The sequence below is a fragment of the Trichomycterus rosablanca genome, chromosome 11 (assembly GCF_030014385.1).
Source record: "Trichomycterus rosablanca isolate fTriRos1 chromosome 11, fTriRos1.hap1, whole genome shotgun sequence".
NCBI lineage: Eukaryota > Metazoa > Chordata > Actinopteri > Siluriformes > Trichomycteridae > Trichomycterus > Trichomycterus rosablanca.
The window spans coordinates 29,611,934-29,756,112 of NC_085998.1; the positions used below are offsets into that span (position 1 = coordinate 29,611,934).

At 39.3% G+C, this 144,179-nt stretch overlaps 5 protein-coding genes, 1 long non-coding RNA gene and 20 other non-coding genes across 28 annotated transcripts; 23 read left to right on the plus strand and 3 right to left on the minus strand.

The window, feature by feature from the left end:
* The first annotated feature begins 3,700 nt into the window (after positions 1–3,700).
* On the plus strand, positions 3,701–9,348 carry snapc5 (small nuclear RNA activating complex, polypeptide 5). Its single transcript, XM_063004676.1, has 4 exons — positions 3,701–3,772; positions 6,464–6,576; positions 7,277–7,351; positions 7,471–9,348. Exons 2-4 carry the CDS (start codon positions 6,487–6,489, stop codon positions 7,633–7,635), a joined length of 330 nt encoding a protein of 109 aa, XP_062860746.1. The 5' UTR covers positions 3,701–3,772; positions 6,464–6,486; the 3' UTR covers positions 7,636–9,348.
* Positions 9,349–18,062: 8,714 nt separating this feature from the next.
* lctlb (lactase-like b) lies at positions 18,063–30,165 on the plus strand. 2 transcript variants are annotated; one of them, XM_063004143.1, is made up of 7 exons: positions 18,063–18,152; positions 18,236–18,331; positions 19,729–19,783; positions 21,527–21,688; positions 21,907–22,181; positions 24,722–24,848; positions 30,050–30,165. In XM_063004143.1, exons 1-7 carry the CDS (start codon positions 18,063–18,065, stop codon positions 30,163–30,165), a joined length of 921 nt encoding a protein of 306 aa, XP_062860213.1. The 2 variants fall into 2 exon arrangements, with proteins under 2 accessions (XP_062860213.1, XP_062860214.1); XM_063004144.1 differs by lacking the exon at positions 18,236–18,331.
* Positions 25,231–39,853, minus strand: zwilch (zwilch kinetochore protein). Its single transcript, XM_063004140.1, has 18 exons — positions 39,807–39,853; positions 38,200–38,239; positions 37,872–38,092; positions 37,591–37,778; positions 36,284–36,357; positions 35,682–35,837; positions 35,458–35,529; positions 34,905–34,998; positions 34,772–34,821; positions 34,598–34,700; positions 33,684–33,763; positions 32,174–32,330; positions 32,040–32,068; positions 31,824–31,960; positions 31,641–31,736; positions 31,448–31,563; positions 30,414–30,508; positions 25,231–25,372 (listed from the first exon to the last, which is right to left on the minus strand). The coding sequence occupies exons 3-17, from the start codon at positions 38,045–38,047 to the stop codon at positions 30,417–30,419; spliced, it is 1,620 nt and encodes a 539-aa protein (XP_062860210.1). The 5' UTR covers positions 38,048–38,092; positions 38,200–38,239; positions 39,807–39,853; the 3' UTR covers positions 25,231–25,372; positions 30,414–30,416.
* A 568-nt stretch (positions 39,854–40,421) lies between these two features.
* rpl4 (ribosomal protein L4) lies at positions 40,422–48,819 on the plus strand. Its single transcript, XM_063004145.1, has 10 exons — positions 40,422–40,494; positions 43,788–43,959; positions 44,239–44,345; positions 44,552–44,690; positions 44,968–45,092; positions 47,596–47,725; positions 47,930–48,086; positions 48,283–48,366; positions 48,466–48,586; positions 48,674–48,819. Exons 1-10 carry the CDS (start codon positions 40,492–40,494, stop codon positions 48,755–48,757), a joined length of 1,122 nt encoding a protein of 373 aa, XP_062860215.1. The 5' UTR covers positions 40,422–40,491; the 3' UTR covers positions 48,758–48,819.
* LOC134323722 (small nucleolar RNA SNORD16) lies at positions 43,621–43,718 on the plus strand. The gene has a single exon (XR_010014102.1). It is a non-coding gene; the product is annotated as a small nucleolar RNA SNORD16 (small nucleolar RNA).
* Positions 44,394–44,491, plus strand: LOC134323721 (small nucleolar RNA SNORD16). The gene has a single exon (XR_010014101.1). It is a non-coding gene; the product is annotated as a small nucleolar RNA SNORD16 (small nucleolar RNA).
* On the plus strand, positions 44,771–44,900 carry LOC134323724 (small nucleolar RNA SNORA35). Its single transcript, XR_010014104.1, has one exon. It is a non-coding gene; the product is annotated as a small nucleolar RNA SNORA35 (small nucleolar RNA).
* Positions 45,648–45,745, plus strand: LOC134323723 (small nucleolar RNA SNORD16). Its single transcript, XR_010014103.1, has one exon. It is a non-coding gene; the product is annotated as a small nucleolar RNA SNORD16 (small nucleolar RNA).
* Positions 47,776–47,844, plus strand: LOC134323710 (small nucleolar RNA SNORD18). The gene has a single exon (XR_010014091.1). It is a non-coding gene; the product is annotated as a small nucleolar RNA SNORD18 (small nucleolar RNA).
* LOC134323706 (small nucleolar RNA SNORD18) lies at positions 48,137–48,207 on the plus strand. The gene has a single exon (XR_010014087.1). It is a non-coding gene; the product is annotated as a small nucleolar RNA SNORD18 (small nucleolar RNA).
* Positions 48,820–56,328: 7,509 nt separating the features above from the next.
* On the plus strand, positions 56,329–56,400 carry LOC134323711 (small nucleolar RNA SNORD18). Its single transcript, XR_010014092.1, has one exon. It is a non-coding gene; the product is annotated as a small nucleolar RNA SNORD18 (small nucleolar RNA).
* A 195-nt stretch (positions 56,401–56,595) lies between these two features.
* Positions 56,596–56,667, plus strand: LOC134323717 (small nucleolar RNA SNORD18). The gene has a single exon (XR_010014098.1). It is a non-coding gene; the product is annotated as a small nucleolar RNA SNORD18 (small nucleolar RNA).
* Positions 56,668–56,903: 236 nt separating this feature from the next.
* On the plus strand, positions 56,904–56,975 carry LOC134323707 (small nucleolar RNA SNORD18). The gene has a single exon (XR_010014088.1). It is a non-coding gene; the product is annotated as a small nucleolar RNA SNORD18 (small nucleolar RNA).
* Positions 56,976–57,202: 227 nt separating this feature from the next.
* Positions 57,203–57,274, plus strand: LOC134323712 (small nucleolar RNA SNORD18). Its single transcript, XR_010014093.1, has one exon. It is a non-coding gene; the product is annotated as a small nucleolar RNA SNORD18 (small nucleolar RNA).
* A 1,878-nt stretch (positions 57,275–59,152) lies between these two features.
* On the plus strand, positions 59,153–59,224 carry LOC134323713 (small nucleolar RNA SNORD18). The gene has a single exon (XR_010014094.1). It is a non-coding gene; the product is annotated as a small nucleolar RNA SNORD18 (small nucleolar RNA).
* A 220-nt stretch (positions 59,225–59,444) lies between these two features.
* On the plus strand, positions 59,445–59,516 carry LOC134323715 (small nucleolar RNA SNORD18). Its single transcript, XR_010014096.1, has one exon. It is a non-coding gene; the product is annotated as a small nucleolar RNA SNORD18 (small nucleolar RNA).
* Positions 59,517–59,734: 218 nt separating this feature from the next.
* Positions 59,735–59,806, plus strand: LOC134323708 (small nucleolar RNA SNORD18). Its single transcript, XR_010014089.1, has one exon. It is a non-coding gene; the product is annotated as a small nucleolar RNA SNORD18 (small nucleolar RNA).
* Positions 59,807–60,033: 227 nt separating this feature from the next.
* On the plus strand, positions 60,034–60,105 carry LOC134323720 (small nucleolar RNA SNORD18). Its single transcript, XR_010014100.1, has one exon. It is a non-coding gene; the product is annotated as a small nucleolar RNA SNORD18 (small nucleolar RNA).
* A 206-nt stretch (positions 60,106–60,311) lies between these two features.
* On the plus strand, positions 60,312–60,383 carry LOC134323714 (small nucleolar RNA SNORD18). Its single transcript, XR_010014095.1, has one exon. It is a non-coding gene; the product is annotated as a small nucleolar RNA SNORD18 (small nucleolar RNA).
* Positions 60,384–60,586: 203 nt separating this feature from the next.
* Positions 60,587–60,658, plus strand: LOC134323716 (small nucleolar RNA SNORD18). The gene has a single exon (XR_010014097.1). It is a non-coding gene; the product is annotated as a small nucleolar RNA SNORD18 (small nucleolar RNA).
* Positions 60,659–60,882: 224 nt separating this feature from the next.
* LOC134323709 (small nucleolar RNA SNORD18) lies at positions 60,883–60,954 on the plus strand. The gene has a single exon (XR_010014090.1). It is a non-coding gene; the product is annotated as a small nucleolar RNA SNORD18 (small nucleolar RNA).
* A 227-nt stretch (positions 60,955–61,181) lies between these two features.
* Positions 61,182–61,253, plus strand: LOC134323718 (small nucleolar RNA SNORD18). Its single transcript, XR_010014099.1, has one exon. It is a non-coding gene; the product is annotated as a small nucleolar RNA SNORD18 (small nucleolar RNA).
* Positions 61,254–81,651: 20,398 nt separating this feature from the next.
* On the minus strand, positions 81,652–106,005 carry map2k1 (mitogen-activated protein kinase kinase 1). 2 transcript variants are annotated; one of them, XM_063004146.1, is made up of 11 exons: positions 105,668–106,005; positions 93,317–93,527; positions 92,958–93,104; positions 87,809–87,886; positions 86,833–86,884; positions 86,619–86,743; positions 86,253–86,460; positions 85,211–85,275; positions 85,063–85,121; positions 84,880–84,925; positions 81,652–82,403 (listed from the first exon to the last, which is right to left on the minus strand). In XM_063004146.1, the coding sequence occupies exons 1-11, from the start codon at positions 105,748–105,750 to the stop codon at positions 82,293–82,295; spliced, it is 1,185 nt and encodes a 394-aa protein (XP_062860216.1). In that variant the 5' UTR covers positions 105,751–106,005; the 3' UTR covers positions 81,652–82,292. The 2 variants fall into 2 exon arrangements, with proteins under 2 accessions (XP_062860216.1, XP_062860217.1); XM_063004147.1 differs by lacking the exon at positions 105,668–106,005 and adding an exon at positions 94,926–95,058.
* Positions 85,858–85,940, minus strand: trnal-uag (transfer RNA leucine (anticodon UAG)). The gene has a single exon. It is a non-coding gene; the product is annotated as a tRNA-Leu (tRNA).
* Positions 106,006–110,642: 4,637 nt separating the features above from the next.
* LOC134323725 (small Cajal body-specific RNA 14) lies at positions 110,643–110,773 on the plus strand. The gene has a single exon (XR_010014105.1). It is a non-coding gene; the product is annotated as a small Cajal body-specific RNA 14 (non-coding RNA).
* Positions 110,774–124,036: 13,263 nt separating this feature from the next.
* LOC134322801 (uncharacterized) lies at positions 124,037–138,712 on the plus strand. The gene is made up of 2 exons (XR_010013971.1): positions 124,037–124,300; positions 138,218–138,712. It is a non-coding gene; the product is annotated as an uncharacterized LOC134322801 (long non-coding RNA).
* Positions 138,713–144,179: the final 5,467 nt, after the last annotated feature.

Here is a 144,179-nt window from a genome sequence, read left to right on the forward strand (position 1 = left end):
CACCTGCCACTTCAAACGTCTCAATATGGTGGAGAAGAAAGCACAGACAGGTGGAGATGGGAGGGTGGGTATTAGAGGAGAGGCATGTTTATTCTCTATAGTGCACCTGCTCTATAATTTAACCACAAGGGGTCGACAAATCTTGTAATTTAAGAAGTAACTTGTGCTGGCTCCATAAACAGGGTCTGTGCACATGGAATTTCCAAATTTCCAGAACCATGCATTCTCTTTAGTAAATGATCTTCAGTATATTTATGCTACACAAGGTCACAATGGGTCTGTAGCCACCCACAAAAAATAGCTGCTAGGTGGGAATAAACCTGGACATGGTACAAGTCCCTCACAGGCCAACACATACATTATCATTCACTTGCTTATTTACATTTAAATGGCCATTTTGAGCAAATAAGCTGCATGCTTGCATGTTTATGGATGTGAAACGAAGGCCAAGTACCACAGGGGGAACATGCCAAATGTCTTACAGGCTGTAACTTTGGCTATGCTTAAACTAAGGTTTTCAGGATGCTGGTGCTGTGTGCCCCCGTCATTACCTGCTGTGCCAGTGTAATCCCCTTCTGTAGCAGCTAAACAGTCAAAAAAGCTTGTAAATTAAATACTTCATATTTTGATAATGACAAAATACTTTAATATATTAACATTTTTACTAGGGATGTCCCGATCCGATCTCAAAGGCATTTTTTAACTGATCGGTATCGGCTTTACTAAACCCGATCGTAATCCCGATCTTTTGTTTTACATCAGCATGTCCGCTGTGTGGAAATACTATAAATTGGAAAGTGAAACAAGTCCAACAGCGGTGTAATGTCTGCAGTGTGAGCGTTTCACGAGGCGGTGGGAGCAGAGCTGCGTTCATTACTGTACAATTTTACTGTTTATATGGTGTGTGAGTCAAGGATCACACCGGTTTACAAAACAACGTAGTGATGCACTCGTTTAATAAAGAAATAAATACACGGTATATTCACATATTGTCGGGAGCAGAACACTTTATTACCTTCTTCTGTTACGGTACCGAATAGCGGACAGCTAGAGTCAAGCACGCTAGTCCATACACTATGGAAGCCCCAAAGGGTCAAAACACACTCACTTTGCATAGAAACGTCCATCAAACCATTGTCACAATACAAGCACTTTAAAAACTGGCTTTCTTTCATAACAAAAGAGCCTTTCCATTTTATTTTGGTATTCAGGTTTTACTGTAATGCTTTTAAGTAACTTTTTTTCTTATATTCAAGTTAAGCTGCTACACAGATTTCTGTTCATTTTTAGTGTATCACTGCATTAAACAGATTTTTTTTTCTTCGAATGTAAAGTTTAAAGTAAAACTGTAATCATCTCACTCATTTTGATTGATTTTGTAAAAATACAAAACATTAAGCCAATAGCTTGGATGCAGCATTTTTCCCCACAGCACTGCAGAGCTATTTAGTTGTTAAACATATACATTGGATTAATTTGAATAACTGTAATGTACTTGAAGTGTGCACTGTGTGAACAGTATTATCTAGTTCTTATCTAGACAATATCTAGAAAATACAAGTATCGGTTTGAGACTCGGTATCGGATTGGGATCTAAATTAATAATCGGGATCGGTATCGGGAACAAAAAAACGTGATCGGGACATCCCTAATTTTTACCAATTCCAGCTTATTATATATGTATTACTTGCATTACTGTATTACTCATCTTTGCACAATATTGCAACATTTTTGCACCTTACTCTTTTTATATCTCTAAATCTCTCGCTGCTAAAAACCCTACACTGCTAACTGTATATCAGAATATGTTTTCTACCTCACGTACCATTTACTCAGTACCATGTACTGACCACACTTGTCTCTAGTCTTGTCCCCCTTAATTACTTTTTAGATTTTTCTGTATTTACTGTACTGTTGTTTATCCGCACTGTGTATTGTATTGTCTTGCACTTTCTGTTCTATGTTGCACCCTGGTCCTGGAGGAACGTTGTTTCGTTTCAATATGTACGTGTATAGAGCTGAAATGACAATAAAGCCTTTCTTGAACTCTTGAACTGTTGATAACCCCCTACAGACTCAGATCCCCACTTCACACTCCTGTGGGAACTATTAAAGCAAAAATATTGCAAATACAGTAAGTACATTTTAATTACTGCCTACTTTTAATAATCATAACTGTTTTTAAATTGAACACCCCCCAAACAAAAAAAGCCTAGCTCTCTTTTTCCTTATGTCTTCATTATTATTCTTTCTATTTTTCCACTCCCCCCCCCCCCCCCCCCCCATTTTTCTCCCCTAATCTAGTCGTGTCCAATTACCCTGATTGCGTCCTCTATACTGATTCGACCCTTCTCCGCTGACTGAGGACACCTCTCAACTGACATACGCCCCCTCCGGCACGTACAGACTGCATTTTTCACCTGCGAGTTCATACACTGACCAGCACTGTGTATGGATGGCCACACCCCCATCAGCATTATTCCTCAGCCCTGTGCAGGCGCTATCAGTCAGCCAGCAGGGGCCGCAGTCGCACCAGTTATGAGGACCTATGATCCGACTTCTTTTACCCTCTAACCCTGAACAACAGCCAATCGTTGTTCATGCTGCCGCCCAGCCCAGTTGGAAAGGCAGAGCTGAGATGTATTCGAAACCTCAACTGTGGTGCGCTAGCGTACTTTACCGCTGCGCCACCTGAGCGGCTTCATTATTATTGTTATTTATCAATTGTTTCACCAACACTCCATCCTAGTCATAGTTGCGGTGAATATGATTCACTGGGCAAAAGGTAGGAAACACCCTGGAAAGGACGATTTTCAATCTCCAATTAACCTGACTGCATGTCTATGGTCTGTGGGAGAAAACCTATGCAGAGAAGGGGAGAACATGCAAACAGAAAGGACCCAGTCTGTTCCACCTGGGAATCGAACCCAGGAACTTCTTGCTGTGAGGCAGAGCCACTGTACCACCTTATTATTATTATTATTATTATTATTATTATTATTATTATTATTATTATATTTAGCATTATTATTATTATTTTATTTATTATTATTATTATTATTATTATATTTATTATTATTATTATTATATTTATTATTGTTATTATTATTATTATTATTATTATTATATGGCCACGGTTCAATCTGAACTGAACTTTCCTCAGACCGCCCACGTGTAGTGAGGAAAAGTGTTCACTTTAAAGTGCACTTCGCAATGTTCTGAGATTCTTTGCTCTGATTTTGCAATTATAGTGGCAACCAGTCTGTTTAATTTAATGCAGTTCCAGTATAATAAACTCTTTTAACTTCATGGCTCTAAAAAGATATTCGCAAGTGCGTTTCTAATTCCCCCAGAGTCCTCACTACAAAGTGTATTCTTTTTCAAGCTGTTATTTAAGGAGTTCGGATTACTTCGGATTGGACAGCGACCACACTTGGGGGCGGTACTAGTTCAAAGTGCTGTCAGAAATACTCATTTCTGATTGGATACGCAAGGTGTCTTTTTCCAAAATAAAAGTCTGTTTTATTACATTTGTTATTGTATTACGTTTTAAACAGGAATAATATAAAATAGAATTTTTAACTCCAATAGTAGAATATTGTTGTTGAGTTCGGAGCAGTAACTCCAGTCACTGTGTTGGCAGACTCTTCTAAGATGTGACGCATGCGTGCTTCTCAGGGTGTATCACGTGACTGTTCCGGCTGCTGAGTACATGAAGAGTCGGTGAGGATCTGCTCATCATTATGCCAGTTGTGCACAAGGAGATCATAAAGTGAGTTACATTAGAAATGTCAGTTATAACATTACACATTAGACATCTGATATTAGATAACTTGTCAGTGTGTATTTGAGGCTGCATGCTTGTTAGTTTTGTCAAACGCAGCCTTTGGATCGTTTAATATCAGTGAGTACAAACTGTTCTCTTGGTGTATTGTCATTGTGATCATCACTACCACTGATCTCCAGCTTTCCAACTGATCATGTAAATGTTAGTAGTATTTTGTTAGTATGTGGCTGCAAGGCTCTTATTTAAATTTGCACTCAGTGTCTTAACTTTGTACAAAACAGAAAGCATATCCAACTGATACCTACACTATAAGTATGTTTACAGTAAGTGCAGATGTTTCAACTGCACCCATTATACAACAATTGTATAAAATCAATCATATAAATTACATTTTATACCTTCAGCTTTGTGCAAAGACCCTGTCCTGTTCACACATGATATTGGACCTAAGCACAAAGCCAGATGCAGCCGCAGTGCATCTTATTGGTTTCTTTTTTCTTCTTTCTATGATTCCTACCTTCTAGGAAACATGTGTCAGACTCAAGGCCCACGGGCCAAATCCGGCCCGCCTTGTCATTTTATGTGGCCTGCAAGAGCTTGTCTTAAAATACACTGTAAAATCCTACATAAACTGCATCTCCCACAATGCATGCCGATTTTGTGACCCGCAAAGTGACAGCATCTCACCATCAGATGGCAGTGTTTCCACATCAGCGTTTAACTGAGGCGGTTTTCCAACAAGTGATGTTGAGAAATATTTACAAATAATCCCAACATGTACAAGAAGAGAAAATTTAAGCAAAAGGAGGTAATTTAATGAAAGATGGGAAAGTGAATACAAGTTTGTGCTTCAAGAAGAAAAACCGGTACGTCTCTTGTGTTATGAGGCCGTGTCTGTTGTAAAGGAGTACAATATAAATGTAGATATACATTATAAATATACAGTGTACATTTGGCATTTTGACACCAAACACAGAATTTAGCCTCCAAGAAAAACAACAAATTGTCCAAGACTTAAAAGGCAGACTGCAATCACAGCGGGATACGTTACAGTCGGCCCTTTGAGGGCCACCATAATGCAGAATTAGAACTGAACATTTGTTTCAATACACCTTGATCGTGTGTTGAATGTCACTCGTCTTAATCAAAATTAACCCTTAATTATTGTACTGAAATAAATAGCCTGACTTCAGATGATTTCGAGGTCAGGGGCTGAAGGACGATGAAGCTTTTTGGGATACGCACATGTTTTGAAGAGTTAAGTGTGGAGAAGAGAGTCCTGACTTTAACACCGTTAGAATAATTTGAAACATCAGCTGCTAGCAAGGCATTCTCTTCCAGCAACAGGTGTTTATACGAGGGATAATTGGTCAGGTCTGAGAGACTGAGAGAAAGCTTATAGTCCAGATTTAGCGCCATCTGATTTCCCCCTTTTTGGACCACTCAAAGAAGCTTTAAGGGGAAGAAGATTTTCATGTGAAAAAAGCAGCGGTGCATCAGTGGCTACAAGCACAACCAAAAACATTTGATTATGTTGAAAAATGCTGTAATTTGTTTTTTAAATTCTTAATAAATAGAGTTTTAAAAGTGCAGAAACTTTTTGAAGAACCCTTGTAATAATACCCATGACTTTGGAATGGGCGGTCCACCTAGCTTATGGTCTAAGTTGACAAAAGTATCGACTTGGTCCACCATTCAAACAATACTTGGCTACTAATGCTCCAGGTACCACTTTCTATCAGTACTTTTTTGTTTATCATTTCAATAAATAGGCAGCGTCCAAGTTACAGCTTCAACATGCATCATACTCCAGAGGCCACTATGATAAAAAAAAAAAAAAAAAAAAAAAACTCAACCACCAAGGTGTATGATTATTAGTCTGTATTTACATCCTTCAGTATAGCAGTAAATATTGGGTCTCTCACCTTGATGAATTTCAGCGCAGCCTCCTTCCAGAGGGAAGGGGGGTGAAAAGTCCCCATCCAGCCTACGCTGCATCCAGGTAAAAACATCTAGACTGAAAAACAGCCTCTATCCGGATGCAGTCGGACTGCTGAATTGTTCCACCCCCCATATACTGTCTATGCGCCTTATATAAACATTATACATCCTAACAACCTTATATAAACATTGTACATCCTAACAACCTACATATATATTAAACACTTTAACAACCATATATAAACACTATACACACTGCCATATACTGGACACAGCTGTCACACTGTCACTTCAACCATCTTGTGATTTGTTGCTGCTTAGTCTTGCTGCTATACTTTTTGCAATTATGCACTTTAGATCAACATAAGCTGCTGCAGTTCTTTGTGCAATACTTTAAAATGTAAATACTTTTACTTGTACTTTTTTTAGTTTCTTAGTTTATTCTAATTTTATACTTAGTTTATTCTTATTTCATTCATGGCGCACACACCGAGGCCTGGGTAACTGTATTTCGTTCTATCATGTAGGTGGTTGAATGACAATAAAGCTGAGTCTGAGTCTTCAAGTTTCTAGATGTCGTCCATGTAGACAGTCTTCGCATTCTGGGCATCATATGTCATGACTGCCCAGATCTAGCTTCTGATTGGGGCATGTCATTAGAAATACATTCAACATCTTACCACCATAATTGTGCAGTGCAAAAACCCAAGGTATATTGTATTTTTGTGTGTGCAGGAATGCTATAAATCCACTCCACCATGCTGAGTCGCTTGCAGGAGCTCAAAAAAGAGGAGGAGACTCTCTTGAAAATCAAAGTCATGCTGCAAGATCAGCTAAACAGGTTAAAGGTAACCTCCATCCATTTTTCTTTTACATTGCTGCATTGCTGTAGTTTTTTACCAGACAAAAATTGAATTCATAATTTACATTTGGTCACAAAATAGCTGAAATATCACATCACATTTTAGTATTTTTGAGTGTGTCTGTGTTTGTGCCCATTCAGGTAAAAAAAAGGTAATGCACTAATATTTATATTAACATTTTCGGCATTTAGCAGACGCGTTTATCCAAAGCAACTTACAGCACTGTGACAGTATATTATCTAAGCGATTGGGTGGCACGGTGGCTAAGTGGGTAGCACTGTCACGTCACAGCAAGAAGGTCCTGGGTTCGATCCCCAGGTGGGGAGGTTCGGGTCCTTTCTGTGTGGAGTTTGCATGTTTTCCCTGTGCGGGTTTTCTCCGGGTGCTCCGGTTTTCTCCCACAGTCAGGTTAATTGGATATGCTAAAGTTCCCCTCGGTGTGTGTGCCCTGTGATGAACTGGCAACCTGTCCAGGATTTTTTCCTGCATTTTGCTTAGTAAACTGGACCAACTACAACCATGAATAGTATAAAGCTGTGGTCAAACAGACAGTAAATAAATAAATACATTATATATTTTATAGATAACTCGATAATAAGAACGGCCTGGTAGTGTAACATACTGTTTTTTTGGCTGTGTTGTGCAGTCTTACCTTGTACACTTTACATTTTCCTCTTTTCACTAGTTTGAAGAAGGTACACTAAAGTCCATGATCAATGCCCAGTCTGAGGAAAGTCCTGCTGAACCCACTCCACCTGAGGTAAACATGTTGCCTGTTTGTTTGATTTAGTATTTTGGATTCTGTATTAATGTCATTCTGATTATTGTTTGCTCACTACTATACAGTTTATTTCATATTTAACATTTCATTTTTGGCAGAATGAAGTCAACCCAGATAATGAGAGCGTGATCAACCAGACTAAGCTAGTACTGGGAGCTCCAGCTTACTGTGAAATGGAGGAAGAGGAGGAGGAGGACGATGATGATGGAGATAATGAAGAGGATGATCTTGAAATGGTGGAGGAGGAGGATGAAGACTATTAAGATTTCATTTCATATAGCACAATTAACTATGACTATCAGTTAGGTGTGTTCTGTCCAGTATGGCATGCAAAAGATATGTGGTGTTAGCAAGGCTGTAATCACAGTGTACATTGGAGGGGGCATGTCCTTCCAAAATATTCAGATATGATAGATAAACTGTTAGGATCCATCAGTGTTTCCGTTGTTGATATGGCAGGATGTTTTCAGGAATGCAGGAACACCCTCCCCTACCCCCAGTGTTCAACTACCAACAGTGGCAACCTGGCAGTGGTGGGGTTTGAACCAGCAACCTTCTGCTTACTAGTTCAATACCTTAACCACTACAACTGCAGGGCTACAAGTGCCCTGCTACAACCTGTTGACCAGTAGAAAGAATGTAAAGTAAATTAACACTTGAGTGTAGCAATTATAGAAGCGAAATCATCTTTTGGTACTGTACATGAGGTAAATTGTTACATTACCGTTGTAAATTTAAGACTGCTTCATTATTGCATTCCTTATACATCTGTGAGAATATATACTTTGATCAGCCATAACATTAAAACCACCTCCTTGCCGCTCAGGTGGCGCAGCGGTAAAAAACACACGCTGCAACCAGAGCTGGGATCTCGAATACATCGTATCGAATCTCAGCTCTGCCTTGCCGGCTGAGGATGAGCGGCCACATGAACAACGATTGGCCTGTTGTTCAGATGGATGGATGGGTGGGACTAAGCCGGATATGGGTCTCTCTCTGTCAGACTGGTGCAATTACGACCTCTGCTGGCTGATTAGAGGCGCCTACACAGAGATGAGAAAAGAGTGCTCTTAGGGTGTGTCTCTCCGTACACAACTCTAGGTGGCACAACACTCATCAATGTGTGGGTGATAAGATGCATACGGCTTGCTGCCCACGTGTCGGAGGGGGTGTGGGTTAGCTTCGATCTCCTCGGTCAGAGCAAGGATTGTCATAGGCGGAGAGGAAGCATGACGCAACTGGGCAATTGGACGAGTTTCTACACACACTGTTCATTTTATCAGCTCCACTCACCATATAGAAGCACTTTATACTAATACAATTACTGACTGTAGTCCATCTGTTTCTCTGCATGTTTTGTTAGCCCCCTTTTATGCTGTTCTTCAATGATCAGGACCCCCACAGGAGCACTACAGAGCAGGTATTATTTAGGTGGTGGATCATTCTCAGCACTGCAGTGACACTGACATGGTGGTGGTGTGTTAGTGTGTGTTGTGCTGGTATGAGTGGATCAACACCTCACTGTCCCTGCTGGACTGAGAATAGTCCACCAACCAAAAACATGGACAGTGAGTGTAGAAACAATGAGGTGGTTTTAATGTTATGGCTGATCAGTGTATGTAGCCTATATTTCTGATGGCAGTCCATTGAGGTTGATTGTACAGTAAGAAGGCTTCGTTCTGGTAATTGAAAGCGTTTTTATTTAAGATGTAAGGTGCTTTTTTATGTAATTAGAGAAACAGATTGTATAAATATGTATGCTGTGCATGTGTATGATGACTGCTTGTACACTGATGTCTTTTTGTATTTCATAAGAAATATTGTAAATGTTTAGTAAAGTAGTTTAATTACTTAAGAACAATAACTGCAGTTCTAATGCTTTTCTTGGTAGGGTGCAGTCATCCTTGTTAAATGAACCTAGATTTAATGGCAAATATTATATTTATTTATTTAATAGATGCTTTTATTCTAAGTGACTCACATTTCGTACTTACTTCAAACCAAGGAATTGAAGGTTAACAGTGACTTTCCAGTTACTAGTTTAATTTATTGCTAATTTAGTGCTAATTGATTATCACTGATTATCTCTTCATCACAGCACCTGTTAGTGGGTGGGATATATTCGGCAGCAAGTGAACATTTTGTCCTCAAAGTTGATGTGTTAGAAGCAGGAAAAATGCAAGCGTAAGGATTTGAGCAAGATTGACGAGGGCCAAATTGTGATGGCTAGACGACTGGGTCAGAGCATCTCCAAAACTGCAGCTCTTGTGGGGTGTTCCCGGTCTGCAGTGGTCAGTATCTATCAAAAGTGGTCCAAGGAAGGAACAGTGGTAAACCGGCGACAGGGTCATGGGCGGCCGAGGCTTGTTAATGCACGTTGCGAGTGAAGGCTGGCCAGTGGGGTCCGATTCAACAGACGAGCTCCTGTAGCTCAAATTGCTGAAGAAGTTAATGCTGGTTCTGATAGAAAGGTGTCAGAATACACAGTGCAACGCAGTTTGTTGCGCATGGGGCTACATAGTTGCAGACCAGTCAGGGTGCCCATGCTGACCCCTGTCCACCGCCGAAAGCGCCAACAATGGGCACGTGAGCATCAGAACTGGACCACGGAGCAATAGAAGAAGATGGCCTGGTCTGATGAATCACGTTTTCTTTTACATCACGTGGATGGCCCGGTGCGTGTGTGTCGCTTACCTGGGGTACCAGGATACACTATGGGAAAAAGGCAAGCCGGCGGAGGCAGTGTGATGCTTTGGACAGTGTTCTGCTGGGAAACCTTGGGTCCTGCCATCCATGTGGATGTTACTTTGACACGTACCACCTACCTAAGCATTGTTGCAGACCATGTGCACCCTTTCATGGAAATGGTATTCCCTGATGGCTGTGGCCTCTTTCAGCAGGATAATGCGCCCTGCCACAAAGCAAAAATGGTTCAGGAATGGTTTGAGGAGCACGGCAACGAGTTTGAGGTGTTGACTTGGCTTCCAAATTCCCCAGATATCAATCCAGTCGAGCATCTGTGGGATGTGCTGGACAAACGAAACAAAAAACAAAAGTCAGAAGTTAAAGGATTTGCTACTAACATCTTGGTGCCAGATACCACAGCACACCTTCAGGGGTCTAGTGGAGTCCATGCTTTGATGGGGGACCAACACAATATTGAGAAGGTGGTCATAATGTTATGCCTAATCAGTGTGTGTGTATGTGTATATATATATATATATATATATATATATATATATACTGTATATATATATATATATATATATACAGTGGTTGGACAAAATAACTGAAACACCTGGTTTTAGACCACAATAATTTATTAGTATGGTGTAGGGCCTCCTTTTGCGGCCAATACAGCGTAAATTCGTCTTGGAAATGACATATACAAGTCCTGCACAGTAGTCAGAGGGATTTTAAGCCATTCTTCTTGCAGGATAGTGGCCAGGTCACTACGTGATGCTGGTGGAGGAAAACGTTTCCTGACTCGCTTCTCCAAAACACCCCAAAGTGGCTCAATAATATTTAGATCTGGTGACTGTGCAGGCCATGGGAGATGTTCAACTTCACTTTCATGTTCATCAAACCAATCTTTCACCAGTCTTGCTGTGTGTATTGGTGCATTGTCATCCTGATACACGGCACCGCCATTGGATGCACATGGTCCTCCAGAATGGTTCGGTAGTCCTTGGCAGTGACGCGCCCATCTAGCACAAGTATTGGGCCAAGGGAATGCCATGATATGGCAGCCCAAACCATCACTGATCCACCCCCATGCTTCACTCTGGGCATGCAACAGTCTGGGTGGTACGCTTCTTTGGGGCTTCTCCACACCGTAACTCTCCCGGATGTGGGGAAAACAGTAAAGGTGGACTCATCAGAGAACAATACATGTTTCACATTGTCCACAGCCCAAGATTTGCGCTCCTTGCACCATTGAAACCGACATTTGGCATTGGCACGAGTGACCAAAGGTTTGGCTATAGCAGCCCGGCCGTGTATATTGACCCTGTGGAGCTCCCGACGGACAGTTCTGGTGGAAACAGGAGACTTGAGGTGCACATTTAATTCTGCCATGATTTGGGCAGCCGTGGTTTTATGTTTTTTGGATACAATCCGGGTTAGCACCCGAACATCCCTTTCAGACAGCTTCCTCTTGCGTCCACAGTTAATCCTGTTGGATGTGGTTTGTCCTTCTTGGTGGTATGCTGACATTACCCTGGATACCGTGGCTCTTGATACATCACAAAGACTTGCTGTCTTGGTCACAGATGCGCCAGCAAGACGTGCACCAACAATTTGTCCTCTTTTGAACTCTGGTATGTCACCCATAATGTTGTGTGCATTGCAATATTTTGAGCAAAACTGTGCTCTTACCCTGCTAATTGAACCTTCACACTCTGCTCTTACTGGTGCAATGTGCAATTAATGAAGATTGGCCACCAGACTGGTCCAAACCTCCCACACTAAAATGACAGGTGTTTCAGTTATTTTGTCCAACCCCTGTATATATATATATATATATATATATATATATATATATATATATATATATATATATATATATATATATACAGTGTATCACAAAAGTGAGTACACCCCTCACATTTCTGCAAATATTTCATTATGAATATTTAATCCAAGAACATGGATTACTGGAATGCCCTGTGGTCTGACGAGACCAAGATAAACTTGTTTGGCTCAGATGGTGTCCAGCATGTGTGGCGGCGCCCTGGTGAGAAGTACCAAGACAACTGTATCTTGCCTACAGTCAAGCATGGTGGTGGTAGCATCATGGTCTTGGGCTGCATGAGTGTTGCTGGCACTGGGGAGCTGCAGTTCATTGAGGGAAACATGAATTCCAAATGTACTGTGACATTCTGAAACAGAGCATGATCCCCTCCCTTCGAAAACTGGGCCTCATGGCAGTTTTCCAACAGGATAACGACCCCAAACACAACCTCCAAGATGACAACTGCCTTGCTGAGGAAGCTGAAGGTAAAGGTGATGGACTAAACCCAATTGAGCACCTGTGGCGCATCCTCAAGTGGAAGGTGGAGGAGTTCAAGGTGTCTAACATCCACCAGCTCCGTGATGTCATCATGGAGGAGTGGAAAAGGATTCCAGTAGCAACCTGTGCAGCTCTGGTGAATTCCATGCCCAGGAGGGTTAAGGCAGTGCTGGATAATAATGGTGGTCACACAAAATATTGACACTTTGGGCACAATTTGGACATGTTCACTGTGGGGTGTACTCACTTATGTTGCCAGCCATTTAGACATTAATGGCTGTGTGTTGAGTTATTTTCAGAAGACAGTAAATCTACACTGCTATACAAGCTGTACACTGACTACTCTAAGTTATATCCAAGTTTCATGTCTATAGTGTTGTTCCATGAAAAGATATAATAAAATATTTGCAGAAATGTGAGGGGTGTACTCACTTTTGTGATACACTGTATATATATATATATATATATATATATATATATATATATATATATATATATATATATATATATAAATTATATAAAATAAAAGTGTTTGATTTCTTTTGGATTTTCTCTCACCATATGCAAAATATTGGAATAATAATGAAGACCTAACCAGTGTTTACGATGTGTATGTGCAGTGCACAACATTAACACCTGTGTATCAACCTCTTCCTCAGTTAACTTTGCTTACACAGTAAAACCCTGCTTTGTAAGCGATCTGCTCACCCTTGCAAGTTTAATTCACAGTCCACTAGGCCTCAATAGAAAGGTATTTTGGTCTATAGCCGAGTAACAACAGCATCACAGTTATGGACTGGAATCGAGAAGCTTCCAAACTGACCTGCATGCAGTGCTGAGTCTAAATGTTGATGTGAATCAAGGTATTGGATGTTTTTAGACTTCAGTGTGCTCTCTGGATATCATTCTGGATACATGAGGTATGTAGAAGTAGCAGAAAAGCTACAGATCTATGATGTGTGTGTAGGGCTCTTTGATTTTCTGTGTTAAAACCAAGTAAGGTCAGAGTTCAGACATTGTCCAGTCTTATAAATAAAGTTATTGATGCCTAGGGCTTTCTATTGATTAGTAAATACAAGGGTTCACATACTACTATTAATACTGTCTATAATTATTACAGTATATGTACAACCCCTATTTCCAGAAAAGTTGGGACATGTAAAATGCAAAAAAATTTGTGATTTGTTAATTCTTTTAAATATTTAATTAACTGACAACATGCAAAAAAAATATAAATACTTTCATCATATTTTGCAATTATAAAAATATTTAGAATTTGATCAAGTGGGTGTGGAGAGTTCCCCCTATTTCTTTGTGGGTTTCCTACCAGTAGGTGAATCAGATTTTTAAATTGGATGTAGGTACTGAGTACATGTGATTTATTTTCTGGTCATAATTTGTGGTGTATTGGAAAACAGTGAACTGGTTCTGCAGACAGGAATACCATGAGGTTACGCTGTGCTGGACAAACGTGCCATGTCCTCGTGTTAGTGCTGTGTCTGTCTGCTGCTGAGGACTTCGACTGGACAAAGAATGACCACGGCTCCTTCTATTATGGCACCTTTCCAAGGGGTAAGCCTTAATTACATTAAACACTTACTTACAGAGAAGTCAAAGGGTGAGTGATAAACCTTAAATCAGAAGTTTTGTGTTTTAAAATGTGCTGTGGGTAGCACTGTCGCCTCACAGCAAGAAGGTCCTGGGTTCGATTCTCAGGTGGAGCAGTTTGGGAGCTTTCTGTGTGGAGTTTTGTTCTCTCTTTGTCTGTGTGGGTTTTAAACGGGTCCTCCGGTTTCCTCCCACAGTCCAAAGACATGCAGTCAGGTTAACTGGAAATACTAAAGTCCCCTTTGGTATGTGTATGTGTGACTGCCCTGTGATGAACTAGCGACCTGTCAGGGGTGTTTACTGATTTTCGCCCAGTAATAAGCCCCAATAATAAGCCAGCAACCTAAATATTTCATAAGGTTAGTATGTAGAGAAACTGACAACGAGCTGTCTCTGTTGGCAGGATTTTCGTGGGGTGTCGGCAGTTCGGCCTATCAGACTGAAGGAGCCTGGGACAAAGATGGAAAAGGTTTAAGCATTTGGGATGTGTTTACTCATGGGAAGGGGAAAATCTTTCTAAATGAGACAGGTGACTCCTCATGCGAAGGGTACTACAAATTTAAGGTAAATACAAAATAAATGCAGTTAAAGAACAATAATTTGAGTAAATTTTAGCATCCAAAATACAGTGGGGGAAATAAGTATTTGATCCCCTGCTGATTTTGTAAGTTTACCCCCTTACAAAGACTTGAACAGTCTATAATTTGAACAGTCTGAAGTTTGCCAATGAACACCTGAATGATTCAGAGAAAGCTTGGGAGAATGTTATATGGTCAGATGAGACCAAAATTGAGCTCTTTGGCATCAACTCCACTCGCCGTGTTTGGAGGCAAAGAAATTCCCGGTGGGGATGGCGTTCTTGGGGTCATATCCAGCATTTCTCTGCTCCCAGCTCCCTTGAGATCATTGACAAGCACCTCCCGTGTAATTCTGGACTGACCTCACCTTTCTCAGAATCATTCTTACCCCACCAGGTGAGATCTTGCATGGAGCTCCAGAGTGAGGGTGATTGACTGTGATCTTGTATTTCTTCCATTTTCGAATTATTGCACCAACAGTGGTCTCTTTCTCACCAAGCTTCTTGATGATGGTCTTGTAGCCCATTCCAGCCTTGTGCAGGTCTACAATCTTGTCCCTGACGTCCTTTGATAGCTCTTTGGGTCTTGCCCATGGTGGTTGAGAGATTTGAACAGAAGAAACTGATTCTGTGACAGGAGTCTTTTATACAGGGACAGGACTAATTTGTGTGCCTCATGGGCACATAACCGGTCTGTGGGGGTCAGAATTCTTGCTGGTTGGTAGGGGATCAAATACTTATTTCCCTTAATTAAATACAAATTAATTTATAACTTTTATTTAATGTTTTTTTTCTGGATTTTTTGTTGATATTCTGTCTCTCTCTGTTAAAATAAACCTTCCATAAAAATTATAGACTGTTCAAGTCTTTGTAAGGGGGTAAACTTACAAAATCAGTAGGGGATCAAATACTTATTTCCCCCACTGTATATATTATTTTGTTTTTGCCTTTTTTGTTTCATGTGTAGGATGATGTGTCTTTGATGAAGGAACTTAATCTGAGCCATTATCGCTTTTCCATTTCCTGGCCGAGGATCATTCCCACTGGGATCAAGTGTAGGAGATTATTTCTTATCACTCTATATATTTTGAGAGGAAGAGAAATACTGTAGAACCCAGAATATTTCATGTTTTGTCTGGTCAACTTTATTTCATCTGTTAAAAAACATCCATTCCTGCACTGTAGGTCTGCAACACATTTCAAAAAGCCAAATGTTGGGACAGTATAGAATTTACCACTTTGTAATGTTGCCATTCCTTTTCACCACACTTAAAAGACGTTTTGGCACCGAGGATACCAAGTGATTTAATGTTTCAGGTTTTATTTTGTCCCATTCTTCCTGCAAACACATCTTAAGATGTGTAACAGTACCGTGTTGTTGCATTTTTCGTTTTTAAATTATCCACACATTCTCTATTGGGGACAGGTCAGGGCTGCAGGCAGGCCAGTCCTGTACCCGTACCCTCTTCTTCCGCAGCCATGCCTTTGTAATGTGTGCAGCATGTGGTTTTGCATCGTCTTCTTGAGAAATGCATGGACGTCCCTGGAAAAGATGTTGTCTTTAGGGCAGCATATGTTCTGTTCAAAATCTGGGTACTTTTCTGCATTAATGCTGCCATCACAGAAGTGTAAATTACCTTTACTATGGGCACTGACACAATATCATGCCATGACAGACCCTGGTTTTTGGACTTGTTGCTGATAACAGTCTGGATGGTCTATTTTGTCTTTGATCCGGAGCTCACAATGTCCATTTCTTTGACTATAATAAATGTTTCTACTGTGTGAAGGTCCATTCCAGATACCTCAGAGCCCAGAGAACTTAACACCGCTTCTGGACATGGTTAACATAAGGCTTCTTTTCTACAGAGTAAAGTTTTAAGTGCAATTTGTGAATGTAATTCTGTGTTAATTAGTGCTTGACAAAGGTTTGCCAAAGTAATCCCTCACCCATGTGGTTATGCCAGCTATTGATAAATGATGGTGCTTGATGCATTCCTTTGCCATTTACATACTAAAGTTCTTCCAGATTCCTTGAATCGTTTAATGATATTATGCACTGTAGAGGGGGAAATATGCAAATCTTTCTTTGAGGAACATTGTTTAATACATTTCAATAATTCTCTCACACATTTCTTGACAAACTGGAGATCCTCTGATCATCTTTGCTCTTTAAAGACTCAGCCTTTCATAAATACTGCTTGTGTACCTAATCATGATTACAATCACCTGTTGACATCACCCGTTTGGAATCACATGATTATTTACATTTTTACCTCATTACCAGCCCTAAATTGCCCCGTCCCAACTTTTTGGTATGTGTTGCAGGCCTGAAATGGAAGAATGGATGTGTGTTCATGTTGAATATGTTAAATAAAGCCTTGTATAAACTATCATGTCTACATTTTTGCAGATGACTATGTAAATGAGAAAGGACTTAAATACTATGATACCCTCATTGACCATCTGCTGGAGAATAAAATCACCCCAATTGTGACTTTGTATCACTGGGACCTTCCACAGGTTTGCATCCATTAATACAGAAGTGTTTTATATTAACATCTTGTTTTAATGATCAGTTATTTACTATATAGCCAAAAGTATGTGGACACCTCACCTAAATATTAAGTACGTATTTTAGTCACACACACCAGTCAGGCATAACATTATGACCATCTTCCTAATATTCGCTCCCCACATGCATCAGTGAGCCTTGGCCGCCCATGACCCTGTCGCCGGTTTACCACTGTTCCTTCCTTGGACCACTTTTGATAGATACTGACCACTGTAGACCGGTGATGCTCTGACCCAGTCGTCTATCCATCACAATTTGGCCCTTGTCAAACTCGCTCAAATCCTTACGCTTGCCAATTTTTCCTGCTTCTAACACATCAAATTTGAGGATAAAATGTTCACTTGCTGCTTAATACATCCCACCCACTAACAAGTGCCGTGATGAAGAGATAATCAGTGTTATTCACTTCACCTGTCAGTGGTCATAATGTTATGCCTAGTCGGTGTATCTTTAACATATAAAATCAATTATGTACAATTAGTTATTGACTTCCGACCTTGTGGCCAAAGTTTGAGGAAGCCTTTCCTGTCCATGATTGACGTCTATATAGACATTGTTTGACGGGACGTGTGGGGAAACTTCACACCCTGATCTTAACTCTATTAAACACCTTTGGGATTGGAATTGGGAATTGGATTGTTGATTGCAAGCCAGGCCAGTCTCATCAAACATCAGTGCCTGATTCTCTTTTGGGCACAGATATCTACAGACACATTCCAAAGTCTTGTAAAAAGCCCACACAAATGGGGCTTATAGTTTCATTTCTCATGGTCAGGTGTCCAACCTCTTTGGATCATATACTACATATCTTGTATAAATGATCACCATCATGCAAACCACAACTTTATCAATGGCATGGATTGATATCCTGTTTTGCCAGGTGTTGCAGCAGAAATACGGAGGATGGCAGAACATCAGCATGGTCAATTACTTTAACGACTTTGCCAGCCTTTGCTTTGAAAGATTCGGAAATCGGGTGAAACACTGGATCACTTTTAACAACCCTTGGGTATGACCTTTTACTAGATTTTAATGATCTTTTATTAAATACGTGCAGAATGTGTTTGTTGGAAATAATTTGTTGTATGTTAGTCAGTGGCAGTAGAGGGCTATGAAACTGGAGAACATGCTCCAGGCATTAAGCTCAAAGGCACTGGAGCCTATAGGGCTGCCCACCACATCATCAAGGTTAGAAAACACACGTCACTATTGTTATGTACACTACATGGCCAAAATTGTCAGCCTGCCAGTGGTGGGTCCATTATTACAATCAGCTGTGTAGATGCTCAGCTATGAATACTCAAATACTCAAAACAACAATTCTTGTGTTGATGTTGTGAGTTGTGAGATTCTTATGTTGACATTGTAAGTCAGGTTTTTCAAACTTTTTTCCAAGCCACACACATTTTGTCCATGATTTTTACCACAATCCAGGCAACACATCAAAACGCATCAAATGTATCAAAACAAAATGTATCAAATTCATCAACAAAACATGAAATTATATGTCTGTAATTAATGAAATTGTTGGCAATCTGGTCCCACTGTGGTTTGCTATGTGTAATGTAAAGCCTTCACAAGGGGGCGTCCTTGTACAAGTTTTTTAAAATGTGTCTGTTAAAATTGTTATAAGTGATAGCTGTGCGTTCTGAAATGAAAAACTGAGATTTTTTGCACTATATGTATCAGCAGGTCTCATACCTGTCCAATAGAATCAAGGCTGTGAACGGAGAGACACACCCTGATCAACGCACTTTCTCCCTGCCTGTGTGCAGGTGCCATTAATCAGCCAGTAGAGGTCGTAGTTGCATCAAATATGAGGAGACCCTATCCAGCTTACTACTACCCCACCCCTATATGAACAACAGACCAATCGTTGTTAATGTGGCCACTCAGTCCAGCCGGATGGCAGAGCTCAGCTTTGATACGATGTATTCGAGATCCCAGCTCCGGTGTGCTAGAGTGTGTTTTACCGCTGCTGGATATTCCGCTAGCTCTGCCCCGGTCGGCTGGGCGACATCTAGCGGGCACAATTGCCAGTGCCTGCAGCAAACAATAATTGGCCACTGTGTCTGGTGGGTGGAGTCTTCAAAATGCTGTGTAAGGACCCTGGTTAGCTGATAGCGGCGTCTGTGCAGAAAGCATGGGCGAAAAGAAGGGGTCCGCAAGGACTGCGCACAGGTCGTAGGAGGCTTGAGGAGCAATATACCCTTCTCAAATGCAGCCGGGGTCCCCAGCAGTGGAAGACAAATTGACTACACTAAATTGGGAGAAGAAGGGAGAAAATGCATAAATAAATAGAAAAAAAGAAGTGGCAGTATATCAAAGTGCAATTGAATGATGAATGAACTCTAATGACATTTAATGTTTCATGTTTTGTTTTGGACTTTGCATGAGTCTGCTTAATTTAATTCACCACACATGTTGCAGTATTAACTAAACTCAATAATTGAAAAGGTTGTCTACAACATTTTGGCCATGTTGTGCCATTTGTTGCATTTAATTACTTAAAGTATACTTTTGTTTGACAATCCGATGGGGCAAAAATAATTTGTACAATAATATTTTTGTTTCACTGTCCTCAGGCACATGCCAAGGTTTGGCATACTTACGACAGTCAATGGCGAAGCAAACAAAATGGTAATGTAGTAAAGCCTCAGGATATACAGTGTATCACAAAAGTGAGTACACCCCTCACATTTCTGCAGATATTGAAGTATATCTTTTCATGGGACAACACTGACAAAATGACACTTTGACACAATGAAAAGTAGTCTGTGTGCAGCTTATATAACAGTGTACATTTATTCTTCCCTCAAAATAACTCAATATACAGCCATTAATGTCTAAACCACCGGCAACAAAAGTGAGTACACTTCTAAGTGAAAGTTCCTGAAGTGTCAATATTTTGTGTGGCCACCATTATTTCCCAGAACTGCCTTAACTCTCCTGGGCATGGAGTTTACCAGAGCTTCACAGGTTGCCACTGGAATGCTTTTCCACTCCTCCATGACGACATCACGGAGCTGGCGGATATTCGAGACTTTGCGCTCCTCCACCTTCCGCTTGAGGATGCCCCAAAGATGTTCTATTGGGTTTAGGTCTGGAGACATGCTTGGCCAGTCCATCACCTTTACCCTCAGCCTCTTCAAGAAAGCAGTGGTCGTCTTAGAGGTGTGTTTGGGGTCATTATCATGCTGGAACACTGCCCTGCGACCCAGTTTCCGGAGGGAGGGGATCATGCTCTGCTTCAGTATTTCACAGTACATATTGGAGTTCATGTGTCCCTCAATGAAATGTAACTCCCCAACACCTGCTGCACTCATGCAGCCCCAGACCATGGCATTCCCACCACCATGCTTGACTGTAGGCATGACACACTTATCTTTGTACTCCTCACCTGATTGCCGCCACACATGCTTGAGACCATCTGAACCAAACAAATTAATCTTGGTCTCATCAGACCATAGGACATGGTTCCAGTAATCCATGTCCTTTGTTGACATGTCTTCAGCAAACTGTTTGCGGGCTTTCTTGTGTAGAGACTTCAGAAGAGGCTTCCTTCTGGGGTGACAGCCATGCAGACCAATTTGATGTAGTGTGCGGCGTATGGTCTGAGCACTGATAGGCTGACCCCCCACCTTTTCAATCTCTGCAGCAATGCTGACAGCACTCCTGCGCCTATCTTTCAAAGACAGCAGTTGGATGTGACGCTGAGCACGTGCACTCAGCTTCTTTGGACGACCAACGCGAGGTCTGTTCTGAGTGGACCCTGCTCTTTTAAAACGCTGGATGATCTTGGCCACTGTGCTGCAGCTCAGTTTCAGGGTGTTGGCAATCTTTTTGTAGCCTTGGCCATCTTCATGTAGCGCAACAATTCGTCTTTTAAGATCCTCAGAGAGTTCTTTGCCATGAGGTGCCATGTTGGAACTTTCAGTGACCAGTATGAGAGAGTGTGAGAGCTGTACTACTAAATTAAACACACCTGCTCCCTATGCACACCTGAGACCTAGTAACACTAACAAATCACATGACATTTTGGAGGGAAAATGACAAGCAGTGCTCAATTTGGACATTTAAGGGTGTAGTCTCTTAGGGGTGTACTCACTTTTGTTGCCGGTGGTTTAGACATTAATGGCTGTATATTGAGTTATTTTGAGGGAAGAATAAATGTACACTGTTATATAAGCTGCACACAGACTACTTTTCATTGTGTCAAAGTGTCATTTTGTCAGTGTTGTCCCATGAAAAGATATACTTAAATATCTGCAGAAATGTGAGGGGTGTACTCACTTTTGTGATACACTGTAACTGTTTACTTTTAGTTTTACTATCTTCTGACCCTTTAAAAGATAATGGTGTTGTTATCTGCCGGTGTTACAGGTATGGTGGGCATCTCTCTGTCAGGAGACTGGGGAGAGCCAGTGGACATTACAAACCAGAAGGACATAGAGGCAGCAGAGAGATACGTCCAGTTCTACATGGGCTGGTTCGCTACCCCTATCTTCCATGGAGACTACCCTCAAGCCATGAAGGAGTTCATAGGTACATTTAACAATTTACTTAGGATAATATTAAAGTTAAATATACACTTTGGTTAGCTACTTACTGGCTTTCTGGGACGCGCTGTCACCTTACAGTAAGAAGGTCCTGGGTTCAATTGTCAGGTGGAAAGATTTGATTGTCTATTATTACAGCTGGAATGTGAATTATTGCCTAAAAATCAAGGTTTACAAACCGGGTTCACAAACCTTTTTGCACAGGCAGGAAAAGTGCCCAGCTGGGGATGGGAACGTCTCGACTGCCCACATTTTCATCGCAGGAAAAGAGTTACATCAAAGGCACATGTGACTTCCTGGGAGTAGGGCACTTTACCACCCGCTACATCACCCATAAGACACACCCTGTTGCTCAGCCCAGCTGCTATTTTAAGGACAGAGACCTGGCTGAGCTGGTGGATCCACAATGGCCTGATCCTGGTTCAGAATGGCTCTACTCTGTACCGTGGGGCTTCCGTCGTTTGCTTAATTTCATCAAGGTGAGTCGTGGTTTATTGCTGTTCTCTTACTATAGTCCCTTTGTCCACAATCTGTTTGTGCTGCCAATACTTACACACTTACACACCTTTTATGTATATTCACTGATCAGTATATTATATACAGGGGTTGGACAAAATAACTGAAACACCTGGTTTTAGACCACAATAATTTATTAGTATGGTGTAGGGCCTCCTTTTGCGGCCTATACAGCGTCAATTCGTCTTGGAAAGGACATATACAAGTCCTGCACAGTGGTCAGAGGGATTTTAAGCCATTCTTCTTGCAGGATAGTGGCCAGGTCACTACGTGATGCTGGTGGAGGAAAACGTTTCCTGACTCGCTTCTCCAAAACACCCCAAAGTGGCTCAATAATATTTAGATCTGGTGACTGTGCAGGCCATGGGAGATGTTCAACTTCACTTTCATGTTCATCAAACCAATCTTTCACCAGTCTTGCTGTGTGTATTGGTGCATTGTCATCCTGATACACGGCACCGCCATTGGATGCACATGGTCCTCCAGAATGGTTTGGTAGTCCTTGGCAGTGACGCGCCCATCTAGCACAAGTATTGGGCCAAGGGAATGCCATGATATGGCAGCCCAAACCATCACTGATCCACACTCATGCTTCACTCTGGGCATGCAACAGTCTGGGTGGTACGCTTCTTTGGGGCTTCTCCACACCGTAACTCTCCCGGATGTGGGGAAAACAGTAAAGGTGGACTCATCAGAGAACAATACATGTTTCACATTGTCCACAGCCCAAGATTTGCGCTCCTTGCACCATTGAAACCGACGTTTGGCATTGGCACGAGTGACCAAAGGTTTGGCTATAGCAGCCCGGCCGTGTATATTGACCCTGTGGAGCTCCTGACGGACAGTTCTGGTGGAAACAGGAGAGTTGAGGTGCACATTTAATTCTGCCGTGATTTGGGCAGCCGTGGTTTTATGTTTTTTGGATACAATCCGGGTTAGCACCCGAACATCCCTTTCAGACAGCTTCCTCTTGCGTCCACAGTTAATCCTGTTGGATGTGGTTTGTCCTTCTTGGTGGTATGCTGACATTACCCTGGATACCGTGGCTCTTGATACATCACAAAGACTTGCTGTCTTGGTCACAGATGCGCCAGCAAGACGTGCACCAACAATTTGTCCTCTTTTGAACTCTGGTATGTCACCCATAATGTTGTGTGCATTGCAATATTTTGAGCAAAACTGTGCTCTTACCCTGCTAATTGAACCTTCACACTCTGCTCTTACTGGTGCAATGTGCAATTAATGAAGATTGGCCACCAGACTGGTCCAATTTAGCCATGAAACCTCCCACACTAAAATGACAGGTGTTTCAGTTATTTTGTCCAACCCCTGTATATATTATACTACATTATATTAAACTCACCAATTTGTTGCTAGCCAAGGAATCATCCCATTTTTTTCTCATGTTTTTTTTTGGTCAACCAACATTTTACTTTCCAATACCTAACAGTAACCAAACATTGCTATTCATTTTCATGAATAATTTCCAACCCGGGTGGCACGGTGGCTCAGTGGATACCAGACAGAGCACTCTGGGTCTTTTCTGTGTGGAGTTTGCATGTTCTCCCTGTGTCTGTATGGGTTTTCTCCAGGAGCTGTGGTTTCCTCCCACAGTCCAAAGACATGCAGTCAGGTTAACTGGAGATGCTAAAATCGTCCTGTGTGTGTGTGTGTATGTGTGTGTTTTGCCTTGTGATGGACTGGTGACCTGTCTAGGGTGTATCCTACCTTTCACCCAGTGAATTGGACCCACCGCTTCCAGTGGGTTTCCAATCCACTGCAATAATCACATTGTATGTTTATTATTAGAGATGTGATTGTAATTATGCTGATAAAGATGATGTCTTTATGATGGTGAATGAAATATTAAAATCACCATTTAAACATGTTTTTACACCTGAGTTACAAATCTTATTGGCGCCATTCTCTCCAAGCTGGCTGGTTGGTTTTGTGTGCTGCGATAAATCCTTCATTTCAACCTTCAATGTTTATTTATGCGTTGTGTGAAATAATAGTGTTTGAGATTAAAAGGGCTTTTTTAAAAGGGCTAATTTCCTATTTAGGTAAGTGTAGCCAGACAAAACTGACAACTTACTTTAAAATGATTGTGGACACGTCTACATGCTACTCTATATGACTCGTAACACAGCTTAAGTTAAAAAAATGACACCTTTGGAATAATTACATGTCAAGTTTTACATTAGAAAGTTAATATAAAAATGTTGGCTGTGTTTATGTGCTTAGTAAATCTGTTTTCTGATTTCCTTTAATTGAAAGAAAAGAAATAATGATGAATGTAAATGCTTGTTATTGATATAAACAAATTATCATCATCAAATTAACTTGTAATGAGAACACATACAACATACAGTAATCATATAGTAATTTCTTTCCACTATTGAACAAGGTATAAATGTGTTAATGGCCAACAGTTATTAACTGTACAGTATATAAGCTGTGAAAAACAATAACAGCTGTTTAGTAATTGTTTATTTTTCTTTAGACTCAGTATGGGAACCCAATGATCTACATCACTGAAAATGGGGTTTCTGAAAAGATGATGTGCCCAGAGCTGTGTGATGACTGGAGAATACAGTATTTCAAAGACTACATCAATGAGATGCTGAAAGGCAAGTTATAAAGCCCTGTTCGGATATCATTAACATTAAAATATGGCACAACCCTCAGCCCAATTAATCTGTTTACATTTTGTTTTTTTTGTCCCAGTAGCAATCAGAGATGGAGTAAACGTGAAGGGTTACACTGCCTGGTCTCTGCTGGATAAGTTTGAATGGGATGAGGGCTACACTGAGAGGTTCGGTCTGTACTATGTAGACTTCAGGAATAAAAATAAACCCCGCTACCCCAAGGCCTCGGTTCAGTACTACAAGCGTATCATTGGCGCCAATGGATTTCCCAGTCAGAAAGAGGTACAAGTACTGTTTTCTCTGTGCTGCTGTTATATTAAGTGTCTATAGTAATGTCTAAAGTAAAGGATAAATCAAGCTGGGACTGTTTATATAATATACATTTATTACAAATACAACAAGTTAGTCAAAATAACATCAGAATAGCAGTGGGTTTTTATGCAGTGATGAAAGTAGAAGCCTGTTTCTTCTTTTCCTTTGGTGCAGTCATTTATATTAATACAGACCTACATGAAGAGAAGAATTTTACTATTAAGAAGCATTAATAAGTAAGAATGTTCTCTAGGAACATCTGTATCAATATAAAAATAATATGCAAATTGGTGCTAGGTTACCTGCAGATTAACAGATTCAACTCACTTACAATTAAAGGAAAGTGTAATATTAGTATTGGGCGGCACGATGGCCAAGTGTGTAGCACTGTCGGCTCACAGCAATCCGGGTCCTTTCTGTGTGGAGTTTCCTCCGGGTGCTCCGGTTTCCTCCCACAGTCCAAAGACAAATTGGACATACTAAATTGTCCAAGACTGTGTTCAATCATAACCTTGTGAACTGATGAACCTTGTGTAATGAGTAACTACCGTTCCTGTCATGAATGTAACCAAAGTGTAAAACATGATGTTAAAATCCTAATAAATAAATAATATTAGTATCAAATATCGATTTGTATTACAGTAGAAGTTGTCTGGGGTAAAAACAATTGGGAATTATTTACATTGAAATCTCACTTTACACCAGTATATTTAACATATTTAACATTGTTTTATTTCTGTACATACAGTGTATCACAAAAGTGAGTACACCCCTCACATTTCTGCAAATATTTTATTATATCTTTTCATGGGACAACACTATAGACATGAAACTTGGATATAACTTAGAGTAGTCAGTGTACAACTTGTATAGCAGTGTAGATTTACTGTCTTCTGAAAATAACTCAACACACAGCCATTAATGTCTAAATAGCTGGCAACATAAGTGAGTACACCCCACAGTGAACATGTCCAAATTGTGCCCAAAGTGTCAATATTTTGTGTGACCACCATTATTATCCAGCACTGCCTTAACCCTCCTGGGCATGGAATTCACCAGAGCTGCACAGGTTGCTACTGGAATCCTCTTCCACTCCTCCATGATGACATCACGGAGCTGGTGGATGTTAGACACCTTGAACTCCTCCACCTTCCACTTGAGGATGCGCCACAGGTGCTCAATTGGGTTTAGTCCATCACCTTTACCTTCAGCTTCCTCAGCAAGGCAGTTGTCATCTTGGAGGTTGTGTTTGGGGTCGTTATCCTGTTGGAAAACTGCCATGAGGCCCAGTTTTCGAAGGGAGGGGATCATGCTCTGTTTCAGAATGTCACAGTACATGTTGGAATTCATGTTTCCCTCAATGAACTGCAGCTCCCCAGTGCCAGCAACACTCATGCAGCCCAAGACCATGATGCTACCACCACCATGCTTGACTGTAGGCAAGATACAGTTGTCTTGGTACTTCTCACCAGGGCGCCGCCACACATGCTGGACACCATCTGAGCCAAACAAGTTTATCTTGGTCTCGTCAGACCACAGGGCATTCCAGTAATCCATGTTCTTGGACTGCTTGTCTTCAGCAAACTGTTTGCGGGCTTTCTTGTGCGTCAGCTTCCTTCTGGGATGACGACCATGCAGACCGAGTTGATGCAGTGTGCGGCGTATGGTCTGAGCACTGACAGGCTGACCTCCCACGTCTTCAAAGTCTGCAGCAATGCTGGCAGCACTCATGTGTCTATTTTTTAAAGCCAACCTCTGGATATGACGCCAAACACGTGGACTCAACTTCTTTGGTCGACCCTGGCGAAGCCTGTTCCGAGTGGAACCTGTCCTGGAAAACCGCTGTATGACCTTGGCCACCATGCTGTAGCTCAGTTTCAGGGTGTTAGCAATCTTCTTATAGCCCAGGCCATCTTTGTGGAGAGCAACAATTCTATTTCTCACATCCTCAGAGAGTTCTTTGCCATGAGGTGCCATGTTGAATATCCAGTGGTCAGTATGAGAGAATTGTACCCAAAACACCAAATTTAACAGCCCTGCTCCCCATTTACACCTGGGACCTTGACACATGACACCAGGGAGGGACAACGACACATTTGGGCACAATTTGGACATGTTCACTGTGGGGTGTACTCACTTATGTTGCCAGCTATTTAGACATTAATGGCTGTGTGTTGAGTTATTTTCAGAAGACAGTAAATCTATACTGCTATACAAGCTGTACACTGACTACTCTAAGTTATATCCAAGTTTCATGTCTATAGTGTTGTCCCATGAAAAGATATAATGAAATATTTGCAGAAATGTGAGGGGTGTACTCACTTTTGTGATACACTGTATATAGCCAACAGGCCTCTTAAAAATATTAGAAAACAGCTAATATGTATAGTCATATACAGTACGTATGTTGCCATTTATATGTTTAATTTTTTCTATTTTATTTTAAGAGTTTTCTCCCAATTTTCAACATAGCCAATTAGTCTTCCACTGCTGCAGGACCTTAATCACATCTGATGAGGGTATATTCGCCTGATTCGCTCCATCCAGGCCACAATGGGTTGATGATTTTGGTTATGTCATTTTGTTCTCAACCAATTACAGTTTATATCAGTACAGATCCTTGAATCTTTCGTTCATCAAGATCCGATGTGTGATTTAAGTGTTCCCTTAATTTTTTGAGCAGTGTTTTAGGGGGTCTTTAAAGAAAAGTAAATTCAATGTTTCAGCATTATTACTGTTACTGTTGGTTTGTGCCCACTGCGTATAAAATTTTCTTTTGTTGGGAACAATGCAAAATGTAACTAATCTTCTATATCCAGATTGAAAACTGGAAAATGAAGGCCACAGAGATGTGCTCCTTCAGTAACCAAATCCTGGCTGCAGGTGAGTCCCTCTTCTGATTTGTTAAAGCATACAGTGCTGTGAAAAACAACAATAAAACCCTCACCTTATTTTCAAATATATCTTTGCTAATGTCACATTTAAATGTTTCACACTTTTCAGAATCTTCCAACTAATTTAAATATACTTTTATATAATGTATAAAATTAATTTACGAGGACAGCGATTTATTTAAAACTTATGTTAAGTAATAGCCCTCCTAAATCTAATAACTGGTTGTGGCACCCTTGGCAGTAACAACTGCATCAAACGTTTGCAGTAACTTGTGATGAGTTTTACTAAGGTTTTTTTTTTGGCCCACTCTTTTTTGCAGAATTGTTCTAATCCTTCTACATTGGAAGGTTTTCAAGCATGAACTGCCCATTTAAGGTCTAGCCACAGCATCCCACCAAGTCTGGCTCGCAAAAATGAACCCATTGGTGGATTGTCTTTTATACACTATCATGATAGCTTCACCTGTGTAACCTGAATAATTTGCCCCATTCTAACTTTAAGTGTGTTTTTTATATATCTGCATTAGGTTGGTCAGCCAAAACATCAAAAATCATGGGGTTTTGTATTCATTTAAGCTTTACGTTTTATTAAATCTTGCTTTCTAGAACTAGTACTCATTAAACTCCAGTTAAAAGCCAATCACACCAGATCTTCAAAGGTTTTTTTTAGTTTGTTGACAAGTATTAAAAATTTCAGATTTATTTCATACAACTTAATATAGTAATACAGCCTATTAGCCACATGCTATTTTTACCTACATAAAATCATTTGTATGATGCATTTGGCTACTATTTAAAACGGCTTAGAATACACTGTATCACTGTAAATTGAGACACTGATAATTCACGTGTAATGTCTTATTGACAGCTAGATTAGATAGTTTTATATTCCTGTATGCTGTGTTCAAGTTTAGACAACAATGTTAAGTTGTATTAAATCTTGTTACCTAAAACTAGAACTCACAGTTTTACTGGACAGTACTAAGCCAATCACATCAGATAAATACATATAATATACATACACAAATTAATATAGTAAGCCAGCCTATTAGCTACATGTTAATGTTACCTACATAAAACCATATGTATGATACATTTGTACAAACAGCTACTATTTAAGTATCACAGTAAATTGAGACTCTGATGATTCATGTGTAATGTAAGTTGTATTATTGCCAGCTAGATAAACACATGACCTGACGTACAGTCAATGGACAAAATAGTGATATAGTGACTTTTTGAGTTTATTTTTTTTATATGTTTTGAATTCATTTATGCTGTGTTCAAGTTTAGACAACAATGTTAAGTTTTATTAAATCTTGCTACCTAAAACTAAAATGAACAGTTTTACTCCACAGTTCTAAGCCAATCACATCAGATCTTTAAAGTTGTCATGTCATGTCACTATGCCATCATCGCTTTGCAAACACATATTTATAGTTAAATTCTATAAGGCTTATTGCCAATGAACAGAATGACTGTAGTTATTAAAGAGCTCTAATAATTTGTGCTTTGATAAGATTCTAATGCAACAGAACATTAAAAAAAATCTTTAAAAAATGTGCTGAAATGGTCACAAAGACAATCCATATTAAGTAATTTGTATGGATTTATAGACTTTTTAATGAGACTACCTTTCATTTCTGTCTTTTCATTAGAGGAACAGCAGACCATGGCTGCCAATATTCTAAAACTTATCCATGGTAAGCAACTGAACTCTCACAAAAAACTTCTAGCAGAGTCTAAAAGTATGAACCCACTAGGTGCTCCAACATTCAAAAACAACTGATCTCTTTGTGTTATTCTGAATGTTAGAATCTAACATGTGTTAACATGTTGTTCATGGGAAAAAAACTACAAATAAAGCATTTTATTTGACCTGTACTGTGCAAATGATACAACGCCAAATTTCTTTGCCTGCATGACGTTATGCTAACAAGATTGTGATAACAGTTTCACGGTGCCTGTGTGTTTTAGATCCCTTGAGCAGCCATATGGAGATGGTGACTGAGATTGTCGTGCCCACTGTGTGCACCCTTGGCATTCTGATCAGTGCAGTTTTTCTCATGTTTCTCTTTAGGAGACACAACTAGAAGAGGATTATTTAAACCTGAACTTTATTTAGACACCAAATGACACAATGCTAAATTGTTACCAAGATACAAGTATTAGTTTTTAAAGGGCTAGACCAGAAAACTTTATTTGAGACGCACAGGATGCCTTTTCAATAATTTATTCTTTTATTCTAAAACTATTGGATGTTAAACTGGATAAAATGTAAATGTATTTAATTATTTAAACATTTCAGATCAGTGTACAGAGTAGTTCTGTTTAATCTGACCTGTTAACTGAAGTTGGCCAGGCTGCAGCACACCATAGTTCTGAAGTAGGGTGTCTTTTCATTTTCGGCACTCACCGACACCTCCAGTGGTAGATCTGAAATAAGTAGGGGTACAATAAAGTATCTAAAATTAATATGCAAAATGCCAACAGGTTTTTGTGCACTTAATAATCTGATAATGGGAAAACCTTGGATCTAAATACATCAGTTAATAATATAATTCTTTAAAGTAATAAAATAGCTTTTTTTATTTAGGCATTTCCTAGTCGTATCCAGTTAACTGGTTGTATCTCCCCTGCACCGCTGCAGACCCTACCTTGGCCGTGGAGGGCTGTACCTAACACACATATTACTACTGGATCCAGTAGCCAATTGCTTCTTTTCACCCACACAACGCGGCTTCATGAAGAGTGTCACACACTGCTCTCCATTGTCCCCCATTCCTTTTTATGATTTAGAACACTTATGTCTGTTGGCTTTCGGGCGGCAAGGTGGCTAAGTGGGTAGCACTGTCGCCTCACAGCAAGAAGGTCCTGGGCTCGTTCCCCAGGTGGAGCGGTCCAGGTCCTTTCTGTGCAGAATTTGCATGTTCTCCCAGTGTCTGTGTGGGTTTCCTCCGGGTGCTCCGGTTTCCTCCCACAGTCCAAAAACATGCAGCCAGGCTAATTGGAGACACTGAATTGTCTTATAGGTACCCAGCCGCTAGGATGCATAAACCAGTGCATTGTAGTGCCGGTCCCAAGCCCGGATAAATAGGGAGGGTTGTGTCAGGAAGGCCATCCGGCGTAAAAACTTTGCCAAATCAATAATGTGGATCACGATCCGCCGGCGACCACCAGCGGGAGCAGCCGAGGAAATAGATAGATGGATAGATGTTTGTTGGCTTTCCTATAAAACATCTATGTTGTGCAACCTCTGTGTAGTTTATTAATACCTTTAATTTTTAACATATTGTTTATTTCTCTTGATGACTGTTCATAAAATATAATCTATGTTAAGCTGGGCCTTTTTTCTTGGGGCTGTGAAACCTTTACCTGTATCAAATGTGACGTGATTTACTAGAGGTTTATCACTGAGATGCCAGGAGGTTTTTACTTCTCTTGACCCCTGTCCACTAGACACCTCCACTCTCCAGGAAGACGGCTGCTCACTAAGAATAAATCACAAATTGTAATGATATGTGTAACATAATAAAGAATATAAACAGATTACAATTTTAGTTCTTACGTCTGGTAAAAGTGGCTGATAAGGGCAGGTTTGATTTGCATTTGGAACACGTGTAGTTCGTCATAAGGTGCAGATTTGTAGTACTGCAAACAAGACCTAAAACACAGTTTCAAACCAGTATATGAAGAAAATGTGTCTCTACAGAGGCTGTTATTTTAAAGAACAAGCAAGCAGATAACTGACTGTGTGAAGAAGAACAGACGCTCATGGGGCAAGTTGAGAAAGCTGCTGAGGGTGCCCAGGGTCTCCAGCAGATGGTGCAGTTTTCTAAGTCTGATCACCTGCTCCTGTAGGTCCACCTCACCGCTTAGGTAGTAACTCTACAAATAAGAAGCAATTAAAGCCTATTCATCCATATTAGAAGTTTATTCATATACAGTAGTTTCAAAATGTTCTTACCAAATGGTTGAGCGTCGTCAGCTCCTTACCTGCCAAAAGCAAAAGTAATATTAAGTCTTAATATTTAATGATTTCTTGAAATATTTATTAAAAAACACATCCATGCATAATGCATAAAACAACAGCATAATTACCAACTAGGTAGTTGATGTAGTCTTTTCTCATCTTGTCCAGACCTAGCTCCAACAGCATGATAGCAGGAGTGAGGCCAGTGAGAGGCACTGTGTCCACCTGCTGCTGATAGGACTGCACTATGAGCTTACTCAGAGAGCTGCTGCTGTCCCTGTGCACCTGTAAAGAACAGAACCTCGATGAGTAAACCAGCACTCATTTAGGTGAACGATGAATGCAGATTTATTAACTCAAACAAGCTTCTGATGAGTAGATCAAATCCACCTGCTTAAAGTCGTCTGAACATTTGCTTAAAAGAAAAGAACAAGACTCGAGGAAGTCTGACATTTTGTCCTGAATTGAACTTTTCACTCAAATTGTTTTGCTGATTACATGATTTGTAATCAAATACTGTATATATACTGAACACAATTCTAGCAATTTAATTGACCTTGCTCAGGGACCCAACAGTGGCAACTTGCCAATGGTGGGGCTTCAACCAGCATTATTACAACCTTATAATTACTATTACAGTAACTTAACTATTAAGCTACCACTGCCCTGCCCAATATATATTTAATTATTTATTAAGATTTTAATATCATGCTTTTGTTACATTCATAAGAGAACAGGTATTTACAGGTTACACAAGATTCATCAGTTCATCAGTAAATATAGTTTTTCCATTTCAAAAAACATAATAAACCACTTTCAGAGTAAATGAAGTAAATTAATAAATGATATTTGAAGGCCAAATCCAAATTGCATTGTATGACCTCCAAATCCCAGCTCTAGCTGATTTAGACCAGTTTCTATGTTCTAGCTAAGAAATCACTGTTAACGATGGAATTTTCCACTGCCCTACAAGGACAAGGGTGGGAGTATATAAGAGTGATTATTTTCTTTCCTTCTTATCGCACTCTCTGAGTTTCCATGCGAGACTCTGATCGCAATCGTTCTCTGCAGACAAGAATAAAACTAACAATTCGTAAACCATCCGTAAACAGTCTCGGAGGTATTTCATCAAGGGTTTTTCCACCATGCATGTGTACAACAATAATTTGATATAGTATTTGGTCTGGAGGCAGAGCAAAAATAGTGGATGTTACTGTGTGCATTTAAAATCCACAGGTTTATAGGTTGGCAGGAGGACCTGGGTGCGTTTTCAATTTTTTATCTTTGTTTTATCTTTTTCAATTATCAAAAAATAATATACTAAACCAGTTACTATTCTACAAAGATTATAAGATAAGTTAGGCTTTATTGTCATTGTATTTATACAACAAAACTTTGTTTTGAAGCTCTCAGTGAGACCAGCAGCAGTATTAAAATATTACTTGCAAATATTGTATGAAATATAGAGTATTATATACACAGGGTTTGAATTGTACAAAACAGAACAGCGTTACCTGGTATCACAGTAGAAAAATAATAATAATACAATAATAATGATTAAAATAATAATAATAATAAAGCATTGGAGTACTGTATATTATTGAACTGCAATAAACTAAATAGATTTTAATTACATACCCAAGGTTTAATCTGACCAAACCGCACAGCTTTGATGACTAATTTTAGAGAGTCTGTTATGTCTTGATATGAGGCCACACCTGTCAGGATAAAAAAAACACAGTTTAATACAAAATATGCATTGCTTCATACACCGATCAGCCAATTACAATTACTGACTGTAGTCCATCTGTTTCTATGCATGCTTGTTAGCCCCCTTTCTTGCTGTTCTTCAATGGTCAGGACTCTCTCAGGAGCACTACAGAGCAGGTAGTATTTAGGTGGTGGATCATTCTCAGCACTGCAGTGACACTGACATGGTGGTGGTGTGTTAGTGTGTGTTGTGCTGGTATGAGTGGATAAGACACAGCAATGCTGCTGGAGTTTTTATACTCCTCACTGTCACTGCTGGACTGAGAATAGTCCACCAGCCAAAAATATCCAGCCAACAGCGCCCCATGGGCAGCATCCTATGACCACTGATGAAGGTCTAGAAGACCAACTCAAACAGCAGCAATAGATGAGCGATCGTCTCTGACTTTACATCTACAAGGTGGACCAACTAGGTAGGAGTGTCTAATAGAGTGGACAGTGAGTGGACATGGTATTTAAAGACTACAGCAGCTCTGCTGTGTCTGATCCACTTATACCAGCACAACACACGAACACGCCACCACCATGTCAGCGTCACTGCAGTGCTGAGAATGATCCACCACCTAAATAATACCTGACCATTGAAGAACAGCATGAAAGGGGGCTAACAAAGCATGTAGATGGACTACAGTCAGTAATTGTAGAACTACAAAGTGCTTCTATATGGTAAGTGGAGCTAATAAAATAGACAGTGTGTGTAGAAACTAGAAGGTGGTTTTATGTTATGGCTGATCGGTGTGTAATACAATTACTATAGCAAGTAATCCCAATAAAGTACTCACTCCTCCGCATTTTATTCCAGAGCTGTTCGGTGAAGTCCAGATCCCCTCTCTCCAATATCATAGAGCTAAAAGCTAGCACCGAATCATTTTTGGTCTTTTGGTTCTGTTACAATAGAATCAAATTAGATCACTCAGAAAAAAAAAGCGCCAAATTTTAAGTGAATTTTCATGTACCTCTGATTTTAAATTCTGGCCAGGGACAGCATTGGCAAGGTTCTCCAGCTCTACATCATGAAAGGAAAGACAAAGAGTAAAGAAAGCAGTATAGTGGATAGTTTTATAGCTAAAGTTGTAGTTATGTGACTACCTTCTATGAGCGCTCTGGTTAATTCCATAGGAGACTTTGTTTCAAGAGGTTCTATCCACTCGATCTCTCCTGTCCTCAAACCTTCAGCCAGGGACTACAAGTAATTGTACGTTTATTCAAACTGCATGTTAATTATATTTGGTAAAACAGATACTGAAACATACAGGAAGATCCCTCGTAATCAAATAACGAGGCGTATGAGTCTTTATAATGTCATTAAAAGCTATACCATTGACATTTCCAGCCTGCACTCCCGGCTATCAGTCGGCCAGGTGTCTACACAGACACACGATTAGCTGTATATCTAAAGGGAGAGGGACGATGGCTGAAACAGCGTTCCTCGTCACTGGTGCAAGTGCGGCCCTGCTGATCAATCGAAGCACCTGTAAGAGGGGAGGCAGTGTGTGGTTCTCCAATGCGAGACCCCGCCCCTGGTAGGTGAAAAGAAGCCATCACAGCTTCGTGCATGTCGGACGGAGCTTGTGACAGCCTCGGCCCTCCTCAATCAGAAAAAGAGAAATACCAACCCTTGATATCTTTTAACACCACATACCAGAAGAAATTCCATCTCTCTGTAGGTCTGATACATCGGGCTTCTTATGTCCCCAACTGACACTTTGATATGCTGCATATGAAAAAGACACATCATTTAGCCTAGCATTAGCAAAATAGAGCAAAATATATGGCCCACTGTTGTTAATTAATCTAATATCCAGCAAGCTAATCCAGGTACACAGGAAGAATGAGAAGCTACAATAGGTCTAGATCTAGATTTACCAGAGTAACAGCAGATGACAAAGGAGGGATCTCCAACATTTTCTCAACATTATTCCATCTAAAGGTGGCAGTAACACTGCTCTGAGACTCCACAATCAGACTCTCCTCTCTCACTGAGCAGAACAGGTTGTATTCAGCCAGGCCTTTTGTCAGCACCTAAAGTTAGAACACAATGAGACTTGGATACATACATAATGTATAACAAAGTATAACAAAATGGAAAAAAAAAAAAATCTTTTTCACTAAGCACTCACTGAGTCCAGCACCCACCAAAATCATACAAAGCATGAATACACCCTGGACAGGGTGCTGGACCCTCACTCTCTTACACCTAGGGTTGATCTTGAACAGCAAATCCACATTCTACATGTTTTGGAAGGTAAAAAGAAACTGAAGTACCAAAACGAAACCCACACAGACACAAACAGAACATACAAAACTCCTCCCATAAGCGACCAGAGGAGAGGATAAAACCTGGCTCCCCAGGTCCCATGTTGGTGTGCTTGGTGTGTCACACCTACACTACCAGCAGCACTAATGTGCCCCCACTGCGGTATAATTTGTAATCATTACAGAAAAAATTAAGATAAAAGATGTGTTACTGCTGAGGAGTGGTGTCTGTTCTGGTGTTCTTGTTTCAGCTGGTCCATCGTGATCGTTTCGTCCACTGCTGCCCCTAAAGGTGACAAAACATAAAGTACAGTATTAAACAGCATATTACTAATGACCAGTAAACAGTATAATTAGCATGTAATGACACCACTGATTGTGCATCAATCTGTCACGGGCTGTGTCCCAAACCCAAGTAAGAAAGCAAACCTAGTGATCAAAATATCCTGTACAATTACTAAAACGGAGTGTGTCAGTATATCTAAGCTGAACCATCCGTTCCCATCATGCACAACTTGAGTTTACTTTGAGGGTTTACTGTCTGTAAACAATAAGTATTGATCAGGATTCCATAATAAGGTAAGGTATGCTACAAACTAAAAGGAACACCTAATTCATAAATTTAATACATGTGTGTGGCCTCTTTTTTCTGGTTCCCATGAATCTGCTAGTAAGAATATTGGTCAAGGCTTGAAGATAAGTCTTATAAATGAGATGTTTAAGCCCAAGGTTATCCATTTTTATTCCTAGTTTTTTTTATCCATTCTTATTCTCTTTGCTTTCTTGTAAAAGGAGGTTCCAGAAACATGTATTGCTGTTACAAGATGCCTACCTGTGTGATGTACACAGATGATCATTATATCCTTTGACTAATATATCTATAGTATATTATAGTATAGTACTACAATATGGTGTCCACCCTTGGCCTTTACACACCGAGATTTCCCCTGACATACTCTATCTGTTTATGACATTATGACATGTAGATGGTAAAGGACCTAAATTATTTGTGATCTTGCATGACAAACATTATGTTTGAACTGACTGGCAATTCTCTCACAAACTTTGATACAAAGTGGTGAACCATGACCCATCCTTGCTTGCAAGGTCTAAGGGTTTGGTGGATTTTCCTTTTATACTGAATCCTGAAGACCTCACCTAATACCAGTTAAACCAGTTGCTTCTGTCCCCAATTTTTTTGAGTGTTTTGCAGGTATCAGATTCTATTTTTTAAATATATTTTTTAATAATCTAATATTTTTTTATATTTTTAAAAATACTTGTATATATTTTTGTTGTTTTATATATATTTTATATTTTTTTAATATTTGGAAGTAGCAATACCAAATATAATTATATATTTTTAAGAGGTCATATTAAAGGTGAAAAAAGCATGGTTTTGTTTTTTTACATTTAAAAAAAACTTAAGATTGTAACAGGGATGTAGAGAGTTTTTATCTCCACTGTAGCTTTACTAGCTTTACACCATGTGTCTTGTGACTATGGTGAATGATATTACCTTTACAGCAGACTGTGTACAGTTTGACAGCTGTGGCTTTGCTGCCAGCGTAGACTGTTTCTGCACCCAGCCAGCAAGTGTTAGCAGGGTCATCCATGTCACAACGAACCCAGAGAGGTGGCAGGACGTGAGCATCCACTTTGGGCATGTTGGGGTTCTGAGACATGGTGTACCATGACAACATCTGTCTGTGCAACCAGACAAATATTTATAGCCAAGTTTATGCTGATGATTAAAGTACAACATTTAGCAATAACACACTAATACACTACTTCTCTTACCTGGCTTTATTGACAGTGAGTGGTTGTGGCCCAATGTCAAGATCCTGCAGTTTAACATCTGCTTCTTCACTGAGACTGATATCCTCTTTGCTTTCCAGTTCCACAGGGTCAACTGGCAATGGAGGCAGGGTTACCATCTTTTCACAAATGAAAACGGGCTGGTTTCCTTCGATCATGCTGAGAAGAGGCTCATCAGTGCATATCGATATTTTATTATCATCCTGTAAGACCAGAAAAGTACTTGCTGCTTAGTAAATGTGTAATAATAATTCACAAAATATTAGCACTTACTGAACAAGGGGGTTTGAATTATCTGTTAAACAGTTACCTGATAAACCCAGAAAGCTTTGTCTTCATCCTGACAAGACCTAATACAGAAAGATAACGTTGAATTTTTTATATCCACTTATATACATGTGTTTAAGTCAGCAAAAAGCAGACAAAAATAGCACTACATTAAAAGCCTACCTACTTCTGTAATTAATATGTAATTAGATTTATCTCATGGATTTATAATGGGGTCTTAATTATACATAATAACAAAGTGAAACATGCTATTAGTTTTTATCAAAAATTAACAAAAATAAATAATGATAGAACTGTGGCAAGACAGCTCACGTTTTGAAAACAACAGTGACCCAAAGCATACAACAAAACCAACACTAGCGTAGCTTTAAAGCAACTCTTAAGAATGTTCTTAAGAGGCCCAGCCAAGATCCTGACTTTAAGTCCATCAGACTTCTGTGGAGAGACCTGAAGATGGCGGTTCACACTTGCCATCCAAGGAGGCAAGGAAACCGGAGCTCCCGGAGGAAACCCAGGCAAGAAACTCCACACAGAAAGGACTCAGATGTCCCCACCTGGGGATCGAACCCAGGACCTTCTTGCTGTGAGGCGACAGTGCTACCCACCGAGCCACCGTGCCGCCCGATCTGCCATGAAGAATGGGATAAACCACCCAAATCCAGGTGTGAAAAGCTTGCTGAGACATCCAAAATGTCTTACAGCTGTAATTGCTGCCAAACAGGCTCATACAAATTACTCACTTTCTTAACCGCTTATCCCATTAGGGTCATCGCTGGAGCCTATCCCAGTTTTTCAATGGGCGCAAGGCACACAGTAACACCCTGGACGGGGCACCAGTCCATCGCAGGGCAGACACACATACACACCCATTCACCTATAGGGCAATTCAGTGTCTCCAATTAACCTGACTGCATGTTTTTGGACTGTGGGAGGAAATCGGAGCACCCAGAGTAAACCCACACAGACACGGGGAGAACATGCAAACTTCACACAGAAAGAACCCAGACCGTCCCACCTGGGGATCAAACCCAGGATTTTCTTGCTGTGAGGCGAGCCATCGTGCCACCTTGTGTGGCACAATGCCAGCTGTAGCCTAGTGGTTAAGGTACTGGACCAGTGATCAGAGGGTTGCTGGTTCAAGCCCCACCACTGCCAGGTTGCTGCTGTTGCCAGGTTGCTCAAACTGTATACTGTAACTGCAATGTAAGTCGCTTTGGATAAAGGCGTCTGCTAAATGCTGAAAATGTAAATGTAAATGAATTATAGACTTCAGTTTATAAATTACTTTTAGAAATCATGTCCACTTTGTTTTGGGTAATTAAGTGTAAAGTGTGAAAAAGTTTAAATACTTCTGTTTAATACTGTACTTGTTATTACAAGTAACACCAGATATGTCTTAACAGTATTGTTTCTAATTTATTCACCAAAAAGAAGTCATTATGCCATAACATTTGACAATTTAAAAAATAAGTTTAAATCAGTTTACTGCACAAGCTGTGTGGTTATTTCCTAAAAAACAACATCAGTTGATCAGGGGAGCCCAAACTTTTCCATACAAATGTACAGTATTCATTCTAATTCATACATAAATAAAAGAAACAAAAATAACATTGTTTTATAGTGACTTACTTGAGAAAATGAAGAAAACTGTTCGCTTCTGATATGATAGTATTTCTCATGATGAGACCTGAAGAAAACACATACAGTAGTTTACTTCTTCCCGCCGTGCTACGTCACCAAGGTTAAAAGTCATTAATGCATCTTCACACAAATATATATAGTCATTTATTAATGTAAGTACTATTTTATAATAATTTCAAATTAGATAAATAATCGTATCGCAATATAACATTGCATACGTTTACTGAGTTAAAATAAACTGCTTTGAAAATCGAATACTACCGCACTAGGTAGTATGTGAGTCATTAAATTACACATAGTATCCGTACTATTCTTTCATACTGTGTAGTAGAGTAGTGTACAGTCTGAGGAGAGACGCTAAACCTGGAAAGTAGTCCGGCTCCAAGACGTTCATCCGCGCTAAATATAGTCCTATGTATTGCATTAACGTTTTTTGTCATTTTATCGCTCAAATGTATTTTCTGAATGACATAGGATATTCATACATGTAATTACATATTATTTGTTTTAAGACAATTTAAACACTTAAAGAAATTCTGCCATTTAGTGCAGGCGGAAATAAGGCTCTGTCGGATGTATATGGCTTTGAGGGCGTGCTTCAGACTTCCTTTTCTTCCGTGGCCGCCATTGAGATTGGAGCGTGGTTCCTGGCGAGCCGTGAATACTTTTAAATATGGTGAGCCTATTTGTCTATTCGTGCTTTTCCACATATAAACTAATCTTTAATCTTTAAATCTTTAACATTTCATGTTTTCGCGGATAGAGTTGTGCTTGTTGTGTAGTTTGTGATTTGTGTTAGTTTATTAATGAAGCCGGGATAAATGCTCACAGAAGCCATTTTGTGCATTACGTCTATACACGTGTGACTGTTAGCTAGTTAGCCACATGATTCATATAGAAAATAAAGTACATTTAAGCTCATGAATAGCGACAATAAAGCAATGCATTCTATTTTTGGATATTTTTTTGTACTGTGTATTTGATTAGGTTGATACTAACTTGTTTGCTATAACTTGGCATGTGTCTATGTTGGCTATTCATAGCAAATTGCATAGCTTTATATAACCGTGTTATTCGGTTAGTGTTGATGTCCCTTAAATTATGTTAACTAATCAATCGTTACGGATTTTACATCATTTGTCTTTAATATTCTTAATGCATTGGTGTTTATTTCAAGTTCAGTTATACTTCTAGTATTATACTGCATCCTAATGGCTAGAGTCACGATTCATTTTGCTTAGCTTAAATATTAATAAATAAAAGCAAACAGTGGACATATTTTAAAAAAAATTTTTATCCTGTTATTTTAAACGTGGGTATAATTGAAATTAAGGAATTTGAAAGTTAATTTATTTTATCAGCTCCACTTACCATATAGAAGCACTTTGTAGTTCTACAATTACTGACTGTAGTCCATGTATTTCTCTACATACTTTTTTTAGCCTGCTTTCACCCTGTTCTTCAATGGTCAGGACCCCCACAGAGTAGGTATTATTTAGGTGGTGGATCATTCTCAGCACTGTAGTGACACTGACATGGTGTTAGTGTGTGTTGTGCTGGTATGAGTGGATCAGATACAGCAGCGCTGCTGGACTTTTTACATACAATGTCCACTCACTGTCCACTCTATTAGACACTCCTACCTAGTTGGTCCACCTTGTAGATGTAAAGTCAGAGACGATCGCTCATCTATTGCTGCTGTTTGAGTTGGTCATCTTGTAGACCTTCATCAGTGGTCACAGGACGCTGCCCACAGGGTGCTGTTGGCTGGATATTTTTGGTTGATGGACGATTCTCAGTCCATAAATGACAGTGAGGTGTTTAAAAACTCCAGCAGCATTGCTGTGTCTGATCCACTCAACACACCAGCACAACACACACTAACACACCACCACCGTGTCAGTGTCACTGCAGTGCTGAGAATTATCCAACACCCAAATAATACCTACTCTGTGGGGGTCCTGACCATTTCAGAACAGCATGAAAGGGGGCTAACAAAGCATGCAGAGAAACAGATGGACTACAGTCAGTAATTGTAGAACTACAAAGTGCTTCTATATGGTAAGTGGAGCTGATAAGGTGGACAGTGAGTGTAGAAACAAGGAGGTAGTTTTAATGTTTTGGCTGATCAGTGTATATATGTGTGTGTTAACTTGCCATGTTGGGGACAGTTGTAGCCTAGTGGGGTAGAGCTTTGGGTCATCAACTAAAAGGTTGGGCCTCTCTGCTCCAGGAGTGCTGTTTGATGGCTGAACCTGTGCTCTGACCCCAGATTCCAAAACAAGCTGGGATACATGAAGAATTTTGTTGTACTGTACACCTGTGTATGTATGTATATGTGTGTATATACAGGGGTTGGACAAAATAACTGAAACACCTGGTTTTAGACCACAATAATTTATTAGTATGGTGTAGGGCCTCCTTTTGCGGCCAATACAGCGTCAATTCGTCTTGGAAATGACATATACAAGTCCTACACAGTGGTCAGAGGGATTTTAAGCCATTCTTCTTGCAGGATAGTGGCCAGGTCACTACGTGATGCTGGTGGAGGAAAACGTTTCCTGACTCGCTTCTCCAAAACACCCCAAAGTGGCTCAATAATATTTAGATCTGGTGACTGTGCAGGCCATGGGAGATGTTCAACTTCACTTTCATGTTCATCAAACCAATCTTTCACCAGTCTTGCTGTGTGTATTGGTGCATTGTCATCCTGATACACGGCACCGCCATTGGATGCACATGGTCCTCCAGAATGGTTCGGTAGTCCTTGGCAGTGACGCGCCCATCTAGCACAAGTATTGGGCCAAGGGAATGCCATGATATGGCAGCCCAAACAATCACTGATCCACCCCCATGCTTCACTCTGGGCATGCAACAGTCTGGGTGGTACGCTTCTTTGGGGCTTCTCCACACCGTAACTCTCCCGGATGTGGGGAAAACAGTAAAGGTGGACTCATCAGTGAACAGTACATGTTTCACATTGTCCACAGCCCAAGATTTGCGCTCCTTGCACCATTGAAACCGACGTTTGGCATTGGCACGAGTGACCAAAGGTTTGGCTATAGCAGCCCGGCCGTGTATATCGACCCTGTGGAGCTCCCGACGGACAGTTCTGGTGGAAACAGGAGAGTTGAGGTGCACATTTAATTCTGCCGTGATTTGGGCAGCCATGGTTTTATGTTTTTTGGATACAATCCGGGTTAGCACCCGAACATCCCTTTCAGACAGCTTCCTCTTGCGTCCACAGTTAATCCTGTTGGATGTGGTTTGTCCTTCTTGGTGGTACGCTGACATTACCCTGGATACCGTGGCTCTTGATACATCACAAAGACTTGCTGTCTTGGTCACAGATGCGCCAGCAAGACGTGCACCAACAATTTGTCCTTTTTGAACTCTGGTATGTCACCCATAATGTTTTGTGCATTGCAATATTTTGAGCAAAACTGTGCTCTTACCCTGCTAATTGAACCTTCACACTCTGCTTTTACTGGTGCAATGTGCAATTAATGAAGATTGGCCACCAGACTGGTCCAATTTAGCCATGAAACCTCCCACACTAAAATGACAGGTGTTTCAGTTATTTTGTCCAACCCCTGTATATGACAAAGGCATTCTTGAGTTGCCTGATACTTAACATTTAGTAAAATTACACTGCAGGAAAGTCTACTCTAAACACATAGACATTAGTTCCACACAGAGCTTTTGTCAAGTCAATAGACAATCAAGTATTCAGTTAATGTGGCATTTATTGCAAATCTGACCTATTGCGCATTGTTTTCCTGTAACTACAATTCATCAATCTTGCCATGATGGTGTAATTTGCGTCTGACTTTGTGATCAGTGACAGTTGCCTGCTGTCAAATGCTGGCACAGAGGATTGACGAAAACCTAGACTGAGCAAGATACATGGGTCAGCATTTACCTGCCATCAGTTCTGTACAGTGTCTTTAATGATGTTGCAATTTGCAGGCTTGTGCCCGACCGTTGATCTCGGTTTACTCCGAGAAAGGAGAGACTCTGGGCAAGAACGTGGTTTTGCCTGCTGTGTTCACAGCTCCCATCAGGCCAGATGTGGTGAACTTTGTGCACACCAACATGCGCAAGAACAGCCGCCAGCCCTATGCTGTCAGTGAACTGGCAGGTGAGTTACTCGAAGCAGTTTATTTAATGTCTATTCACACCTTGAAGGCTATAGTTCAGCACAGTTTGGTGATTTCCCTGTTCAAGCAACTACTGGATTCGGTAATGAACTGAGTTAAGTTGGATGTGTTGTCAGCTGTGCTGCACACTGGGTTTTAGGACTAGTTTTGCATCCATGTGTTTAAAAACTAAAGTAGACTAATCATAAGGTCTGGCAACAATGACTTTTTATTGGGCTGTAATAGGGTTGTAACACTACTTCTCCCTTTTTATCTGTCAGGTCATCAGACCAGTGCCGAGTCCTGGGGCACAGGTAGAGCCGTGGCCCGTATTCCCAGAGTACGAGGTGGCGGTACCCACCGTTCCGGCCAGGGTGCCTTCGGAAACGTATCCTTATTTGGTGCTCCATACAAATGTACTTTTTCTGTGCCCACTTGCTGTGATGGTGTAATTTGCGTCTTACTCTGCACACAGCGACAGTTGCCTGCTGTCATGAGCTGGTGCAGAAGGTTGATGAAGACAAATTCTGAGCATCTACATATAGATTATAAACTCGTCATGCAAGTGCAGCGTTTGCCTTAACTGTTCCTCAGATGTGTCGTGGTGGTCGCATGTTTGCCCCCACAAAGACTTGGCGCCGTTGGCACCGTAAGATCAACACGACCCAGAAGCGCTATGCCATCTGCTCTGCCCTGGCTGCTACTGCCCTCCCTGCTCTGATCATGGCCAAAGGTGAGTGAGTAAACTGAGGTTTTGAGTTGCTGATTCAATTATGGTTAGATTAAGCCTGTTTTTCCATGTTCGTGCCTATTTTGCACTGTTAACTGAGGAGGCTGATTCCGTTATGTGCGCACCTCCATCATTACGGTGCTAGATAAGCCTCAGTTTGCAGAAGGGGCTGCACTATATATGGTGCCTCTCTTTCGAAGGCTGAGATCAAGCTTATCAATCTAATCACATTCTTGTTGCTTGTTCCAAATTAAGACATTAACTGGTCATTGTTGTGTAGGTCACCGCATCGAGGAGATTCCTGAGGTCCCACTTGTTGTTGATGACAAAGTTGAGGGATACAAAAAGACCAAGGAGGCTGTGCTGCTGCTGAAGAAGCTCAAGGCCTGGAATGACATCAAGAAGGTGATGTTTTTATATTCTGAAGCCTTTTAACTTGTGTTAAAGGAGCACAATCTAGTATTTAGTTTTAAATTCCTAAACTAAGTAACACTTATAATGTATATATATGATGGGTTCTGATGGGTTCTAATAGGTCGCTGAAAAAAGTAATAATGATTAAACAAACAAATTTTAACAATGAACACCCCCCCCCCACCCCCCCCCCCCCCCCCACCCCTGTTGAGGCTTTATGCTACATCTTGTAAACCACAGTGCGATCAGACACAATTTTATTAAGTATTTCCTTCTGTTTCATTGACTCATTGTGTTGCCTGGGTTGCGGTAAACATCATGGACAAAATGTGGGTCCCTTAAAGAAACCCTGCAAAAATTTATGGAACAGTGGCTCACAAGGTTATTCTAGAGTTTGTGTGGACTCTGAACACCTTGACATTAGTTCTGCACACAGAGCTTTTGACAAGTCAATAGATAGATATTCTGGAAATATTTAATTAGTGGTGTTTGTTGCAAGTCTGACCTATTTTGCAGTGTTGAACTGTAACTACAATTTACCAATCTTGCCATGATGGTGTAATTTGCGTCCGACTTTGTGATCAGTGACGGTTGCCTGCTGTCAAATGCTGGCACAGAGGATTGACGAAAAGTAATACTGAGCAAGATATTTAGATAAGTGTTTAGTGCTCGACCGTTTATCTCGGTCTACTCCGAGAAAGGAGAGACTCTGGGCAAGAACACAGCTCCAGGGTCCTTTGTCTCCAGTTAAACCCACCTCCCCCTATGTACACAGCTAAACCATATTTAAGAAATACTTAAAGCTGTTGCTCAAGATAACTCTAAATATCAGGGCTGCAACTAACGATTCTTTTAGTGGTCGACTAATCTGAAGATAATTTTTTTCGATTAGTCGACTAGTCAACGATTATTTTTGTCATACCCTCCATCTCTGCCGTAACATAACAAAACTTATGTTATTTAAGTTCCAATATCAAATTAAAATAATGACCCATGAAACATGAATATGAAACTTAAGCTTGATAGTTTAAATATACTTGAAACATTAATACACAATCACAATAAAAAAATTCTATGAAATAAGAAAGCTTTGGACAGCATTAGAAACTGTTATGTTTCAGAAGTTATCACTCACTAACGTTAGGCTATAATAAGTTATATAACGTTACTCATATAAATTACTGATTAACTATTGCACTTAATGTGTTAGCTAGCTAACAAACCTGAAAAATAGCGAACTCTTAGGAAGTTTTCCGACAGGTGCTGTAGCATTAACAAACATCAACTACGTTGGTTAAAGCACAAAGCGGTGTAAAAACTTACCAGAATAACGCTGGTCATCACGGCTGCAGGGTGCTCGCGTTTCCCTGTAGTGCTGGCGTGAAACCACAACTCTGCTCTGTAGTGTTTGCGTTCAGCTCGTTTCTTTGGGTTATTTTGGCTGAAATGCTCCTGAAATACTCCTGAAAGTTTCGGTCTCTCTATCTTTGCCTCTCTGTCTTCATAAACTCCCCGCTGTGCCATGGAAGCGATGCTGCGCCCCCTGCAGTTCTGTTAGTGCATTGCAATAATAACGACGTTATCGATTACGTCGACTAATCGTTGCAGCCCTACTAAATATACAAGGACTAACATTCGTCCACAAATACAACCTCAGTGTAACTATGCTGTTAAAAACTCAAATTTCCCCTCTGTGTCTGTTTGGTTTACCGCCAGGCTTGTTAGTCCCCAACTCAAAATGTAAGTAGGTGAATTATCTACTTTAATTTGCTGTTAGTGTGTTGCTTTTCAGTACACCTATTGATTCCAGAATAGGCTGGGGGCCCTAAATTCATTAAGTTTTCTTGCCTGTACCAATTTACATTCTACAAGATCGATCCCTTGAAGTCTGTTTCCTCTAACGGCTTCTCACTTAAAGTTTTTTCATGCAACTGTCACACTAGGTTTTTAGACCAGGGTTTTGATGTAAGAAGCACAGTGCTAATAAATGTGCCTTAATCTTATAAACAGAAACAGTTCATCATTATTAAAAATAGCTTTGTGTAACTGGAATGAAAGTTGGCCTTGCCACCTTGTAGAATTCTCTAAAACGGTGGTCCCCAACCTCCGGGCTGCACAGTAAGAATAAATAATTAGAGATCGCTACATCAGCAATGAAAACACTGCTTCCATTTTCAACACAGGTGTTTATCATCTCATATCACCCCTAGGTGGAAGCAGTTCATTGCAGTGAAAAAAGCTCATTTGTGAGCAGTACAGTTATTCTAGTTTAAATCCTCCCACCCCCACCGGTCTGTGAAATTATATTATATGAAACTGGTCCATGGTGCAAAAAAGGTTGGGGACTGCTGCTCTAAAAGTTAGTTATTATTAATCAGTTATGCAGCTTGATACAAAATGTTCCAAACAAGTGGCCAATTTCTTTTAGGAATCGTGTGTGCAAATGTATTTTTGCAGTTTTAATGACACCTGTGCTCATCTTTACACCTCGCAGGTCTACGCCTCCCAGCGCATGCGTGCCGGCAAGGGTAAAATGAGAAACCGCAGACGTATCCAGCGCAAAGGGCCATGCATCATCTACAATGAAGACAACGGTGTAACAAAAGCTTTCAGAAACATCCCAGGTATGATCTGGTTACAGTTTATCTTTTACCCTAACTCACCCCCATTCTTCCAGCTGTGATGAGTCAACTTCTGGTCCGTGTTTATGAATCTAGTGATTGTTATTTGAAGTGCTGAGTTAGCTGGGCTGACTAGGTTCACTGTTGTCTTCTGCGTGCATAATGTGTGTGTAAATTGAACACTTCAATTTTATTTGTAACTTTTAGGTATTACACTGCAGCGCGTGACCAAGCTGAACCTCCTGAGACTCGCCCCCGGTGGTCACATCGGCCGTTTCTGCATCTGGACAGAGAGCGCTTTCCGCAAGCTGGACGACCTCTATGGTACCTGGCGCAAAGCTTCCTCCCTCAAGGTGGACTACAAGTAAGTTCTGATTACTTATTAGTGCTTGATTTTAAAATATCCTTTCCTAACTACCGTGATGAGCTTCCACTTCTGGTCCGTGTTTATGAAAGCCGTGATTTTCCTTTGAAGTTCTGAGTCTGTTTAATTCAAATCAAGTCAGAATTGGTTTAAGCATGCTGCCCCACAGCTGAATTATCTTTTTTTTCTTTTCTAGTCTGCCAATGCACAAGATGTCCAACACAGATTTGAGCAGACTTTTGCAGAGTGAGGAGATCCAGAAAGCACTTCGCGCACCCAAGTACGTCCTGTTGCATTTACACTGCATATATTTAACAGTACATAACCAATTGAGGTCTGAAATGAGGTTTTTTTTTTATTTGTGTTTGTCGTATTGTAGCAAGAAGATTCAGCGCAGAGTTCTTAAGAAGAATCCTCTGAAGAATCTCAGAGTGATGATGAAACTCAATCCTTACGCCAAGTCAGCACGCCGTCATGCCATCCTTCAGCACAAACCCGAAGTATGTACTCAGTCAATAAATATGCCTACTTTGCACAAATAATACATCCATGTTTTGTTTTTACTAATTATATTATTAATCTTTCAGATTAAGGCTAAAATGCTGAAGCCTAAGAAGGTGAAGAGGGTGAAGAAAGTCAAGACACCTGCCGCAGCTCCTGCAGCTCAGTAGAGCTTTTTCCTACACTGCAAATCTGCCAATGGTTTCAGACAATAAACATTATCAAAGCGAAAGTTGTCCGAGTTGATCTGTTTTCTAGTAGCCCCTTCTGGTTCTGCTTGTAGAACCTTAAAATACAAGGTGACCAATGTAAAGTTGTTTATTTATACTGTACTAAAATATGCTAATCTATTATGCATTCACATTTTTCATTTGCATTTGTCATAACACAAGAAGACTGTTAACCTACCTTGCAACCATAAAAATAAAAATGAACATATAATATGGACCAAAATATAAAAACACATACATAATACCTATTACTGCCATTAAATGACACCAATGTGTTAAACATGGGGTTAAAACATAAATAAACAAACAAACATTTAAGTCATGAACTTTGCGATGTAAGTTTTTTTACATCCTACAAATGTGAGGTGACTGAGCATGAAATGCATGTTTATGACCCAGTACATGGCGGAAGAATGGTGGCTCAGTAGGCACAATGTGGCTAAATTAAAGCAATTTTGCAAAGGAGAGTTGTTGCTATTTAGACCAGCGTTCCCCAACCTGTTTTGCACCACGGTCCGGTTTCATATAAGAGATAATTTCACGGATGGGTGGGGGCTGGAGGATTTAAAATAGAACTATAGAATGGAAGATCAGTGTGACTCCTGAGCTTTTTTCGATCCAACGAGACGCTGCTCCCACCTAGTGGTGGTTGGAGAGAATAACAATCTCCTTTTACTCTGTTCTTTAATGGTCAGGACCACCACAGAGTAGGTATTATTTGGGTGGTGGATAAGACAGCAATGCTGATGGAGTTTTTTTAAACACCTCGTGGTCACTGCTGGACTGAGAATAGTCCACCAACCAAAAATATCCAGCCAACAGTGCCCCGTGGGCAGCGTCCTGTGACCACTAAGTTGGTCATCTTTATGATCGTCTCTGACTTTACATCTACAAGGTGGACCAACTAGGTAGGAGTGTCTAATAGAGTGGACAGTGAGTGGACACGGTATTTAAAAACTCCGGCAGCATTGCTGTGTCTGATCCACTCGTACCAGCACAACACACACGAACACACCACCACCATGTCAGTGCTGAGAATGATCCACCACCCAAATAATACCTGCTCTTTGGGGGTCATGACCATTGAAGAACACTGTGAAAGCAGGCTAAAAAAGTATTTAGAGAAACAAATGGATTACAGTCAGTAATTGTAGAACTACAAAGTGCTCCTATATGGTAAGTGGAGCTGATAAAATGGACAGTGAGTGCAGAAACAAGGAGGTGGTTTTAATGTTATGGCTGATCGGTGTAATTTGAATATTTGAATTATTTTAATGACTTCAATAATATAAGATATATATAATATAATAGAACTGTGTTTAATGGGTACTTAAAAACAGTATGGGTAAATTGGCAAAAGAACAAACATTAAATGTGGGCTTTAAAATGGAATGCAATGGAAATGTGCCACCAGTGACCTAGATTTGATCCTCATAGTTTACCATCTCTAAAGAGTTTTAGATTCCCCACTTCTAAGAACATGCAGTAGATGGATTGGCTTCTGTAAACTGCCCCAGGGTATTCGTATAGCGTTTATCACGCAGTGCCAGTTGCTGAAGGGTGACCTTGATCAGGAAGTTGGGGGACATTAATTAAATCATAAAAACATATTTATATTATTATTATTATTTATATTTATTTAATATTACGTTCCTTAAAAAGTTTTAGCAGTCGTAATACATGCTCACGTTGCATAGAATTAGCGGAAGTGACGTTTGTCTCTATATAAACAGTCGTGAGGGCTGCAGTTGAGCTTCCATTTTGTGCTTCTCGGTGTGGGGTAGTTTCACCTCATGTGCTCCCACGACTTACTAACAAGGTAAAAAATATATATAATTCATACTTTATACTTATTAAGTTGTATATATTCGTTCGGATTTGGAATCGTAATTGCATGTTTGTTTACATGCAGCATAATATTTCAAAAATGATACTGATCGCTTAGTCGCAATAGTAGACGTTCATGCAGGATAAACAATTTAAGGGTGGATGGTACATGCCTGTCTTGATCAGTCGTAATCAAGTGCTGTATTGTTTATACCGATATATTTACATCGATACCGATATTTTTATTATTAGCAGCTTCACAAACGATTACGTGCAGCTTTTTGCTTGCTTGACCACTAGTGGGCGTTTCCAAAGAAGTGCTCAGATTTTATTGGCTTGAGCGATTAAGTGCTGCTCAAGGCTCCGCCCACTTCTCTCCTTACACGTGAGAGACGCACAAAGTTTATTAACAAGAAGCTGAACAATATTAAAAGCAAATCTAGATAAATTAATAATTATTCGCCATATACCTATATTAATGGATGCGTTTACATGCATGGATGTCAATAGTTATTTGATTATTAAGGTGGCCATGTGCACGGCGTGTTCTTTTGAGTCAGTACGTCTTCTCACATCTGAACTGCGCATGCGCGGTGGCTAAGTGGGTAGCACTGTCGCCTCACAGCAAGAAGGTCCTGGGTTCGATCCCCAGTTGGGGCGGTCTGGGTCCTTTCTGTGTGGAGTCTGCATGTTCTCCCCGTGTCTGTGTGGGTTTCCCCCGGGTGCTGTGGTTTCCCCCTACAGTCCAAAAACATGCAAGTGAGGTGAATTGAAAATACTAAATTGCCCATGACTGTATTCTATATAACCTTGTGAACTGATAAACCTTGTGTAATGAGTGAATACTGTTCCTGTCATGTAACCAAAGTGTAAAACATGATGTTAAAATCCCAATAAACAAACAAACTTTACCAAGGCGGCTTAAGATCTTCTATTTCAGTCGACAGGTCATCACAATCTACTTTTTAGTGTTTGCCTCATAAATGTGCTTCAGTTGCCTATAGTTATATTCAGCATTGCAGGGCAAGCGACTGAAAAATCACACTAACCTTATTCTGATGATTTGCACTGAATGGTGTCAGCCAGGTTTATGTAGTCTAGACTGCTGAATAGCTGCTGATGGCAATTCTCAAGTAGGCTTCCAAGTGTTCATCAGTAAGAGTGGACCGATATTAAGACTTGATCCAAAAATGCTGTAAATATGTGGCACATTTTCTTATGTTTGGATATTTTTCCTCAGCCAGCAAGTTCTAAAATTGTCCAGCAGAGGCTCTTGACGTCATATGAATGTCAGAATGTAGGGTTGTATGTAACATGACATCTAAATATTCTCAGTCAGCTTCTTCCACACATGAACGAAACAGTCATCTTTGCAGAGGTCTTGCCTGAATCGAACCGTTTTTGGTTTCTTTGTGCTTGGTTGTGCAATCATCTTCACAAACAGTGTAGGTTACAAAAGGAAAAATGCAAAAATGGTGCAAACTGGGCACCCAGGTGGCGCAGCGGGATTTTCCGCTTGCACACCAGCACCAAGTTTCTGAACTCCCCGGTTTGAAACTCTGTGTTGCCTCCGGTCGGCTGGGTGCCCTCTAGCGGGCATAATTGGCAGTGCCTGCAGCAGATACTAATTGGCCACCGTATCTGCAGGGTGGGGGCCAGACTATGGGTGGGTCTTCATATGCTGTGTATGGACCCTGATTGGCGGAAAAGACACCTGTGCAGAATGCAGGGGCGAGAAGAGGAGGGCTGTACACATGTCGGAAGAGGCGTGTACAGCGACATGCTCTCCTTGGATGCAATCTGGTATCTCTGGTAGCAGCGGAAGACAAAATTCATAAATGCATTTTTAAAAAATGGTGCGAACTGGCTACTGATGAATGAAAAACTGTCTAGATTCGCATTGCTTTCGACGGGCTGATGCGTAGCTATGGTAACAAACTGCAAATTAAAGAAACAGTAACCACATTTTATGTCTTGTTGAATGGCGTGCGATCTACGTATTGGGCACCCCTGTAGGTAGTAGATGGATTACATCTAAGGGGAAAAGTGGAATATCTTATTAACATTGATTAGTATGCTTGTTTACTAAAAAGCTAAAATGTAAGTGATTATTAGGGTCTTGGAAATGGTTTTCTTTTACTTTTGGTCATTTTTGTAGGGTTAAGGCACTGATTATAGAGTAAATGGGGAAAAATCAATAATCATGTCCAATTTTAAATGGCAAATGTTTCTGTGTAACAGGTCCTTCAACTACACCTGAGGTCAAAGGTTTGCATACACGGCGACTTCTTAATTTACTGACTGAATGATTGGAACACACTTGCAGAAAACATTGAGTTTATTGTGGGTTTGTATAAACTAAAAAGCATGGCCTCTTAATTTTACCTCTGTGATTATGATCGAGTACCACTGGTGACTTCAGTGTACATTTCAAGTAGGCTTAGTTTGACTGCACCAATTGGATCGAGCCACAGGCATTACAATGGGAAAGGCTAGGGAGCTCTGTACAGATCTCAGAGAGCGGATCGTAGATTTACACAAGTCAGGAATGTCCCTTGGCGCAATTTCCAGGAAACTTCACCTGCCGAGATCGTCAGTACAAACGATTGTCCAGAAGTACAAAATTCATGGAACAGTGATATCTTTGCCCAGGTCTGGAAGAAAACCCAAATTGTCACCTTATGCTGAGAGAAAATTGGTCTGGATGGTCGGATGTAATCCGGGGACCACCAGGAAACAGGTCTGCCATGAATTAGAAGCTGCTGGAACACAGGTTTCATTGTCTACGGTCAAGCGAGCTTTGCATCGCTACGGTCTTAAAGGCTGCCTTGCAAGAAAGAAAAACAAGGATCAACAACTTAACATCGAGTTCACGCCGGAGGAGATGCAGAACGACAAAGTGGATAAGGCTGGCGATGTGAAGCAACCCTTGGAAACGGAAGGTGGGCAGAGTCAGCCACCGGCCAAACCCACTGTACAGACTGGTAAAGAAGCTGATAAAGTTAAGGAAAGCTCAGTGGAAAGTAAATGATGAGCAAAGCAGCATGGCGAGAACAGTCCTAGGGCCTGATGAAATTATTTATTTCCAGCTTTTATTTTTATGGTTTGGATTTGAGTTTTTATTCTTTGTAATGTTGGTAAATAAGCCTATATTTTACTTCAATATATAACATCAGTAGTGCATTTTTTTTAATAAGCAAAAAAGACTAAAGTTAATGTTTATATTGTCTTTACATTGTGGATTTCATAGGGCCCTATAGTTCAGCAGTTATACTTGCCTTATTTCTTCTATTGTGAAATACTCTTTAGTGCTTATTACATATTTGTTCCTATAAATATGTATAGAAATTAATCTACTAGTTTGGAAAGTGTATTGATCACATTCTAGCTTGCTAGTGCATTAACAGTCAGCAATGGACTGTAGTTTTCCGAACTCATACTAAGTGTGTGTAACCAGTATATCACCAGTGTGTTACCATAATATGCACAGTATGATATTACGTGATTTAACATGCAGCCCATGTAAATGTGAGCATACATTCTGTGGAAGCTTATTTATTATAGAAGATATTTAATTTGCCTGTAATTCTGAGCATGCATCATATAAGGATTAAAATTTGTTGGCGTGTTGATAAAATATTCACACAATGCAATTTTGTAGGTGTAAATTGACTGAAGTTTAATACTAATCACACAGAGAATAGAGTTTTGGGAGAAAAAACCTTGTACTCAGTAGCAAGAAATGGTAATTTGGCCATATGTTTCAGGAGAAAATACGATATAAGCAGACCCAACAATACAGTACCTACAGTCAGGCATTGTAGTGGGCAGAATGATGAAGTTAGATCACCTCAGAATTGTCCAGTACAACCTCAAACCATCAGTGGAGACTTGGACACAATTGGTTGACTCAAATAAAGCCAAGTCAATGCCAAACAACGATGACATTTTGAACAACTCTCTCAGCAGAGTGGTCAGTTATAACCAGCAGTATGTTAATGGAGAATTTGGAGAATTAAAATGCAGCAAACCTTGTGTTCATATATTTTTTTTATTTACGATCATATTTTCAGAAAACCCACAATAACTAAAATGAATAAACTTTTTTGAGTGTGTGTTCCCATCATTTAGTCAGTTTATTACAGTCCCAATAATCATTGCAATACCAAGACTGACCTCCCAAGACAAGGCTGCAGGACCAAGACAGAAATGGTGTTTAAAGCATTTGGTAAGTAAAATTACTTATTTAATTATTTATTTGCTTCTTGTTAAAATCTTAAATCTTGTAAAACTCAATTTGTATTTTTTTCTTGCTTTTTTGCAGGTGGTTTTAATTATACTGCTCTGCCGTGAGTGGATGCACAAAATGATTCAGTACCACAGCCCATCATGTATGTCCTATTGAGCCTTGAAGGTAAACTATGCTAAGAAGACAACTATGCTAAGAAGACAACTCTGATATTAGTGTGTTTCTAGCAGCAAAGTATGTTCGAGTAATTAAGCTATTGATTTTGGCAGTAAATTAGTTATGTTGTTTAATTTAACATTTTAACAAAACAAATATCAAAACAAACAACTATAATTGAGTTGGACTACAAAAGTTTACAGTTATTTTAATAGATTGGGTGGCTTGGTGAGTAGCACAATCACCTCTTCTCGCCCCTGCATTCTGCACAGGCGTCTCTTCCGCCAATCGGGGACCTCACACAGGTTATGAAGACTCATCCACACATAGTTTGGTCCCTGCCCGCAGATACGGTGTCCAATTAGTATCTGCTGCAGGCATTGGCAATTATGCCAGATGGCGCCCACCCGACCGGTGGCAACGTCGAGTTTCGAACTGAGGAGTTCAGAATCTTGGCACTGGTGTGCTAGCGGAATATCCCGCTGCGCCAGCTGGGTGCTGTCTAGGTGCATTCTGTGTGGAGTTTGCATGTTCTCCACATGTCTTGTGTGGGTTTACTCCAGGTGCTCCGGTTTCCTCCAGGTGCTCCGCTTTCCTCCCACACTCCAAAGACATGCAAGTGAGGTAAATTGGAGATACTAAATTGTCCATGACTGTGTTAGATATAACCTTGTGAACTGATGAACCTTGTGTAATGACTAACTACCGTTCCTGTCATGAATGTAACCAAAGAGATGTAAGAACCCTAATAAATATATAAATACATTTTAATTGACTTGTCATAGTTGCAGTCAGAGCTAGTTGCACAAGAGCATGCATTTCATAATGCTAGTTAACTAAATAGCTAAGCGCCTAATAAACCTATACCAAAGCTCTTTCTGACTACAACAGTAAAGTTATAAATGGTTCTCCTGTCATAAGGGAACATAATGCAATATATACGAAAACACCTAGATCCATGTGTGCAGAGTGTAGATTATGCAACCGGATGGTGCTTGAAGATCAGGAAGCAGATCATGTCTGTCCCTGGCATTTTATTAGTTAATACAGCAAAAATTATGTTTGATTTGAGGGAAAAAATTCACAGTGGACCCAAAATATAGACAATATACAATAAGCAGACTCCAATATGATACCAATCGTGCCATAAAATGACACATGGGTGTTAAACATGGTGACCATTTTGACACACTGTAGTCAACGCTTAATCTTTTATGTAAGTCTATGTAATTATATTCTAAAACATTGTACTTTATAGTTTTCTTCATGCCTTTTGAGACTAAAATGATGAGCTTTCACTTCTGGTCCGTGTTTATGACCTCAGTGATTTTTCTTAGGAAGTTCTGACTCAAATTTAGTTATTTAGTTTGGAGCAACCAGTGTTAAACATGTGCAAAGCTGAATTAGCACTTGATTTGTGTGTCCTGTTTTTATTTAACAGACCAGCCTGCGCCAGATGGACAAGGACAAAATCAAGCATGAAGAGCAGCAGTTCAGGTAAGAAAGATGAAGTATTTCTGATCAAAGTGTCACTTATTTTATTAGACTGCTGTGATGAGCTTCCACTTCTGGTCCGTGTTTATGACTGCTTTGATTTTTCTTATGAAGTTCTGAGTCAGTTGTTATTATTATTATTATTATTATTATTATTATTATTTTTAGAGCAGCCATTGACTTAAACATTTGCAAAAGTAAATTAGCACTTGATTTAAGTGTCCTATCTTTACTTAACAGATGATCGTGCTAAATGGACAAGGACAAAATCATCAAGCATAAAGAGAAGCAGTTTAGGTAAGAAACATGATGCTGTAACAACTAAGTCATGTTTATAGACTTTTTTTTATTACTGACGGGTTACTGTGATGAGCTTCCACTTCTGGTCCGTGTTTATGACCGCTGTGATTTTTCTTATGAAGTTCTGAGTCAGTTATTGTTATTATATAATTTTTTTAGAGCAATCATTGACTTAAACATTTACAAAGCTAAATAAGAAATTGATTTAAGTGTTCTATTTTTAACAGACCATCATGCTAAATTGACAAAGACAAAATCGGGCATGAAGAGAGAGAGGCAGTTCAGGTAAGAAGAGTTAAGTATTTCTGATCAAAGGCACCAGTGTATTTGATGTGTAAAGTGTCACCTGTTTTATAAGGTTGCTGTGATGAGCTTCCACTTCTGGTCCGTGTTTATGACCGCTGTGATTTTTCTTATGAAGTTCTGAGTCTGATTTAGTATTTTATTGTGTAAAATTTTTTTTTAGAGCAACCATTGACTTAAACATGTACAAAGCCAAATTAGCACTTGACTTATGTGTTCTGTGTCTATTTAACAGACCATCATGCCAGATGTACAAAATCATCAAGCATGAAGAGAGGCAGTTTAGGTAAGAAACATGACGCTGTAACAACGAAGTCATGTTTATACAACCCCTGGCAAAAATTATGGAATCACCACTCTTGGAAGATGTTCTTTCAATTGTTTAATTTTGTAGAAAAAAAAGAAATCACAGACATGCCACAAAACTATCATTTCTCAAACTGTCAACCCTCTGGCATTAAGAAACAATAAAAAAAGAAACAAATATAATAGTTGTGGTCAGTCACAATTGCTTTTGTTTAGATCAAGTAGAGGAAAAAAATATGGAATCACTCAAATCTGAGGAAAAAATTATGGAATCATTAGAAAACACTGCACCATTATTACTTTGTTGCACCACCTCTGGCTTTTATAATGGTTTAAACTCTCTGAGGCATGGAGTTAACTAATGACAAACAGTATTCTTCATCAATCTGCCTTCAACTGTCTCTTGCTGTTGCCAGATCAGCTTTGCAGGTTGGAACCTTGTCATTGACCATTTTCTTCAATTTCCACCAGAGATTTTCAAATGGATTGAGATCTGGACTATTTGCAGGCCATGCCATTGACATTATATGTTTTCTTGAAGGAAAGTTTTCACGTCCTTTGCCCTATGGCAAGATGCATTATCATCTTGAAAAATGAAGTCATCATCACCAAACATCCTTTCAACTGATGGAATAAGAAAAGCGTCCAAAATTTCAATGTGGACTTTGGCATTTATTGAAGACCATCTCCCCTGTGCCTTTACCCGACATGCAGGCCCATATCATCAACAACTGTGAATATTAACATGTTTTCTTTAGGCAGTTATCTTCATAAATTTCATTGGACAGACACCAAACAAAAGTTCCAGCATCATCACCTTGCCCAATGCAGATTCGTGATTCATCACTGAAGATCACTTTTATCCAGTCACCCACAGTCCACGATTGCTTTTCTTTAGCCTACTTTAACCTTGTTCTTTTCTTTTTAGGTGTTAATGGTGGCTTTTGTTTGGCTTTTCTGTATGTAAATCCCATTTCTTTTAGGTGATTTCTTACAGTTCAGTCACAGACATTGACTCCACTTTCCGGCCACTTGTTTCTCATTTGTTTTGTTGTGCATTTTCTGTTTTCAAGACATATTGCTTTGTTTTCTATCTTGATGCTTTGATGTCTTACTTGGTCTACCAGTATGCTTCCCTTTTACAACCTTCCCATTTTGTTTGTACTTGGTCCAGATTTTAAACACAGCTTACTGGGAACAACCAACATCTTTTGCGACATTCCACAATGATTTATCTTCTTGAAGGAGTTTTATAATCCTCTCATTTGTTTCAACTGACATATCTTGTGTTGGAACCATGATTCATGACAATCTGCTTTGTGCAACAGCTCTCTGAGGTGTGAGCACTCTTTTTAAACTGAAGAATAATTAGCAAATCTAATCTGCTGCAGATGTTTTGTTTTTAAACTGCAAATTACAGAGTGATTCCATAATTTTTTCCTCAGATTTGAGTGATTCCATATTTTTTTCCTCTACTTGATCTAAAAAAAAGCAATTGTGACTGACCACAACTATTATATTTGTTTCTTTTTTTTATTGTTTCTTAATGCCAGAAGGTTGACATTTCGAAAAATGATAGTTTTGTGGCATGTCTGTGATTTATTTTTTTTCTACAAAATTAAACAATTGACAGAACATTTTCCAAGAGTGGTGATTCCATAATTTTTGCCAGGGGTTGTAGACTTTTTATTACTGGCAGGCTACTGTGATGAGCTTCCACTTCTGGTCCGTGTTTATGACCGCTGTGATTTTTCTTATGAAGTTCTGAGTCTAATTTAGTATTTTTTTTTTTTTTTTTTTTTTTTTTTTTTTAGAGCAACCATTGACTTAAACATGTGCAAAGCTATATTAGCACTTGACTTATGTGTTCTGTGTCTATTTAACAGACCATCATGCCAGATGGACAAGGACAAAATCATTAAGCATGAAGAGCGGCAGTTCAGGTAAGAAAGATGAAGTATTTCTGATCAAAGTGTCACTTATTTTATTAGACTGCTGTGATGAGCTTCCACTTCTGGTCCGTGTTTATGACCGCTGTGATTTTTCTTATGAAGTTCTGAGTCAGTTATTATTATTATTATTATTTTTAGAGCAGCCATTGACTTAAACATTTGCAAATCTAAATTAGCACTTGACTTCGGTGTCCTATATTTATTTAACAGATGATCGTGCTAAATGGACAAGGACAAAATCATCAAGCATAAAGAGAAGCAGTTTAGGTAAGAAACATGATGCTGTAACAACTAAGTCATGTTTATAGACTTTTTTTTATTACTGACGGGTTACTGTGATGAGCTTCCACTTCTGGTCCGTGTTTATGACCGCTGTGATTTTTCTTATGAAGTTCTGAGTCAGTTATTGTTATTATATAATTTTGTTAGAGCAATCATTGACTTAAACATTTACAAAGCTAAATAAGAAATTGATTTAAGTGTTCTATTTTTAACAGACCATCATGCTAAATTGACAAAGACAAAATCGGGCATGAAGAGAGGGAGGCAGTTCAGGTAAGAAGAGTTAAGTATTTCTGATCAAAGGCACCAGTGTATTTGATGTGTAAAGTGTCACCTGTTTTATAAGGTTGCTGTGATGAGCTTCCACTTCTGGTCCGTGTTTATGACCGCTGTGATTTTTCTTATGAAGTTCTAAGTTTTATTGTATAAAATTTTTTTTTTTAGAGCAACCATTGACTTAAACATGTACAAAGCCAAATTAGCACTTGACTTATGTGTTCTGTGTCTTTAACAGACCATCATGCCAGATGTACAAAATCATCAAGCATGAAGAGAGGCAGTTTAGGTAAGAAACATGACGCTGTAACAACGAAGTCATGTTTATAGACTTTTTATTACTGGCAGGCTACTGTGATGAGCTTCCACTTCTGGTCCGTGTTTATGACCGCTGTGATTTTTCTTATGAAGTTCTGAGTCTAATTTAGTATTTTTTATTATTTTTTAGAGCAACCATTGACTTAAACATGTGCAAAGCTATATTAGCACTTGACTTATGTGTTCTGTGTCTATTTAACAGACCATCATGCCAGATGGACAAGGACAAAATCATTAAGCATGAAGAGCAGCAGTTCAGGTAAGAAAGATGAAGTATTTCTGATCAGTGTCACTTATTTTATTAGACTGCTGTGATGAGCTTCCACTTCTGGTCCGTGTTTATGACCGCTGTGATTTTTCTTATGAAGTTCTGAGTCAGTTATTATTATTATTATTATTATTATTATTTTTAGAGCAGCCATTGACTTAAACATTTGCAAATCTAAATTAGCACTTGACTTAGGTGTCCTATATTTATTTAACAGATGATCGTGCTAAATGGACAAGGACAAAATCATCAAGCATGAAGACAAGCAGTTTAGGTAAGAAACATGATGCTGTAACAACCAAGTCATGTTTATAGACTTTTTATTGCTGACGGGTTACTGTGATGAGCTTCCACTTCTGGTCCGTGTTTATGACCGCTGTGATTTTTCTTATGAAGTTCTGAGTCAGTTATTGTTATTATATAATTTTTTTAGAGCAATCATTGACTTAAACATTTACAAAGCTAAATAAGAAATTGATTTAAGTGTTCTATTTTTAACAGACCATCATGCTAACTTGACAAGGACAAAATCGGGCATGAAGAGAGAGAGGCAGTTCAGGTAAGAAGAGTTAAGTATTTCTGATCAAAGGCACCAGTGTATTTGATGTGTAAAGTGTCACCTGTTTTATAAGGTTGCTGTGATGAGCTTCCACTTCTGGTCCGTGTTTATGACCGCTGTGATTTTTCTTATGAAGTTCTGAGGCTTTACAGTGTGTACAAATACAGATCAACTGTGTTTGGCATTTACCAGTGGGTTTATTGTTCTTTTTTCATTTCAGCTAGCCAGAACATAAATCTGTATATAATCATGAAGAGCAAGAAGCATATCTGGTGAGATCACAGCACATTAAGTCTTGCACATCAGACTTGAACATTATATAAAGCCCTTGGTTTGAGTAAATGACATGATTGTTGGTACCAGACAGACTGGTTTAGGTCAAAATTATGGACAGAGGCAATGGGAGCTCCTAATAGCTCACAGTGATGAGCAAAAAACAGAAACTCTGTCTGCAAGGGCACAGTCTCATGGAAGCCAAACAGTTAAGCAAGATGTTGCAGACCAGGCATCAAGTTCTTCCACTGTTGTGTAATGAAATGCAAAATGGTATCAGTATGAAGTACACAGAATGGGAACATGATCATTACTAGTACCCCCAAGATAACTGGTTAGTTTAAAGGTTGGGACTGTGTGTTTATAGGATGCTGCAGAACTTACTTATTCCAATGCACAGCTATTTCCTGTTCAAAATGTAAACTAAGTAAGCAACATTGACACTTTGCTCTGATTTCATGCTTGTCTGCAGAAATAAATGATGTATTTATTATGTTCAATAAAAAGTGGTTATTCTGTACATTGGTGCCCTATTTGTGTATTTGAAAGTATGCTGCATTACATTTTCTTGAGTCTTATTTATCCATTTTGTTATTAAATTGATTAAACCGGCTGTTGGCCACATGACTGGTATCTACTGGAACAGTGGTAGCCATGTGAGTAGAGCCTTGGTCTTTCAATTGGAAAGTTGTTGGTTCAAATGCAGCCACTGTTGGGTCCTTGAGTAAAGCTCTTAACCCTGTCTGCTCCAAGGGCACCGTACCACCGTCCAATGGCTGACCCTGTGCTGTGACCCCAGCTTCCAGATGTGCATGTGCAATATGACCACCACATCCGGTCCCAATTCTTCCCCAAATTTAACAGTCATCCCCAACTTCAACTCCCTCCCAGACCCAGAGAAACTGCCCCACCTACTGGGGGGAGCACTCATGCCCCTTTTCCACTAACGTGGAACGGTTTCCGGTTCGGGTTCACGATTTTGAACCGTTTCTGTGTTTCCAGCAAAAAAAAAAAGAGGTTCCAGACAGCAAACTAGCGGGCCAATCTGGCACCACAGAATACTTGGTTTTTCAGAGCGAACCGTGACGTCAACTGTGGGCGTGTCGCAGTGTAGAGGTTTGGGTGCTTTGCTAAACCACTGTGCTGGTGTCTCGTATGGAGCTTGTTGCTGCATTTTTTATATTTTAAAGTTCACCTGATTAAATTTTGAGCCAGTTTGCTGCTGATATTTTCAAAGCGTCTTAAAAAGATTAATTGTGTGATATGACGTGGTAAACATGGCCCGGGCAGTACAAACACCGCTTAACACGAAAAATAAAGTGTAATGTGGTTTGTTGTACTAAAACAACGACCGATGAATTTGGGCAGTACAGAGCACTTATAACCTGTAATAACAGAGAGAAATGTAGTGTTTCTGAGTCATATTTTTTAGTACATTCAGCCACGTTACGTTTTATTTTTTACATTGCGCTTTTTTGACTCAGAACCCCGAGCTGCATACGTAAAGTAAATCCAGCTAACACAGATATACAGGGGTTGGACAAAATAACTGAAACACCTGTCATTTTAGTGTGGGAGGTTTCATGGCTAAATTGGACCAGTCTGGTGGCCAATCTTCATTAATTGCACATTGCACCAGTAAGAGCAGAGTGTGAAGGTTCAATTAGCAGGGTAAGAGCACAGTTTTGCTCAAAATATTGCAATGCACACAACATTATGGGTGACATACCAGAGTTCAAAAGAGGACAAATTGTTGGTGCACGTCTTGCTGGCGCATCTGTGACCAAGACAGCAAGTCTTTGTGATGTATCAAGAGCCACGGTATCCAGGGTAATGTCAGCATACCACCAAGAAGGACAAACCACATCCAACAGGATTAACTGTGGACGCAAGAGGAAGCTGTCTGAAAGGGATGTTCGGGTGCTAACCCGGATTGTATCCAAAAAACATAAAACCACGGCTGCCCAAATCACGGCAGAATTAAATGTGCACCTCAACTCTCCTGTTTCCACCAGAACTGTCCGTCGGGAGCTCCACAGGGTCGATATACACGGCCGGGCTGCTATAGCCAAACCTTTGGTCACTCGTGCCAATGCCAAACGTCGGTTTCAATGGTGCAAGGAGCGCAAATCTTGGGTTGTGGACAATGTGAAACATGTAATGTTCTCTGATGAGTCCACCTTTACTGTTTTCCCCACATCCGGGAGAGTTACGGTGTGGAGAAGCCCCAAAGAAGCGTACCACCCAGACTGTTGCATGCCCAGAGTGAAGCATGGGGGTGGATCAGTGATGGTTTGGGCTGCCATATCATGGCATTCCCTTGGCCCAATACTTGTGCTAGATGGGCGCGTCACTGCCAGGGACTACCGAACCATTCTGGAGGACCATGTGCATCCAATGGCGGTGCCGTGTATCAGGATGACAATGCACCAATACACACAGCAAGACTGGTGAAAGATTGGTTTGATGAACATGAAAGTGAAGTTGAACATCTCCCATGGCCTGCACAGTCACCAGATCTAAATATTATTGAGCCACTTTGGGGTGTTTTGGAGAAGCGAGTCAGGAAACGTTTTCCTCCACCAGCATCACGTAGTGACCTGGCCACTATCCTGCAAGAAGAATGGCTTAAAATCCCTCTGACCACTGTGCAGGACTTGTATATGTCATTTCCAAGACGAATTGACGCTGTATTGGCCGCAAAAGGAGGCCCTACACCATACTAATAAATTATTGTGGTCTAAAACCAGGTGTTTCAGTTATTTTGTCCAACCCCTGTATGTATTGTATTTTAGAGTAGATTTGATGGTTATTTCACACAAATGGATGTTCGTGTTGTGGAACTTTAGTGATGTTTTATAGCTCGAGCGCTAAGCAAATCAGCTATTTGCTCCGAGAGTCGCGGTGAGAGCGAAGCGCAAAATGCTTCTCATGTCAATGAACCAAAGAAAACAACAACTGCAACAAACATGTCTACATCATCTTATCACCAATAGTTGATCGATGCTTTTACATAACAACGAACATCTGTAACAGCAGCACAAATGCTCGCACATAATCTACACACTCCGCCATGATATTACTACTCTTTACTTTCATTAAGTAACGCCAACCGTTGATGACACAGACTTGGTTCTCAAAAACTGGTGGAAAGCCGCTCGGGTGGCGCAGCGGTAAAAAGACACGCTGCAATCAGAGCTGGATTCTGAGTACATCGTATCTAATCCAGCTCTGCCTTACTGGTTCGAGGCTGAGTGGCTGTATGAGCCAACGATTGGCCAGTTGCTCAGTTGGTGGGTGGGACAAAGAACCGGATGTGGGTCTCTCTGTCAGAATGCGATTACGACCTCTGCCGGCTAATTAGAGGCACCTGCACAGAGATGAAGTGTGCCCTTAGGGTGTGTCTCTCTGAATGCAACGCTAGGTGGCGCCACACATCAATGTGTGGGTGGCAAAAATCTGGCTGCTGCCCATGTTTCGGAGGGGATATGGCTTAGCTTCGATCTCCTCGGTCAGGGCAGGGTTCGGCATAGACAGAGAGGAAGCACGATGCAAATTGAACAATTGGATGCGCTAAAAGGGAGAGGAAAAAAAGGGAAAAAAAGAAAACTGGTGGAAACGCGCGTCGGTTCTCTACAGAACACCAAGGTTCTAAGAAACCTGAACAGAACCGGTTCAAGAACCATAGTTCTTTTGGTGGAAAAGCCCTAAGAGAGAGCTGCACACTAGCAGCACTCTATACACACACCTGCCACCAGGTGAGGGACAGTGGGTGACCATGTCCCATACACATACACAAACTGATCGTTATTACTACCTCATTACTGTAAATATTATAATTACTGCGAGGCAGTCACGATCAACGCTGTGCCAATTAGGAGTGGGTTTAGCCCGAAGGCCGTGTGCTATGAAGGTGCCGAAGCTGCACGCACTGAACTACAGAGATCAGGGAAACAAGCCCGAACTCACGTGAGCACAGTTCGGGTATTCAGATGGCCATGTCACCCACCGTGGGTCGCTGTCGCTGGGAAGGAGCCGATCTGTTAGGAACAAAGAAAAAGGAACCGAACTCGCGTAAGTGCAGTTCAGGGAATCAAAAGGCCATGTCACCAGCCGCGGGTCGCTGTCGCTGGGAAGGAGCCGATCTGTGAAAACAAAACAAAGAAAAATGCACATTAATCATTAGGGGGGTTCGAACCGGGGTGGCGGGTGGCAGAGACACGCACTTATCCTACTGCCCTATCCTGATAGTAGCAAACCCTTCTGATCTAACGTCCCAAGAACGCAGTGTTGCAGCAATGGATAAGCTAATGCTAGCCTCCTGCTAGCAATGCAGGGAGGCACTAACGCAGTTCGCCCAAAACAAATACAGCACGAGGGCTGTGCGAGGTCGCACCGGAACTTTTTCTAACAGATAGAAAGTAATAGATCCTAGCTACCTCAGCCTTTCAGCCTACACACCCGACCGTCCTATTGACGCCCGGGGTACCTGCTGTCCCTAAAAAGGGTAAATTAAACAAATGAAATCAATACAAATGAAACCAGATTAAATGAAATCAAACCAAACCAAACAGAAGGCACAACAACCGGTGGCTGCACAGTGCCTGCAAAAATAAGCAGGCACAGCTGCAGGTTGTCACCTTAATTAGAAGGCCTCTGATTTAAGGCCTTTGTTCCAGTGAATCTGTAATTCCTGCGACACCGGGAACCCGAGGTAAGTTCACCCGACGCCGCAGGAACCCTTACAGTACACACATGAAATATGCATATTTATGTACTCAAAATAGTTTTGGATAAACCCAGATGGCCGCCATCAAAGAAAACATTTATAAAAAGTAAATATAAATATAAATGTATATATATATAAATGTATATATATATAAATACCAAATATAAATATAAATGGATATAAATTTGGTCTCAGTTTGAACAAGACAACATAAGGTAAGCTTTTTCTCTGGTTTTATGCTGCTGTGTGGTGGATCAAGGTCGCGGTGCTGCTGTTTACCATGCGTTTTCATTTTGCAATGATGGCAAAGCTTTATAAAATGCTCATTAATTTACATGAAGTAAAACGGACAGCAGAAATGTGATTGTGAGATTGTGCTGGTTTGTTTGGTATAAATATTGTCAATATTAATAGAAGTACAGCCTTATGATAATAACAACAAAATAATAACAAAATACGCTCAGTGTTTACGTTGCAAAAAAGTAGAGATTTTAAGCTATTAAACGGTACCTTGTTTACCAACTTACAGATATAAATCCTTGTTCATTTTTGGGCACATATACGGGCCGAGGACAGCGATGGGGTTATAACTTCAATAGCATTTAAAGTATTCATCATATTAATGACTTCAATAGCTTTAAAAGTATTCATCATATTAATAACTTCAATAGCTTTTTAAGTTGTAACCCACATTACACACTACAACTCTTATACTGACACTTTTAACCTTTATTACAAACTAAAAAACAGATTTTATTCATAACTTCAATAGCATTTAAAGTATTCAGCATATCAATAACTTCAAAAGCTTTTAAAATATTTATCAAATTTCTCCAAAACAAGTTGTAATTTATCAAGTGTAACCCACATTACACACTGCAACTCTTAAATTGACACTTTTACTCTATATTACATAATAAAAAAACAGATTTTTATTCATAACTTCAATAGCATTTAAAATATTTAGCATATTATTAACTTCAATAGCTTTTTAAATATTTATGAAATTGCTCCAAAACAAGTGTATTTTATCAAGTGTAATCCACATTACACAATACAACTGTTAAACTGACACTTTTACCTTTTAATAAATAGTAAAAAACTGATTTTTGTTCCATATTTTAAATAGCATACACATGATGCACATTGAAAAAATGCAGCATATTTTAAACTTCAATAACTTTTAAAATAATTAACAAATTGCTCTAAAACAAGTTGTATTTTATCAAGTGTAACCCACATTACACATTACAACTCTTATACTGACACTTTTAACCTTTATTACAAAATAAAAAACAGATTTTATTCATAACTTCAATAGCATTTAAAGTATTGAGCATATCAATAACTTCAATAGCTTTTTAAATATATACCAAATTGCTCCAAAACAAGTTGTAATTTATCAAGTGTAATCCACATTACACACTACAACTGTTATACTGACACTTTTACCTTTTAATAAATAATAAAAAACAGATTTTTGTTCCATATGTTAAATAGCATACACATGATGCACATTGAAAAAATTCAGCATATTTTAAATTTCAAAAATATTTAAAATATTCATTAAATTCCTTCAAACCAAAATGTATTTTATCAAGTGTAACCAATATTACACACTACAACTGTTAAACTGAAACGTTTACCTTTTAATAAAAAATAAATAAATGATTTTTGTTCCATATATTAAATAGCATACACATGATGCACATTGAAAAAATTCAGCATGTTTTAAACTTTAATAGCTTTTAAAATAATTAACAAATTGCTCTAAAACAAGTTGTATTTTATTAAGTGTAACCCACATTACACATTACAATTGTTATACTGACACTTTTACCTTTTAATAAATAATAAAAAACTGATTTTTGTTCCATATTTTAAATAGCATACACATGATGCACATTGAAAAAATTCAGCATGTTTTAAACTTCAATAACTTTTAAAATTTTCATCACATTGCTTCGAAACGAATTGTATTTTATCAAGTGTAACCCACATCACACACTACAACTGTTAAACTGACACTTTTACCTTGTTTTACATGATTAAAAAACAGATGCCTATTTTAAAAGCTATTGAAGTTATTGATATACAGTAATCCCTCGCTATATCGTGCTTCGACTTTTGCGGCTTCACTCTATTGCGAATTTTATTTGCAAGCATGTCTAAATATAAATCGCGGATTTTTCGCTGGTTCGCGGATTTCTGCAGACAAGGGGTGTGTTCGAAAAGCTAGCTCTCTCTCTACATAGATGCATTTTACGTCATCCTGTGCGCGCTCCCGATTAGGAGGCTGTTCCAAATCCTAGATGCCTTAATATCCTCACTTCTTAACGTTTCAACGTTATTTTCACTCAAAAACGAGTGAGCATCCGACGCTGCCTTAGTGATCAAGACAATCCCAGAATTCATTGCGGGTCAGGTGCTCCTCTCTCGCAGAAAAATAAACATGACTGACGGTTCGGACAAACGAATGGAGTTCTTTTCAAACGTAAATAAAATATTACTGATTTTTAACTTGTGTAAACTTGTACCGAGTGTTTTTATTTGCAAGTTCTGGGTTGTCAGGAAATGTAACCGTTATCGTTACATGAAGAGAGATGTTATATTGACGTTAGCATGCTGTGCTACCTCAATCCATTGGTTTTAATGACAAGATGCTAAATGCTAAAGCCGAGGGAATCGGGTTATAAAAATAACCATATAAACACATGGTTTTTACTTTGCGGATTTTCACCTTTCGCGGAGGGTTCTGGAACGCAACCCCCGCGATCGAGGAGGGATTACTGCACTGAATACTTTAAATACTATTGACGTTATGGATAAAAAAATTTTTTTATCATGTAAAAGTGTCAGTTTAGGAGTTATAGTGTAATGTTGGTTACACTTGATAAAATACAGCTTTTTTGGAGCAATTTGATGCATATTTTAAAAGCTATTGGAGTTAATGATATGCTGAATAATTTAAATGCTATTGAAAATACAGTATGGATAAAAAAAATCAGATTTTTTATCATGATAAACAGGGTAAAAGTGTCATTTTAGGAGTTGAAGTGTTTAATGTGGGTTACACTTGATAAAATACAGCTTTTTTGGAGCAATTTGATGCATATTTTAAAAGCTATTGAAGTTAATGATATGCTGAGTACTTTAAATGCTATTGAAGTTATGGATAAAATAATCTGTTTTTTATCATGTAAAACAGGGTAAAAGTGTCAGTTTAGGAGTTGTAGTGTGTAATGTGGGTTACAGTTGATAAAATACAGCTTTTTTGGAGCAATTTGCTGCACATTTTAAAAGCTATTGAAGTTAATGATATGCTGAATACTTTAAATGCTATTGAAGTTATGGATTAAAAAACTATTTCTTTATAATGTAAAACGGTAAAAGTGTCAGTTTAGGAGTTGTAGTGTGTAATGTGGGTTACACTTGATAAAATACAGCTTTTTTGGAGCAATTTGATGCATATTTTAAAAGCTATTGCAGTTAATGATATGCTGAATACTTCAAATGCTATTGAAGTTATGGATAAAAAATTAGGTGTTGTTGTGGAGAAGTGCATGACATGTTTCCGGTGGTACGCACGCTGAGACTGTAGCCTAGTTTTTTGTAGCTATTAGCTAAATAACTTTTTTATATACGTATGTTTTAAACGTATAATTTAAACGTTAATCTTTCGCGCGTAGTTGATATAGAGTGTTATTTTGTCTATCGTAAAAAAGCGATTGTGTTTACACTTGTGTTTACTATTGTAAATCTGTGCTTGTTTTCGAAGTCTGTTACTAGGAAACTTCTGCTACCGGCATCTGAACGAAGCCTGGTTTAGTTTGTTTGTTTTGTACTTCAGCGCATAAACATCTTATTCATCCTGAATTAAAACCGTTTTCTGTCCGCACGAAGCGCGTTTGTGTTTGGTTGTTTTTGTACTCCAGTGCTTAAACACCTTTGTTTTGTGGGGAGTTATAACCGTTTTCTGTCCGTAGGAAGCGCGTTCTGTTTATTTATTTTGTACACGCATAAACACCGTTTTCCTTTAGAATTACAGCCGTTTTGTCGGAAACGAAGCGCGTTTGTGTTTTTTTTTGTTGTTGTTTTTTTTTGTATTTCAGCTTATCAACGCCTGTTTCGTCCGGAATTAAAGCCGTTTTTCTGTGACTACCAGCAGAAGCACCGGTGAATCCAACTTAAACATCAACTTCAACTCATCCTCTAAAGCTAAGTACATTTCTCTATTATTATAATGGCCCCAGCAGGAGCTTTATATCCCTGTTCCGAGTGCAACATGTTCAGTTATTCCTTCTCCGTGTTTAGTGATAACTTTATATGTGATAAGTGTAGATTAGTTGTTAGTCTGACGGAGAAGATCTCAGTGTTAGAAAGGCGCATTCGGGCGTTAGAACAGACTATTACTAGTGAGGGCTTAGATTTAGCTGTAGCAGTCCCGAATGCCAGCAGTTCAGGTACAGAACCCCAGACTCCGGCATTAGAGCCATCACAGCGGGGCGACTGGGTGACGTCTCGGCGACATAGTCGTAGGGCAAAGCACTGACCATCTCAGTTGCACGTGTCCAACAGGTTTTCCCCACTCAGTGACCCACCCGCTGAGAAGCCTGTTAATGTAAGTCCTCTGGTTATAGGAGATTCTCAGCTCCGACACGTGCGTATTGCAACCCCCATAGAGACACCAGCAACCATAGTCACCTGTATTCCGGGGGCCAGGGCGCCTGACATCAGAGCAAATCTGAAAGTGCTGGCTAATGCTAATCGTAGATTTTCGAAGATTGTTATCCACGTCGGCACTAATGATGTTCGTTTACGGCAGTCTGAGGTTACTAAGAGTCATGTTATAGAGGTGTGTGTGTTAGCTAGGTCAATGTCTGAGGCAGTAGTGTGCTCTGGCCCCTTACTGATTCGACCCAGTAGCGAAACCTACAGCAGGTTGTTGTCGCTGAACCGCTGGATGTCTAAATGGTGCTCAGAAAACTGCATTGATTTTGTAGATAATTGGTCCACTTTTGAGGGAAGGCCTGGTCTTTTGAAGCGGGATGGTGTCCACCCCACGTGGGAGGGTGCTGCTTGCATTTCTTGCAGCATAGGTGACAGGCTTTACCACCGCATTAGTGTAGCGGCAGATAGTGCTAAATGACTACCCAGAGCCAAGACCAGGCAGCAGACAAACAGGCCTAACCGACTGTCTGCGAGTCGCCATCGGACATCACCCGGAATCCTTAGGTCACAAACCATTGAGACTGTGTCTGTTTACCTTGGCAGGTGTAATCCAAAACAAAATAAAAAAGTATGTTATAATAACTTAATTAAAATTAATCTAAATGAGCATCATGAAAACCCTAGTAAGGCTAAACTAAAGTTAGGACTTCTAAATATCAGATCACTTGCATGCAAAACAGTAATTGCAAATGAAATAATTACAGATAATTGTCTTAGTGCACTTTGTTTAACCGAGACCAGGGCTAGACCTGATGAGTATCTAGGTTTAAATGAAGCATCTCCTCCGGGTTACAGTTATGAACATAAGCCATGTCTGAGTGGTCATGGCGGAGGAATAGCCACAATTTATGACAAAGACATAGGTCTTACTGTAAAATCATCTCCCATAACAAACTCGTTTGAGGTTCTTATCTCTGACATAGCCAATAAATGTTCATCTGATAAAACTAGTATGTTTAAACTGGTTACTGTTTATCGACCCCCTGGTCCTTACTCAGAATTTCTTAATGAATTTGCCGATTTTCTTTTTAAATTAGTTTTATCAACTAAAAAAGCTTTAATTGTTGGTGACTTTAATGTTCATTATGAGGATAAGTGTAATCCACTCAAAATTGCGTTTGATTTGACTTAATTTCTGACCACTCCCTACTAATTTATGAAGTGTCCACTTCCAATAATATACAGCAACCACATCGTTTTAAATGTAAGCGCACTATTACAGTGTATCACAAAAGTGAGTACACCCCTGAAATTTCTGCAAATATTTCATTATATCTTTTCATGGGACAACACTATAGAAATAAAACTTGGATATAACTTAGAGTAGTCAGTGTACAACTTGTATAGCAGTGTAGATTTACTGTCTTCTGAAAATAACTTAACACACAGCCATTAATGTCTAAATGGCTGGCAACATAAGTGAGTACACCCAACAGTGAACATGTCCAAATTGTGCCCAAAGTGTCAATATTTTGTGTGACCACCATTATTATCCAGCACTGCCTTAACCCTCCTGGGCATGGAATTCACCAGAGCTGCACAGGTTGCTACTGGAATCCTCTTCCACTCCTCCATGATGACATCACGGAGCTGGTGGATGTTAGACACCTTGAACTCCTCATGCAGCCCAAGACCATGATGCTACCACCACCATGCTTGACTGTAGGCAAGATACAGTTGTCTTGGTACTTCTCACCAGGGCGCCGCCACACATGCTGGACACCATCTGAGCCAAACAAGTTTATCTTGGTCTCGTCAGACCACAGGGCATTCCAGTAATCCATGTTCTTGGACTGCTTGTTTTCAGCAAACTGTTTGCAAGCTTTCTTGTGCGTCAGCTTCCTTCTGGGATGACGACCATGCAGACCGAGTTGATGCAGTGTGCGGCGTATGGTCTGAGCACTGACAGGCTGACCTCCCACGTCTTCAACCTCTGCAGCAATGCTGGCAGCACTCATGTGTCTATTTTTTAAAGCCAACCTCTGGATATGACGCCGAACACGTGGACTCAACTTCTTTGGTCGACCCTGGCGAAGCCTGTTCCGAGTGGAACCTGTCCTGGAAAACCGCTGTATGACCTTGGCCACCATGCTGTAGCTCAGTTTCAGGGTGTTAGCAATCTTCTTATAGCTCAGGCCATCTTTGTGGAGAGCAACAATTCTATTTCTCACATCCTCAGAGAGTTCTTTGCCATGAGGTGCCATGTTGAATATCCAGTGGCCAGTATGAGAGAATTGTACCCAAAACACCAAATTTAACAGCCCTGCTCCCCATTTACACCTGGGACCTTGACACATGACACCAGGGAGGGACAACGACACATTTGGGCACAATTTGGACATGTTCACTGTGGGGTGTACTCACTTATGTTGCCAGCTATTTAGACATTAATGGCTGTGTGTTGAGTTATTTTCAGAAGACAGTAAATCTACACTGCTATACAAGCTGTACACTGACTACTCTAAGTTATATCCAAGTTTCATGTCTATAGTGTTGTCCCATGGAAAGATATAATGAAATATTTGCAGAAATGTGAGGGGTGTACTCACTTTTGTGATACACTGTACATCTGCAACTGCAGCAGCGTTCATAAACTGCCTACCAGAATTACCAAACATATCAGCATCAGAACCTAAAGAACTAGATCAGGCAACTCAACACCTAGAGACCGTATTGCGCACAACCTTAGATAACGTAGCCCCACTCAAAATTAAACTGATTAGGGAGAAAAAACTTGCTCCTTGGTACAATGACCACACATGCGCACTTAAACAAGCAGCACGGAAATTAGAATGCAAGTGTGCGTCACACTACACTGGAAGTGTATAAGATTGCTTGGAAAGATGCTCTAACTGAATATAAACATGCGCTTATAAAAGCTAAATCTTCATATTATTCGTCCCTAATAGAGAAAAATAAAACAATCCTAGATTCCTTTTCGAGACAGTGTCCAAATTAACTAAAAACGTCAATGAAACTGAATCTAATATACCGCCTGACTGTACCAGCGATGATTTTTTAAAATTCTTTAACGATAAGATAGAAAAAATACGACTTCAGAGTCAGAGTGTGTCACTTCCCAATGTTAAGTATGGACTCACTCTGATCAGCATTGGTGAGAATAGTAACGACTTAATCCAACTAAATTCCTTTAATCCAATCTCCCAAAATGAACTAACTGTGTTTCATTTCATTTACATTTCCAGCATTTAGCGGACGCCTTTATCCAAAGCGACTTACACAATGAGCTGAACACGATGAGCAATTGAGGGTTAAGGGCCTTGCTCAGGGACCCAACAGTGGCAACTTGGTGGGTGCGGGGCTTGAACCGGCAACCTTCTGTTTACTAGTCCAGTACCTTAACTATTGCAAGTTATGGAAAAAAGTGTCAGTTTAGGAGTTGTAGTGTGTAATGTAGTGTGGGTTACACTTGATACAAGACAGCTTGTTTTGGAGCAATTGGTTGCATATTTTAAAAGTTATTGAACTTTTAATATGCTGAATATTTTAAATGCTATTGATATGCTGAATACTTTAAATGCTATTAAAGTTATGGATAAAAAAATCTGTTTTTTTATCATGTAAAAGAGGGTAAAAGTGTCAGTTTAGGAGTTGTAGTGTGTAATGTGGGTTACACTTCATAAAATAAAGTTTTTTGGAGCAATGGATGCACATTTTAAAAGCTATTGAACTTATTGGTATGCTGAATTCTTTAAATGCTTTTGAAGTTATGGATAAAAAATAATTTTTTTATCATGTAAAACAAAGTAAAAGTGTCAGTTTAGGAGTTGTAGTGGGTCATGTGGGTTATACCTGATAAAATACAGCTTTTTGGAGCAATTTGATGCATGTTTTAAAAGCTATTGAAGTTAATGATATGCTGAATACTTTAAATGCTATTGAAGTTATGGATAAAAAAATCAGTTTTTTATTAAGTTAAACAGGGTAAAAGTGTCAGTTTAGGAGTTGTAGTGTGTAATGTGGGTTACACTTGATAAAATAAAGCTTTTTTGGAGCAATTGGATGCATATTTTAAAAGCTATTGAACTTATTGGTATGCTGAATTCTTTAATTGCTTTTGAAGTTATGGATAAATTTTTTTTTTTTTTATCATATGAAACAAAGTTAAAGTAAAATACAGCTTGTTTTGGAGCAATTGCATGCACATTTTCAAAGCTATTGAAGTTATTGATATGCTGATTACTTTAAATGCTAATTAAGTTATGAATGAAATTTTTGTTTTTATCATGTAAAACAGGGTAAAAGTGTCAGTTTAGGAGTTGTAGTGTGTAATGTGGGTTACACTTGAAAAAATACAGCTTCTTTGGAGCAATTTGATGCATATTTTAAAAGCTATTGAAGTTATTGACATGCTGAATTTTTAAATGCTATTGAAGTTATCGGTAAAAAATCTATTTTTTTATAATGTAAAACAAGGTAAAAGTGACAGTTTTGGAGATGTCGTGTGTAATGTGGGTTACACTTGATAAAATACAGCTTTTTCGGAGCAATTTGATGCATATTTTTGAAGCTATTGATCTGCTGAATATTTTAAATGCTATTGATATGCTGAATACTTTAAATGCTATTGAAGTTATTAATAGAAATCTGTTTTTTATTATGTAATACAGTATAAAAGTGTCAGTTTAGAAGTTGTAGTGGGTAATGTGGGTTACACTTGATAAAATACAGCTTTTTTGGAGCATTTGGATGCATATTTTAAAAGCTTTTGAAGTTATTTATATGCTGAATGCTTTAAATGCTATTGAAGTAATGGATAAAAACATCTGTTTTTGTATCATGTAAAACAGGGTACAAGTGTCAGTTTAGAAGTTGTAGTGTAAAATGTGGGTTACACTTGATAAAATACAACTTTTTTGGAGCAATTAGATGCATATTTTAAAAGCTTTTGAAGTTATTGATATGCTGATTACTTTAAATTCTAATTAAGTTATGAATGAAATTTTTTTTTTATCATGTAAAACAGGGTAAAAGTGTCAGTTTAGGAGTTGTAGTGTGTAATGTGGGTTACACTTGATAAAATACAGCTTCTTTGGAGCAATTTGATGCATATTTTAAAAGCTATTGAAGTTATTGGTATGCTGAATTTTTAAATGCTATTGAAGTTATCGATAAAAAATTTATTTTTTTATAATGTAAAAAGGTAAAAGTGTCAGTTTAGGAGTTGTAGTGTGTAATGTGGGTTACACTTGATTAAATACAGCTTTTTCGGAGCAATTTGATGCATATTTTAAAAGCTATTGAAGTTATTGATACGCTGCATACTTCAAATGCTAATGAAGTTATGAATAAAAAAATCTATTTTTTATCATGTCAAACAGGGTAAAATGTCAGTTTAGGAGTTCTGGTGTGTAATGTTGGTTACAGTTGATAAAATACAGCTTTTTTGGAGCAATTTGATGCATATTTTCAAAGCTTTTGAAGTTATTGATATGCTGAATACTTCAAATGCTATTGAAGTTATGCATAACAAATCTATTTTTTTATCATGTAAAACAGGGTAAAAGTTTCAGTTTAGGAGTTGTAGTGGGTATTGTGGGTTACACTTGATAAAATACAACTTGTTTTTGAGCAATTTGATGCATATTTTAAAAGCTATTGAAGTGTTACCCACATTACACACTACAACTCTTATATTGACACTTTTACCCTGTATTACATAATAAAAAACAGATTTTCATTCATACCTTCAATAGCATTTAAAGTATTCAGCATATTAGTAACTTCAATGGCTTTTAAAATATTCATCAAATTGCTCCAAAACAAGTTGTATTTTATTAAGTGTAACCCACATTACACACTACAATTCTTATTCTTACACTTTTACCTTGTATTACATAATAAAAAACAGATTTTTATTCATAACTTCAGTAGCATTTGAAGTATTCAGCATATTTATAACTTCAATAGCTTTCAAAATATTCATCAAATTGCTCCAAAACAAGTTGTGTTTTATCATGTGTAACCCACATTACACACTACAACTCTCATACTGACACTTTAACCCTGTTTTTATGGGGTAAGCTCCCACTTCAGCTAACGCGTTAGGGACCGTTATCAAACTAACAGAAAAACGTATGAAACATTTACTCTGCACTTATTACAGAGAAATAAATCCATTCAAGTTTTGTAATGTATTGATGGATTAATGTCAAACTATTTTTATACAAACACATTAAATACTACAAACCATATTTTTAAGAAAAATAACGTTTGTATTCATTTTCCATTAATTTTAAAGTATTAATAAAGTATAAAAACATTTGTCAAAAATGTATAATGGAGATGAATACATTTATAAAGATCTCAAGTGTGATTTTGATCAAAATGCTACATATGTTTTCATTCATACAAAACTGTCAAGAAAGATATTTACAACAATATCTTTTAAATATTGAAACAGATTTTTATTAATAGAAATAAATGTTACATGTTGAAATATATGTTTCCTACCATGGTAAATCGTTGTTAATAAGTTTTTCTGAGGAATCATTAACATATGATCAGACAGTCTCTTTATATATACGTATATATATACAGTATATATATGTGTGTGTGTGTGTGTGTGTGTGTGTGTGAATATTGATAATAATAACAATGACAATAATAATAACAACAACAACAACAATAATAATAATAATAATAATAATAATAATAATATCATTAAAGGTGAACCGTGCAACATTATGTTTTTCTGGAAGTCTGTATCAAACAAGTAGCCCTTCATATTATTCAGTACCCTTAAAGTAGCTCTCGGCCTTGAAAAGGTTGGTGACCCCTGATTTAAAGTATTCATCATATTAATAACTTCTTCTTCTTCTTGTTTCTCAGCCTTTGTCACGTTTTTCGGTTACGGGGTCGGCATTTCCGGCTTCTTCCTGTTAGGGGTCGCTGGCGGGATTTGGCACAGTTTTACGCCGGATGCCCTCCCTGACACAATCCTCCCTATTTATCCGGCACTATAATTCACTGGTCTGTGCATCCCAGTGGCTAGGTAACTATTGGACAATTCAGTGTCTCCAATTAGCCTAGCGGCATGTCTTTCGACCGTGGGAGGAAACCGCAGACACGGGGAGAACATCCAAACTCGGCACAGAAAGAACCCGGACCTCCCCACCTGGGGATCAAACCCAGGACCTTCTCGCTGTGAGGCGACAGTGCTACCCACTTAGCCACCGTGCCGCCCCATCATATTAATAACTTCAATAGCATTTGAAGTATTCATCATATTAATAACTTCAATAGCTTTTAAAGTATTTATCATATTAATAACTTCAATAGCTTTTAAAGTATTCATCATATTTATAACTTTAATCCAGGTGCTCCGGTGACCTGGAGCACCTGGATGAAACCTTTTTGCTGTGAGGTGACAGTGCTTCCCACTTAGCCACTGTGCCGCCCAGTTACTGTATCAGTATGCAAATTGTATCTATGTTTTGTGTTCCTATAACTAGTTGAACTGGAATGTAAAGCAAATTATTTATTTTGTGCTTTCTGACTAATTAGTGGATCAGTAGCTTTAATAATGCTTTTATTAGCACTGCTGTCCAAACAATTGATAGTGAAAAATAATATATTAATATAAAAAGTACTATTTCTCACAACAGTACCATCTATTGCTTGATACCATCTTAAAATCCCAAAATGTTGAACAAGAAGCAAGCATAGTCTTATGCAAAGGTTATATCTACAGTTAGTTGATTTTCTTGACAGGGATCACTTCTTTGCTTTAAATGCACATTTGTTGTTTTTGATAATTGTAAAATGTGTCATATAAAAGTTTTAGTAGACTTTTTTTCAGCAAAACAAGGGATTTTTAAACCTTGAAACCACCTAAAACCCTTGCTAACAAAGTTTTTCATAGGGTAACTGCCTAATTATAATCTACAGTTCCTTAACTCTGTGTATTAAGAATGCATCTTTAACAACTGGAGCTACACTGTTTACATTTATGCCTCTTTTGAATGTAAAATTTGTCTGGATTTGTCTGCTGTGGGGGCTTAACTTGCATTAGTTAAAGGTTAAACCCTTATCACCTTCATCACTTATTCTTAATGCTTACATTTAGAGCTGAACTGATTAGCATTTATATACTGTATGTTGTTAGCACTGACTCATGATTAGATAAGCTGAGACACATCTTAAAGCCTGGTGTCAATCCTTAAATCTCAACAACTGACTTAGGAGTCCTAAATATGTATCAGGAATAAAGTTCAGGAATAAACTTGCCTGTTTACAATACTTGTTGCTACTTTGCAGTTGTGCTGTACCATGAGGTAGCATCAGCATATAGCCTGCCACCATTCAAACCTAGGGTGACCATACGTCCTCTTTTTCCCGGACATGTCCTCTTTTTGAGACCTAAAAAATGCGTCTGCCGGGATTTTTAAATCACCAAAAATGTCCGGGATTTGGCTTTTCTAGTCTGCACTCGCTATTCTGTGTGTATGTTTTTGCATTGGTTTGTTTTTAGGTCTGATTTTCACGTGCACGTACTAACACAAAGGCTCTTGTCAATGGCCCTGCATTCTGTGGAAATTGCTGGGTTTCTACTGATGGGAGCAAGTAATTAAAGTGAATCAAATTAAAGTTAAAAACACTTCTAATGGGTCGGCTGATACGATTGTACAATACATCAAAGAAACTAAAAAATAAAGGGATTTTTATTTATAGGTGACAACTGTTTTTTAATTTGTTGTTATTATTGTTTAGGGCTTAACGCTGAATGTAAAGGAATAAGATTATCTGACCATAAAGACCCTTGTTAAAGAGCAGCTGTACATTTATTAAAGTTCAGTAACACAGCTGGATGGTTATTGACTCATTTGTCAACTATTTAAACCTCTACCCCATACACATTGCCATGGTGTCACCAACGACATGAAATAACCCCCCCCCCCCCTTCCCCGAACCAGGTGTCCTCTTTTTTAAAAACCAAAATATGGTCACCCTATTCAAACCTCTTGTTGTCCAGTTTACTTTTAACAAAGGAAGACGTAATTTCAGTCATGATTTGTTATCAACTCCTTATATTATAGAAAGCAAACCTGAAAACATATACCATGACACAAATATCTTGCTAGAAGTTTCTGATTTACATGTTATTAGCAGCTAATAAACTACAAATTAGATTATAGTGGTTTTAAACATCCTTTTCAATACAAGATAAAGCATGTGGAACAAAATGACCCAATTACATATAACACAAATAATTCAACAAATATAGCCATTCATAAAGAACGTAGATAGAGTCTTTATGGTAAAGGACAAAGCAATGAGAAAACCACTCAGCACAATTTATTTACAGTTGTGGTCAAAGGTTTACATACACTTGTAAGGAACATGTATGAAATAAACTTTATATAGTAGTGTAATTCTTTTTTGCCACTTTTTCTGACTAGGTGATAGGAACATGTACATCGATCAGGCATAACATTATGACCACTTTTCTAATATTGTGGTCCCCCTTTTGCTGCCCCATACACAACAATGTGTGATTCTGACACCTTTCTATCAGAACCAGCATTAACTTCTTCAGCAAATTGAGCTACAGTAGCTCGTCTGTTGGATCAGACCACACAAGGCAGCCTTTGCTCCCTATGTGCATCAATCAGCACCCTTCCTTCCTTGTACCACCTTTGATATATACCACTGCAGACGGGAACACCCCACAAGAGCTGCAGTTTTGGAGATGCTCACATCAACTTTAAGGGATAAAATGTTCACTTGGAGCCTAATATATCCCACCCACTAACAGGTGCCATGTTAAAGAGATAATCAGTGTTATTGACTTTACCTGTCAGTGGTCTGTCATGTTATGCCTGGTCTGTGCACTTTTTCCTCCTTAGTCAAACAAGCTATACATTACCATGGGATACTCCTGCTTAAAATGTGCACCGTAACACTTAACTTTTATGGTTTGCTTTTAAATCTTAGCCAGAAATGCCAATATATTTAATTAAACTAAACCAGTTACACCCAGATGAGTGGTATAATCAGTGGTGTGTTAGTGTGTGTTGTGCTGGTGTGAGTGGACAGGACACAGCAGCACTGCTGGAGTTTTTAAACACCTCACTGTCACTGCTGGACTGAGAATAGTCCACCAACGATAAGTATCCAGCTAACAGCACCCCGTGGGCAGTGTCCTGTGACCACTGATGAAGGTCGAGAACTCAAACAGCAGCAATAGATGAGCGATCGTCTCTGACTTTACATCTACAAGGTGGACCAACTAGGTAGGTGTGTCTAATAGAGTGGACAGTGAGTGGACACGGTATTTAAAAACTCCAGGAGCGCTGCTGTGTCTGATCCACTCATACCAGCAGAACACACACTAACACACCACCACCATGTCAGTGTCACTGCAGTGCTGAGAATGATCCACCACCTAAATAATATCTGCTCCGTAGTGGTCCTGGGAGAGTCCGGACCATTGAAGAACAGAGTGAAACCAGGTTAAAAAGGTATGTAGAGAAACAGATGGACTACAGTCAGTAATTGTAGAACTACAAAGTGCTTCTATATGGCAAGTGGAGCTGATAAAATGGACAGTGAGTGTAGAAACAGGGAGGTGGTTTTAATGTTATGGCTGATCAGTGTACATGTACCTTAAAGTGTATGTACATTTTTACTGCAACTGATCTAATTATCTGTTTTACTTTCATGTACAGATCCTTATATACAAGTGCCTGTAAATTTTTACTATAACATGATCTGATTCCAATTGTATTATGCACAAAAAAAGGTTAAATTATAAAACGTTTAAGTTGTTGAAACAAATGCAAACCATCTCACCCATAATGTTTTATTCAGTCTTATTTTAAAATACAGTTTTATTTTGCAATCAAAGTAAACAAAAAAATAATAAAGTAATAAAATAACCATTAAAACACATTCTACATTCCACATGTTTCACCAACACCAATCACATAAAAGAAAAGCAAATGTGCTAGTGTGCACCATATCAACTATTCAGAATGACTTTCTGAGGCAGCAGCAGCAACATGCTGTGATGGCTTTTCTGTTATTTACAAAATTAAATAATTTAGGCTCCAATATCTTTGTACCTTATAAAAATAGGCCTATTTTATACTGTTGTCTTTTGTCTATGTTTGTATCCAGCATAATGTAACCAGTTTATTTTAAATTTTATAATGCCATCAAGCAAGAAACATCTATATTTTTAATAAATATTATACTATCACGACAGATACTGGAGTTATTTGTACTGACATCGTTTTAGGGTAAAAGTAACACTTGTCGTCCAAGGCCACATTCCGCAAAGTAATATTTTGAATGTTTTACAGAATTTCTGTAGCAGGAGTGTTCATAAACGTCAGCTATACCTATGACATCAGTACGACGGGTTAGATAGGCAGTGACAGACAACTGAACTTCTGCTGTGTAAGAGTAAGACAGAGAGAAAGAGATATTAGCCCATAGTGTGAGTTGGGGTTCCTGGCTGATTTAGGCCTATGGTGTTGCACAGCCACTCGGCAAAGTCCACTTCTTCTGCTTCTGACTTCTTTATGAAGGGATGCACCTGAAGAGAACAATCACATCACAATTCAGCAATTGCATTGCAAATACGAAAAGGTATCAAATCACAGCCATTCGATATTGACAGATGTCTGAAGAAATGATTGTCTTCTTCAACACACAAAAGAATGTCAAAAAATGAAGTAAGAAAGAAGAAAAAATTCCATTGATGGAATAACCTGGTCATTCAGTATATTCAGGAGGTCAGCTGACCTCATTCTTTGGGCACATAACGTTGCTGAACCTAGACCTGACCGACTGCAGCAACCCCAGATCATAGCACTGCCCCCACAGGCTTGTACGGTAGGCACTAGGCATGATGGGTGCATCACTTCAGCCGCCTCTCTTCTTACCCTGATGCGCCCATCACTCTGGAACAGGGTAAATCTGGACTCACCAGACCACATGACCTTCTTCCATTGCTCCAGAGTCCAATCTTTATGCTCCTTAGCAAATTGAAGCTGTTTTTGCCGGTTAGCCTCACTGACAAGTGGTTTTCTTAAGGCTACACAGCTGTTTAGTCCCAATCCCTTGAGTTCCCTTCGCATTGTGTGTGTGGAAATGCTCTTACTGTCACTATTAAACATCCCTGAGTTCTACTGCAGTTTTTCTACCATTTGATTTCACCAAACGTTTAAGTGATCGCCGATCACGATCATTCAAGATTTTTTTCCGACCACATTCCTTCCTCGAAGATGATGTTTCCCCACTGTCCTTCCACTTTTTAATAATGTGTTGGACAGTTCTTAACCCGATTTTAGTAGTTTCAGCTAAATCTCCTTAGATGTTTTTTCTGCTTGATGCATGCCAATAATTTGACCCTTCTGAAACAGATTAACATCTTTTCCACGACCACAGGATGTGTCTTTCCACATGGTTGTTAAACAAATAAGAAGCTACTCACTGCATCAGTTAGGGTTAAATAAATTGTTGCCAGCTGAAACAATCACCCATGCAGTAATTATCTAATGGGAGGCTCTTACCTATTTGCTTAGTTAAATCCAGGTGGTGACCTTTTTTTTGGACAGGCAGTGTATGTTCTATTTCATTTTAACTTGAGTCGAACATAAGAGTCACTGGTTCGGTTCAGTGAATCGTTCAAATGAGTCATTTTCCAAACTTACTCAAATGACTCCACACAGAACCAACAAACTGACAGAGGAGCACAAACCACAGACTTTGGACAAACACATAATTAAGAAGGGATAAGGTAGGCTACCAAACATTAAAACGCCAAACACGTCTTATTATATATATATCACGTTTCTGTTATCATTTTACAAGATTTAATTGTGTTTTGATATTCCGTGGATGCTACAAACATTGTGAACCAGACCAACCGATTCAAGTATCAAGTAACCGATTCGGCTCAAGAGCAGGATTCATTCACAAATCCCCTAGCACAATTTTTTTGTTGTATTTTATTTTGAAGTCGAACATAAAAGTCACTGATTAATTTACATTTAATTCAACTAAGCGGTTCAGTTCAGTGAATCGTTCTAATGAGTCATTTTCTTACTAAAATGAATCAAAACAGCCTCCACACAGAACCAAGTGCACAAACCATATATACCTTTGGACAAACACATACTTAAAAAGGGATTTAATGGACTAGCAAACACTAAAGCACTAAACACTACTTATATATTATTATATATAACGTTGTTATTATTTAACCAGAATAAATCGCTCAACCGATTCATCAAAAAGAATCGGCTCAAGACCAGGATTCATTCACAAATCCCCTGCCAAAAATCTGTCTCCACAATCATTTTGGTGTTGTATTTCATTTACGTTTAGACAAACACATACTTAAAAGGGGAGTTGATGGACTAGCAAATACTAAAGCACTAAGCACCTCTTATATATTATTATATATATATAACGTTTATGTTATTATTGAACCAGAATAAATTGTATTTGAGATTCCGTTGTTGCTACAAACACTTGTGAACCAGATCAACCGATTCATCAAGTAGAATCGGCTCACAAATCCCCTGCCAAAAATCTGTCTCCACAATCATTTTGGTGTTGTATTTCATTTTGACTAAACTAAGTCGCACGTGAAAGTCACTGTTTAATTTAGATTTAGTTAAACTATGAGGTTCAGTTCAGTGAATCGTTCTAATGAGTCATTTCCCTACTAAAATGAATCGCTCAACCGATTCATCAAAAAGAATCGGCTCAAGTTACTTAAACAAATCGGGATTGCCTCGACACAGAACCAAATAGATAGAGGTGCACAAATAATAGACATTTGGACAAACACATTATGTAAACGGAATTCACTTCTTATTTGTTATTATTTTACCAGATTAAATGGTATTTTAAGATTTCGTGGTTGCTACAAACACTTGCGAACTAGCTCAACCGATTCATCAAAAAGAATCGACTCAGCAACAGGAATAATCACATGGTGCTTGTAATTACAAGATCATGTTGGTCTCTGCTAGATTAATATTTGTAGTGTATGTTCTTACCATTAGTTGCTTCAGATCAGCCCTCTCTGCTGGATTTTTGATTAAACTGTATTAAAAAAAAACACAATAGATGCAACGTCAATTTTGTTGTCATAATGTATATTCCACCACTAGATGGCACTATAAGCTCGTATTTGCTATAATAATATCCCTTAGTACCACATTCCTGGCTTTTACTCTTACCATTTGTTAACAAAATCTTGAAACTCTGAGCCAAAGATGCTTGGCAGCTTGGGTGGTGGCTGAAAATAGACAGATGATTGATTCAGTTTATGTGGTAAGATGCAGGTTATAAAATCCACACCTTGATCTCACTGTTCTGATCACATACCTCATTCACAATGTAGTCCAGCAGCTCAAAAATGGCCATCGGAGGTCTGCTGTCGGGTCCGTACGCTGCAAAATAAGATTCCAGATTACACTCTCTCAGTCATACATAGTACAAGTATTTTTCTCCCCTTTTGGATGTATCCACTGCATAAACAACCTCTGCTGCAGACTAAGAGGATTCAGGATAGCAGGTCTGCGTCAACAAGTGTGAAGCTTCTGGCCACTGATGCTTGTGTCTGTGCCTCAATCAGCAGCTGTTGTGGTGGCATGAAGGTAACTCAACCCGGCTAATTGTGTCTTTAGAGTGGCTGAGCATCCTTAGCAATTTTTCCCTCACAGTTTTTGTTTCTTTTTACATAATAGCTACCAATCTGGGGGAACTATGTCAAAGATACATTTACATTTTTGGCATTTAGCAGACGCTTTTATCCAAAGCGACTTACAGTACTGTGACAGTATAATGTCAAAGCAATTGAGGATTAGGGACCTTGCTCAAGGGCCCAACAATGGCAACCTGGCAGTGGTTGGCTCGACCCAGTAACTTTTGGAGTACTAGTACAGTACCTTAACCGCTAGGCTACAATTGCCCTATTATGTAGGTTAATCATAGTCCATGTGGGAAAGACGTAAATTCCTATGAAGCATGGTTGTCAGAAGTGGGATTTGAACCCACGCCTACAGGGAAGACTGCGACCTAAACGCAGCGCCTTAGACCACTCGGCCATCCTGACTAGCTCGCGTACTGTTGACGCCAACTGAATGTTTTTACAATATTATGTATGGTAGATGGTGAAAGACATACATTTGTCTAAAGCATGTACTGTCAGAAGTGGGATTTGAACCCACGCCTACAGGGGAGACCTGAACGCAGCGCCTTAGACCATTCGGCCATCCTGACTAGGTTGCTGCCTCCAAAACACATGAAGCCATGCACAACCAACTACTCAATCCAGAATCCATCTTTACACCCACAATGCATGGCCAGCTATGCTGTCTTAGAGCAATAAACCAATTCCTGATTGGTCATTTATTAAAGCACTTACAGCTGCTTGGTCGTCCAGGGGGCCTGGGTTTGGGGGAAGCTTCGCTAGATGAGCTTTCACCCTCCATTGGAAACCCAAAGATCTGCTCTAACTCCTTAGTGTCAGGTGGTGGTATGGGGAAGCGTCCAATGGCCATCTCGACCAACGAGAGTCCCATGCTCCAGATATCAGACTGCACCGAGTAGTGTGTGCCCTGCAGACGCTCTGGCTGGAGACAGAGACGTAGAGGAAAGGAATACAATGATCAGCAGCTCAAGTGAAAAACAAATCTTGTGATACCACAGATCAAACATCTAGATATAGTAGTGGCTTTTCCATATTTACTTATGTAGTAAACTGACAATAAAATATGAAAGGCTGACTCACAGACATGTAGGACCTGGTGCCCACAAACGAGTTGGCCATGGAGTCGATAAGCTGCCCACTCACACCAAAGTCACACAGCTTGATCTCACCACGTGAGTTCACCAGGATGTTCGATGGCTTCACATCTACAAAGGAACAACAGGAGCTCATTTAATACTGAAATGGTTCAAATGGGCAGATAAATGCAACAGGGTACGAGTGGAAGCTCGGTCACCTCTGTGCATGATCTTGTGCTTCTCTCTCAAGTAGGATAGACCTTTTATCACCTGAAAGCACACAGACATGACCTAAAACATTACGGATACGAAGAATTCTACACCGATCTGTGAAATAACGTCTGATGGTGGATATTGAATCCTGTATTTCTGCACAACAATCTACAACCCCAAATCAGAAAAAGTTTCTTAGAGTTTCTTACATTTACTTTAACTTTTATTTCATTGCAGACAGGATGAACCTGAACCATCTGAGGGATCGAAGCTTAAGCTTGCACCCTTGGTCTTTACGCACTAAAATTCCTCCTGATTCCTTGAATGGTTTAATGATATTATGCACTGTAGAGGGAAAAATATGCAAATCCCTTCCAATCTTTCTTTGAGGTACATGGTTTTTAAACATTTTCTCACGCATTTGTTGACAAACTGGAGATCCTCTGATCATCTTTGCTCATCAAAGACTCAGCCTTTCCTGGATGCTGCTTTTGTACCAAACCATGACTACAATCACCTGTTTGGAATCACGTCATTATTTAGTTTTTTCACCTCATTACTATCCCTTAATTGCCCCCGTCCCAACTTTATTTGGAATGTGTTGCAGGACTGAAATTTACATTATCAGCATTTAGCAAAGCGACTTACAATGAGCAATTGAGGGTTAAGGGACCCAACAGTGGCAACTTGGTGGTGGCGGGGCTTGAACCGGCAACCTTCTGTTTACTTGTCCAGTACCTTAACCACTGAGCTATCACTGCCCATGCAAGAATGGATGTTGTTGAGCAGATAAAACATGAAATATCTCAGGTTCATCCTGTCTGCAATGAAATAAGTCAATGTAAATGTAAGGAACACTGCATTTTTATTTTATTTGCATTTTCCATACTGTCCCAACTTTTTCTGATTTGGGGTTGTGGAATCATGCCAAGTAAACCTAAAAAAAAAAATGATTGTAAGAGTAGAAGCTGTGGTACGAACCGCAATGCTGACTTTTCCCAGTATTTGCTCCGGAATTTTGCCGGCTTTCTTCAGCGACTGGTCCAGAGAGCCTCCATCCTGTGTTAAGAGATAAATGCTTATCTTCAGTTTGCAACCCTTTTTATTTGCATTTGAGGGAAGCAAGAAATTTTTATTTAATATACAGTGGTACCTTGTAAATCGACTTTAAAACTCGACGCCCTTCGTCGAGAAATCTGTACCCTTAAGCTTGACGCGGTGCGGTAAAACGTCATCAAAGTGCAAATGTAAGACGAATCTGCATTTGTGTGGAATAACAGTCAAATTCACTCTGAAAGCATCCGTGTATCTGTGTTTATCTGGATTTTCCTCACTGTTTCACTTTTAAACTTGTGTTATAGCTCGGGGTGCTGAGAAATTGTAAGAATCAGCTTTTCTGAGAGAGTCTAAAACACTTCTCGTTAAAAAAAGCTTAACATGACTCAATGTATTAAAAGAACGACATAGAAACACTAAACCTCTCTTAATTATTACTGCTCATAAGTTCCCTCCACTAATGAAATTCCTTGTTTGTTGTTTTACTACAAGAAGTCACATTAAGCTTTGTGCACCGCCACACTCCATAGAAAATAACAGCACAGCCAGAACAAAAGCTATTGTGCCTCTTCTCATGTGAACGAAATACAGTATTCCAAAATCAAGCATCTCCATGATTAAGAAGCATAATGAAACAATAAAGAAGTAAAAGTAAAATACAGGTTTTATTGATTTTTAACTGTTTTTCAATCGTATTTCAGTGTTTCTATATTATATTTATATTATATTTTCAGTAGAGATGGACCGATCGGGGTTTTTGGCACCGATTCCGATCTCCGATCTCCTTTCAGGTACATCGGCCGATAGGCGATTCCGATCGGGGTGGGGTGGGGTGGGGGGTATATAGCAGTAAATAAACTTAAAAAGAGCCTCACAGTAAAGATAAACCGGAGCAGCGCGTGTGTGTGTGTGTTTGTGTGTGTGTTTGTGCCTTTAGAAGAGACGCTTTGTTCACAGTATCGCTATAAGTGATTCATTGATTCATGAGTTGATTCGTTTTTATGTGAAGCGTAAGTTTCTCTTATCGGTTATCTCTCCGTGTTTACTGTTATTAATTAAATGTCGTGGTTTTAAATAAACACCAGCTACTACAGAACATTTTGTGTGACTCTCTTACATTAAAAAGCTTCATTAAAAAGCTTAATTAAACTGCTATTACCACAGATCTGTAACCGAGTCAGACTCGTTCCGTCTAAGGAGCTAAAAGTTTTCTAAAAGTTCAGCAGATCATCCTGAACTAACGAATTTGAGAATGAATAAACTTTTGCCTCGGATTGGCTCTGTAACGTTTTCTGTTCTCATCTACATCACAAGTAAGAACCGAGTTTATATAACGTGCTGATAGAATCGACTCAGATGTGACCGGGTTGAATTATCTTTTTAAAGTAAATATTACAATTAGAGATGGGACGATCGATCGACTTTCAATCGATATCGGCCGATTTTCAATCAAAATATGCTATCGACGATCGGACGATATTTCCCAAATGTAGCCGATCCGATCACTTGATATATAAAGACCACGTTAAGCTTAACAGCTCAGTGAATTGATCCAGACTTTGAGCTACAAAACACGAACCATCACATCACCATTCATCAACAATCGTACAGAAACCATCGTGAAAGCTCTTCACGACCTAAAATAACAGAATTAACGTTGTGCATCATACATACGATGCAATTTTGCTGACTGAAATATTTACTTTAAAAAGATAATTCAACCCGGTCACATCTGAGCCGATTCTATCAGCACATTATTCAAACTCGTGTTCAGTTTGGTAACTCGTAAGTGGTTCTTGCTTTTGATGTAAATGAGAACAGAAACGTTACAGAGCCAATCAGAGGCAAAAGTTTATTCATTACCAAATTCGTTAGTTCAGGATCATCTGCTAAACTTTTAGGGTAATCAGAACTTTTAGCTCCACAGACGGAACGAGTCTGACTCGGTGACCGCTCTGTGGTAATAGCGGTTTAATTAAGCTTTTTAATTAAGCTTTTTAATTAAGCTTTTTAATGTAAGAAAGTCACACAAAATGTTCTGTAGTAGCTGGTGTTTATTTAAAACCACAGCATTTATTAATAACAGTAAAAACGGAGAGAGAAACTTACGCGTCACATTCGACTCCTGAATCAGAATCATTTAAAGCGACACTGTGAACAAAGCGTTTTTTTAAAGAAACACACACACGCTGTTGCTTTCGGTTTATCTTTTAAGTTTTTTTCAGACTAAACTGGATAACATTAAACCTGTGTGTGTGTGTGTGTGTGTGTGTGTGTGTGTGGTCAGTTAGACTAATAAGATATGTCTCCTGTGGGTGAAAAAAATAATTGTTTGGATACTTTATTATTTACTGCTGATTTTGCGCTAAAAATTGCATGTCATCCCCCCCCCCCCCCCCCCCATCCCGATCGAAATCGACTATCGGCCGATTGCCCTGAAAGGAGATCGGAGATCGCAATCGATGCCAAAAAACCCGATCGGTCCATCTATAATTACAATCAGCAAAATTACATCGTAAGAGCTTTCACGATGGTTTCTGTACGATTGTTGATGAATGGTGATGTGATGGTTGGTGCTTCGTAGCTCAAAGTCTGGATCAATCCACTGAGCTGTTAACTTAACGTGATCTTTATATATCACACGATCGGATCGGCTACTTTTAGGAAATATCGCCGATCGCCGATATCATATTTTGATTAAAAATCGGCCGATACCGATTCGTAGCCGATCGATCGTCCCATCTCTAATTTTCAGTGTATAAGTGTCAAAAACAACCACATTATTTTACATTAGTCTAAAATATATGCAGTTCCACGGGACCATGGAACACATTAACAGGTTTCCCATACATCCTTATGGGAAAAAATACCCTGAAACTTAACGTCTTTAAAACTCCCAAAATCAATTGACATCGAGTTTCAAGGTACCACTGTACTTTCAGTGCATTTCATTTCATTGACATGTTTTACCACTACTTTATCCTGGTTAGGGTCACAGTGGGTACGGTTTACACAGAATCAATGGGCGCAATACAGTAACACACACCAGACAGGATGACCAATCCAACATCACAATCCAAAACTACATCTTCCTTTTGTGTTATATGACATGATAGTATTTTTTCTTGTTAATGGACCATTTTAAATGCTAGAAACAAGTTGTGTAAAGTCATATTTAGTGTGGTTGTGGGTTTTTCCCATCACTTATTTCTGACCCTCTTGTCAGATCTGTGGTTTGTAATAGAGAAACAGTATTTTGTTAGCAGGCAGGAGAAAAGGAACATGTGATGATGTACTTTCCAGTCCTGATTCTGCGTAATCTTAATATATTTAGCTCATCTGTTCCTAGTAACTTGAGTGTTGGATGGCATACAACCATGAGTAATTATAATGCAATCATTTAGTCATTGTCTCAGTGCAGTTACGCAAACCATTTAAAAGAACTGATGTTATTACCCAACGTGAGACGTAATAAGTGAGAAATAAGAATTGTGATTAAACTGGAATATGAATTATTATGTGCAATACTGGAGTCTAATTTCCTGCTAAATCATACACTATTTTAATCTCGATCTCTCATCTCAGCCATAAAGTATGTTGTTAAAGATTGGGGTACATGAGGTTCATGGCAAGCCCAAGCCAAACACAGGGTGTCAAAACTACTACTGTGTTACGATTTGTTTTCCCAAAAAATTACAATAAAAATACCCAGCAATGGATTGGCACACTGCTAATTATGTATTCACACATCCAATTCTGTTTAACAGAGATTGCAAGGACATGCAAATCAAGCACACTGAGCAACACTTGTGAGCGTGGGCAAGGTGCAGTGAATGCATAATTATCTTTTTGTACACCTTTATCAATAAAGTATAAGTAAATTCTTATTGTTTAGGTTATTTTTTTTTGAAGATTATCACTATTAAAGTTTAAGAACAGTTCTGAAGTAGTGTCTTTCAAAGTAGGCAAACTCATTTACATTACGATTAATCATAATCTGTGTACATTTAGAATGAAGATAAAACTACTTGCATAATAAACAAAAAAACCTGATCATCAAAGTAGCCTACAAAGTAGCCTACCATTTTATCAGCTCCACTTACCATATAGAAGCACTTTGTAGTTCTACAATTACTGACTGTAGTCCATCTATTTCTCTAAATACTTTTTTATCCTGCTTTCACCCTGTTCTTCAATGGTCAGGACCCTTTCAGGACCACTACAGAGCAGGTATTATTTAGGTGGTGGATGATTCTCAACACTGCAGTGACAATGACATGATGGTGGTGTGTTAGTGTGTGATGTGCTGGTATGAGTGGATCAGACACAGCAGCGCTGCTGGAGTTTTTAAATACTGTCTCCACTCACTGTCCACTCTGTTAGACACTCCTACCTAGTTGGTCCACCTTGTAGATGTAAAGTCAGAGACGATCGCTCATCTATTGCTGCTGTTTGAGTTGGTCATCTTCTAGACCTTCATCAGTGGTCACAGGACACTGCCCACGGGGCGCTGTTGGTTGGATATTTTTGGTTGGTGGACTATTCTCAGTCCAGCAGTGACAGTGAGGTGCTTAAATACTCCAGCAGTGCTGCTGTGTCCTATCCACTCATACCAGCACAACACACACTAACACACCACCACCATGTCAGTGTCATTGCAGTGCTGAGAATGATCCACCACCCAAATAATACCTACTCTGTAGTGGTCCTGGGAGAGTCCTGACCATGAAAGGGGGCTAACAAAGCATGCAGGGAAACAGATGGACTACAGTCAGTAACTGAAGAACTACAGTGTTCCTATATGGTAAGTGGAGATGATAAAATGGACAGTGAGTGTAGAAACAAGGAGGTGGTCATAATGTTATGGTTGATCAGTGTATGTAAATGCTTTTAATTGTGGTTAAACTGGAATATGAATTATTAATTGCATTAATACTAGAGTCGCACATAATTCTACTCTTGATTTTTCATCTCAAGCGGTATGTATGACAGACACTTAAATGACATCTAACATGACTGTCAATCATGACCGTCTTTTATTGTTTATTAGTAAAAAACTGTAAGAGAACTGTACCATGTGCTCCATACAGATGCTGATCTCCCCATCGCTGTAGAAGGCCCCATAGAAGCCCACAATGTAGGGCGAATTGCACTCGTGCAGCACCTGTAGCTCTCGGATGATCTGATTTCTGATGGCTAGCTTGATCTCCAGGTGAATCAGCTGTAAGAATACACGGGAGGGATCAGATAGCAAAAAAAACCACAATTTAATAAGCGATATGCTTTTAGAACACTTGATGAACAGTATTATTAATATCACTTGTGCAGGTACTTCAACAATTGGACTACAGTCAGTAATTGTACACTCCAACATCAATATTGCCAACACCAATACTAACCATGATTGTGCAACACTAATATCAGTACACCTACCTTCCTGGCCATAATGAGTCCCGAAGGTCTGTGCGAGACCTTGAAGACCACGCCGCCGTTGCCCGCACCCAGCTCACAGATCTTCTCAAAGTCGTCATCCTTTAACTCCCCTACCTTCTGCTTCTGAGTGAGGAACGCCTCCAGACGTTTCCTTTGCTGTTCATCTAGTTCCAGCTCCTCCAGCTTCTTTTGCAGGGCCTCTAGGTTTGTCCTACACACGCAGGTCCCAAAGTAAAAGGGGAAAAGAAATTAAGTTGGTCATAGTAAATGTTTTTCTTACCAAAAAGCTGACTGTAGGATAGAAGAAAACAAACGCCCTATAAACGTTTTTATAAACAATTTTTGTGAGGTATACTATCGGACCAGGTGGTGCAGTGGGATATTCGGCTAGCACACCAGTGCTGGGCTTCTGGACTCTCCGAGTTTGAATCTCAGTTCTGCTACCGGTCGGGTGGGTGCCTCCTACCTAGCAGATGAATTTGCCCAATAGTCTGCTGGGTGGGAAAGACAAGACAGGGCTTTGATGCTGTGTAAGGACCCTGGTTAGTAGTTTGCGGCGCCTGTACAGTAGTGGAGAAATGCGGAGATTAGTGTGTGACTCTCCATGCGTGAGACTGGCCTCACGTGGAAATCTCCCGAAATATGGGCGAATAAAAAGGGGGCAGTGGATTGCGCAGACATCGGAGGGAGCACATGTTGGGCAAATACACTGATCAGCCATAACGTTAAAACCACCTCCTTGTTTCTACACTTACTGTCCATTTTATCAGCTCCACTTACCATATAGAAGCACTTTGTAGTTCTACCATTACTGACTGTAGTCCATCTGTTTCTTTACATAATGTTTTTAGCCTGCTTTCACCCTATTCTTTAATGGTCATGACCCCCACAGGACCACCACAGAGTAAGTATTATTTAGGTGGTGGATGATTCTCAGCACTGCAGTGACAATGACATGATGGTGGTGTGTTAGTGTGTGTTGTGCTGATATGAGTGGATCAGACACAGCAGAGCTGCTTGAGTTTTTAAATGCCGTGTCCACTCACTGTCCACTCTTTTAAACAGTCCTACCTAGTTGGTCCACCTTGTAGATGTAAAGTCAGAGACGATCGCTCATCTATTGCTGCTGTTTGAGTTGGTCATCTTCTAGACCTTCATCAGTGGTCAAAGGATGCTGCCCACGGGGCGCTGTTGGCTGGATATTTTTGGTTGGTGGACTATTCTCAGTGTTTAAAAACTCCATCAGTGCTGCTGTGTCTGATCCACTCATACCAACACAACACACACTAACACACCACCACCATGTCAGTGTCACTGCAGTGCTGAGAATGATCCACCACCTAAATAACACCTATGTTGGGTCCTGACCATTGAAGAACAGGGTGAAAGCAGGTTAAAAAAAGTATGTAGAGAAACAGATGGACTACAGTCAGTAATTGTAGAACTACAAAGTGCTTCTATATGGTAAGTGGAGAAACAAGGAGGTGGTTTTAATGTTTCAGAATTCCAGAAGACTACCTATTATACAGCCAAGACAAACAGTATGAGTACTAACCATGCCTTTATGCAGTGTGATCAGTGAGTGTGTGTGGCTAAAGCTAGTTTGTACCTAGAACTAAGCATAAGGAAGCTAAGAGAGTTCCTCTTTGGTCCCGTTCTTTTGCGCTGTTGTCATGGCAATGCATTTCCTTAGCCATTCGTTTGTAGAAAGAACTTCCCTGACCTTCTACATCTCTCCTTCCTTCCCTTTCACTGCAGAGCTAAAGGCTTCAGTGCTTAACGCCCACCTTAAAGAAACACTTAAAGAAACAAAAAAGTGCCAACACCACTAATAAAGACTCAATGCAAGGCAGAAGGGCAGTAGCATGGCCCTACATGCCCTCAGAAAAGATTATTTATTTCTATATTATTCTATTTTTATTTTACAATTAACATTTAAACAAATTCATATCTGAGCAAATCAATCCTTCATTCTCGCTTATTCAACAAGATTAAATTAGAATTAGAGTCAGAATTTTGTCGCCTTTTTCTGTTGCTGGATAAAATGTTGGTGCTATAAATTTACAGAGGACCAAGCAACTGTAGTTCAACAATTTGACCGATCACATCTTCCCTCTAAACGGGTGGGCTGTGTTATCGCTAAGTTTATGGCAAGTCCCACCTGCTGTGCCAGCTAATTTTTTTCCCCCTTTTTCTCCCACTTTAGCGCATCCGATTTCTGCCCGTCAATCATCCTCTCAATAATGCTGGTCCCTGCTCCTGATTGGGGAGGACGAGGCTGCTCCACGCCCCCTCCGACCCGTGCACAGCAATCGAACATCTTATCACCTACACTTGACGAGTGCAGTGCAGTATAGCGCTGTGTACGGAGAGCCACACCCTGGCTCTCTACCGCACTCCTTTCCCATCTCCGTGCAGGCGCCACCAACCAGCCAGCAGAGGTCGTAATCGCACCAACATTCCAATCGTTGTTCATGTGGCCGCTCAGCCACAGCCGGCCAGATATCAGATATCTGGATCTGAGTTGCCCGACTGGCAATGAGTGCTATGTCGAACAGCCAATGAGAACGCAAGACACGGGTGAGGGGAAACATGGGGTAGGAGTTGTAAAAAGATAGGACAGGGGCATAATATAGTTTATATCAGAATACGTCGGCACACACACAAAAGCTTTACAGTATTTCTGACCTTATCGTTCTCTACAAAACATAACACCAACGCTGCATTGCAAAAAATATTGACTAATATTTAATAATCTACTCAGATTCATTTATTTTTCACACATCAGCGCACAAACTTTGATCGCTCGCTACTTGTTGACGTGCATTTTTGGACGTGGTATCGTTAAACCCCTCGTCACTTCTCGTGTGTGTTTTCGTGACAAAACGTAGTATGGGAGACCAGAGTAGCTCGTCTGCGATTCCAGTTGGTGATAGATGGTGTAGTGTGAAACCCCCTATCGCCGATCAGTCATGTAGTGTGAAATACACAATGACTTGAAAGACTCCCGATTACAAGTGATCCAGTCATGTAGTGTGAACTGTACAGCGACCTGATGACTTGGGAAAGTCGTGTAATGTGAACTTGGCATTAATTTAATGACTGCAGATTACATCAGTGCTGTGCTCCTGGAGGCAACACCATTAAAACATCAGCAACAAATACACAAAAAAAATTAAATAAATAAATAAAAATTCAAGAGCCTGAAGCCATTCGGTTACTTCAGATATAAAAATATATTGTGCAGTGCTAAGCAACAATATGACCACATGAGATGCCCTTACGCATAAATTTACATTACATTACGCCTGACAGCTGCACAGGTGTTCACATCTCTCTGTGTTTAGTCAGAACATGACACAGTTACCTAAGATTCACCATTAAGAGTGAATGACACTCCAACAGGACACACGGCTCTGAACCTTATCTACACCCACAGAAAAGTGAGGCTCAAGTGTCCTGTTTTTTTCATCAGCAAGGCTGGCATTACCATGGTTACAAGGCTGCTGCGTGGGTTCGTGTGGGTGGCATGGGTGGGCTATGCGGAGAACACGAACGGCCCTGAGATACTAAAGAGAACACTCCATATCTCACGTAGGAGGTGTAAGAGCAACTCGGCACCCGCAGCCAACCCACTCACTCGAGCACGACTCCAGCTCACGCACTGGCAGCATATGTTGCTCTAAGAGCTCAATGTACTTTCCTGCATTAATGCTGCCATCACAGAAGTGTAAATGACCTTTTGCCAAGGGCACTGACACAACCCCATACCATGACAGACCCTGGCTTTTGGACTTGTTGCTGATAACAGTCTGGGTGGTCCTTTTCGTCTTCGGTCCGGAGCACACAGCGCCCATTTTTTCCAAAAAAGACCTGGATTGCTGATTTATCTGACCACAATACACGTTTTCACTGTGTGATGGTCCATCCTAGATGCCTCAGTGCCCAGAGAAGTCGACGCCGCTTCGACGCAAAGGTTATATGTGGTTATATCAGCTATTGTTGAGTGACAGTTCTTGATGCAGTGCCGTCTGAGCAAGCTAAAGCTTGCGCTCTTGGCCTTTAGGCACTGAAATTCCTCCAGATTTCTTGAATGATTTAATGATATTATGCACCGTAGAGGGAGAAATATGCAAATCCCTTCCATTCTTTCTTTGAGGTACATTTAGGGTTTTTAAACATTTCAATCATCTGATCATCTTTGCTCATCAGGGACTCAGTCTGACCTGTTTGGAATCGCCTCATTACTAGCCATAAATTGCCCCCATCCCAACTTTTTTGGAATGTGTTGCAGGCCTGAAATGCAGGAATGGAAGTTTATTAATAAATGAAATGAGTCCATACTGAGTCCATTTTCCATACTGTCCCAACTTTTTCAGATTTGGGGTTGTAATTTGTTTAAACTATTATTGATTTAAACTATAGTACATACAATTATTTGCATTGTAATAAAGTAGAACAATATGAGTATTAATTATAGCATTTCTAAATATATCTAAATTCACTGTCAGATGATACTTCTGTCTCCGAATGCCTGCAACCACATATAAAGGAAGAGGATTTACTGTACACCGTACACCCCCCCCCCCCACACACACACACACACTTCTAAGCCAGCTGTGGCGTCCAGTTCCTGCTACTCACCATGGGAAGAGGCATTCCACAGAGCCTCACTATAAAACGTACTTCCGCAGAGTTGAATCATGCATTCCGATCCCTGCACGCCACAACCTGTCCAGGCCTCCCTAATGGAATGTACTTTTGTGTCATTCAGAACATGATAGCCTCCTAGGCTGAATGCCATTTTTTTAAATAGCGCTTAGTTAAAATACCCCCTGGCCTCAAGAATTTTATGTTTAAATTGCTAAAACCTTTAAAATCTAGTTTTGGGACAAATTAATAACCACAGTGCATTAAAAATGTCTATCTTTTAAACCAGGGTGTGACCCAAATGTGTCACAAGCATGCCTGCAGAGGGATTGCTTGGTTAAATATTGGTTAGCAATGCTGGTACTGGAGTGGCTTTTTAGACCAAATTACCAATTTTGGGGGGTTTAAATGTATGAAGCGTTTGAATCCTAAAATAATATTGAAAAATAAATGTGGCTCCTAACACAAGAATTAACATTTTTAATGCTAATTTATATGTCATTCATTGCTCAGATACTATGTTAATACTTTGGTCTTGCAGAAATTGTGCAGCTCTGCCATCCTGCCATCTAATTGGCTGTTGTTCATACACCCCTGCTGGCTGATTGATGGCGCCTGAACAGAGTCAAGGAATAATGCATTGATCAGGGTGTGGCTCTCCGTACACAAAGCTGATCCGCTTATGAACAGGGGGTAGAGGTGGGTAACAAATTGCACAGAGCAACAGTATATCATTGCAACAAATGCTTTGTGTGGGATGATGCTTAGTTCGTATCTAAATTATACTTGACTGAAGTTAATAATGTAATTGTCGACACTCAGGTGGCGCAGCGGTAAAACACGCTAGCACACCAGAGCTGGGATTTTCAAATACATCGTATCGAATCTCAGCCCTGCCATCCGATTGGCTGTTGTTCATACATGGTGCTGGCATACCCCTGCTGGCTGATTGATGGCGCTTGCACAGAGTCGAGGAATAATGCATTGATCAGGGTGTGGCTATCTGTACACAAAGCTGATCCGCATATGAACTCGCCTCGTGCAGGTGAAAAGATGCAGTTGGCTACTGCACACGTGTCGGAGGGGGCATGTGTCAGTCTCGCTCTCCTCAATCAGAGCAGGGATCGGCATCAGTAGAAAGGGAACGTAATGCAATTGGTTAGTTGGATACACTAAAATTTGGGAGAAAAACAAAAATATAAAAAATATATACTTTTTAAATATTAATAACAATAATAATAATTATTATTATTATTATTTATGTAATTATTATTTTCAATATTATTTTTATTTTGTAGTTTTTTAATTGAATTTTACAAATTATAGGTCACGTTAAAGGTCGAAATAAATCTAAAATGATTTATCTTGATCTGCTATTTTAACAGAGGTGTGTAGACTTTTTATATCCACTGAACATGTTCCATAACCATTTGCTTTAATACATTGAGTAGTTTTCTCATAATGTCATATTACATGTGTAGCAATCATGCAAAAAATATGGGAAATAATTCATTGAAAGTTACACCCACTTGTCTATGAAGAACACACAGACCATTCTGGGTGAGTTTCGAACAACTTAACTGCTGGGAGGAACTGGCTCTTTGTTGTTAAGGTTTATATACTGTATCACGATTGCTTGTAAAACAAGACAATAATACTGTGGCTTTAATGTGGAATGTGTTGTCACAACTGTTCAACGTTTCTATTTATTCCGAGAGTTAATAAGACGTTACTTGGCTTGTGGACTTTGCCCTCATGTACCCTATTTACAGACTCTCAGAGTGCTTTAATGCCCTTTTGAAAGGCTCTGATAATGCAGTGGCACATTACAACAAAAGATGAATTGCCGTGTGATGGCAAAATAAAGCAGGAATGGTTATTACTAGAAAAAAAAGTATGTTTTTGTTGACTTGTTGGCTGCTCTGGACAACCATGATAAGAGCTTCCTGTTACAAAACACACAGGCCATTGGTAATAGTAGGTATATAAGTGAATTTTAGCCAAGAGAGGCAGGTATGTGTTATGTTACATGAAAATAATAACCATTCATGATTAATAATTTTAAAAGTCTTGCCATTCTAGATAAGGTCTGGGTTTGGCTATGGTAAATGCACAGAAATAACACAGAAATGCACAGGATAAAACACTCCACACTCACACACTTACACACATTTATCCCTTTTAATATATGTGAGAGCTGGATGGGGAAATACTCCGAAGAAATTGAATATAATTGAAGATTTGGCACATACCCGCAGCCCCGGGGAAGAGTACGCTGCCAAAAAAAGAAGGAAGTTGCCGCAAAGCACAGGTGAGCGTTGGCTGGCACAAACCCATGGCCCTGGGGCAGAGTATACTCTTTAGGTGTTGGGGTGCTGCGTCCCTCCCTCACATGCAGGCTAGTACAAGAAAGTTATAATCTGCAGTTGTTGATTAGGAATTTAGGTAGGTACATCCCATTCTATAAGTGATGGATTATTTTTTTCAACTGACCCATGGCCTATGCCATCCCCAATTATGAGATAGACAATCTGCTGGCTGGCATGTTCTCTTGTTTCGCTCTACTCGGAGAACTACACCTCGACCAGGGCGGCAACTTTGAAGGAAAGCTGGTTTGCAAGTTGTGTGTGTGACTGGGCATCCACAAAAACCACACTACCCCGCTTACACTGCATTTTGACCCCCTTGTGGAGCATTTTAATTCAAGAACTGCTTGGTCACCCAACAACAGTACATCCCCATACTGTTTTCTGGCTGCTGAACCACTGGGGCTCACATGATGAGGAGCAAACTGCATGACCCGTTGGATTTAACCTACAGCCTCCCTTGATGATCAGCGGCATGTTATATATGAGTTGTATGTCATCTATAAGTATACAACATCATATGGTTTAAAATCTGGACTGGTTGGGCCTATATCTGAAAGATGCACAGGACTGGCCTACCTCCATGGACTAGCTGCATCCCTAGTCACTTCAGGGACTTTATTAGGGACTGAACAAAGGGGTGAATATGTGGTAGTGTCATGCCCACTTAGACATAATTAGTATGTAGATAAGATCAGGGATGTTGTAGCCTAGTAGTAAAGTACTGGACTAGTAATCAGAATTACCAGGTTGCTGCTGTTGGCCCTTGAGCAAGACCCTTAATCCTCAATTGCTTAGACTGTATACTGTCACAGTACAGTAAGTAATTAGGATAAAGGCGTTAGTGTGTTAGTGTGTGTGAGGGTTAGGCAAACTTGGACTGGGATTGCATTTTATATTCTGTCCCAAGATAACAAAACACTGTTATTCCTGCTGTTTGACTACACCCTGGTCATTACTAGATTACTATTACACTACAGTACTGTAGTATTATTATTGTAATATGTTACAATCATCATGGGCTTTCGTGATTGACATGGAGGAAATTCTTGGTCCAGTAGTTTGCTTGTGCTTTGCAAGCAAACCATAGTCGTGTATATAATAAATGAATTATTACATTATAACAGTCAGAAAAGTGAGTCCAACACCTTTTTTTTGTGCTAGCTTTTTAAACACTATCTACCACCTCTGATTTTTCTCCTATTTACATAGCCTGGAGCAGCCACAGGGGCCAAGGTTTCTTTACTAAATACATATCAGTAGCTCTTGGAATGTAGGGAAAACACTAACTACTTAATTATGGCCAAGGGAAACAGAGAACCTAAAGGAACACCGGGCACAAAATATGGACATGCAAAACTCCAGACAGTGATCAGAGGCAACAATCAAACCCAGGTCCGCAAGACAAACGTGGATCACAAACAGACATGCCATTATGTCACCATAATTCACCAAATCTCAACAAAAATATTCAACAATAACCACTAATCACTAACCCCTACTTTACATGGTATCATTCTATTCAACAATAATCACTAACCCCTGCTTTACATGGTTTCATTCTCAACAATAATCACTAAACCCTACTTTACATGGTTTCATTCTCTTCAACAATAATCACTAACCCCTACTTTACATGGTATTATTCTCAACAATAATCACTAACCCCTACTTTACATGGTTTCATTCTCTTCAACAATAATCACTAACCCCTACTTTACATGGTTTCATTCTCTTCAACAATAATCACTAACCCCTACTTTACATGGTTTCATTCTCTTAAACAATAATCACTAACCCCTACTTTACGTGGTTTCATTCTATTCAACAATAATCACTAACCCCTACTTTACATGGTTTCATTCTCTTAAACAATAATCACTAACCCCTACTTTACATGGTTTCATTCTCTTAAACAATAATCACTAACCCCTACTTTACGTGGTTTCATTCTATTCAACAATAATCACTAACCCCTACTTTACATGGTTTCATTCTCTTAAACAATAATCACTAACCCCTACTTTACATGGTTTCATTCTCTTCAACAATAATCACTAACCCCTACTTTACATGGTTTCATTCTCTTAAACAATAATCACTAACCCCTACTTTACGTGGTTTCATTCTATTCAAAAATAATCACTAACCCCTACTTTACATGGTATTATTCTCAACAATAATCACTAACCCCTACTTTACATGGTTTCATTCTCTTCAACAATAATCACTAACCCCTACTTTACATGGTTTCATTCTCTTCAACAATAATCACTAACCCCTACTTTACATGGTTTCATTCTCTTCAACAATAATCACTAACCCCTACTTTACATGGTTTCATTCTCTTCAACAATAATCACTAACCCCTACTTTACATGGTTTCATTCTCTTAAACAATAATCACTAAACCCTACTTTACGTGGTTTCATTCTATTCAAAAATAATCACTAACCCCTACTTTACATGGTATTATTCTCAACAATAATCACTAACCCCTACTTTACATGGTATTATTCTCAACAATAATCACTAACCCCTACTTTACATGGTATTATTCTCAACAATAATCACTAACCCCTACTTTACATGGTATTATTCTCAACAATAATCACTAACCCCTACTTTACATGGTTTCATTCTCTTCAACAATAATCACTAACCCCTACTTTACGTGGTTTCATTCTCTTCAACAATAATCACTAACCCCTACTTTACGTGGTTTCATTCTCTTCAACAATAATCACTAACCCCTACTTTACATGGTATTATTCTCAACAATAATCACTAACCCCTACTTTACGTGGTTTCATTCTCTTCAACAATAATCACTAACCCCTACTTTACGTGGTTTCATTCTATTCAAAAATAACCACTAACCCCTGCTTTACATAGTACCATTCTATTCAACAATAATCACTAACCCCAATAATCACTAAACCCTACTTTACATGGTATCACTCTATGCAACAATAACCACTAAATCCTAATTTACATGATATCATTCTATTCAACAATAATCACTAACCCCTACTTTACATGATATCATTCTATTCAACAATAATCTCTAACCCTTACTTTACATGGAATCATTCTATTTAACAATAACCACTAATTCCTACTTTATATTGTATCATTCTATTCAACAATAATCACTAACCCCTACTTTACATGATATCATTCTATTCAACAATAATCACTAAACCCTTACTTTACATGGTACCATTCTATTCAACAATAATCTCTAACCCCTACTTTACATGATATCATTCTATTTAACACTAGTCACTAACCCCTACTTTACATATCATTCTATTTAACAATAATCACTAAACCCTAATTTACATGATATCATTCTATTCAACAATAATCACTAACCCCTACTTTACATGGAATCATTCTATTTAACAATAATCACTAACCCCTACTTTACATGATATCATTCTATTCAACAATAATCTCTAACCCCTACTTTACATGATATCATTCTATTTAACACTAGTCACTAAACCCTAATTTACATGATATCATTCTATTTAACAATAATCACTAAACCCTAATTTACATGATATCATTCTATTTAACAATAATCACTAAACCCTAATTTACATGGAATCATTCTATTTAACAATAATCACTAACCCCTACTTTACATATCATTCTATTTAACACATCACTAAACCCTAATTTACATGATATCATTCTATTCAACAATAATCACTAACCCGTACTTTACATGGAATCATTCTATTTAACAATAATCACTAAACCCTAATTTACATGATATCATTCTATTTAACAATAATCACTAAACCCTAATTTACATGATATCATTCTATTTAACAATAATCACTAAACCCTAATTTACATGATATCATTCTATTTAACAATAATCACTAAACCCTAATTTACATGATATCATTCTATTTAACAATAATCACTAAACCCTAATTTACATATCATTCTATTTAACAATAATCACTAAACCCTAATTTACATGATATCATTCTATTTAACAATAATCACTAAACCCTAATTTACATGATATCATTCTATTTAACACTAGTCACTAAACCCTAATTTACATATCATTCTATTTAACAATAATCACTAAACCCTAATTTACATGATATCATTCTATTTAACAATAATCACTAAACCCTAATTTACATGATATCATTCTATTTAACAATAATCACTAAACCCTAATTTACATGATATCATTCTATTTAACACTAGTCACTAAACCCTAATTTACATATCATTCTATTTAACAATAATCACTAAACCCTAATTTACATGATATCATTCTATTCAACAATAATCACTAAACCCTAATTTACATGATATCATTCTATTTAACACTAGTCACTAAACCCTAATTTACATGGTATCATTCTATTCAACACTAGTCACTAAACCCTAATTTACATGGTATCATTCTATTCAACACTAGTCACTAAACCCTAATTTACATGGTATCATTCTATTTAACACTAGTCACTAAACCCTAATTTACATGGAATCATTCTATTTAACACTAGTCACTAAACCCTAATTTACATGATATCATTCTATTTAACAATAATCACTAAACCCTAATTTACATATCATTCTATTTAACAATAATCACTAAACCCTAATTTACATGATATCATTCTATTTAACAATAATCACTAAACCCTAATTTACATGATATCATTCTATTTAACAATAATCACTAAACCCTAATTTACATGATATCATTCTATTTAACACTAGTCACTAAACCCTAATTTACATATCATTCTATTTAACAATAATCACTAAACCCTAATTTACATGATATCATTCTATTTAACAATAATCACTAAACCCTAATTTACATGATATCATTCTATTTAACAATAATCACTAAACCCTACTTTACATGGTATAATTCTATTCAACAATAATCACTAACCCCTACTTTACATGGTATCATTCTATTCAACACTAGTCACTAAACCCTAATTTACATGGTATCATTCTATTCAACACTAGTCACTAAACCCTACTTTACATAGTATCACTATATGGTGTCACTGATTGGCTGGGTCTATGCAAGCAAGACCTTAGGAAACTGGACATAGTTTACATAGAATGCATCTGGACATCATTTGAATATCACGATATATGTATAATGCCATATCGCACACCTTTTACTGGCACCCCCAAGATTTGATAGGGCATTGTGTACCTAATTTTGAGGATAGTTAAATACCCCAAATGGGGTGTAAAGTACAGTAGTATGCAGCTTCAATTCCAGTAGCTACTATTAATAATCAGCATGATGAGATGAATCCAGACCACTCACTCAGTAGCACCGGTACCGTTAACAGCGTTCCCATCCGGAATAGGGTTGAGCTGGATGGGATCGGGCTTCCTCCGTTTGTGCATGCTGGCTGTCAGTGATGTGTTATTCCGTAATCAGAACCGGAGGAGATGGAGGAGAGAGATCGGTGGTATGGCGCTGTAGATCGAGGCGGAGAGGAATGGAGAGAAGTGAAGTGGGAGTGGAGGCTGAGCTGTGATCGAGCTCTCTCTATACACACCCACCCGTGGATCATCAAATACACACTCACACACTGTAACGTCTGGAGGTGAAGAAGCTCTGCGATTGGATTTTTCCAGCCTATAAGGCAGAAGAACGAGCAGTGAATAACATCTCCTCTATGGGTGGATAGCACCTTTGCCAGTTCGTAGTTGTTGCGTCATAATAATAGACGTTTACATCTGTATTGCGAACAGCCAGGCTCACACCAGACAAGTCTGCCATCTGCTGGTAGAAATACGCAACTGCAACCACCCTACCATTCACTTCAGACATCCCAATTTGCAAAAACTCATTTCAGGGAGGTACCCCCGGACCTCGACCCCGACCCCCCAATCCAAAAAAAAAAAAAAAAAAGAAGCTAATAAACCTCTGTACATAAAACACACATCACATTTCAGTACAGTACGTGTGCTTTACTATACATCGTAATACATTTCCTTCTTTTTTTTATTTTTATAAAATGTATCTACCAGAAACCACAACTCTCATATTTCTCTATTATTTCCTTCTTTATTTCAATAGTGTTGTGTCTTGTAGGTGTAATTGCACGAAAGAAAGAATACTTTACTGAGCCGATTTCCCTCTTCTCTCTCACTCACTGTCCCCTCTGTCTGATACACAGTGACAGCTACTGGCAGGAGTAATTATACAACAACAAATAGTAATAGATTCATTTTCTCACCACTAGGCTTCCTCTGCACCTTCTTTGAGGCCATTTTAATATTGAATTTTACAAAATATAAAGAAGACACCGTCCGCTGTCCAAATGTTCGCTCACTGTATATATATATATACTGTATATACTTATAGAGATAGAGAGAGAGAGAGAAAGAGAGAGAGACGGTCGGAGACAACTTGTTCATGGCGTCACGTGTTTCGCAAATTTCGGTTTGTAATCCGATATTTGTTCGTATGTTAAGTTGACACACACCAAAGGATATGGGTGATAACAGAACTTTTAGGAGCTGCTAACTGAACTACTAAGCTAACTGTTCGCGTCACAAACACATTAATGTGTACTACATAGTGCACTAGATTGTATATTAGAAAAGAATTTATGTTCCATACTTAGTGCTCTAGATAGTGTACTAGATAATAGACTTATGTTTCTTACATAATGCTTTAGGTAGCGTATTAGTTAACGGATTTATGTTACCTACACAGTGCACTAGATTGTATATCAGATAACGGATTTATGTTCCCTACATAGTGCACTAGATAGTATTTTAGATATGAATTTATGTTCCCTACGTAGTGCACTAGATAGTGAATTAGACAATTGGTTTATGTTCCCTACACAGTGCGCTAGATTGTATATCAGATCACGGATTTATGTTCCCTACATAGTGCACTAGACAGTATATTAGACAATTGATTTATGTTCCCTACACAGTGCGCTAGATTGTATATCAGATAACTGATTTATGTTCCCTACATAGTGCACTTGACAGTATATTAGACAATTGATTTATGTTCCCAACACAGTGCGCTAGATTGTATATCAGATAATGGATTTAATATGCGATCGGGTGCGCGTTTGTGTCGCTCTTGGCCGCTCGTTCTAGATTCTGAGAGATTTTATCTGACTTGCGGGCATCAGGGAGCCGCTATGTATATGCGGGAGACTCCCGGAACTTCCGGGAGACTTGGAATGTCTGTAACTTAGAATTCACTTTGCTCAGAGGTAAAAACACACCCTGGACAATGAATCAGGCAACACCTACTCACTTATTCTAAAGTCGTAGCCATTAACTGAACATTGGTGAAGGATTTGGGGTGATGTGAGGGGGTAAATCTACCTGGGTGTGGGGGATTGAGGTTTCTTGCTATTCTGAAACATTCCTGACACCAACTGTTGATGTGAGAACTGACGAATCCTAACTTTATGCAAAGCTAATAAATGGATTATCATTTATAAATATTGGTGGGAATATGGCCCCCAATATATATTGTTATATATATTGTTATTACAGCCTTGACTTATTTACGCACATACTTTCATTTACATTTTCAGCATTAAGCAGACGCTTTTATCCAAAGTGACTTACAGTACTGTGACAGCATACCAGGGGCGGCTCGTTCCTTAGGGCTATCGGGCAACGCACCACCAAAGGGCAAAAGGGAAGAAATGTTTCTATCACATTCAACCAGTGCTAAACTAGCTGTGACAGTCTGTCTTGCCTCGGAATATCGTAGTCCAATCAGCGTCGAGTTGTGTTCCGTACAGTACCGCCCCTTTTGGGGCGACTGCAGTCTGACTGAAAATCGCCCCGGATAGCTCTCATAGACTCTCATGTTAAAGCTCTTTTTTTCGAACTGCAGGCACTGCAATGCATTTTGAATGCATTCCGGGAGGGCACGCACTTACGTGCTTGCGTCACGCGTAATCAGTCGTTCCTTATTTGGAAACTAAATGTGGTGTTCCGTATTTTTATCAATGGAAGAGAAATGCTGCAGATTAGATTGAGACCGGGCGATATGTATGAAACAGAAAGAAACTGCTGCTACCGTGGGAATTAGAAAGTGTTTGGTTATTATTTTATGTAGTGTTCACTTTTAGTCCTAGTAACGCCGTGTGTGCGCAGGCATATCAGCGTAACAACCTGTGATTACTTCAGTGTTTGAGTAGCTCAGTGGGTAGAGCGCGTCGCAGGTATTTTTCCGCCCTAGGTTCGAATCCGGCTTAGGGCGAAAGTAAAGTAACACAAGCAGGTCTGACACTTTTCTCACTGCCCCTAAGCAACACAGTCCAGAACCGGGGCTGCATGTCAGTGTGAAGATGGATTATGTAAAAATGTTGTTTGCACTATTGAGAAAAAATGTTACATGATGTTCTTTATGTTGTTTTGCCTAAAATATGGTTCTGATTTTGTATTATAAAGAATGAAAATAATAAGTATTATACAGCATAAATAAAACATTGTAATAATGTTCCTATGATGGTGTAAGACCCGTTATATTTTTTATAGGTGCAACCCTAACTGCCTACCCCCCGCTCCCGCTCAGGTAAACACCCGCCATTACACCCCCCACCCTATGCCTTCCACCAACCCGCCGACCCAGGGTGTTTCCAATTTCCAGTTCTGAAAGTTGGCAACCCTACTAGTCCAGTACCTTAACCACTAGGCTACATCTGCTACATACCTGTGAGCAGTTTAGGTTCACCACATTTAATTTTCAGTAACTTTAGAAGAACATAGATGGCTATTTACCAATGGTGATGATTGAACACAGGTCCCCAAGACTCACCTGTTCTACCAGCTGCACTACCATGTTATTAATATATTTCTTTGTTTTTGCCATCAACTAAAATAAAATTTAGTCTTTTACTCTGTACAGAATGATAAGTGAGGATGGATTTATAAGGATTAAGATCACGGGTGAGCTGTTTGCAAGTAGCAGAGTCATTATGGAAATATTATATTGCTTTTAGCCATGTAAATATTCAATCATTTATGCATTGTCAGTTTTACCACCACTTTATCTTATTCATGGTTGCAGTGGGTCTGATTCACTGGGCAGAGGGCAGGAAACACCCCAGACAGGTCCATCACAGGGCAAACATACATACACACTCATACCTAGGGGGATCTTTAGTATCTCCAGTATACCTGACTGATGTCTTTGGACTGTGGGAGGAAACCCATGCAGACACAAGGAGAACATGCAAACTCAACACAGAAAGGACATGGGCTGCTCCACCTGGGTTTCGAACCCAGGACCTTCTTGCTACTCACCAAGCCACTTTGCACACCCCCCCCCCTTCCTTAACACGCCCCCCCATGTAAATTTTGGGGCAGTTGTAGCCTAGCAGGTAAGGTACTGGACTAGTAATCCAAAGGTCGCTGGTTCAAGCCCCACCACTGCCAGGTTACCATTGTTGGGTCCTTGAGCAAGGCCCTTAACCCTCAATTGCCTAGACAATATGCTGTCACAGTGCTGTAAGTCGCTTGGGATAAAACTGAAATCAGACCCATTTGCTGTGGTACGCCAGCTGTGGTCAGGTGCTTCCTGTTTGCTTTAATTATCCTTGATATGTGTCTAGAACTCAAATGGAAACAACGTGTTGCAAACTAAAACTATTGGAAATAGTTAGGAAAGGCACAGACCTGATTCCCTTGATGTACACTGCATTGACAGAGCAAAAAACAAGCTGTGATGTCCAAGAAACTGTCTGTGAATCTCTGCTATTAAATTGAGGAAGGCATATATCAGGGAAATTATATGAAGACAGAATTTAAAGCTTTAAGTGCTTCCTGGATGACACATTCTTCAATAATTTTGAATTGGAAGATGCTTCGCACAACCTGGAACCTTTCTGGATTAGTGAGAGGAAGAAGAGACTTGGCCAAGGAGATAAGAAAGAGTCAAACAGCCACTTTAAATGATTTCCAAAAGTTCTGTGCGGATATAGGAGACCTGGTGGATACCTGGTGTTCTGCCTAGCACTCCATAAATAGGCCTAATATGTAATATATTTGTATTCTTAACATTATAGTACATGTGAAAACTAAAATGTGCACTTTTCCTATGACTGGAACATCATGTAATGGGTTTAAATACACATTATGGTAATGAATCTGAGCTGTTGCACGCATAATGAGGTGTTAATGGTAGGGAAGATGTTCACACTGTGCTTGTAGCTGTCTGGTGGCATAGTGGTTAAGGCACATGACTCTGATGCCTTAATTCATGGGTTCAAACCTTGGCTCGGTGTGTAAATGGTGGCTAATTTGTGATTGCCCTGCAATGGCTGCAGTGGTGAGGTCGTCCAGTGTAGCTTGTGGCAGTCACATACAGCAGCATGATTCCTGCCGACAGGACCTGTCAAGCAGTCGGGTCACCTGTGCGATGGATTCATACAAATTACTTATGATTACTATTAATTCAAAGCTATTTTATTTACATTTTCGACATTTAGCAGATGCTTTTATCCAAAGCGACTTACAGTACTGTGACAGTATATTATCTAAGCAATTAGGGTTAAGGGCCTTGCTCAAGGACCCAACAGTGGCAACCTGGCTGTGGTGAGGTTGAACCAGCGACCTCTTGATTACTTGTCCAGTAGCTTAACAGCTAAGCTTCATCTGCCCGACTAACCACTCCAACTGTACCTATTTATTTATAGGTACTGTGCGTTTATTGTTTATTTGAACATTAATTTAAAAAAAGGTAAGCCTTAGAAAAACCATCTATTAATCTAACCTCTGTCTGAAGTTATCAATTTAAATAGACAGCATATTAAATATCATACTTTCAGGGATTATCAGAACATAACCAAAATTTAGAGCCATGTGTGTGTACCTATCAAACCTATTTCCACTTCTCCAAAACTGGTTTTTACTTATGAAAATATTTCGGCTAGGGGCAAAGTGGCTAAGTCGGTAGGGTTGGTTCCAGTAGCAACACCAATCCTACTGAGCTGGGTTTGATCCTGGGTCACTGGCTGTGAGGAGTTTTGCATCACATCACATTACTCACTCACTCACTTTCTTAACCGCTTATCCATTTAGGGTCACTGGGGGGTGCTGAAGCCTATCCCAGCTTTTCAATGGGCGCAAGGCACACAGTAACACCCTGGACGGGGCACCAGTCCATCGCAGGGCAGACACACATACACACACCCATTTACCTATATACGTATATTTTCCTATATATAGGGCAATTCAGTGTCTTCAATTAGCCTTGACTGCATGTTTTTGGACTGTGGGAGGAAACCGGCACAGACACGGGGAGAACATGCAAACTCTGCACAGAAAGGACCCGGACCGCCCCGCCTGTGGATTGAACCCAGGACCTTCTTGCTGTGACGCGGTGAGCCAACATCACATTAGTTTATATAATATTTGGCGTACTGTTTTTTCAGAATTTATTAAGCTTGGCATCTCAATAGGGTTCAAGTAAGGACTTTGACTAAGCCACTGCAAATTGTGCTGAGGATGCATTTTTGGCATTTAGCAGATGCTCATATCCAGAGCGACTTACAGAAGTGCTTCCACAGTAAACATTTCCCTACTGTAGTTTAAGTAGACAACAGTCCAAGAACAGAAATATGCTGAAACCCTGTTTTAAGAAATAAGAAATGAATAAAACGTTAGTAAGTCGTCATTTAAAGACTTTGAGAGACTCAGATGTTTGGACAGACAGTTTGTTCCACCACTTGGGTGCAAGCACAGAAAAGAGCCTTGATGGGTGTCTTCCCCAAGTCACTTACCAATTGTGTTTCAACATTTTATGATAAAGAGAAAAAAGAACAGGGGGTCATTAAAGCAATAAGCCACGAGAGCCTAAAACGACTTTCCCCGTGATAAAATCATAGCAGTAACGCACGGTCTCGAGTGGCTTATTGCTTTTATAAAATGGCGGTCAACATAAAATATAATAAAATACAACAATGTTCAATAAATAAATGTAGTCCGTTAACAGTGTTGCTAGGCAACATGAGGGCGAAAATAACATTCACTTTTTCTTTTCAGTGGCGTATTAATATGGAATGATGTGAGCTGGTCATAGGTGTGCGTTTATCAGGGATTTTACAACGGCTTCGAACGCGGCTCAGCCAATCAGATTTTACGACCGGAACTATCCGTTTTATAATGCGATTTTAACGCACTCCGCTTCGCGTTGTGCCAAAACAACCTTCCCCGTGATAAAATCATAGCAGTAACGCACGGTCTCTAGTGGCTTATTGCTTTTATAAAACGGCGGTCAACATAAAATATAATAAAATACAACAATGTTTCATTTATAAATGTTTTTATTTACAAAAACACTTACAAAAAGCATTCTTCCGCGACGCAAGGTAGTTCGTTAACAATGTTGCTAGGCAACATGAGGGCGAACATAACATTCACTTTTTCTTTTCAGTGGCGTATTAATATGGAATGATGTGAGGTGGTCATAGGTGTGCGTTTATCGGGGATTTTACAACGGCTTCGAACGCGGCTCAGCCAATCAGATTTTAGGACCGGAACTATCCGTTTTATAATTATAGATTGACCACGTTTGACTGCTGGTATGATGTTCATATTCCAGAATGTTAATGGTTAGCTTTATGCCAAATTTAACAGGACCTGTGTCTTCCAATCTTTGATTTATCAGTCCACAGAACAACACTCCAAAAGGCACTGGGATCGTCAGATGTGTTTATGGCAACTGAGACCATGTTCCATAGATACCGTTCTGTCCACTCTGTTTTTCATGGAGTTCAATAATGTTGGAAATGGCTTCATAACCCTTTCCAGACAGACGTTTTAATAACTACTAAGAGAAACTCTACCAAGTTTCAAGGATTTGCCAAGCCTTTTCTCTTCTAAAATTATAGAGGCCACTATGGTCTTGAGAACACTTAAAGCCTTAGATATTGTTTATATGCATTCCCTGATCCAGGGTTATTCAAACCCTGATTCGTGAGCTGAACAAAATAATTATAATTAAATAAACCTGTACGTTAATGCCCCCTTGTGGAGGCTTTGTGTCACATCTTGTATAACGAGATTAAGATGCACTGTGTTGCCTAGGTCGGGTAAAAAAAATCATTACTTAAAAAAAAAGCTTGAAAAACCCTGCCCTGATCTGTGCATTGTCACAGTTTGACCAAGAAGATCCAGACAGGTTCTTGGAGTTCATGTTTTTTATCCTGACATGTTTGCTATATGGCAGTGGTGGATTAGTGATAGATCAGTGGTTATGGTGCTAGAACAATAGTTATAAGGTCCCTGGTTCTAGCCCCACCTTAGCTACATTTCCACTGTGGACCTTTAAAACCTAATTGCTTGTATTGTGTTGTCATATGTACAGTGCATTGTAAACTTTCTTACCTCTGTCCAAGTCTCTTCTTGCTTTGAAACCCTTTCTGGCTAAAGGGTCAACTTTAGGAATCTTAAGGTTGTACCAAACCTCTTCTGTTTCACAATTATTAAAGTCACTGTAATTAAAAAGTCTCTGGTTCTAGCCACACTGCAGCTTGGTTTCCACTGTGGGCTATTAGCAAGTCCTTTAACCCTCAATTTCTTGGAGTGTATTGAGTCACAAGTGTGAGTCATTTTGGATACGTGTCTAAATGCTGGTTTTAAATGTACAATGCATTGTTAACGACCACTTATTAACCCAGTTGTGTGCCTTTGTAAACTATGCATGATTTATTTACAGTGCAACATGTGGACTCCAAAAGAGTTCTATACACAGAGATGAAATGCTTGACCACACTCTGGAGTGTGACGTTTTTGTCATTATGAGTCAGTCAGTGTAGGCAGATGAGTACAATGGAAATATCAGCACAAAATTAAAGCCACCATTAAGTCACCATTAAGTGTTTGAATCCACTTGAAAGTAAAGGTTACATATGTGTTAAAAGAGTCTAGAATTTCAATAATTTCTGCAACGGTTCCTTTTTTGTGACACATTTGAATTCTTTCCTTTATTGTGGGTTTTCTGAAAGTATGACAAAAATATACACCGATCAGCCATAACATTAAAACCACCTCCCTGTTTCTATACTCATTGTCCATTTTATCAGCTCCACTTACCATATAGGAGCACTTTGCAGTTCTACAATTACTGACTGTAGTCCATTTATTTTGTCTACATACGTTTTTTAGCTTTCACCCTGTTTTTCAATGGTCAGGACCCCCACAGGACCACCACAGAGCAGGTATAATTTAGGTGGTGGATCATTCTCAGCACTGCAGTGACAATGACATGGTGGTGGTGTGTTAGTGTGTGTTGTGCTGGTATGAGTGGATCAGACACAGCACTCTATTAGACACTTTTACCTAGTTGGTCCACCTTGTAGATGTAAAGTCAGAGATGATCGCTCATCTATTGCTGCTGTTTGAGTTGGTCATGAGTTGATCATCTTCTAGACCTTCATCAGCCCACAGGGCGCTGTTGGCTGGATATTTTTGGTTGGTGGACTAAGTCCAGCAGTGACAGTGAGGTGTTTAAAAACACCTACAACAAAACAACTACAAAGTGCTTCTATATGGTAAGTGGAGCTGATAAAATTGACAATGTGTATAGAAACAACGAGGTGATTTTAATGTTATGGTTGATTGGTGTATGCATGAACATATATTAATTTGGTTGTGTAGAAAGTTCTATTATGTTTAACACTCAATTAACTAACATTGTTTAATTATAGGCAGCACAGTGGCTCGGTGGGTAGCACTCTCGCCTCACAGCAAGAAGGTCCTGGGTTTGATCCCCAGGCGGGGCGGTCTAGGTTCTTTCTGTGCTATGTTTGTATGTTCTCCCCGTGTCTGCGTGGGTTTCCTCGGGGAGCTCTGGTTTCCTCCACAGTCCAAAAACATGCAGTCAGGTTAATTGGAGACACTGAATTGCCCTATAGGTGAATGTGCGTGTGTGTATGTGTATCTGACACAGGGAGAACATGCATCCAGGACCTTTTTGCTGTGAGGCGACAGTGCCACCCACTAAGCCACTGTGCCGCCAGTTTAGGTCAGAAAACCACTAAACTCACAACAAAGATTGCTTGACCATGGACAGTAGGACTTGTTTTGGTGATTCTTGCATTAAATCTAACCATCAAAACAAAAAGTTCAATCTTATTTCAAATCCATAGCCATTAATGTGAAAATTACCCCCAGCATTCTGATTTTTCCAGTAGTGCTGGATGGACTTGGAACAGAAGTGCAAAGGTCTTAGACCAATATTTCTTCTCCAAAAACGTTACAGCTGGCATTATGCATTCTGGCATGTAGTGTTCTCCTGGCATCTCCCAAAGCTATATTAGATTTAATTTAGGAAACACATTTCTACTGCTCCAGAATTCAGAGGCTTAGGCTAGAGAGTCGTTGCTTCGTGGAAACCTGATATATGAGCTCCTGACAAGAAGTTCTTCTGCTGATGTAGCTAGCAGATGCGTTTTCAAAACTTTGTAGCAAGAGCTGCAGTCTGTAAGCTTGTGTGGTCTACAAATGTAACGTTGTTACGATTTAGAGTTGCTTCTGGCTATTGACCTGTTGTCTTGGTAAAAAGAAGGTATCCTATAATGGTTTCTTAAAGCAAAAAAGTAGATGGGTATTCATTGACAGTTGTCTGACATAAATAACCACATTTTGCCCCCCTGGCAGGCTGTAAAATGCCTGGCTTATAACTATACACTGTAAAACTACATCAATCAGCCATAACATTAAAACCACCTCCTTGTTTCTACACTCACTGTCCATTTTATCAGCTCCACTTACCATATAGGAGCACTTTGTAGCTCTACAATTACTGACTGTAGTCCATCTATTTCTCTACATACCTTTTTAACCTGCTTTCACCCTGTTCTTCAATGGTCTGGACCCCCACAGGACCACCACAGAGCAGGTATTATTTAGGTGGTGGATCATTCTCAGCACTGCAGTGACAATGACATGGTGGTGGTGTGCTAGTGTGTGTTGTGCTGGTATGAGTGGATCAGACACAGCAATGCTGCTGGAGTTTTTAAATACTGTGTCCACTCACTGTCCACTCTATTAGACACTCCTACCTAGTTGGTCCACCTTGTAGATGTAAAGTCAGAGACGATCGCTCATCTATTGCTGCTGTTTGAGTTGGTCATCTTCTAGACCTTCATCAGTGGTCACAGGACGCTGCCTACGGGGCGCTGTTGGCTGGATATTTTTGGTTGGTGGACTATTAAAAACTCCAGCAGTGCTGCTGTGTCTGATCCACTCATACCAGCACAACACACACTAACACCACCACCATGTCAATTTCTGCTCTGTGGGGGTCCTGACCATTAAAGAACAGGGTGAAAGCAGGCTCAAAAAGTATGTAGAGAAACAGATGGACTACAGTCAGTAATTGTAGACCTACAAAGTGCTTCTATATGGTAAGTGAGCTGATAAAATGGACAGTGAGTGTAGAAACAAGGAGGTAGTCATAATGTTATGCCTGATCAGTGTATTTTATGGAGGAATATGATGTACGGCTGTGAGTTCAGCCTTTAACCTATTTGAGTATTTATAGATTTATTGTTTATGACTTACATAGGTTACATAGGAATACATTTATGTTTTTGGTTTCGAGTGCATCTCCACATCAAGCTCTAGTGGAGTCTGTACCTTTTTGTCTCATATCTTGATCTCGCTGCTATTGGTGTAAGTTTTCATATAGGAGTTGAACTTCTGGGCAGTTTCCCACTAGAGAGCAGCTTAATCAGCAGATTTCAGGGCTTAGCCTCCCTGCAGTTTGCTATTGGGAACAGATCTGGATAATTGCTATATTTGCATAGAAGCAGCACCCTACTTCTAAAACGTTTCTGTTTGTGTTTAAATTGGGTTTTAGATTAATTATGCATCATATTCTACAGTGTATGCAAAAAGGTATTATGATTTTTTTCTTATGTAAGTTTATATTTAGGAAAGGTGGCTTTCAACATGACATTACCCTCCAAAGCAAAGTGGTTTTGTTCTTATCCAAGTGATATTGCAAAAGAAATTTCAGTTGGACATTGGCCGCTGATTGCAGCAGATTGGTGCATAATAAAGCATTCTTCACAGACATGCACAGATCTGCAATGCAAGCTGGTAGGGAGCTTCAGCATTGGGTGCATTTGTTCAGCACCTGCCAAATTAAGTAGGTTACAAATAAATAATAGGCAATTCTTTAATTCTTATAATTTACTAAGCGCTTCATCCAGAGTCATAATGAGTGAGAAAACACCCCAAAACAAGAAAAACAAGGCAGGAAGACACCCTGTACTGTTAATGTTTAGTTGAGTATCTTATGAATTGAATCAAATAAGGTTATTAGTAACTGAGAAGTCAACTAAATTATCTAGGTTATGTTAGTGACAAAGAAATCGTGTTTGTTGTTTTTGTTGTAGTGTTTTTTACTGTTTTATCTGCTCAACTTCATTTCATTTATTAATAAACTTCCATTCCTGCATTTCAGGCCTGCAACACATTCCAAAAAAAGTTGGGACGGGAGCAATTTAGGGCTAGTAATGAGGAGAAAAAACTAAATAATGATGTGATTCCAAACAGGTGATGTCAACAGGTGAATGTAATCATGGTTTGATACAAAAGCAGCATCCAGGAAAGGCTGAGTCTTTGATGAGCAAAGATGATCGAGGTTCTCCAGTTTATCAACAAATGTGTGAGAAAACAAAGATTGGAAGGGATTTGCATATTTCTCCCCCTACAGTGCATATCATTAAATGATTCAAGGAATCAGGAGGAATTTCAGTGCGTAAAGGCCAAGGGTGAAAGCTTAAGCTGAACGCCTGTGATCTTCGATCCCTCAGACGGCACTGCATCAAGAACCTCCACTCAACAATAGCTGATATAACCACATGGGTGAGGGATTACTTTGGCAAACCTTTGTCAAGCACTACAATACAGAGTTACATGCACAAATGCCACTTAAAACTTTACTGTGCAAAAAAGAAGCCTTATGTTAACCATGTCCAGAAGCGGCTTCAAATTCTCTGGGCTCGCAGGCATCTAGGTTGGACCATCACACAGTGGAAACGTAAATTGTGGTCAGATGAATCAGCAATCCAGGTCTTTTTGGATAAAATGGATGCCGTGTGTTCCGGACCAAAGACAAAAAGGACCATCCAGACTGTTATCAGCAACAAGTACAAAAGTCAGGGTCGGTCATGGTATGGGGTCGTGTCAGTGCCCTTGGCAAAGGTCATTTACACTTCTGTGATGGCAGCATTAATGCAGAAAAGTACACTGAGATCTTAGAGCAACGTGCTGCCTTCAAGACGTCATCTTTTCCAAGGACGTCCATGCATTTTTCCACAAGACAATGCAAAACCACATGCTGCACACATTACAAAGGCATGGCTGAGGAGGAAGATGGTACGGGTACTGAACTGGCCTGCCTGCAGTCCTGACCTGTCCCTAATAGAGAATGTGTGGAGAATTTTGAAACAGAAAATGCGACAACGACGACCCCGTACTGTTGCACATCTTAAGACGTGTTTGCAGGAAGAATGAGAGCAAATAAAAGCTGAAACACTAAATCACTTGGTCTCCTCGGTGCCAAAACGGAATGTGGAATGTAGAATGTGTTGCAGACCTGAAATGCAGGAATGGATGTTTATTAATAAATGAAATGAAGTTAAGCAGATAAAACATGAAATATCTCAGGTTCATCCTGTCTGCAATCAAATAAAAGTGAAAGTAAATGTAAGAAACTGTGTTTTTTTTTTTTTATTATTTGCATTTTCCATGCTGTCCCAACTTTTTCTGATTTGGGGTTGTACTTTATGCTTTAAACATGCAACCAAATACTTAGGATGTAATTTGACATGATTCATAGGATGTAAATAACAGTTCACATCTTGCACCAAAGTGTCAGCTGTTCGACATCATTTTTATTAATAACACTAATAATGGTCGTGGCTGTAAATACAGCAAATCTGCCTATGAAAATGATCTGTGCATTACTAATTTAATATTTATGAAAAAACACAGTGCAACGTTAAACACTTTAGAGCAAATCTGGTCATGAAAGTTATAATCAGTGCATTACTAATTTAATATTTATAAGGAAACGCAGTGCAATATTAAACACTATATAGAGCTTAACATTAGCTTATTACAGAGTGCAAAAGATGATGCTAGAACTATAGAAATTGCTAAATAATACTCTGGTCACTGTCTGTAGGGTGTTTGTCCTGTTCTTAATTGGCTGTTCCTAATTGCCCCTATGTGTAAGTTAAGCATTATCATGAAATCATTATGAGACAACAGTCTTTGTGACGTTGCAATACAATGCAGGAAATAACCATTATAGGATGAAATATTGTGGCTGCCCATGGTGAGCTGTAGATACATTACTGCATTTACACAATGCTTTGTTGATTTAAAGGTTTCCAGTGTATTCCAAGAAAACATACTAATACCGTCACACCATCAACTCCAAAATACACTGTTAGGACAAGGCATATTGGGCGGCACGGTGGCTCAGTGGGTAGCACTGTCACTTCACAGCAAAAAGGTCCTGGGTTCGAATCCCAGGTGGAGCGGTCCAGGTCCTTTCTGTGTAACGTTTGCATGTTCTCCTCATGTCTGCATGGGTTTCCTCCAAGAGCTCTGGTTTCCTCCCACAGTCCAAAGACATGCTAATGAGGTGAATTAAAGATACAAAATTGTCCATGACTGTGTTTGACATTAAACTAATGAACTGATGAATCTTGTGTAACGAATAACTACAGTTCCTGTTATGAATGTAACCAAAGTGTAAAAGATGACATTAAAATCTTAATAAATAAAGGAATAAACAAGGCATATTGACTGGGTCCATGTATCCAAGCATTTTACAATGAACATAAAGACTAATAAGGCCAGGCAACCTTTTGAACTTTCAAACATTTTTCTCTGACACTTATCATAAGGTGTTAAAGACCTAAACAGTTGTGCATAAAAATCATATTCTAGGCAGTTCCGGCCCAACTCAAACCATGGAATATTGTAGCTGCATGTGGTGAGCTGTAAATGCACCAGTGCATTTAAACAATGCCCAGTTGATTTAAGAGGTTTCTAGTGTATTCCACAAAAACATACTATTACATCATCACCACTAAAATACACTGTTAAGACAAGGCATATTGACTGGGTCCATGTATCCAAGCATTTTAAAGCAGATCTGAAGACTAATTAGGCCAGGCAACATTTTTGAACTTTCTTATTTATTTATTTATTAAAATTTTAACATCACGTTTTACACACTTTGGTTACATTCATGACAGGACAGGTAATTCCTGGTAATGATTTATCAGTTTAAGTTTAATATCAAACACAGTGAGGGACAATTTTGCATCTCCAATTACCTCACTTGTGTTAGGGTGCCTGCGACGTCTGGTGAACATACCACCAGTTCCCAGCGTTGCAGGCGTTACAGAACAAAGAGCAGCGTGGCCTCAAATAGGAGGCCAGCTGATTAGGGCAACGACCTGCAGCTGTCAGCTCCCTATTTAAGGGGGCGTCGCCAGTCTGCAGGCGTCGCACCTTTGTTCTGTGTTTGTCACACGGCTGCTCTGCACCAGCCATTCCTTTTATCAGGGCAAGAACGGTTACCCCAGGCGCTTCCTAGAGCGGTTGGGTGTGTAAGCTGTAAGGCTGAGGTAACTAGGTTTTTTTTGTTTCACTGATTAGGGAGAGCCGGTGCGATTAGGTGCAGCCCTCGCGCTGCGGTTGTTTTGGCTTTGCCGCTTGTTCCCCGCTTGCTTGGTGCAGCGGTAACTCTCCGCTCCTCCACTCGAGAATCCCCGGTTCTAATCTACTCATTTCAACCTTGTGCCAAATTAAATATCGGTTTCTTCCCAGCCTCTAAATGCTGGTGACACAACCGATCTGCTGCTGTTAAATAGCACCCTTGTGTTAGTTTTGTTTCGGTAACGGATTATTTCCGTATTTCCCCCTCTTTTCAACTGCCTCTTATTTAGTAGGCGAGCCTGTTGTCCCGGCTACACCGTAGCTTAGTGGGACTTACCATTGCACTGCGAGTGAGCGACCCGGGTTCGCGCCTCGCTTCAGCTCCTTTTCTATTTCTTTGTTTTGTGTTTCCTTTTCAGTTGCCAGCGACACCAGCGGCCTCGTTCGGGATTTCCCGAATTGTCTTCTGTTTGAGTTTTGTTTATGTTGTACTGTATTTATATTATTTATTGTTAATAAATATTATTTTTTGCTCCGCACCTTTGGGTCCTACGCCTCTCTCATTATAACAACTTGCATGTCTTTGGACTGTGGGAGGAAGCCGGAGCTCCCGGAGGAAACCCATGCAGACACAGGGAGAACATGCCAACTCTTAACGGAAAGGACCCGGACCACTCCATCTGGAAATCTAACCCAGTTTTTGAACTTTCAAACATTTTTCTCTGACACGTATCATGAGGTGTTAAAGTGTGCATAAAAATCCTATTGTAGGCCGTTCCGGCCCAACTCAAACCATCCACATCAATTTCAAGAGAGGTCACATTAAAAAAAATTGTGGACATTACCTTAAGCTTTTTACTAGTGGCTGTATGGCTCTATGCATTGCACATTTGTCACATGGCTAGCTAATTGGATACTTAGATAGAATGCCTTTATTTTCTCATATACTGTACACATATACAGGTGTACAGTACAATGACATTCATTTTTCGCTTATCCCAGCTTGTTTGGAAGCTGGGGTCAGAGCACAAGGTCAGCTATTGTACAGCACCCCAGGAGTAGAGGGTTAAGGGCCTTGCTCAAGGGCCCAACATTGGCTGAACGGCTGAGTTGGATTTCGAACTCTCAACCTTTTGATTGACAGCCCATAATAGTAGGTTTTTCTATAATGCATTGATAAAATACATGTTAATTGTATTATTTATTTTAAGATCATTAAAGGCATTCAGAATCCATTCTTAGGCTGAGAAAGATGTTACACCTGACTGTAATGCAAGTATACCATAAACATTCAGCACAGATACCCCTTTTCCACCGACGTGGTTCCATTCCGGTTTCTGAACCTGATTTTGAACCGGTTCCACGTGTTTCCACCGAAAAAAAGAGGTTCCAGACAGCGAACTTGCGTTCTAATCTGGCACCACAGAATACTTGGTTTTTCAGTGCGAACAATAACGTCATCTATGGGCGTGTCACAGTGTAAAGGTTTGGAGTGGACGTTATATAGAATTATATAGAATTTAAACCACTTTCATATTTTAAAGTTTACCTGATTAAATTTTGAGCCAGTTTGCCGCTGATATTCACTGATATTCTCAAAGCGATGAACTGTATGATATAACGTGGTAAAAGTGACCCGGACAGTATAAACTCTTAAATAAAGCGTATTGTGGCTTCTTGTACTAAAACAATGAGCGATGAATTTGGGCAGCACAGAGCACTTATAACCAGTAATAACAGAGGGAAGTTTAGTGTTTCTGTGTGGTACTTTTAGTACATTCAGCCACGTTACGCTTTATTTAGTTGAAGCTTTTTGCGGATTCAAAACCACGAGCTGCATAAACACCACACGTGAAGTTAATACAGCTAAACACAGATAGATGTGGAGCTTTTAGACTGGATTTGATGGTTATTTTACACTAATGTTTGTTCGTGTCGTGGAACTTTAATGATGTTTTATCGCTCAAGCCGAGCGCTGAGCAAATCGACTATTTATGCCAAGTCGCGGTGAAAACGCTTCTCACGTCAGTATACTAAAGAAAACAACAACTGCAACAATCATGTCTACGTCTTCTTATCACCAATAGTTGAATAGTTTAAAACGAACATCTGTAACAACAGCACAAATGCTCGCACATAATCTACACACTCCGCCATCATGCTACTACTCTTTACTTTCGCTGCGTAACGCCCACCATTGATGACGCAGGCTTGGTTCCCAAAAACTGGTGGAAACGCGGTTCGGTTCTCTACAAAACACCAAGGTTCGAAGAAACCTGAACAGAACCGGTTTAAGAACCATGGTTCTTTTGGTGGAAAAGTGCTAACGTTGGATATAACATTTCTTTTTGGAAGTTTCATCACAGCAGACATAAAGTTACTAATAACACTGTTGTGATGAAGTGAGGGGTTTGATTATTAAGCCCCTGTAACATCATCTAGGAGAAGGCTCATAGATTTGTTGGTAAATTGGCTTTTGCCTGGATAACAGCTTTGCAAACACGATTTTGTCAATCCCATTCTCTACAGTCTTATTCAAATGACCATTATTGTTGACTTGCTTATTTACTGCACACTTTTAAATCCTGTGCAAAACCTGGGGCACTTTGCGCTAGGGTTGCCAGATTTCTTTCTTTAAAAATATAAAAGGTGTGTGGACTGTGGAATGATTTTATCCTGAAAGCATAATTATAACCTGAACACCTGGCAAACGTTCAGTATGAGTTATATTTTATTCATGAAATGAAAAGAAATCCATTTAAACATGAGGTTGTTTGGGAAAGGCCGGCTTTAAAATTCTTCCCATGCTCACTCTGGTTCTCACGCCTTCAATTATGCAGAAATAAAAAAATGTCGGTTAAAAGAAGTTAAACAGAACAAACGTAGAGAATCGACCGTTAAGGACCTGAAGCCGCGCGCATGTGGCACGTGCAGCTTCAGCGCTGCTGGCTGACGTCACGTGAGTTTAAAACAGGGCCGCGCGCTTCAGGCGGACTGTAGAAGCGGAGAGCGCTGTGGAAGCGGAGTGCTGAGGTGCGAGTGTCCGGCTTACACAGCCTCGTCACCCGGCTCCTCACCGAATTTTTACACGTACTTACCGGCTTTGTAACCGTTTATGTTTCATTCAACCGATATTTAAAAAAAAATGTCGAAATAATGAACTGAACTCGAATGAAAAAGTGGAGACTACATTTTTGTCACGAAGCTCGCGGGTGCGACGACGGAAAAGGCGGCTTTAAACACGTCGTCGAACCGTTACTCTTCTGAGGTAAACTAACCGCTATTTACTTGTTGTTAGCTGTTTGTTTTCTCGTGAAACAAATGTTTTGAATGTTGTTGGTACATGTTTAAATGTCATGGGTTTCTGCAGTGTTGCTGCGCTGTCAGTGAGCTGTCCGTTAGACCCGAGTGCTGAGCTTTGGTTGTTGTCCAACAATAAAAATGGTACATAAATATTATTGCTGTAGATAAATCATGCGTGTTATACTCTACCTATGAGATGTAGAATCACTGACCCATGGCTTGTACTAAACAGTTAAAACGTGCTGCGTATTTCCGCGTTATCACATAGTTTTGGATTCGTGTAATGTCCTGAATTCTACATCTGCACCAGTATAACCAACGTGGAGCTCTGTAAGCTGTTTGTTTACCACTTACACGAGAGTCCACGCGTGGATTTAAACACAAGGGGAGTCTGTGTGCACCAAAAACACGCAACGGGGGGATTCTGGGGTGAAATGTTCATGTAAAGTGTCATAGGCTGTATGGTTGCCCTGTTTACATTTCATTAGTTCCATCAGGCGCATTAGTGAGTGGATATTGTGGCGTTTTGTTTTTAATTTAAATGGTGAAATACTGTAAGTGCTTAAGATGTACACAATACCACCTTCCAGGGGGGCTAACATCAGTCCAGATGCTTAGTCTTGAATGACGTTTACTTGCAAAGAAGAGTGCTGAATCAGATTAAAAATGTAAGGAATAGCTTGACCCTATGTTAAAATACCATAAAGGTAACTATCATCAAGAGGTGTATTAACTGACCGTATTAAAATGTAACCTCTAATACGTTTGCTTGAATTTATTTGCATATATAAATCACTGTGCAGTATTTCTGGCTTTATGTTAGAAACAGGGTTGCCAAAAGCCTTAAACAAAATGTGATTGATGCATTTATTGATTTACTCAAAATTGTATTTTACAAGCAAAGTTGAAGTATATTTTCCTCCAAAAAACAAAAATATAAGATTATATTATAAATCAATTTATGCTTTACATATTTGTACAACAGTATACTCCATCTGCATTCTTTTAGTTTTGCTTGCTGTTTTGTTGGTAGTGAATTTGGTCACATAAAATGCCCAACGTCTTATTACTGCCTAAGGTGTGAATAAACAAGCTCAGCTATATTATTTTAATAAAATGTTTGTTATTGTGCCTGCCTGACTAACTTCCCTACGGCTTCTACTAAACTTAAATAGGTTAAAATGTGCTGTTTATGGAAAACAGTGTCCCTACACACCACAGATTTAAGAAATCACATAAATAACTGAGTTGTATAGAAAACAAGACAGTTACATTTCAGTAATATTTGTATTACTGTATAAATTATTGCTGTATTATTACTTATTCTTAATTTATTTCGACTTTGAGAAACAGTGACAATTGAATGTAAATATAATACTGAACTTATACAAACTAAAATTGTATTGGCTAAGTAAGCATGCAGACAATTATGCACCCCCTTTGTAATCTATGTTTTTAAATTAAATTTAAAATATTATCTAAAAGATTATGTTTAATAAAGGTTATTTTTACTATTTTGCAATCCCTATAAGTAAAGATCACTATGTTTAGCAAAGTCCTGAATTGGGGATCATTTTGTAATTAGGCTTTGGGTATCCTACTAAAACGTTTATTTTATGCATATATTCGTTTTTCTAATTAAGTGACAGCTGCAGTTACATAAGCAGTGGTTTATTAATATGTATAAACAAGAAACAAACCTGTTAATTTCTGCTCATTGATTTTTTATTCTGCATATTTTTAAGGATGCAATTAAAGCTTTTTGTCACAAGATGGCTCTATTGAGCAAGGCAACTTGCCAGCAGCTGTATAGAAACTACAACAGGATGCATAACGTTTGTTCACTGACAACCAGTTATATTTACTTTGGCTGTATTTGGCTACATTTATAAATAAAAATACAACTGTTTTTTAAGATGATAGCAATAAAAAAACTGAACTGGTTATTTTTATTTTATTGATTTGAAGAACCGCTAAGAATTGATATGACAATTTCTTTTTTTAAAGCATTTCTAGGAGGTATAGACAATATAAAAGTGCTTGTTAATCATAGAAAAAAATAAAAACATTTAAATTCATAATCAAGAGGAATTTCATCTACACTTCTACACTACACACATTTGTTAATTAAAAATTCTGCTTAGAATAAATATGTATGCATATCTGCATTCCCCAATCTTTGTGTTTTAGAAACAACATCCACAAAAAACATAATAATAATAATTAGGCTGGCACTGGGGTGTAGCCAATATAGTGGGAGCCACACAGCAGGGGTTCTGAGGACTGGTTTAATCCTCTTTAAGTAATTTCGCGTTATTTCCAGGTGCGTGTGGTTTTCCTCCAGGTGCTTTGATTTTCTCCCCAGGAAATTTTGCTGCTCTGAACTGTCCTGTCTAGGTTGTGTTTCTGCCGTATACTTTAGGATTTGTTAGTCCTGGAGTGCAGTTATTGCTTGTGTTTAATATGCTTGTAACCTTGAGGTGTGTTAAATAGCTTTTAAAGTTGATAACATGAGTATGCTTCTTTGGTGTATAAAAATATTATCATGGCTTTTGTTGCAGTTAATCGTGAAGATTTGTACCCCCATTGCTATGCCTATAGCACACTGGATGCCATATTGGCTTGCATTGGTTATAAGCCCATGCAGCAATCAGTCAAAAAGTCATAACTGTCATACCCGCACTGTGGTAATACAGTAATGCAGCCTTTTGTTTACAGACCTGAGCTTTTAGGCTAATTAAACAGCTCCATTTCAAAGAAGATCTAGCCTACATTATACGCCTGCTGTTTGTTCTTTAAAGTGACCTATTACTCCCCTAGAGCAGTCTTGTGTGACTGTGTTGCATTAAAAATCTTTTTGGTTGGTTATAAGCGTAGGACATTAGGTGTGATGAGATTTTTGTTGTTTATTTTAAATTTCCTATCAGATGTTCTGTTGCTGTCTACAAATGGTAAAATGCATCTATACATAAATGCGTGTAAGTTTACATGATGGCTTTATTTACTATAAATGTGTTAAATTTTTAAGACTTTTAATTATGACTCATTTAAGAGACTTGGATATTTGTGGATGATGCTGTGTACATTGTTGTGTGCGTACTTGAATCTTAAAACATGACCTTGAAGTGATGTTTGTTCTGAGTGAAGTGATAGTGTTATACAGCCAAATTGTGTGTATGATTACACACTTGTGTATAAGCAGCCCCTAAACAATGAGACTGAGTAAGTATTCATATTTGCTCAGCAGAGCTCTAAACCTGATTCAGTTTGACAGCACTTAATGAGAGAAAAGTAGGGGCATTTTTTGTTTAATTTCCTTTTGGTTCCACAAAGTGAGGCTTGATCCAAGGGCGAGAGGCTTTTTTCCGGGCCTTTTCAGGCTCTGCCACTGGCTGTAATGTTTCAGTTTACACTCTAGTAAACCCTTTCAGCTGGAAATCTTGATGTTCAGCTCAATCAATACACTTAATTAGTGTTGATTAATGAAGGAGCGTTGGTTGCGCAGTGCTGACAGTTGTTTGAATTCCCAAGGACAAAGTATATTGGCATGCTAGACAGTGCAGCTTTGCTGGGCATAATAAGTCAGAGTCAGATTTGAATTTAAGGCTCGCATTGATCTTTATGAACTATACCTATTAGAAAAACGTTTAAAGTAATGACTTTTTCAAAATTGTGAGCTATCAGGCAATTTAGTCCACAGGATTAGTACAATCATTAAGAATTTAGTTGTATTTTGTGTCTGCCTCATCAGAGCATATTAGCATAATTTTGTTCAAACGAATAAGAAATATATCAGTAATTGTTTTGGTGATATTAAAATAGTAACACAACATAGCAAACACTGTGACTTTTAAAATTACTTTAATAAGGAAATGTGTTTAAACTTGCAAGATAAGGAAGATTCAGATAAAAAAAAGGAAAATTGTGTATTATTTAAGGGTGATAAGTCCCTAAATTTTCAAAGCCACACATTGGGTTTAGACTAGTGAACAACAAAGTGAGAGGTGACTATTTGTTTACGCAAAAGCTCAGTGAGCCAAGCGACTTAAAGACAGCAACAAACATCATTTTAATTGAGTTTAATGCAAATTAAAGCGAGGATGCTTTAAAGGGAAAACAGCAGTAGGTAGCCCTGGTAGATCCAACTGATCAACTGTATGGTGCAAATATCTTATGTTATTCCCACCTATTCAGCAGTTTTTGGCACACATAAAAATAACCAGTGTCATATGATTTCGGGGGTTTTATTAATGTATTGTAAAACAATAGTAACATATTGATGTGTAAATGTTATTCAGCAGACTGTACAGATTTAAACTTTAAACTACTCCTGGTCAGTGCCAGCCTACATCAGTAACTCCATGCCAACAGTCATTGAGGCTCAACTATTTTTTGGCACATTTGATACTGTGTGTGCACGACAGAGCAAATAGTTGCAATGCTCAGAAACAGCAAATGGAAGAGTAATAATGGCCATATAAAAATAATGAGTATGAAGGGCATATCACCTATTTGCTATAATCAGTATGTGAGGGGGGCATTTTATGGATAGGAGCCCTGCCCGGAGTTTATTCCTGGTCAGTTATTCTGGGCGGTATTCTTACATATATGTTGGGTAGATATTTAAATTGAGTTTCTGTGTGGAATTGGAGATACAAAATTGTCCATGACTGTGTTTGACATTAAAACTTGAAACAGAATCTTGTGTAGTGAGTAACTCTACCATTTCTGTCATGAATGTAAACATAGAATGTAAAAAAAATTATTTAAATGATGTTAAAATCCTAAGAAACAAATGAACAAACTGCCAACTTTTACCTAAAGAAGTTACAATTCATCTTTTTTATTTATGTGTATGTAGAAACACAGGTTAATCGCAAGTAATGCATTTTTAATTATTGGTTACAATGTAATGTCCAAATTACCAAAAAGATGCTTGTTTGTCTCTTCTCAGGCTACACTCAGAAGCACTGCTTTCTCATTTATTAGTTCTATCTAAAGGTAGACTAATTATCGGATGGATTGCTTTTTAAAGCACAATTAACAAGAGAGAAGGAAAAGCCGGATAAAGTACTTGGATTAAAGATGTATCTTAAACCTTGATGATGATGAATTTATTTGATTTAAATATATACATAACAGTGCATGGCAGTCAACACATACACTTTAAATCATCGGGGATTCAAATTATGGTCCTCTTCACACAAACTAAACTAAACAGAAAAAAGTGACAACTTAATACAATAAAACAGTATAACGCAATACATCAATACACACCAAGATGCCAGACTGCAGGGTGACTTTCCTGTAAGATCTTTTGTCAAGTGATCTAAGTTTAAAATAAGAATCAATGCTTCTCTTATTTATAGATTACTATTATACTACTGTAACCTTCACAATAATAGGATTGTACTAGAAATTAATTCTGTAAGTGATTTGTTACTTTACAAATGCTTTGCAGTCAGTTTCAGTAATTACAGATCTACATGTGAGCTTATTTAAAAAGATTTTAAAGAGGACATTGACATTTCAGCAAGTGAGGAGGCTGACTGATTAAACCTAAAAGCAAACAGTAGAATACCACATATTTTCTAAAAGATTATTCAGAAACACTGTAAGTCTGTTGGGCTTTATGAATCATTTTGTGGTGTTATAAGCATCGTAACAACATTTTATCATCTGAATGTGATCCAAATCAAACTGATCTGATTTTGTTTGTGTTCAAATCAGGTTTGTGCGAAGTGTGAAAAGAAATATGAAATATTTGCACTATGAGAACTGGAAAAGGATGTTTTTTCATCCAGCAAACAGCAAGCCTTGACCTTTATTCTGCAAATGAATCCTTTTATTTTCAAGTAGTAGACTGACAGATGTTATTTTAAAAAAGCTTACAGAACAAAGTATACTGATCAAATAGCCTGGAGCCATGGCAACTGGATTAGAAAACACTACTGAAAAACATGAATGCAGTAGCTAGGTTCCTACAAAGCTTGATAGCAACATGCAATTTAATTTAATATCAGAAATAATAACTCACCAATAATGCCACAATATGCTTTTAGCATTTTACAAATTGCAAAGCATAATTTTGTACATTGAAACAACCAAATAAAACTGTGTCTGGATCAGATTTAATACTGTGCCAGGGGATTCCCAGCCTATAACAGCATAAAAATGATTGCTTCTAAAGACACACACCCTAAATTTAACGGTGACGGGCCTAACTGCTATATAACTTGACAGGCGTAGAATGTGCAATCATGTTATCCAGTATCATCCCCACCTACATGCCCTTCTGATAGACATAAATGTCATGGCAGGTGGGCACGATACTGTAATTTTGCTTCTTGCAAACCTATACGAAAATAACTTTATTTTATTTTAAATAACTTTAAACTCAATTTTACTGATCATGCACTGTCAGTTGTGGGTAGGCTTTTTGCCAAATACAGTGTATGAGCAAAAGTATTTGAGCACTCCTCATAATTAAGTTGGTGTGTCAAATTAATGTCATAAAATACATTGTATGCGCCCATGTCAGCGGGATGCACATTGGGATGCGGATCAGCAGGATTTTGAACTCCACCGTTTGAATTTCAGCTCTGCTACCAATCGACTGTGCACCCTCTAGCGGACACCATTGGCAGTGCCTACAGCAGACAAAATTGGCCATCAGTCTGCTGGGTGGGAAAGAGCGGACTAATAAGTGGGTCGGGTCCTTAAATGCTGTGCAAGGACCCTGGTTAGCAGAGGTGGAGTATGGAGATCAGTGCGTGTCTCTGTGCACGATATCCGACCTTGTGTGCGAATCCACTGAAATATGGGTGAATAAGAAGGGGTCAAAGAACTGCGCATGCATTGAAGAGGGCGTGGGGCAGGAGAAAATGTTATGCATAAACAGAAAAAAATACATTGCAGGCTTCCAGCTGCTGGCAACAGTTAAGGGGAGTTTCTTTTCTGGTTTAATATGACTATGGCACTGTTTTTGCAACAGAAAGACATGGCTTGACTAGTTGGTGTGTAGGAACTTTAGTGGACTGCAGAGAGCTCTAACCTCAATCCTTCAAAACATGTTTGGGCAATGTTGAAACATTGATTATGAACCGGGTTTTCCTATCTAACATTTGTGCGTGACCTGACAAATGATCTTTAGACTTAGTGGGCACAAATTTCTACAGATACATTCAAATTTGTAAGGGAAGCCTTTTCAGAAGTGAAAGTGGAGGCTGTTATAGCTGCCTGTAAGGAAGGTGGTGGTGGCAATTTAATTTGAATTCCTTCGGTTTTGGAATTGGCTGTTTAACAAGATAGTGGCATGGTCTCCATTTACATTCGGCTGTTTAATGTATGATGCTTTTACTTTTTTACACCAATTAAACAGTATTACAGATGGGTTTTTTTTTATGTTTAAAAACTTTCCACCGTGCAGCACCACAACCACAACGGAGTCTGTCTGAATGTTCAGCTCATCAGCAATACAATACTTCATCACAAAGCAGTTTGAATTATTATATTCAATATATGAAACTAGATATTGGCAGAAGTGGTTGGATCCCATATTCAGCTTGTCAAACTGCACTTTGACTGCTGATGTACTGAATAGGACCTGGGGATTGTCGCATTGTAAGTTATGGGCCAAGATATTTAACCAGTTATTCTCCTGCCAGCCTTTGATCTCAGCAATGCACTTAGAGCTTATTACGTCACTGTCGACAGTCACGTTAAGGAAAGTGCTCGCAACCCACTATAGAAGTTCTGCTGGGTTTCCAGCAGGTCCTCACTGAGCACTTTTAGACTGACAGACAGTTCCTGAATAAAACTTACAACACGTGTTGGGTCACTGGGTCCATTTTTCCAGCAGGCAGGTTGGCCAGAGACAGAGAAACACAGAAAACTTCATGTTAGGTAAGCTGGTATAGCCAGTGTCCTTGGGTTCATGCTGCCATCATTGTGTCTGTTGAGTGCCTGGCCAGGCTGGTAGCACCACTGAGATTGAGAGAAACGTGTGGGCTCAAATTTAATTTTTTGTGGTGCTCAAACTCCATGGTGTGAGTGCAAATGTTTTAAGTATTTGAGGAAGGAAGGTTCCCTCTCTATTTTGTGTGCTTGGCAGTAGTGGTAAATCTGGAGTGCTTAGCAATCAGAGGTTGCAGGGCAGGTTTTCACAAGCAAGCCTGCAAAAGTGCCAGGGAGAGAATAGTCACATGTAGCTTAATATAGTTCTGTGTTGTCTTTAACTTCTCTACTGTCAAATCTTGTTTTTGCTTTTTTTTGCTTTTGAAGGTACACACCGGGTAGTCTAATGCAGTTGTTTTCCTGGGTGCACCCTGCCGGCTCCACCCTGGGTGCAGACACTTATTTTTGTTTGGTTAGTCAGCGTTGCTGTTCATGGTGCTGAATTTAGACCCGTGGCCTGGCGTCATGCTGTGGACATACACAGTGGATTTAGAAGTATTCAGACCTCTTGGCAACACTTTATTGTGATGTGGATTTTTTTTGCAAGTATATACAAACCATATTTATGGAAAAGTTGGGACATTTTGTAAAATGCAATAAAAACAAGAATCTGTGATTTGTCAGTTCTCTTAAATCTTTATTTAACTGACAAAAATACAAAACTATATTTTTACAAATTCTTTGTATGTTTGGGTTAACAAACTTGATTTAATTAAAAATGGTTGGAACAGATTGTAATGGGTTGATCACCTACATCCCTTTTATCTGGTGGCAGGAAGCATAGATTGCCCCCTTGAAGTTCAAAACAAACGTCTACTCCCAGGTAATCAGCACTAACACACTGCACCTGAAATCAGGGCTACTTAAGCAAGCCCCAGAGAGCCGTGTGGTGAGTCATTTTCCAAAAACTCAGTCATTAAGGTAGTCCAAAACAGCTCTTTGCTCCTACCGTTATCAGCATTTTGTAAACACTGGTGATCGCTTCTGGGTTATTGGAAATCATCGTTTGTTATTGATTTATGTGTGGTTTTGGTTCACTGACCTGACTCCCTTTTATTTCCTTCTCTTATCCACTGCTTTTTTTCATTTAGCTTTGGCATAGAAGGATTGAAACTTTCATTGTACAACAGTTAACTAGTGAACCGAGTAGCTGGTTGGCTGCCTGTAGTCATGGTTTCACCTAGCGCTCTCTTCCACTAGTTATAGTTAGTTTGGTGAGAGAATCGCAACACGAAAAGAGTTGCTTCTCCGAATCTCTATTCCTCGCTTTATTGAAAAGTGGGCTGGGCAGCCGTTTAGCTCACAGTCTCTTACAAGGCTCTACAGTCTAGTATTAAATCCCACCCCAGGTGAAATTGCCATCTCAACTTTCTTTTCCATAGTGTTTTTTATTACACATTCTGGTACAGTCAATTTTCATGTTCAGAAGTCCCTTTTCTCATCCTGATTCGCACAGCGTCTGCATTTGGGAAAAGAATCAGTCTGGCGGCGAGTCCACTTCCGTGATTCTCACCACCACATTACACTTTACACCACATTACGCAGTTTAAGAGTAAACATTTTACAGCTAATTCAAATTGCAATGTTTAAAACATTGCACGATAATCATGTGAAGTGGTAACATTATTGGGTATAAAGGGAGGATCTTTGAAAGGCATAGTCATAGCAAGCAAATCTATTATATAAAATTGTGAAACAATTCAGAGAATCCAAATAAATCTCAGTCTGTGTAGGGCAAAACTGGAAACCACTGTTGAAAGTGCCTTTCAAGCCATTAGAAAGTATTACATAAGAAACTTTCATGCGCAGTGATAAGTAGCCACTTGGGTTGAAGAGTAATTTGGAAAACCCAATGCTGCATCAAGAAATGCAGTTTGAAACTCTGTTATGCAGAGAGAAAAATAAGGAAAAATTCTCTGGGCCTGAGCTCATCTCATATGGATCAACACACCGTAAAAATGTGTTCTATGGTCCGATGAATTGGTGTCTCAGCTTGTTTTTTTGAAAAATAGCAGTTGGAAAAATTAAGTTTTTCTTTCCCTATAGACAAGAAGTACTATTCAGTGAAAGGTGCAAAAGCCATCATCTGTTAAGTTATGGGTGTGCATTAGTGCACAGTATTTAAATCCTTGTGATCAGGTGCATCCTGTTTGCTTCATGTATTATTAACGTGTGTCTAGAACTAAATGGGAGTCCACCTTTTGCAATTTGTATTGGACAAAGATTGGAAAAGTACATGTACACTGCATTGTCAGAACCCACATGTACACTGTATTGTCTCGACAAAAATGAATGCGCGAACTCTAAGAATCTGTCTGTGATCAAACTGCGACCAGGCATACACTGTAAAGACGAGCGTAATGGGACACCCCTTCTAATTTTTAATCTAGTTGAGGATTTTCTAGTTGCTGTGTTTGCTGATAAATAGACTACTTTATAAAATTGAAACTTTAATTTACAACTTGAGCTGTAGCTGACAGTTTATTGACTGACTTCTCTCAGTTTAGTTATTTTTTATTTGGTTCTAAATTTAAAGAGGAATCATTTTATATGGCTATTTTAATAGTGGAACATGTTGTACATATAATGGCAGAGCTTTTAAAAATTTCTTAACACACACATGCTGCTCACTTTACAGCTGTTTATACTGGCCGATTTGGTGACTGATTACAGCTAAACACATTTTTACACATTTTTATTGCTTTCAGCTTGGACAAAACAAGTTGACTGATTTTGTTTTTGTTTTTCAGATAACACATAATATCACTGCTCATGGTTGTAACACAGAACCAGTGACTTAACATAAATAGATCCACCCCTTTTGGTTAAAAGAAAAACTACTTGGTCATATGAAGGTTTTTTTCAATGATGTGTTGGTATATCACAAACTCCAAGTGACAGAAATTTTACCACTCTCTGTAGTGTCTATGGGTGCCACAGTCTTGTAAAGGATAAACAACTTCAACGGAGGACTGAGTAATGATTTTAATAATACATTTTAGTACCACTTGGAGTTTGTTTCTGATTTACCAACACATCATAAACAGTTCTCGTTCCGTCATGCTTTTTGACTGTGCCCATTTTATTGTGACCATGCCTCTTTTGGGAAAAATCAAACATTTGAACATTTATAAACATATTACTATATTTTGTGGTGTCTAAATAAGGTATATGTAATTTCTTGAGAAGAGTAGAAAAAATAAACTCATGCAAGAAATAACCTTTTAGGTGAAAGTATTATAAAAACAAGAAGAATTAAAATTGTAAGGTGACACAAGCAACACATTTTCAGAACAAGCAGTAAAGATGATATTAAAAAAGTAATAAATGTAAATTAATGTAGTACAGTTTGAACTAATGCTTTATTATTATTATTGCTATTATTTTACTCCAAATGTACACTGTTATATTTTTATTTATTTAAGCTTGACAGTCTGCCATTTTATCATACAATTGGCTTTCTGTTTGCTACAAATGCACTCCATAGAAGGTTTAATACAACAACATTGTTCACTCTACAAAGTGCACTATATATGATATGTAATCATAACAGCACAACTACTTTATTATACCAACTTTAAACTTTTGCTGTTTTTAATAAAAGTCTTTGGTTTAATTATGTGCTTGTTTAAATATCAACATGTATTAAACAAGGCAGATGTTAGAATTGCAGAGAAATGCATTAAATACACAGTACTAAACTACTAAAAATTATAATATTATCTATATCTTGTAGACCAGGGGTGTCAAACTCATTTTCACCGAGGGCCACATCAGCATTATGGTGGCCCTCAAAAGGCCGATTGTAACGTATTCTGATGTGATTGCAGTCTGTTGTTTTTCTTGGAGGCTAAATTCTGCATTTATATTGTCCTACTTTACCACAGACACGGCCTCATAACACAAGAGACGCACCGGTTTCTCTTCCTGAAGCACAAACTTGTTTTCACTTTCATTAAATTTCCTCCTTATGCTTAATTTTCTTAATTATCTTCTTGTACATTTTAGGATCATGTGTAAATATGTGTAACATCATCTACTGGCAGGCTGTGTCACTTTGCAGGTCACAAAATCAGCCTGCATTTTGAAAGATGCAGTTTGTTTAGGATTTTACAGTGTATTTTAAGACAATCATTCTGCCCTCACTAATAGTTTATCCCCCTTTCTCAGCTAGACAGACAGACAGACAGACAGACAGACAGACAGACAGCTCCCTTCAGAATACAGTCGGTTTTATTTGCTCGCCAGCTGTGTGATACACTGTGTGCATCAAAATGAAGTAAAAATACAGACAGTAAAAACAATAAAGAACCTAATACAGTAAAAAGCACACAGCTGTAGTCAATTGTTACATCTGGTACATTATGAGATTTAACCAAACGTAAAATAGCGCTAACGAGTTAGCATTTAGTGTAAAGATACTAATTGCTATAGTAACAGTAACAATTGTATTTAATTACGGTAAATTTGTAACTAAAGCGCTGTGATATACTCACTAAACATTTACAAACAACTGAGAATATAAACGCCACTACTTACAGACGATGCTTTGGTATTATATTGCAAGATAATTATCTGTATTTATTTATTATTGTTAACGTTACTGACTACGCTACTTCGCGTTCTTTTGCAGTAAAAGTCACATGGCTTCTCAGCGAGGTCAAAGTTAGTTGCCATGACTACGATGTCGCCAGTTGCACTTAAAGGCGCAGGAGTCCCATTAAATTATAAGCGCGTCTCTGTAACGACTCGAACCATCACAACAATCGTACAGTCGTTTAAGCTCTCGCGGGCCACATAAAATGACGTGGCGGGCCGGATCTGGCCCGCGGGCCGTGAGTTTGACACCCCTGTTGTAGACTAATAATCTATTAGCTATGCAGAATGCATTTACACATAATAATGGAAAAAATATGAAGAAATTCAAACATCTAAGGTAGGATGTTGCATATAACATGTCATTTTTGTTTCAGTAGGTGTGTTTACTCAGAAAAATTACACGGCATTAAAATCCCATCATCCAAAAGGGGAAGCTGCATTTGACACTGTAGAGCATTAGAGTAGAATGCTCTATACCGTGAGCTAACTAGACATCCAGCCAAAAAAATGAGGAGGGATTAAAACTAAAAGGCAGAACATGATTAGTAAATGCAGAAAATTGTTTAATCTACTGGGAGAACTAAACAAATAAAATAAAAGCCTTCAGGCACGACACACCAGCTACTCAATCCACCAACATGCCACAACACTTGCCCTACCTAGAAGCGAAAGAGACTAGATAAGGATGACAAATCTCCTTAGCAGGTTTAATACTTAATACTTACTTTAATAGGGAAAATTGTTTACATATTTGAAGAAATCTCTCTAAAATGATAAAGGTGAACGCAACACCGGCCCATCTGCTTTACCAGCTTTGTCTAGCACAATGCAAAGACTCAGTCCCACAAGTGCTGAGCTCAGGTGCTGTGCATTAGCGATAATGAGCATTGTAGCCCCTGGGATGTGTAGTTCATTTGAAGCTGCACCTCCTTATGCTCGGGGAAGCTGTAGTCGCAGGTCGACTTGTAACAAGGATATTTTGGACTAACTTGTTGGGCTCTTTCTGTAAATACATCTCGAACCTTTCTGTCGGATGGAACTGGCAGCTAGGCACAGTACGTGATCATTTAAAACCACCTGTCACCTTCCAAAATGCAAACATTTCTTTTTCAGGGTTATACAGAATAACATTTCAACATTTTTAAACACTTTTAGATTATATTGTTCTTACAGAAGGTGTGTTTACTGAGATAAATTACACTGCAATAAACTGAAACATTAGTTTATTTCAAATGTGTTTGATAGCTATAGAGATAATAACCAAATAAGCGTAAATGTGTGTTACTATTCTGCTTTTAAATTAGTATAAAATGTGTCCTTCTCCTAGCCTCTGGCTCAAAAACCTTCCTCGGAGGTGCGGGGCAGTAACCCATGCTGGGGCACAGGTGCTGAATGCTCGATGGATGTCCATGGACCCAAGGTCTGCGCAGATCGAGACTGTCCAGCACTCTTTGGCATCTCAAGGGTGTTAAATCAGACAGCTCCCTCTACCCATAACACACATTTACACTGCCCAGTGGTGCCGTGTAACCACCACACCCTCACATGGTTTAGCATGCCTGCTGAGGCCAGGTCCCGGGGTATGGCTCTTGGAGCCACATGTGAGAGAATTGGAGGATGGAGAAGGACCAGTGTACCCATCCTTCCTGATCAGGAAGCAGCAGCCAGGTTACAAAGGTGCTATCTCTCTCCAGTGCTACCCACTGTTTAATTTTTCACTGTCCCACTATCTCAGGTCAGGTTTTAAGGTACACTGAATGTAATTGTACATGTACCACACTTTGTATCCATATTAACACAGGATAAAGAGATCAGCAACTAAGTCTGGTGTGTATTTACTTCTATGTAGACACAATCTGGTGTAAATCCCATCTCTCTGTACCTTTATCTCTCTGTCACTGTCCACCTTTGGCAATGTTTTTCCTTTCATCCTGTCTCAGATCATGTTGTTTCACAGAACTATTTAGAAATAAGATAAGATAAGATAATCCTTTATTAGTCCCACAATGGGGAAATTTACATACAGTGGGGCCAAAAAGTATTTAGTCAGCCACTGATTGTGCAGGTTCTCCTACCTAGAAAGATGAGAGAGGTCTGTAATTTTCATCATAGCTACACTTCAACTATGAGAGACAAAATGAGAAAAAAAAATCCAGGAAATCACATTGTAGGATTTTTAAAGAATTTATTTGTAAATTATGGTGGAAAATAAGTATTTGGTCAATAACAAAAGTTCAACTCAATACTTTGTAACATAACCCTTGTTGGCAATGACAGAGGTCAAACGTTTCCTGTAAGTCTTCACCAGGTTTGCACACACTGTAGCTGGTATTTTGACCCATTCCTCCATGCAGATCTCCTCTAGAGCAGTGATGTTTTGGGGCTGTCGCTGGGCAACATGGACTTTCAACTCCCTCCACAAATTTTCTATGGGGTTGAGGTCTGGAGACTGGCTAGGCCACTCCAGGACCTTGAAATGCTTTTTACGGAGCCACTCCTTTGTTGCCCGAGCGGTGAGTTTGGGATCATTGTCATGCTGGAAGACCCAGCCACGTTCCATCTTCAATGCTCTCACTGATGGAAGGAGGTTTTGGCTTAAAATCTCACGATACATGGCCCCGTTCATTCTTCCCTTAACACGGATCAGTCGTTCTGTCCCCTTTGCAGAAAAACAGCCCCAAAGCATGATGTTTCCACCCCCATGCTTCACAGTAGGTATGGTGTTCTTGGGATGCAACTCAGCATTCTTCTTCCTCCAAACACGATGAGTTGAGTTTTTACCAAAAAGTTCCATTTTGGTTTCATCTGACCACATGATATTCTCCCAATCCTCTTATGGATCATCCATATGCTCTCTGGCAAACTTCAGACGGGCCTGGACATACTGGCTTAAGCAGGGGGACACGCCTGGCACTGCAGGATTTGAGTCCCTCTCGGCGTAGTGTGTTACTGATGGTAGCCTTTGTTACTTTGGTCCCAGCTCTCTGCAGGTCATTCATCAGGTCCCTCCGTGTAGTTCTGGGATTTTTGCTCACCGTTCTCATGATCATTTTGACCCCACGGGATGAGATCTTGCATGGGGCCCCAGATCGAGGGAGATTATCAATGGTCTTGTATGTCTTCCATTTTCTTACAATTGCTCCCACAGTTGATTTACTCACACCAACCTGCTTGCCTATTGTAGATTCACTCTTCCCAGCCTGGTGCAGGTCTACAATTTTCTTCCTGGTGTCCTTCGACAGCTCTTTGGTCTTGGCCATGGTTGAGTTTGGAGTCTGACTGTTTGAGGCTGTGGACAGGTGTCTTTTATACAGATAACAAGGTCAAACAGGTGCCATTAATACAGGTAATGAGTGGAGGATAGAAGAGCTTCTTAAAGAAGAAGTTACAGGTCTGTGAGAGCCAGAAATCTTGCTTGTTTGTGGGTGACCAAATACTTATTTTCCACCATAATTTACAAATAAATTCTTTAAAAATCCTACAATGTGATTTCCTGGATTTTTTTTTTCTTATTTTGTCTCTCATAGTTGAAGTGTACCTATGATGAAAATTACAGACCTCTCTCATCTTTCTAAGTAGGAGAACCTGCACAATCAGTGGCTGACTAAATACTTTTTGGCCCCACTGTAGTTAGACAAGAAATGATAGCACATTGGGAGAGAGTAGGAGATAAAAAAACCAGCAACCAGATTGTGCTTCCTGAGGAGCACAATATGGTAACACGAAAAAAAGCCCCTAACAGCACACAAGCACATGTAAACATAAGAACATAACATAGTCACACAACGAGCCACGGGTTAGGGATGTGGGGATAGGAAAAAGTAACCAACTACGACAAGCAGCCAACCAGCGATTCACAGCCATATGTCGGCGCGCGCTGCCGCTCGTCCTGCCGTATTGGTGGGATTAAGCTAAGAGTGGAGACGTTGGTTGGGATTGGGAAAGAGTCTGTCAGTCTTCCATTCCTGCAGCAAGAAAAAGTCTGTACAAAGTTTGCGATAACATGGCTGTTTACAGCTCTTACTGCCCAGAATGAAAACAGTCAGTGAAGGGGGGGGTAGGTACGTCGCAGCAGATTCTCTGGAGGAATTTACTTATCAGCGAGGCCGTTGCTGATAACAGGGGAGCCAAGAGCAGAAATGAGTTGTTGTTTTGTCTGAGCACTAAAAATTTAACTCTCAGAATGAATGAATGCGTCTCTGGTTCATCTCATTTCGCAAAGCCTTTAGTTTCTCCAAGATGGAATCCATATTTCAATATATATTCACAGTCTGAGTTCCAACGGCTCTGCCCACCATATCAATCAAATCAAATTGGGCAGTTTCTGGGGACCTTTGACAACTGACCCAACTCTTTTAATTTCCCGATACAGCAGGGCAAAGCCTAATCCAATCAGCAAAAACCCCACAATCAAAGTTCCGAATAGATAAACATCCTCTACGTCCTCCAACGAAAGAGGTGCCAGGCACACGACCCTCCACTTCTCCCACGAGTCCATCGCGTATCCTGCCATCTGCATTCCGTCGGGGCATGTGGGTTCCCCCGAACCCGAACTTCTCGATGAGAAGATGGTGTCAATAGCATTCAGAGACCATTTAACCAATTCCATAATTTGTTCTTTGAGGAGCTGTGCTAAGAAAATCTCTGTAGAGTAGAGTAGAAAATGCTGCCCGATGTTTTCTCTATCAGTTACTGAATAACCCAGATGTACGTTTTTTAATCTCAGGGAAAATATCTTTCTAATCTAATTTCAGAACAGAATGTATAAACAAAATCTTACTCTATGAGGGTAAACTAAACTAAAACAGCAACAACAACATCACCAAAACTGATTACACTTTGGCAGATGAATAATGGTTTGTTTTTTTTTCTGCAAGAGGCTTGTATGCGTGTAAAATACAATATTATAGCTGTGACTAAACGACTTATATTACGACCAAATATTATGTGCAACATTTTGTACCATAACAGATATCAGACAAAACATCACCACCTGCCTACTATGCTGTCAAAACAACTTAGAGCTGCAGATATATGGGCTCCACTAGATAGCTAAAGGTGTTTTGTGGTTTTCAGTACCAGGACATTACTAGAAAGTCCTTCAGCTTCTGTACGTTTTATGGTGAATTGTCCTACATTGCATCCTGTTGCCATCTATTCCACAGGTGATTGATGCACATGTACATTGTCGTCTACATGACGGGGTTTGTTGGACCAGTTGACTTTCCTCCATTGCTCTGATGTCCATTTCCAGTGTCAATGTGCTTATTGTGGGTACTTTTGACAGTGGTCAGGAATAATTGTTAATATTGCGTCACTCATCAACAGTATTAATGCCAAGCAGCACATTTCTGAGGGTGGTCCGTTAATTAATTTACATCAATAAGCAATATGTACACCGATTAGGCATAACATTATGACCACCTCCTTGTTTCTACACTCACTGTCCATTTTATCAGCTCCGCTTACCATATAGAAGCACCTTGTAGTTCTACAATTACTGACTGTAGTCCATCTGTTTCTCTGCATCTCTGTTCTTCAATGGTCAGGACCCCCACAGGACCACTACAGAGCAGGTATTATTTGGGTGATGGATCATTCTCAGCACTGCAGTGACACTGACATGGTGGGGGTGTGTTAGTGTGTGTTGTGCTGGTATGAGTGGATAGGACACAGCAGCGCTGATGGAGTTTTTAAACACCTCACTGTCACATGGATCGGTGTATTTCTATAGGTTTTTTTTTCTATAGTTTAATACCTAGGTGTAAAAGTACAACAGTTAACTCCAAAATTAGCTACATCTAACATCCCCATGTTTTAATTAGGGTTACTGACAAACATGCATGTTTAATCCTCTGATAGGTCTCTAGCACTACCCCCACCAGCTGTTACACTTCAAAAAAGAAAAAGAATACATTAAACATTAATAAAACCAAGAAACATTATCAACTTGTGTGGAAATAAATACCATATTTCTGCCAAAAATACACTATTATTAAGACGTGTTGTGTGAAACAACTGTGGTTTAAAAATAATAATCTATCTCTTTTTTTTAATAATAACTAAGACGATCCTGTGTGGTTTTGCATCCTGAGCCAGACTAGACTACATTAAACTTTGTAAATATTCATTACTTCATTTAATTTTTATCAACCGCTTCACCCAGGTGAGGGTGCAAATGTGAAAATACACTCTGTACTCGGTTTCAGTTCATTGCTGTGCGACATGGACTCACACAGTTATTCACAAACTGACACCAATTTGCAAATTTGAATAGTCAATCCACCTTCTGCATGTTTTAGAAGGTGGGTGGAAAGTGGAGTACCTAATAAACATATGTAGACAACACGCAAAACTGTTCACAGACCAGAAGCATGAATCTAACCCAGGTCTCCCGGGTCCCTGTTGCCCGCGTTGTAAATATGATTTTAATATTTCATATGTATGGCTGCGTTTGCATGTTTTAACATCCTGTGGTTGTACCACTTGACACAGTAAACTGAAGCAGAATAACAACAACTCAAAGAGGATTTGTGGCATGCTTTTGGTCTTGGCACAGCATCACAAATATGTCACTTAGAGCAGCCTTTCTCAACCGGGGTGCCGTCTGGCTTCGTCAGGGGTGCCGTCAAAAATATTCTCACGTTACTGATATTATGAAATAAATTAAAAATAAAATAATAAAATACAAAAAAGTCAACTTATCATGAAAATGTAGACCATTAGCCGCCTCAAACATCAAAATTTGTCTCACACGCCCCTTTCCCCATGCTACAACGTCAACGCAGGTTGTGTGCGTTGCCTATAGTGATGAGTCGTTCGCGAACGATCCGATTCTATTGAACGGCTCTTTAAAATGAACAAAAGGAACCGAGTCGCGCCTCTGGGAGCCGTTATAATATTTTATTATTTTTTATTTTTATTTTTAATTATTTTTTTAATTTTAGCACGTCCAATTTCGTCCCATCTATCATCCTCTCATTAGTGCGGATTCCTGCTCCTGATTGGGGCTGACGAGGCCGTTCCACGCCTCCTCCGAAACGTGCACAGCCAATCGACCGTCTTATCACCCACACTTGACGAGTGTAGCGTGGCAGAGTACTGTGCACGGAGGATCACACACTCCGCCACACCCCCTCCCGTCTCCATACAGGCGCCACCAACCAGCCAGCAGAGGGCGCAACCGCCCCGTTCCTGAGAGAGCATCCCCTACGGTCTCAAGTCCCGCCCCCCACCCGGACAACAGGCCAATCGTTGTCCATAGCCGCCCAGCCTCGACCGTGAAGGCA

Excerpts from the sequence above, each read along its gene's own strand:
- snapc5 (XM_063004676.1), top strand. The coding sequence starts at position 6,487 with ATGCTGAGTCGCTTGCAGGAGCTCAAAAAAGAGGAGGAGACTCTCTTG. Across the intron at positions 6,577-7,276 it reads ATCAGCTAAACAGGTTAAAG|TTTGAAGAAGGTACACTAAA; the intron begins GTAACCTCCATC and ends TCTTTTCACTAG. Across the intron at positions 7,352-7,470 it reads CTGAACCCACTCCACCTGAG|AATGAAGTCAACCCAGATAA; the intron begins GTAAACATGTTG and ends CATTTTTGGCAG.
- lctlb (XM_063004143.1), top strand. The coding sequence starts at position 18,063 with ATGGTCAATTACTTTAACGACTTTGCCAGCCTTTGCTTTGAAAGATTC. Across the intron at positions 19,784-21,526 it reads ATGGCGAAGCAAACAAAATG|GTATGGTGGGCATCTCTCTG; the intron begins GTAATGTAGTAA and ends CCGGTGTTACAG. Across the intron at positions 21,689-21,906 it reads AGCCATGAAGGAGTTCATAG|GCAGGAAAAGTGCCCAGCTG; the intron begins GTACATTTAACA and ends CTTTTTGCACAG.
- zwilch (XM_063004140.1), bottom strand. The coding sequence starts at position 38,047 with ATGATCGAAGGAAACCAGCCCGTTTTCATTTGTGAAAAGATGGTAACC. Across the intron at positions 33,764-34,597 it reads CTGGAATAAAATGCGGAGGA|GTGTGGCCTCATATCAAGAC; the intron begins GTGAGTACTTTA and ends TTATCCTGACAG. Across the intron at positions 31,737-31,823 it reads CGTCTGTTCTTCTTCACACA|GTCTTGTTTGCAGTACTACA; the intron begins GTCAGTTATCTG and ends ACTGTGTTTTAG.
- rpl4 (XM_063004145.1), top strand. Across the intron at positions 44,691-44,967 it reads TGCTCTGATCATGGCCAAAG|GTCACCGCATCGAGGAGATT; the intron begins GTGAGTGAGTAA and ends ATTGTTGTGTAG. Across the intron at positions 48,367-48,465 it reads AAAGCACTTCGCGCACCCAA|CAAGAAGATTCAGCGCAGAG; the intron begins GTACGTCCTGTT and ends GTCGTATTGTAG.
- map2k1 (XM_063004146.1), bottom strand. The coding sequence starts at position 105,750 with ATGCACAAACGGAGGAAGCCCGATCCCATCCAGCTCAACCCTATTCCG. Across the intron at positions 93,105-93,316 it reads GACTCATTATGGCCAGGAAG|CTGATTCACCTGGAGATCAA; the intron begins GTAGGTGTACTG and ends GTATTCTTACAG. Across the intron at positions 86,744-86,832 it reads GCACAAGATCATGCACAGAG|ATGTGAAGCCATCGAACATC; the intron begins GTGACCGAGCTT and ends GTTCCTTTGTAG.